A 144,179-nucleotide genomic window follows, 5' to 3' on the forward strand; every position below is an offset into this window, starting at 1 on the left:
TGGTGGCTAATAAGCAACACCATTATCTCTGGAACAGGTCCTTGTTCAGAATGCATTTTACAGTCAGTGGAATGATGAAGACCAGCAGGTTACAAATGTTGGAAACTTTTAAAGAAATTACACAATTACTGTCATGTTACATAATATTGTCATATTACTATGTCATATAACCTTGGTCATTTGGGGAAAGATGAACTGAACACACAGTGACATTTTAAGACATAAACCCTAGAGCCAGGTTCCAATGTCCCCAAGTTTAAAAAGGTCCTCAAATCCAGCAGTGAGTGCCTTGGCCACATGAGGCTTACCATATGCCTGCAAGATTATCCACAGAGGAACTGTCTTCTGGGTCTGCAGAACCCCTTTTCTTACCTTCATTAGACTGCGTCCCATCCACAGGTGCTGTACCTGTTTCTGTGGTCATTGGTCAACACTCAGGTGGTGCTCAGGACACCTTGCATAGGCTGCTATCATGAATACATTTCAGAGGGGAGTGAAAACAAATTACAGCTATCCTTAATGAAGAAATCAATTAACATCAAACAGCTTTCATGATCATATTACGTGACATGTCTGTATCAATTAAATGTCACTACATTCACTCCTCTATAGCACCTGTGACAATATATGTGCTATCTTAACCTCCTGTCTTCATCTAAGGATAAAGTCTTTCATCTAAGCTTTACCTGTACTTCACTCTGTACTGTTCATTGCCAAAGTCTTGTACATCTGCAACCTCTTCTTCAAGCATAACACACCACTGTGAAAGTAGATATAGCAACACTGCTATATCACAAGAAGATGAGAACTAGATGCAAAATTTTACAACACAGTTTAGAGGGCATGAACAGTGTTTACTTTACAAAGGCTTATGCAAAGGAATACATGGTATGGAAAATACCATGCATGATCTTGAGAAAGATCAAACTTTTAGATAGAGCAGAGTTCCCTGGAAGTAGTCTGTTGTGGTTTAAGGCATGACTGCCATCTCACTTTCCATTCAGAGTGGCCAGAAAGACTGCTCAAGTGAACAACTGCACTGCTTTTTTCGCTGGATTCCTCTACATCTTCTTAGGCCAGAGTCTCACTATTTCCCCACATGGCTTATCAAGGTGTTCAGTATCAGCACCACCTGAAATACTGTGAATGCTGCCACCATCCTGGCTTCAAAGGTGTCTCTGGCCCTCCATCAACACGGAGCTAATGTGAAACCTGCAAGTTTATCTATCTCTGACCTTTTGATCAACCTGAGTAAACACAGACACAGCGGGCCAGACCAGCTCTGCAACACCGTTTACAGTAACACTGAACCTAGAAATGTCTCCTAGGGGTGTGAAAATGATGCTGGCTTTCCTCAGGAGACAGCTCAAGGGCAGAACAGAGAGTGTTAAGAGTTTAACTCCCAGGTATACAATTCAGTGGCTACTGGTTGAGTTTCTTCAAGATGTCTCACTACTCACGATGGGACCAAATCTACGGAGCCCAGATCCCAGCAGCTGTGCAAAGGAGTGCTAATCCATGTTGTACAACATATTCTTCAGGGGAAAGCTTATACCTGTTTCTCAAGGGAATGATATTTTATAATGCAGTAAAAGACAGTGTTAATGGAGATATGGCTACTGAGGGCTAGTTTAAAAGATACAGGTACATCAAAGAATCCCACTTTAGAATACATTCCCTCATAAAGCAAGCCTTTTGGCTGTATAATGTTTACAATCCCAGAGTCTCCTATGAAAATGTCAGGAGCTTTTTCAGAAATACCACATATATTTGCTAATTAATCATATTGTGTTTACTTTGCTTATCTGTAGTATTTTTATTGGTCAGTCAATCCCAGACGAAATGCTAACTATTCTAATGAACTTAGGGTATTTGAAATCACTAACCAATATTCAGAAGGCCATTCCTTTCTGGTATTGTCTATACATATTCTCAAAGTATGAAAGTATGCAAATATACTTGGTTTATTAAAATCTTACATCAGTGCTAAGGCATTTATGACTGTGAATTCATAAGGCCTGACTGACAGAATTGCTTCAATTGCTTCACTTGACTGACATAACTTAAAAGTCACATTTATTTGCCAGAAAAATTACCATATGAGATATTTATTGTACTTTTGTCCAGGTATCTCTGGACAGATACCTGTTTCAGAAACCTGTACGGCTTAAACAAAAGTCTGTCTAATGTCAGTGAACTGCCGCACACATTAATGTTCTTTTAATTTAAAATCATGCATGAAAAGCAAACCAGTTTTTTCAAACCCAGGAATTTTTAGAATAGCAATAAAAACTATGACACAGACTCTCAGAAAACAGTCCCTGACACTGGTATGAATCTCTCCACCAACTTGTTCTCTCCGACAGTCACCGGAACAAGATCACAAAATACATCAGTGATCAGCAATACACCAAGCAAAAAAATGTGGCAGAAGTTGCAGATGGCTATCAACTAGCCCCTCACACCACAGTGTGCAATGCTAAAATGATCCAAACAATGAAACTTTTTTGTGACCTATCTCCAAACTGGCAGAGAGACACAGCAGATGAACCAACACGCAGCTGAACTAGCCATATGCACAAGAGCAGTAAGCAGTGCTACTGTGTTCAGAAAGATGTTATAGCAGTTTCCCTGACCACTATGCTTATATTGCAGATACATGCAGGTAATGCGAATAAAGACTGAGGAAGCTCAGGTTCACTCATCCGTGTCAGAGAATGCCAACAGTGGGGAACTGGAAGAAAATAATGCAAAACAGACAGATCAAAAGGATGTTAGGGAAGCTGGCAAGGCTTCAAAAAGAGTACAGACTCAAAACAGTGCATGGTCGGATCCCAGGGCATCATTTGGAGTTCTGATACAACATTTAAAATAAAAGAATGCCTGTCTTAACAAGCAAAGCAGATGGAAACAGCTTTGCAGAGTACTCTACTGCAAGTACCTGCATACAGTGAGTCACAAACATCTGATACATCACCATGAGGTATCAACCATTCCCCAGAAGGGCATGAGAGAAAGCAATGGCCACTGCATACAGAAAGAAGGCAATTGGTCAAATGCACGTGATGGCTCAGGACCAAGATTTTAATACCAACAGAGAAAATTCAGAAGGCTCACTTTGATTTTTTTCTTCCATCTGCTGTGAAATGATAATTGCCAGAAGATGAAGGATCACTGCAGTTCTTCTCTCATGCATGCAGAGAGTAGGATCAGGTATTTGAACATGACAAGCTTCTGTTATCACACTGCAACCTAGGTGGCAGAAGATATTCTATGTTCTAGATGATATTCTGATTCAAGAGTCTAGTTTATGAAGATAGAATCAGGACCAGGTGAGGACTTTAGGTAAAATAATTAAAGTTGCTCTCAGCCCTGACAATTCCATCCAATGCAGTCACCAGCAACAAGAAGCTAGATCTCCCTGATCTGAGGAATGGGACAGGGACAAGGTCCCCTGGTGCTGTCTGGCTAGTTGCTCACCTCTGTGATTTTAAGATATCCTGTCTAGTACTGTCCTCCTCTAAAATCTACCTTTTATGAAATACAGTGTACCGTAGCACTAACCACATGCTGTCTATTTCATAAAAATGAAATACCGATCATGAGAAAGATGAGAGGAGATCAAATATTTTTATCTGAAAAATATTGTTCAGTGTTTGTATGTGACAGTAGTTTAAATTGTACCTAAACTCAGAATATTTTCATGTCATTGAAACTAGATGGTTGGCTTCTGTAGGAGATCTGTAAACATAAAGTGAATGCATCAGGCTCATTTTGCAGAAAACAAAGAGACTTGTGACTGACCTTAGCTGCATTGTAGAGAAGTGCTAAGATAAGCAAAAAACTTTTGCAGATTAGACATTAAAATAACCAAGTGTTTCAGAAGAAGCAGACTATAAAATGGAAGACAGTATGCAGAGACAGACCTATATACTTAATAACATGAGGACAACATGAAAAGCCCTGCTTATTGTTAGAACCAGATTCTACAGATTTTAAACTATTGTACATCTAGGAAGTGTAGACATATGTATTTTTTAATTCTCTGGAGGAGATTTGTCTTTTATGAAAATTACTTGAAGCACAGAAGGAAAAGTTGATGAGGACCTGGACTTGGGAATTTAGGGTAATTAAAGATTTTGGAGAAAATTTAGGCCTGAAAAGAATGAAAACTGTATACAATAGAAAGAAGAGATAACATCAGTATGGAAAATCTACCCCAAGCTTCAAAGAACAGGATCAAGTTCTGACCCCAGAGGATTTAGCACAGAAATACTTGGATTAAACTCAGAACTTTGCAGTGCCGAGATTCTGAGTGTTTAGAAAATGTTGAATGTTTAGAAAGGGGTAATTATAAGATAAAAAATTTATTATGGTCCAGCATACAGCTAATGCTGTTTGTGTCTGTGGGTGCTTAAAATCTGTGTTATGATGTTAACAATTAGCAAGGCCCCAGTCTTCCTATGTAAAGGGGTTCTCCATGCCCATTCAGGAAGCTGTGTCAGCTTTGCTTTGGGGCACTGTGAGGCACTACTGAAAGGCACAGAAGATGAGCAGGACAACACAGGCCTTTCCAGAGGTAGTCCTAGTCTTCATAGAAGAGCAAGAAGCCACTTCATCTTGAAGTCACAACCTCCTGCTGATTCTTAGGAGCAAAGACAAGATCCTATGGTCTGAACAAAACAACCCAAGTGGTAAGTAAATTTCCAGGGAAGTGTTGTATTGATTTCTTCTTTTCTCCTAGGTTAGAAGTATTAGTTACCCTTTTGTCACCTTCATTGAAGAACTCGATGAGTAGCTCTTTGCTCCTTAAATAGATACTTGGAGTGGGACTTAGTTCACTAGTTCTAATCATCTGAAAGTTTATGTAGTCTCAGTCAACTAATTAAGAGTCCTTGGAGAGAGTCTGGCATCTCAGGAGGAAACTTGTCCCACATCGCTTGATTAACTATCCCACTGTAGTATAAGTCAGTTTCTAGACCTACCTATCTCCTCCACTGCCCAGAGAAAAGAGCTTGTTGGCCAGTGCAGTTGCTCAACATAAGATGAAATGAATCCCACCTATAAAAACTGTAATCTCTTAACCGTCTCCTCTCTAAATGTAGATTTCTCACTAGCAAGCATATTTCCCTATCTGTTAATTGTTTTCAGGGCTCTTCACTGAATCCATTTCAATTTATACAGGGCCATCTTGGACTATGGATGTGTGCACAGTGGTATAAAAAACATCCCCCCAGTAGTCACAGCAGCATTAACATATACATGCATAGTAATACATAATACATGCATAATAGCCTCCTCGGTGATAATAACCTCAATTTCAATACATGATAGCCTGTTGTTCATTATTTCAGTTCTTTCCTAAGTTTGCACTGTAGGAGGTTCCAGAGTATCTTCCTGTATGTTTCTTCCTGCAGAAGAACATGAGTTTTGTTATTGATGTTGGGCTATTTCACCACAGATAAAAATTACGGAATGAGGCATTAGAAGAAACATGGGGGAAAATATATAATTAGAGAATGAGGAACCAGAGGCATGCAAACTTAGGAACTCCTTTTGACTCCAGCTCAGGTGAAATAGGTTAGCAGTGAATTAATGAAGGCTAGCAATGGCCAGGATGAAAGGGAGCTATCTTTCAAGTGACAGATCGAAATGGTGTATTGTGACTTCGATAGATGTGAAGCATGATTAAGAAAAAAATAAAAGGTCACCTGCCATTATTCACTAAGAAAACATTTGTCATGAGGGAGAGGCATAATCTGTCTCTTCAGAAACTCTTCAGATTAGGTTATCAGCGAAGGACATGGCCATCATTTTTGTTAAAAGGATGAAAGTGTTTTATTTCCTTATGTGTCCTGAGGTATGCCAATGCATATTACACAGGACACTGTCTGTTTAGAGGTATGAGAAGGAATTTCACTGCTATGATCTGCTTTGCATCTTTAGCCTTTGCTCAACTAGTTCAATAAAATAAATTTGAGCAAACAGATTCTAAACAAGCGTCAGAAAAAAAAAAAAAAAGCATTATGTAGCAAAGAGTATCGATCTTCAGTTCAGAACATATGTCTTCTCATCATTACTCACAAAACACTGATTATTTTGGAACAATACCCTTCAATTGCAAACTTAAGTCTGTCTCTGTCTGAAGCAAAAAGATACTCATTTGGACTGCTCTCTGCCGTTCCAGGTCATGCCCTGCCTGGTGGTCTCTTTTGTGGCAGCTAGGCTATAGATGAACTGGAAGACTTGGGAGCACCTAATTCAGACTCCAATGTGGACAACGGGGCATCCAGTGCATGATCGTGGCCACTGACCCCGAGCAGCTGCCAGCCTGGCTGCGCTACGGCACTTGGACGCTTGTTCTGTAGCACTCAGGAGTAATGTGTTTACATTCCCTCATTGCTTTTAGTAATGGGCTTAATCTTGTGTGTTTTATGATCAGCCCTTCTTTCAATGGTATCTGACTGATAAAATATTCAGTTTTTGTTTAATAGCTCTAGATTAATGGCAGACTGTTGCATGTTGGATTAAAAATCTTGACCTCTTCAATTTAGCCTCTCCAGTTAACATTCACTCCTAATCAAGATAAATTTCAGTCATGGCTGATGCCACCGTAGGGCAAAGGGACAGACTAGACAACCTCTTGATACTCCTTGCAGCAGTTTTGGTTTAATGGAAAGCCTGGCATGGAGCTTATGCTCATTTGATTGTACAGTATTTCAAAAGCACCGACACGTGCCTTCACAATTTCTGCACCGATTGCTTTAGAGAAATTTGAAAATATATAAAATATATGTTTAAATATGTATTTAAACATCCCACGAAATGTAAGTGGTGCACATACTTTCTGGGTTTCACCACTGCAATTATTAATCTAATAGTCACAAAGTAATAAAGATATCAGGTAAATCAAATGAAAATTTTGTACTTCAGATATTGAGAACTGTGATAAAATAGTTTCAGCTAGATATTCTTTAGGTTTTTTGATTTTTAAAAACTTAAGCTTTCCTTTAACCCAAATTTCCCCTTATGTTGAAACCATGGGGTTTAGTTCACTAGTTCTTCAGGTTTTGGGAGGGTTTTGCCCTAAAGGCTGAACTTCATCTTACAATTGGCACACAGCTCGGAGAAAGAGTGGGTAAGATACAAGGAGAGGAGGTATCCAGGTGAAGGGGGTTGGAAGAGGGATTAAAAACAAGTACGGAGAGCACATCTTTAGGGAATGAATGAGGAAGTGGAGATGGGGAGGAAAGGGAGGTGGGAGCATATGGAAATTTTTTTTATGGAAGAAATTTTTTATTATGAAGACACTGGCACAGGTTGCCCAGAGAAGCTGTGGCTGCCCCCTCCCTGGCAGGGTTCAAGGCCAGGTTGGACGGGGCTTTGAGCAACCTGGTCTAGTGGAAGGTGTCCTTGCCCATGGCAGGGGGGTTGGAACTAGGTGATCTTCAAATATCCCTTTAGGTTGCTAAACTGTTCTGTAATTTTGTGAAAAATATAAGGGAACAGAGAATTCTTGTTAGACAGTATATTTGCAAGATGAAGTGTATTTCATCCTGGGGTCTCATGAAGGTGCTAGAGCCTTAGCACTGGACATTAGACTTAGTGCCCACAAACAAAGTGTCAGCCACTGTGCATGAGATACAGGTTACACGTCTCCTAGCAAATTAAGCAAGCTCAGGACATGTGCTCGGGCAGTGCCCTGTGATCATCATAACTGCTAGCACACCTCCTGGCACTGTGTGGCCCACACCAAGTGCCACACAATGTCTGGGCAGGACACAGGGAACGGCACAGAGCAGGAACTGTTCCCCGTAGTGAAAGTGTCCATGAAGGATTATTAGCTTTGCAGACAGTTGACCTAGACCTATTTTTATTCTGCTTCCTGAGCCCAGCCCTACATTTCCTTCCCTCCCTTTCTCCCTACAAAGGCAGGACTGCACCTGCTGCAGCCATTATTTGGGACTCCTATCACAGGTGCCCCTGTCTCTGCACACCATCAACTATCACTTGAGGTATTACAAAAGAGGGACAGGGAATCCCATCCAGACCTCTGTGGCCTGTTTCTTCCAATGTACAGCTCCAGGAAATGGAGAATGACACAGACTGAACATGAGTCTTTGGCTCAGAGGAGTCTTGGGAGCTGGGTACCTTCTGCCTTGAGCCGCTGAGTGTGGAAAGTCAGGTATGATTGACATGGATGTGATCCGTGCAGATACACCTGACGAAACATGTTTGTATGCTTCAACCATCCCCAAAGCCAGTTCTCCTGGAGCCACCCTCATGGTAAAGCAGAAACATGAGCGATAGAAGACCCTGCTGGGTTGTGCAGGGGACCAGCCTAAAGGCTCCACGTGAATTTGATGCCACCGTTGCTTCTGGATGAGCCAGTCCTTCTCCCTGCGGGTGAGTCTCTGGGGGGGTCTCAGCAGAGCACTTCCAGTGTGGAGGCTGATCTGGAGAACACTGATGCGTGCCACCGTCACACAGCACAAACCGGTTGGCAGAAGGTGCTGCTCATTTTGAGCTGCTTTCAAGGAAACCACTAACTGGTCTTCCAGAGCCCACGCCGCCAGCCTGGGCAGCCACAGGTCCCCTTCGGCAGCCCCCGGGGTGGCCGCAGAGGGTGCAGAAGTAGACTCCAACATTTCCACGGCCTTTGGAGAGCGGAGGGCAGCAAGCCCGCGGCTGCTGCTCCTCGGGGGCTGAGCTCCACAGCGAGGAGCACGCTCCCTCCCCAAACCTCCTGGCAGGTGGGAGAGAAGAGACAGCAGCTCGCATGGCTCCCGCTGTGATGCGAGGGCTCGGCCACCATCTGGAGGGTCAGCGGCCCCTCAGCCGCTGCCGCCTTCGTCCCCACCCCCGGCGTTCCTGCCGCCCCGCTGGCCGGGCCCCCGCAGCCGCCCAGGGCCGCGACCGGGCGCGTCGCCGCCAGCCCTCGGCCCCACACGGGGCGGCGGGAGGCGGCGCCCATCGGCGGAGCGAGGCGGGGCGAGGCGCGGTGCGCCCGGGGGACGCCAGAGCCGGGCCAGAGCCGCCGCGGGAGGGAGGGAACGAGCGAACGGGCGGTGCGCGGGCAGCGCCATGGCCGAGAGATACGACGTGGTCGTGGTCGGGGGCGGCATCTCAGGTGGGTCCGGCGGTCCCGGGGCGGGGGGTCCTGGCAGCCCCTGAGGCGCCGAGCCTGGGCGGCGGGGCGAGGTGGCGGCACCCGGGGCGCAGCCTGCTTGGGCGCCCGGCGCCCCGCACAGCCGCTGGGCCGCCCGGCCGCGGGGAGGCGGCGGCAGCGGCACCGGCAGCGGCGGGAGCTTCGCGGCGGCGGGGCGGGGCGGGGTGGGGCAGAAGCTGCGCTGGTGCTCGCCGCCTCCTCGGCCCGAGCGGGTCCCCTCCGGGGAGCCCCAGGTGCGAGCGCGTCCCGGCCGCGTCGAGTCCTCGTAGTTTAGGCTGAATGCCACATGGTGCAGGCAGTATTATTTTTTAAATTATTTTTTTTAAATTTTAGTATTATTTTAAAATGTTTTATTTTAAAATTTTGTTATTATGTTTTTTCCACTGTCCAGCCCCAGCATCCCCTGAGCCCGTGTAATTCTTACTGGAGCCCCTGGAACTTCTGGGCAGGCGAGGCTACACGCACTTTGCATCCCCTGCACCGAGAGCAGGGGTGTTATGCAGAGGCCCTCGGTCACACATGACTGATTTAAATCTTGGGGTGCCTTCTGTTTAGAGCAGGTAGAAGCATAAAGAAAAAATGTCTGAAATCAGCTGGATCCTTTAGTAAGTTTCTAGTTCCTCGTTCAGCACCGACAGGGATTTGAGAGCAGGAGCAGTCTGGCAGAACACGGACAGCAGGCCTGGCAGCCTCCTTGCACTGAGTGGCAATCTGCTGGTTTTAACCTAATCCTGGCTGGAAGACCTGTGTGCCTGCCCAGAGCGAATTGCGCTCTCTCGTGTGGGTTTTTTTTGAGATACACATGCCAAATAAATGTGTATGTGCGACAGATTCCCCCCCCCCCCCCCGTGCCTTTGACGTATCAAACAGTTGCTTTTTGGCCTGTTAGTGCTAAGAGGTATGCAGTGTGATCGCCCCTGTGCTGTATGTTAATCTCCTTGGTGCATAGTGAGTATGCACACGTTCACAGATCCAAGTGGGATCTCTTGCCAAACTGCAAACAAATTACTCGTGTTACATGATTTTATTAATCCTTTTTTTACATGGCTTTTAATTTTCACTATATAATTCAGATGCTTGTTTAACCATGATATTAAGGTGTGCAGCGTGATATACAAAATACAGTGAACAGAATCATTGGCATCATTTCCTAAGGATGATTCTCTGATCACAAACTGGTGAAGAATTATTGAATATTTCATGTATGTTTATGTGATTAGCAAAAAATTAACCATTGCTTTCCTAAAAAGTACAGTTGATTCTGAACACAGTATTATAGCTACTTTTTAACTTACACTGTTTCACAGTTGTCAATTACAGAAAATTAACCGGTAGTAACTACCGATTCATGCCTTCTAAACGAAAGAAGTGGCATGTTTTTGTCAGCAGTAGTGCTACAGGTTCCCTCTGTTGAATGAGTTGGAGTGAGTTAGTGTAACAGCTTTTAATATACCCTTGTTTTTCATGGTTGCCATGGGAATATTTTCGTGGCAGGTCTGCACAGCCCACATATGTTTTTCTGACAGAGCAGTCGGCACAGAGAAGCAGCGCTATGCTGTATTAAATTGTGTGCTTCACTCTTTGATACCTGCAGACAGCAGTGAGTGGCGGGGGTTGTAAGGAATGTAAGAAACCAGTTTTGAATTTACTTCATTTTACACCACATCTTCACCAAAGCACTGTGGTTTCAACCTGTAACAACTTTTCTCACACAGAAGCTGGAAAATATACACACAAAAATTACTAATGGCTAAGCACCTCTCTTAAGTTCCTTTAGCTATTGTTTACCACTCCTGTTTCACCTCTGTCTTCTGCCCACATATATCTCTCTAAATCCTTGCAGCCAGGTGATGAAACTATGGTTTTATATTGCCTTGCTCTGATTGAAAACTCCTGCTGAATTGCCAGACTGCTGCAGAGATCTCTTCTCCTGTCCACTGGAAAATGAAGTATATGATTTTTAAAATGGGTCACTCCTTGGAGACCAGGTTTGTTATTACTCCGGATTGGATGTGCTGTCCTTCAGAAAGTCACTGTTTTTGAGCCACCTGAGACTCTACTGTTACTGCCTTTAGGTGAGGAAGGCATTAGTCGGTGCACAGCTGTAAAACAGTGGAAAGCTCTCATAACCTTCACATGTGCTAGAGTTAGCAGCTGCAGCTGTAAGCGAAGGAGGTAATCGCAGAAGCAGCAAAGAGTCACTGTGCTGATGTGAGGATGTGAACAAACATGTTGCAGAGATGCCACTTAGCTATCTCTTTTCTATTTCTTTATTTAGGTTAATGCAAACTGTTCGTTTGCAGTGCTTTGACCCTCTTTGGCAGCTGTTTTACTCATTCATTTTATCCAGATTTAATTAGTAGAGTCCAAATCATAAAAAGTAAAAAACCTGATAATGGAATCGTGGTGCAGAGGCCTTCACAACCCTGACTGTTGCTGTTCTCTGAAGGGGCTGATGTTTTATCTGAAGATACCGCTTCCTTTGCTGAATCATTTTCAGTGTCCTTTATTGCAGGTTTGTTGAAAAGCTAATAAAAAAAAAAATAATGAACTGGCTAATTTAAGTGTTAATAGTGAGTATCTACTCAAATTAGTCTTCATTGATTTCTTTCAAGTCTAAAAAAATGGTCTGTGGCTTCTCTGAAGATTCCATATCATCTCAATACAGTTGATGACAGTGAAGACTTTTGAGGAACAGGAGGATTTACTTATGGAGTAAATTCAATTTTATGGGTAAAACTTCTGCTGAAGTCCTTCAAATTTTTGTGAATGGTGTAGATTAAAAATAAATATTTTAAAAGAAAATTTCCCAGCTTAAAAGTGCTTAGCCACACACTGTATGCAGTGTGCCTGGTACTAAAGAATGTATAGATCAGAAACATAAAAGGTCTTCATAGAGCTGGAACTTGCATTGTGACAGGTTCTTCTGTTAGCTCGGAGTGGTTTCTTTTTCTTTGAAGGTCTCTTCAAGCACAAGGATGGAAATGACTATGAGAAAACTATGCGGTTTTGTCATCAAACTTGCTTATCTTCTTAACTGAGACACTGATGATAGAAATTTTCTTAAAATCAAATCTTGGAATCTGTTCAGAGGTTTTGTTTAAAAACTTCTTCCACATATGCAGTTGACAAGCTGGAGGGAAGGGATGCCATCCAGATGGACTTTGACAGGCTGGAGAGGTGGGCACATGCAAATTTGGTGAAATTCAACAAATCTAAGTGCAAGGTTCTGTACATGGGTTGGGGCAATCCCAAGCACAAATACAGGCTGGGCGATGAGTGGATTGAGAGCAGCCCTGCAGAGAAGGACTTGGGGGTATTAGTGGATGGAAAACAGACTGTGAGCCCACAATGTGCACTCACAGCCCACAGAGTCAGCTGTAGCCTGGGCTGCATCAAGAGCAGTGTGGCCAGCAGGTCGAGGGAGGAGATTCTTCCACTCTACTGTGCTCTTTTGAGACCCCACCTGGAGTCCTGTGTCCATCTCTGGGGCCCCCAGCATAAGAAAGGCATGGACCTGCTTGAGTGGGTCCAGAGGAGGCCACAAAGATGATCAGGGGGCTGGAGCACATCCCCTGTGAGGGCAGGCTGAGAGAGTTGGGGTTGTTCAGCCTGGAGAAGAGAAGGCTCCGGGGAGATCCTATTGTGGCTTTTCAGTACGTAAAGGGGGCCTACAGGAAAGATGGGGAGGGACTCGTTATCAGGGAGAGTAGTGATAGGATGAGGGGTAATGGTTTTAAACTGAAAGAGGGTAGATTTAGATTAGATGTAAGGAAGAAATTCTTTACAGTGAGGGTGGTGAGACACTGGCACAGGTTGCCCAGAGAAGCTGTGGCTGCCCCCTCCCTGGCAGTGTTCAAGGCCAGGTTGGACGGGGCTTTGAGCAACCTGGTATAGTGGGAGGTGTCCCTGCCCATGGCAGGGAGGGTAGGAACTAGATGATTTAACTTTAAGGTTCCATCCAACCCAAATCATTCTGTGATTTCATTCTATGGTCCTGTGTTTTCAAAAGTGTCTTCCTCTTCCTGGTTTTGTGATGGATGCCTCTTTCCTTTTTTTGTTTACAAAGAAGTTATCAGAGTTTATCCTAATGTTATACCAGTCCTACTTAAGAAAATGCTTATCTTAAATTTCTGGTGCATGGATTTTACAATCAAAATGAGATTAATTGATTTTTTTTTTTTTTCCTGAAAGGTGAAGCCTTTTCTTAATTATGGTGGAAGTTATTTGAAGTATGCTTAGTGTTATTCCTGTTTGTAAGCAATCTGTCATGTTCCTGTAAGTTTAGAACCAAAACCTACTGTAAGGTAAACTATTCTATTGAAATGTTGGGTTTAAAAAATATTTAGATACCTATTCTTTAGATACACTGTGCTGCTCTGTACTCTTATTTTTAAGCCTTGCTTTGTATTTGTATGACAATCTAATATGCTGTATAATTACAGTTGCCCTCACTGGATCTGTGAGCCAGTTTCAAATTACTTTAAAAAAAACCCAAACCAGACAAAAAAATAAAATCCAAATTGGGTATTTTGGGGGCTGTTATCTGAAGATGTTCAGTCTGTTTTAAAATAGAGCAAAGCAGAGGGCAAAGTTGGTTTTCAAAACAGAATCGGGACATGTAAGAAAAGTATACACAACCTTCACTAGTTAACTTTTTTCTTTTTGCTCTCTGGCAGTGTCTTAATACTTATTTCTCTGAAAAGACAGTTTGCCGAACAAGACATTTGGAGAATATTACTAGTCTTGCAGTCCTATACTAGATGCCCATTTGGAGAGGAAAAAACCCCAGACCGAAACAAAATGCAGGCATGGATGAAATAGCTGTGCATGATAAAATGTAATGGATCCATCTGTGGGAGGACTGTGACCCTCTCTGAGGGATACTGCCCTCTCCAGGATGCGGTTGGGCAAAGGGAATCCAGGACATTTCCCTGTCAGTTAACATGATGAAGCTCTTCATTCACATTTTCAGTGTCCGTCTCTGGGTCTGCTGTCAGGGGGTTCTTTCTTTTGTATTCAGCTACTCTCATGGCTACTGTAAAGGAGCAGGAGGAAATTAGGTGGAGCCTGCCATTTGCCTTTTAGATTTTTCGTAAAAAATCTTGGTAATACACAGTTAACAGGACAGAAAGCAGCTGCATAATGTTGTGAAATAGTTTGGCAGCCTAGGCAGCAGGGACAGCACTTGTAATTCACTCACTGATATACCTCATAATTGGTCTGAAAGTTGATTTGATAAGGACCTTTCCAGGCTACCTGCAGGAGCCGTCTCATCTCCCAAGGCTCAGAGTGATGCATCATTAAGGAAAGCTTTTCCATTAGCTTATTTAACCGTTATGAAAGGATGACATTAGGGGAGGTTCATTCAGTCTGTTAGGAAAATGTGAAGACCACCCTAGAAGGAGTAAAATAAGGTAAGTTAGCATGGCAAAATTTTGGGCAAGGGGTTCCTGGGTAGCTACTATGGAAATAACTGGTGGAGAACCCAAGTTCGTATGTAGCAGTTGATGTTAGGGTTATAAACTGCAAAGTCCACAGGATTTTATCTGTACTGCTGAATTGTTTGGGGGTTTTTTTTGTGGGTTTTTTTTTTTTTTTTGACAAACAAGGTTTGACACAGGAGAGACTGTGAAAGTTCTTTGTAAGAAAGTTTAGTGCATTATTTACTTGGATAACCACCTGCAGTGGTGCTTTTAGTTCATTAGCTTGGTCAGAGTCTAGTCTAGCACTTGACTAGACCCTAATCACACTGCAGGTGGTGGTAGGTATTAATCTGCAGGTTTGGATCAATTGTGATGTAGGTATAGGTTTGGATCAATTGTGAACCTTGAGCAAATCTGACTCCACTTAGTGCTCTGTGGTGCACGCCACAGAGCAAGCTTAGAGAATATGCTATATTATTATGCAATATTAGAGAATATGCATTGGATTTCTTTTTGCATGAGACCAAATGGGAAGACATGCCCTAGAATCTCACCTGAGCTCCAGACCCTAATGCGATGTTCAGCTTGTAGGACCATACAAGAGATAGTCTGAAATAAAGCCCCTTTCAAGCATTTAGTATGGATACTGGATATTCAGGATACATCTGTTTTACCCTACAGATCTTCTGCTGTTCTGCACTATTTGCTAACGTAGATACTGCAAACTTGCTGTTTTAGGATACTTTTAGTTTTGCAGATCAAAGGTAGTAATGCAGAAAGAGTAAGCATTTCACTTTTGTGCTCTTCTTCCATGAAGACACAGTTACAAATTTACTTGGTCATCCTGACCACACATGTGCACTTGTATCCTCTGTCTCCATTCTGTATGTCTGCTCCTTGCCTACTTTTTTTCTTTCTTTAATTTTCTTGTAGTGTCAAGAGATTGCCAAAACATGAGAGTCTGTGTACTTGTGATTTTTGATTTGTTCATTTTACTCCTTGACACCATCAAGGACAGGATTAATTTTAAAGACAAATAATTCAGCATGCTTTCCCTCCATGTAGCAAATGACCATAGTGTCAGTCTCCGGCAAATAGCAGTATGTCAGTCACCACAGTGATACGAGTCTGGGTCACATGCTGGTGCTTGCAGTCCCAGAGGCTGTGGGGAGCAGCCCCTTGCTCTGGCTCTGTCCTGAGAGTGTTTAGGCTGTCTAATGTGATCTCAGGAGTATGTGAGGACTTGAGGACAACTGGTGAGTGGAGGTAGTCTTGTCAAAAGGTGGAGAACTGTGGCAAAAAGCTAAGTAGGCATGTTTGTACGGCCTAAGTAGGCAGCCTGAACAATGCAGGCCAACACAGCCTTGATAGTCCCAGAGGGAAACTTGAGCGCTGCTTATAGTATCATGAACCAGCAGAGAGTTTGCTCTATATTTGCATATCTTACACAGCAGCTAATGACAATGAATTAGGTCTTATGCATAATTTAGTCAGTTGAGAAGGCTTTTCTTCTTCAGAAGTTACTATTCTGTATGTAAACAATCTGGGTGATTTTTGGCACATTTCCCACTGGCGCAGTTTCCTTCTCTATAGCACAACTGTCAAATGTAGTTAAGTAGTTCTGTTATTTAAAGATAAAAAGCCATATTGTCTCACTGCCCCGTCCGAAAACAGGAGTTGCTTGCCTTTGTATTTTGTCTCTGTTGTGTAGCAGCCGCTTCACAGAGTGCACTGAAACAACGGTGAAGTTTACAATGGTTATAAGAGTTTCCTGAGCAGTGCCATAGTGGATTGAAGACCTTCCTTTGGTTTTCCTTTACAGAGAATGTGACTTGATGCACTTAGAAAGCTCTCAATTATGTTTCTGAAATTAGTCATCATTCATAGAATCAGAGTCACAGATCATTATCAGATTAAAGATCATTTAGTCCAACTCCCCCCTGCAATGAGCAGGGACATTTTCAACTAGGTCAGGTTGCTCAGAGCCCCGTCCAACCTGGCCTTGAATGTTTCCAGTGATGGGGCATCTACCACCTCTCTGGGCAGCCTGTACCAGTGCTTCACTACCCTCATTGTAAAAAATTTCTTCCTTATCTAGTCTAAGTCTGCCCTCTTTTAGTTTAAAACCATTACCCCTTGCACTATGCTACAGGCCCTACTAACAGTCTGTCCCCATCTTTCCTATAGGCCCCTTTTAAATACTGAAAAGCCACAATAAGATCTCCCCGGAACCTTCTCTTCTCCAGGCTGAACAACCCCAACTCTCTCAGCCTGTCCTCATAGGGAAGGCGCTCCAGCCCTCTGATCATTTTTGTGGCCTCCTCTGGACCTGCTCTAACAGATCCATATCTTTCTTGTGCTGAGGACTCCAGAGCTTCAGCTGCGCTTCAATTTCTTGAGGAGATTCCATTCATCTCATTACAGTTTCAATCATTTAATTTTTATATAGCCATATTTGAACTTAACATGATTTTCTTTCTGGGCTGATAACCTATTCATCTTTGTAAACTTAGGTCAGATATTAAGGTTCTTGATGCCTTGTGAGATGGTTTGTCTAAATGTGATTGTTCATCTAATTACCTACCTTTATTTTCTTATGGACTGCTTTGTGTCTAAGGTTTATAATTTTGAAATGTTGTATGATCCTTGTTTAAAGTTATTTTTGCTGATTTCACTGGTCAATGAGAGTGCACTACAGCATGCTGGTATTTAAACCACAAATGCCTAGTATACCTTTAAGTAACCCACCCATGCATGTGTATTTTGCACAACTTTTTCTGTCCTGTCACTTTTCCGTTCAAACAGTATGCTTAAAATTCATGTCAGTGTGAAGTCCCTTAGAATCTGTATTTGCTCCACAAACTGTTATTATGACCAGTGTTTGGGACTGGAGTGCTGTAAGGGACCAGAAAGAGGAATGGGCATCAATATAAGGGGATGATGAAAAGTGCCTGTCAAGCTACAGAGGAGTTGCGTTGACTTAGTAAAGGAACAGTGATAATATTATTTATGGGAAGATGAGGCTTCCAAGGAGAACAAGAATGAAACATTTTCAGGGACAAAGCTGCCCAAGGGAATTCAACCCATCTTTTTCTTCTTCTCCCCCTCTCTTCTTCCCTTTCCTGCCCTTCTTCATGCTGCCCCCATTGCCAGACAGATGTTGCCACCTCCCTAGCAAGTATGTGGGGCTGCTCTCCCCACACACCCACAGCCCCATGGGACTCAGCTGCATGGATTTTGTGTAAGGAGGGATGGACTCTTGATGACATCAGGAACAGCAGCAACTAAGGATGGAGAGTAGGGAACTGCTCAAGGAAATGATGGGCAATGGGATTTTTGTGGGGAGGTGGGTGTGTTTGTGTAGAAGGGAGGACGGGGGACAGGATGGGGGAAAACAAGGTGCAGACCATCCCCAGAAGAAAGGGTAGTCCAATCTAGAAAGTTTGATGCCTTGTGAGCTACTTCTGGTAACTGGTGCATATGGCAAAATACATCATAGATGTGCTAGTTTTTAACACTGGCTTAACACTGAAGAGTCAGGCTGTGGTTCATTAGGGCCTCTGGCATCAAATCCATACAAGGATTAGGTTATGGTGGTCACAGCTGTTTAGCACTTAATGTTTCAGGTGGTTAAAAGAGTTCCATGAAGTTTTAATTCACTTGAAACCTGTTCATCTTACAAATATTACTTTATATGGTGGAAACTGAAAAACTTGGAAGTTTTTCATTTTCCGCCATATAACTCAGCTGGGAGTCAGGGGGCTGTGGAGGAAGGGTGCCTTTGGAGCCTCCCAGCCAGCTGGCCTTTATCGTGATGGTATCATTCATATATAAAACATTGAATGCAGTCTGTTCAGTTGAATGCACACAGCAACAGCTGATCAAACAGCCGGTTCATACTATGCGTTATGATTACCCGGATAGTTTGCATATAAACTTGCGTCCTTTTCCGCTTGAGTGATAGATTTGTGTTTGAATGAATTAACTATTGGAGCAAGATACTGCTTTTGTTCCAATATGAGGTTGTTTGTTTTTTTTTTTAATGAGGCTAGCTTGGCCAGAGGCTGAATCAGTGAGTTATGCTAAATAGTGAGCACAAATGAGGAAAGGAAAGAGTGCAAATTCTATTTTACACCTTTGTGGTGGTTTGACCTTGACTAAATGCCAGGTACCCACCAAGTCACTCTATCACTTCCCCCCCTTCCCCCTTTTTTTCTCAGCAGGGCAAAGAGGGGAAAGAAAATAAGATAGGAAAAAACCCACAACCCTTGTGGGTAAAACAAAAGCAGTTTTAATATAAGCACAGCAAAGCAAAGGTCCGCTCGCAGAAGCAAAAAAAATAAAACAGATTTATTCTCTACTTCCCATTATCAGGCGCTGTCGGGCCTTCTCAGGAGCAGGGCTCCCGTACGCGTAGTGGTTGCCTGGGAGGACCAAGGGTGACCCCACCGCCTCCCTCCTTTCTCCCAGCTTTATACTGAGCAGACGTCATATGGTCTGGAATATCCCTTTGGTCAGTTGGAGTCAGCTGTCCTGGCTGTGTCCCCTCACAAGATCTTGCCCACCCTGTCCCACTGGGGGGAAATGTCGGAGAGAGCCTTGGTGCTGTGTAAGCCCTGCTCAGCAGTAGCCACAACACCAGGGTGCTTCATCCTTCCAGCTCCCAACGTAAAACAAAGCACCATGAGGGCTGCTATAGGGGAAGACCAATTCTGGCTCAGCCAGACCCAGTACAACCTTAGATATTTCTTTTTTTCATCTATGCTTCCTTCACCTTTTTTTTTTTTTTTTCCATGCACTATATCAGAATGCTTCAAACCTAATGGTAGAATTTTGTCTTTCGTAACACTGATGTTTTTATGAGCTGTTTGGCTCAAACTTTCCTGAGTGTACTAGGAGATGGAAGGAGGACAGTCACTTGAAAATCTTCTCAGTTGTTCCCTTTTGAGCTTCTCTGGATGACACCTGTGTTCTCAGCCTTTGGTGTCTCAGACAGGGAGTGGTTCATCCTGAGCTGGCTATCAAGAAATGAAGTGGTCTTTTTAAGCTGGCTGTCATGTAAATTGATTATACATGATGCTGAGATATGGTGGGGTTCATCTTTATTTTTCACGTATTCAGATAGGTAAAATGTTCACAAATCTTTGTAAGCTTTACAAGCTAGTAGTATCTAGCCTCTGTGTGTGTGTACGTGTACACTTACCTACTTGTATACGTGTGCTATGATAATGATGGGAATTTCCAGAGATTCACTGGGACATGGCTTGGTGGATATTTGAAAGTGACAGTGAGATATGCTTAATATAAATCCACAATTAGTAGGTGCAACTGAGTGAAAATAGTTAGCTGAAGATCAAGGAAAACGTGAAACAAACCGGATAGCCGTGGAATGAGAGCATGGTGGCTCAGCTAGGGGCTTTGCTAGCTGTCATGAGAAGTGACCTTCTCTAGATGAATGCCTGTGAGTCACCAGATATGGAGAAATCTTGGAAATTACATGTTCCTCTTTAATGTCAAGATATGAGAATGATAGTCTGTTTATTTCTTCAGTTCACATCTTCTATTTGATCATGTATCTTGAGCATTTACTTTTCTCAGGGGACTAAAAAAAATAAATTCTTTTCTTGAGAACATGCTAGACTTCTCAAAACAGATAGGCATTTATCTTCTGAGGCAACTGCTGCATAATTTTGCAGAATTTTCCAGTTTAGGGGTTTTTTTCCCCACATTGTGGTGTATGGAAGGCAGAACTCTTCTTCAGTGTAAATCTGGCTGACATTTTACTTATATATCTCTTCGTAATAGTAATGCTTAAACAGATGCTTTTAGTAAACTACCCATATAGTGCCTCAGCCAGAGTTCACTGTGCTAAGCACTGTTTGTTCTAATGCTATGGTATGTTTGCTGTAGTGCTACCTTTTCCTTCAGTTCTCTTTATCTCCTTTGTTTCTTCCCTCTGTCTGTTGTGTTTTGAGGCAGCCTAGGTTGTAAACTAGCAGAAAGGGATGACCTAAAACAAAGGAGGCCCTGGGATTGGAAGTGTGAGATAATACTGCAGTACAGATGATAATAGTGATGAAATTAACTCTTCTGTATATCCTGGGGCCATAACAAAGGACATGAAAAATCTGGGGTTTGTGTTGTTGTAGTTTGGTTTGTTTTTTTTTTAAAATCTGACTGGAGCCTAGAAAAATACTTACGAGTCTTCCTTTCAAAGTGTGAAGTGGTCATTAAATGTGTGTACTGCTCCATATGTAAGATGTGACATTGAAATAAACAGTATACTGAGTAAATGATTGATAGTAGAAATACCCATCCTTTGAAATGCTGGAGTGCCCAGTTACATCAATCTAAAGTTTCACTGGAAACTTCAAATGTAAAAATGCGAGGGAAACTAAAGGGAAGCCCTGGGCAAGGGCAGAACAGCTGTGGCTTCTGTGCTTGAGCCTGGGCACCACCACATAGAAGGAATTGAGTTTTCACCCAAACGCCACAAGCTGTCTTCATGCTTGGCAGGGCTTGAGCTTAAGGCACCAGCACTTTGCTTGTCTCACTGATAACTGGCCAGGCGCTCTCTATCATTTAACCAGGTGCGATGCCTGAGGCAAATGTAGACTGAATGTTTTTAATGTTGGTTTTAAGAACTCTGCTTAATAAATACTGCTCCCTGAACCACGGATGAATCATCTAGGAGCACTGCCTGGGAGAAGAGATCACAGAAAGTTGGGACTAGAGTGTATGCTCATGTAAAGTCGCATTAACTCATTGGGATGCTCATACTGACCCCAGTGACAGAGTTACAGAACCAGTGCTCAGACAGAAAAACTCATTGCCTTGGCTAGACAATGAAATGCTAACAGAAATAAATTGTATTTGCTCAGAGTGCCATATCTTAGGCAGAAATGTTATGTCCTTTGTACAAATACTTTAAGTAAATGTACATTTTAAGCAGATAGGCAGATTGATAATGTAAACTTTTTCTGGTCCTTGGGGTTTCTGAAACTGTTATTTAATTATTTTATTATTCTTTAAGATTTCGAATGTTATAGGTGAGTGTTCATTTTAATGGCATTCATTGCTGCACAGTGATACAGTTTAGGAAGAGCGACTACTTCTCCTCCCCCTGAAAATACTTATATCAAAAAAGAGTTGCTTTGATACCTTTCACTACTGTTCAGCATGTGAAGGTAAGACGTTGAGAATAACTAAGAGTGACAAGGTTCTGAACTGTAATCTTTGTATCTTTCTTCCATGAGCTTCAGTCAGATATCTAAAGTACCTTTGTAAAGGTGTCCTAAATTAGAGAAGTTAAAAGGTTACCTTTACCCTGAAAGCATATGGATGTAGGTGAGGGGCTAAGTTAATAAAAGCTATTGTTGGGTTGCGGTATCTTGTCCTTGTAGCCCTTTGCTTTTCAGAAGTATTGTCACCTAGACAACTCTTGAAGCATTCTGGATACTGTGTACTTTTTCTTGCAGAGGACTAAGAAAGCACTGTAGCAGGAAAACTGACTATTGTTCATGCTCACCATTTTTGATAGCAGTGTGCCAGCCTGATGTGAACTGGGTTTCAGACAGTGTGTTCTTAGCTACCTCTGTTGTAGTGCTCCTGTTATAATTCTGAGCATATCTTTTGAATTTATAAAGGGAGAGTATTCTTCACAAGAGCAAAATCCCATGACCTTTCCATAGGTTCCAAGTTACAAAAAATGCCTGTATCACCTTAACTCACCCAGACCCTGAGACAATGCTGGTTTTGCTTTTTTTTGTTGTTGTTTTTTGATTTTGCTTACAATCCTTATCTGTAATGCCTTATGGGCATTATTGTCTCAAGCCATTATTTCAATTAAAACATTTTAGTTGGCTAATGATGAGTGACAGAGGTAAAGGTGACCAGTGCCAGGTTCAATCTCTCAGTGGCAGAGCAGTAATGAGATTGTGTTCATTAGAGCAGTCAACACAAACGAAAACAGTGCTACTAAATTGCAGTTTCTAACACAGTAATGCAATAAAGAACCTGTGGAAGATTTGAAGGAGAAAACCCACTGGTGCAAAATGGCTGCTTAGCTGTGCATAAGAACATGCCTTTTCTGTGGTCCTGCCCTCCATCCTTTCAGTACTGCAGCGGTATGCAAACCATATTACGCTAATGGCACTGAACTAACAGGATGTTTTGGGGACATCTCTTAAAATGAGGTCAAAGAACCTGACCTTGAGTATAAACAAGGAGGGGGTTTGTTTGAATTGTAGAGTAATTAGGTCTAAACAACAGCGAACAGGATTCTTCCATCAGTTGATCTATTTTTTAGATGCTAGGAACTTACCCAGTGGGTATTCCTGGTTGAAGGAGTACTTTTCTGCTTCCCCCCACAATTTACCTCAACTGCCTGGAGCATATTCCTCTTTATTTCTTCCTGTTGCCCTAGGTCAAACACTGCAACTGTGTTGACCACTAACAAAAGAGTTCTCAAAAGTTGTTCTGCAGCATTATGACAGGTAGATTTTGTTTCTCTGGGTACAGTGCAGCAGTTTTGGCCAAAACTTTTTATTTGCTGTATGCATTTTATATGTGTTTCTGACCATCAGAAATGGTAAATAAGGTTTACTGTATGAAGACATCTAATAGTGAGGGAAGTTGTGTTTCCTATGTGATCCCACAGCAATACCAGCTTCTTTAACTTTTAGTAGGTTCTGACAGATTTGCTGTTTTTTCTTAACATTTCAGCTACTTTGGGTTTCATGATTTTTGTGAGACTCATTGCTTTCATTAATGAATTCCTGGCCTCTCTAGTCAAAATGAGACTCAGACTCAAGATCAAGAAGAATATACATCTTGAGATTTCTAGAATAACAGCTTCAAGATGTTAAATGTTCATGGACAAAGGTGGTCTGACTAATATTTTTGAATATTTGTGTTAAGAAATATTTAAGTTCATTTACCGTAGTGACTCTGAACTCAACTTTTGTTTATATATAATCAGTTATGGTATGTTTCCTTTTCTTGCTGTCTTGTGGAACATTTCTACATCCCACAATTTATCTATTAACTCCAGGGCAGAGGAACATGCTTGTTCTGTAGGCTAAGTATTACTCCATTTCCAAGGTGCATTTTATGACAGATCCTCATGATAAGCCTCGCACAGTATTTGTTTACTGCCCTGGACCCCATGAAGGTACTCAGGCTCAGACTCCGGTGCTGCGGACTGCTCTGCCTGATGGCTCTAGGTAAAGGAATATCTGTTACCTGACATCTCTGCAGTCAGTGTGGCCAAACAGGTTGAGACCAAGGAAAAAATCCTCAAGAAATTAATCAGTTTGGACTTTATTTACAAAGTATGTTATGTCAGCTACTTCTCACGCAGGCACGCTTGAGCTTTCAGCAGGCTGCCTGGAGGACAACTTGCAATGCAGCTGCTGCCCCTGCAAATACACAGGGGAAACCAGGTGTTAGCCCCTGCTCAAACATGATGTCAAGGGGGACACTGTCAGCAGTTAGCCGAGCCACTGTAGAGCTTATTCACACATGTATATCCAAGTTGTGGAGGCACAACGAAGGTGAAACTCAGGTCCTTGCCTTTTTTAAGTTGTTGGATGTTTCTACTCTACATGTACAGCCAGTGTTTGTATGCAGAGCCCAAGTGTCTGACATCTGTTACAAATGGTAAAACTCCCCTGAGCAGTACATTGTAAACATATCTTTGCTTTCAAAATAAATGAGGAGGAGAAGAGATAAATATCAGCAAATTTCATGAATCTGAGGAAATTCAGGTGAGCGACATGTACGTTTTGCAGTAAGTTAGTACAAGTTAGTACAGTATGATGGCAGCCTTTCTTCCTGCTCAACTTATAATTTTAGTTGTGAAACAAAGAGCTTCACTCAACAGTCAGAATTGAGTGTAATTGTTAAACAGGTATTCTTTATTTGCAGCGCTGGACAGCACTGGGGATCGCTCCACGGGTGCCACACCTGCTAACAAAACATTCTAATACACACAAAAAGTATACCTATTCATCAGATTTATTAGGAAAGGCAGTCTTATGCTAGTGGATTCTCAGAATTCATTTACACAGTCTAAGCATGCGTAGTAAAAATAGAGCGAGGGTCTTCTCACCTCCTTAGTGGTTCACATAGTCTGCCTCACATCATGATAGTTCCATCACATCACTATCCGTTAGTTGAACTTTAGGTTTCTGGTGTCCATATGTGGTCATAGAGTTACCTCTACTTGTTTTTTAGGTTCCTGCTATTAGTGATGTACTCGGGGAGTTTTCCAGACTGTCCAAAGTCTGTCTTATCTTCACTAGGCAAAGGAGTTAAAGCTTTCAAAGCATCTTACAAGTAGGTAGTGACTATAGAGGGTAGTTAGGGAAAAAGTATAAATGAAATTACATACATTGCAGTAAAATACGGGAAAAATAAAAGCTAGTAAAACACAACTGATGGTTAATGTTAAGACTAAATATCCTATTTTACAGCTCCCTGTATATTAGCAATTTCAAGTATACTTGTAGCAACTTCAGTTGGAGGGTGAAATTTTTAAGTAAACAATTTTTTGACAGCCATCTTAGAAGCAATTAAATGCCAGTGGCTTAGAGGCTCTTTCTTTGCTCCCTATGTGAATTAAATTTTAGAATTTGTAGATGACTTTCATAATTACGTACACAAGCGAAGACTTTTTTTTTGTTCTTAGAAGGGAGATAATAATATGGGGGAACATGATAAAGTAGTGAATGATACAGAGAAAGTACATCAGGAAATAACAGGAATGCAGTAAACTTTATTTACAGCTTTATAATATATTCCCTTCCAAGTTACCCACCCTGTCCCTCATACCCTTGCAATGGAATTGGGTGTAGCTTAAGGGAGAACTAAAATCTTGCTGATGGGCTTGCTGTTGTGTATTGGTTGTCTAGCTGTCCAGAGAATATCAGAAGTATCCTGCAAAAAAAACCCAGCAACTAAATGGAAGAAGACACAAGTATCATTTAAAGGTGTATCAGAATTGCAACTTCCAGTCATGTCCTTTCTAGTGAAATTTTTCTGAAAATGCTAAGGTTAAAAGAATATTTCAGTATATTTGCTGACTCCAGGCAGAATCAGACTGGTATTACAAAATTTCAATAACTTTAAAAATAAATTATTTTAAAATGATTTTTAGATAATCAGATGTCTTTGGTTGTAGGGCTTTTGTGATTTTTGTAACATTTGTCAATCCAAATACAAGTTTGGATTCTGCCCTAGCACAGAAATTTAAGATACTCTCTTAAAAAAAAAAAATAAAATCTGAATTAGTTGTTCTCTTACTGTAAGAAAGCTGTTAATGTTAGGAAGTGAGGTTATAATGAGGCTGTTTAATCAAATGGTGCAATTTAAGATGTTTAGCAGGTACAGAGATGTCAGACAGGAAAGAAATAAGTTGGAACTGAAGATGAAATAATTATTGTGATTATTACATTCAGGTAAGATCTATGTGAATGAATGATTTTCGTGGCTTGAACTTGCATTATAAGATTCTGGGGGAGGCAATCTCTCACCAGTATCTCTAAATGGCTGCATTTGGGTACCGGGTTGCTATGGTAACAGATGAAGGCTTGCCCGGTTAAACATCCTCTAAGCACAATGGTATTTTCAATCTGGGGCTTCAAATAAGACCTATCATCTTTGCTTCTTTGTTGTTTGCATTAATTATCTCCCTATCAATTCTCTGAGCAGAACTGCAGGTGAGGCTGCTTAACTGTATGTTTTTTGATATATATATATATATGTATGTATGTATATATATGGCGCTCTGTTGCCCCTTGAAGAAAGCTGACCTGCAATGGAAACTGGACCCAATTATTGTCCTCTGTGAAGTGATAACAAAAGTGGTTGAGCCCTTATATTGCAATTCAGACCTGATTCTGTTGAAATACTCCTGGGGAGGAGGGGAAGGTGCCATTGGGTGGCAAAACGTTGTGTGCACAAAATGGGAGTAACAGCAGCATCAGTCACGTTTTTGGATGAACTTACATTTGAATGCAGCTGTCTGCCTCACTTGTGAGGAATGGGGGCAGTATTAAAGACCTGCCTTTTCTTAGTGATGTGCAAGAGAGTGAGAGGTAAGCCAGAGGCAGTAATGAAATGCGAAACTTGTGAAGGGTTAAACTTCTCAAGAGGAGATCTTACATCACATATGACAGATTTTTCCAGGCTTTGCTTTGCAGGCTTCGTGCCTGCTCTGTTTACAGCAATTAGAGTACTAAGCACAGAGAGGCCACTTTTGACTCTTGCCCAGAAAAGAGGTTGTGGTTTGTAGGAGTTTCCTGCAGCAAGTTTTAATTTCTAAAAAGCAAACCTCGACCTTCTGACCCAATATTCATGTGCTAGTATTCATTTCCATCTTAATATGTTTTTGCTGCTGTACCTGGAGCCCTGTCTGTCCTTGTGTCACTTTTGCTCGGGGGTCTCTCCCCGCAGCATCTAGTCTTCGTGCTATTAATATAGTAACAGTCCAAGAGCCCATTTGGGGTCATAGGTCCAGCTCCAGGGAACAGGTATGGGATGATATGGCAGTACTGTGATTCCAAATGTGTGAGATACCAAAAATAGCAACATTCCCACCTGTCAGTGTTGCACTGTAATGTGGTATCTGTGACAGCAGTCTTGCCTTATCCTGTACTGTGCATACTGTGAGACCTAGTCTACTCCTTTGCTGTGCTGTCTGACTCTCCTGAGCTTTTGCCTTCTCCCACCTTTTTCCCCAGTTATGTGTTTGTGATGAGGGAGAGGATGAGCTAGAGGTTGGCTGTGTTCCTTGCCTTTGACAACAGTTATCTGCATAATTTCTCCAGCGAACTTTGGACCAGAACAGAGCCATCATGTAGGTGAGAGAAGGGGCTGGACCACCAGCCCTTGCAAAGAAGTGGTAAGGTGGTGCTTAGTTTTGGGAATCCTGTAGACTGCAACTTCCACTAGAGTCAAGCCCCAGGGACACATCACTCCGCCTACAGAGATCTGATGTGCTGGAGGATGGGCATGAAGGAGTGTTATGGATGGAAGTATCTTACACAGTTTTGATTTAGTAACAATTTAAGATTTATTCATGTTGTGCGGTAGATAAAAAGTTAAATTTTAGTAGCACTTAATGGTTGTTTAATTTAAAGATTAACAAAGTGATCCAGTAAAATATATTATGAATAAAATAGTGACTTGATTACAGATTCGAGAATGACAAGATTCACACTAGCTTACTACTGGATATTCTAAATCAAAAAAAAATATATGTGTATATATAAATACTGAAAACATACGCACACACAGAGATGTGTGGAAGTATTTGGATATCCAGTGAAATGTATAGACATCCACACTCATAAAGGCAATTGTGCATATTTAAGCATATAGATAAGTAAAGAATTGGGTGGAAGATGCTAACCTATAGTTAAAATTTCCCTTTTCTTGAGTTTGGAGCAAATACTCACAGTGCATTGGTATTCTCAATTGGCAATAAGTGAGTGTCAAGAAGAAGATGACTTCACCCTGACCTTCCATTGGCTTATGGGCAGATGATCTTCAAAGATGTCTGAGCCTGAGAGGCATCCCAGCTAGGGGGAGATGCTGGTCACAGCCCACTGAGATCCAGGAAAGCTCAAAGGGTCTCGCTTAGAATCACTCTTTATAGGGTCTGAGATAATTGAATTTTGTCAGGTACTTTTCCATTTCAGCCCAACTTGGATGATGGAATGTTCTGGTACTTCCTACCAATTGCACAGGCCCAGAACTTGGTAGATTTTGGAGTTCTGGTATCAAACCCTTTGGGCCACAACACAAGTACAGATGTATTAGGCTGTCAGAAGGTATTGATAGTCTGTTCCTATTGTTCTTTTAGTGGTTAGAGAGGTGAGCAGAAGCCAGGTGGGCTAAGGGAGTGCTTTAACACTCTCATTCCCTGCCTTTGTCATGGTTCTCAAATGGTAGGAGAGGAGGGGACTGGAACCAGGTGGACGAAGGGGGCGCCTTAGTACTCTAGTCTTTCCCAAGCCATTTGAGTTGACACATGGTCTGTTCCCAAGCAACAGGGGAGGTAGGAATCAGGAGCACTAAGGGAGTGCCTTTATGCTCTGGTTCCCTACCTTTCCCTATTCTTCTTGGGTTGGCATGTGACCCAAGGGGGGGAGGAAATTTCGCTAAGCACCAAGCAGCCTAAGGGGGTGAGGTTTGCACCACCACAGGCAGTGAGATAGTAATGATCCCAATCCTCCCCTCAACACTGGTTTGGTTTTTTTTGTTTGCATCGTTGAAGAGTAAACTGTTACTCATCTAACAGTTACATCTGTGAATGTGTGGAGAAAAAAAAGGTGGCACCTGCCTCAAAATAAACAATAGGGTGTAAATAATCGGTAGGTGGAATAGAGCTGATGAAAGGTGTGTAAGAAAACAGGGAGATGGTATCTGGGCTGACTACCGTGCATTGGCTGCGTTTCTTTTGAGTCTGGAGAGCTATCCTTTCACAAGCTTCTCTGTCTATTCAGCTCTTGGGAATAAACTGCCTTTGTTCCCAGCTGTACTGAAATGTTTATTCATTAGATTTTAATAAAGAAAGTCAAATCTCATATTCCTTAATCAGTGTTTGTAACTGAATATTATTAATTGTTTAGTCAATACCTGTTAGTATAAGCTGACAGAAACCTACAGTGACAACAGCCTTCAGATTATGTATTCATTCTGTAAATTATTAATAACTACTATTGATCCTCTCCCAGCTGATGAAATATTTGTCTTTTTTGAAGAGCAACTTACTTTTTTTTTCTGTAACTGGTAAGCTATATTTATTTAGGGGTTTTGTTGCCTGTTTTTCCTTTGGAGGCCAATCTCTTTTTGCAAGCTGTTTGAAGGGGTGGTCCATGTTTGCATACCATGACTGTTTTCAGTATTTTGTTCTTCCTCAGTATCTTCAAATATTTGTGAGTGTAGTCAAGGCCACTGATCCAGCCAGATGTTTTTGCAATATAAATTCCTCAATGAGGAAGTATGGCAAGACCTTTATCAGTGTCATTACTGGTTTTCTCACTAACATGTGAAAACCCAATATAAATAAGCCCATGGAGCTAGAAATAAAAGCAGGACAGTGTGATCTTTTAATGGAAATATCTGCTGCCTTTCTTCAGAAAATGTCACATCTTTTAGATGGATGAGTCTACACCATTGTCTCTTTTTTTTACAGATGGGGAAACAAAGACCTTAAGTGATTTAATCAATACAGTGCAGTAGGTTCATTGCAGTGCTGGGAATAGGACCTGGTTCTCCCACTCCCAAGCCACTAGTTGACGATCAGGATGTTCTGTAGCACCTTTAGTAATGCTTATTAATATCCTTTCTCTATCCAGGACTGCTATATTTTCTTCATTGTCATTTCATTGAGCCATGCTAGCTTTGGCCATCTGTTTCTCCTGCCAGCACTTTTGCCATTTATTCCATGGCTGTTGGAGAACGGCTTGCAGAGAGCAAGGCCATGGGTCTCTGCTGGAGCTGATTGCAGCCATCTGAGGTAAACAAAGGAAAAAATCCAGGGTACAGTTATGCTAACAAAGGACTGTTATGTTAACAAAGAGAGAAACTGAGGTACACAGTGGCCTTGATGGTAAAAACAACCTTGGGAAAAAAGGCAGGCCAGAAGAGGGAAGATGTTGTGACATACCTGAAATGCCACAAGGGGCTGGGATATTATAATATAGCTTTTTACATGTATCCAATAGATTTGTGAGTAGTATGCATGATTATTGTAGAGTGCTTATATAAGGTGTGATTTCTTTCAATAAAGTTGAAGCTTGCTCTATCATTCACATTGAATCGGCTGCTTGCTTCCTCTGCCTGCCGCACATGGCTGCCTTATGCTTGGAACAAACTGCTTGGACAACTCCTCCTCAAAAACTACGTGTACTGGGACACAGAGAGGAAACTAATTGCCTTCTGATGGTGACAAAGCAAAAAGCCAGAAAAGATGGCTAAATTATGATGTATGAGTGTGGCTTCTAGCCTGGCCTGTGCTGAACTTTATTCAACGCATCCTGTTGGTTCAAGAGGATGACACAACCCTTTAAAATATAACACTTGCCATCACTCATGTGTCCAAAGTCAGAATCTCAGTTTATACAAATCTGAGTTTGTGTGCTGAAGTAAAAGGTAGACATGATATTAAGAAGTTGAGAAGTTGTATTCCCTCCATGTTGTGCACTCTTTCTAATTCCCTTCATTTCCATAGTGCTTGACACGCTTCCTGCCATGCCTGACACTGATATTTTCCTCTGCATTTATGAGGTTTTATGGCATCAGAACAAAATGAGATGGTCCCTCCTATATTCCCATTTTTCCTTCCCTTGGTGTCTCAGCTTCAAGAATTGCAATATGAAAATAAAAGTGTATGAAGAAAATGGATGAAGAATTAAATGTGTTTTTTGTGACTTACCCATTTTTTTAATTCTTCTTGCCACACACAAGTGCACATTGTCTCTCTTCTGAGTCAGGCCATGTGACCTGACTGTGTGGGAACTTTGCTAATGCGCTTCAAAATATTCAGAGCTGCAAGGCAGACATATACAACAAGCTTCAGGAAAACTTGCAGTTTGCAGCGGTTCTAATAAAGCTTCACTACTTCTTTTTTTGTTGAGGTTATAAAAGATGATGTGCGGATGTTAGAAAACAGAAAGATGTCCTCCCCAGGTTCTCTGCCTGGCTGGATGACTATCATAACAAGTGCTAGCTTATGCATCAGAAGAGCTGACCATGTGGTGCAAAAAGTGCTCAGCATATGTAAAATTTGACCGCAAACCGTTTTAATATGTGGCTTCAGTTCCATTTCATGACTACTGGTTTGTTTTAATTCCACCTCACCCCCCTGGCAAAGTGTTTGAACGAGAAGTTCAGGATTTGGATGGAGTGCTATGTGAGTGTTTACATGTCAAGTCACAAAAGCCATGGGGTGCATATATAGAAGTATTCTTTAATTGTTTTTCTTTTAATCTTTTAGGTCTCTCAGCAGCCAAACTGCTGACTGAGTCAGGCTTGAATGTGGTGTTGCTGGAAGCCAATGACAGAGTTGGTGGAAGAACTTTCACCGTAAGGGTAATTCTCTCCAAACCCATTTATACTATATATACTATACATATGTATAATTATACACATATATGTGTAAGTATATATTTATGTTTAGTATACATACATATATATGAATAGTGTACATAAATGTATTTATTTATCTTTCCTGCTAGAGAACCTACTTGAGGGAAAATTTCTAGAGCGCTAGCAGGTGGGAAATTTCATGATATTGTACCAGTAAGAGTAAGGAAAAGAATGGCATGATGGTGGAGACAAAATATTTCCATGTGATCTGCATGCTCTGGAGTCATCAGTTGTTTCCTCTGGGAAGGAGAGCATGAGTAGCTAAGTTTCAAAATCATTTCCCCAGGGAGAGATACTGGAGAAATCTCTGTGAAAAAAAACCTGTAAGGCTGATGCTGTGAAAAGCCTTGAGCTGAACCGAAACAGGCCCTGTGAGGAGTGACATAGGCTAGAGGAATGGCAGGGTTGGCTGGAAACTAGAACCAGGATGTCTCTCCTCACACCTTTACCTTCTGCCCTACCTTGACATGGAAGACCATCTCCCCCTTGCTCATTAGAAAATCTTAGCTGTGCTACTTTTTAGTACAGTCTGTTTTGAACTAGTCATTGGCAAGATGCCTGACTGAGCAAAAACCTCACAAGATGTGTCTGTCCTTCTCTCTCTGCATCAGGCTCTTTCCACTCGTGTTTGTAAAGGCTGTAATGTAACAACAGGCCAGCTAAGCTGGTTATGAAACCCTTATCTGAGATTCTCGGTAATCGCTGCACCAGAACTCTACCAAAGAATTGAAGTTTTCCATGGGGAGACGAATCTTGGCCAAAATGCTCTGGGAGTGTTTAATTTAAAGAATTTCTCTGGATTGCTCTTTTAACCTGTGTGCTATGTACAAAGGATTTACAAAGAGCTTATCTTTTTTTTAATCCTTTTTTTTTTTTTTTTTTCCCTTTTGTGTGTTGTGTGTGTGATAAACTAGAATAAGCAAGTTAAATATGTGGACCTTGGAGGAGCTTATGTGGGGCCAACACAAAATCGTCTCCTGCGGTTATCTAAAGAGTTAGGAATAGAGACATACAAAGTGAATGAAGTTGAGCACCTGATACACCATGTCAAGGTAAGATGCCCTCAAGGATCCTGCTATAGACAGGCAAGTTGTAGTGATCTCCTTTCTCATTGTTTTTCATCCATGCTACAGTGGAGTATACCTGTTTAAGTATGCACCATTTGAGTTGCTTGGAGAAAAATGAGTATGTTGTTAATGAAGAACTCATACAAATTACTATATGTATGCACATCTACCTGTGTACCCTGTAGATGCATCCTGTTAGCTGATGCCTTGATTCAGGTCTGAACTTTTAGTTAAAAGCTCTCAAAAAGCTTCATTGTTAATGGACAATACAACTGTGACTTTGTAGAGGTAGTGCTCATATACACTGCCCAAGGTGTCGGAAAGTCCCTTTCAGAAATCATAGAAGTATCTTCTATCAGGCTGAAAGTTTCTCAGGATGGGCTTCCTAAACCAGTGACCATTATTATCCTGACTGGAAGAAATGTGAGAGGTTAAGTCTGGGGAAAATAACATGAAGAGGAGCAAAAGGCATTGTAATAGTAATAGCAAAAGACTCTGGGAGTCAAACGTTTTTTGTGGGGGCAGATCTAAACGATCTGTTCATAATCTGAAACAGGACAGCTATGGCAAAGCTGTTAAAAAGCCCACGTATTCTCAGTATTTGTACTGTGCTTTCTCCAAAAGAGCATCCTTCCTCCTTTCCTGATATAGAGCAGTGTTGCACTCCCACAGAAGGGAAACTTTCTATGTTAGTCCTGAGGAAATTAACATTGAGTTTCATTATATACTTATGAAAAGCCATTGTGCAATAACTGTCAAAATATTTGTCAGATAGTAGTTGGTGTTTGATCAAAGGTTAAAGAAAACATAGGCAGATTTAAAAACAGCAATGGAGAAAAGGTGTTCTGTCATGTTTTCCAGTACTTTTTCCACTCAATTGTTCTCAAGTTCTCAAAGAAGTATGTCCTCAAAGTGACTTGCTGTGGTGACTGTCAACGATTACTTCTGCAGTAGAACTGATGTGTCCATACCCACATTCTGTTCTGTTTTGTGTGCCATTGGCATCATTCTCAAAGCCAAATTTTCTGCTTGTTTATACTATTTAGCCTTCAGAGTCTCCTCAATAGCAATAGGAGGTCATGCCATGAAGGAAAACTTAATGGTAGAAGACAATTGACATGGCCAGTCAGGATGACCAGTTCTCAGGACAACCTTGCTGTCCTAGCATGGGGACATTGCAGAATGCTGCCAGAAGTCACTGAAGCCAAAGCTGAAGCTGACATGTGGGCCTGATTTATTGTCAGCAGTCAGTCAAGCATGGCCGCTTGTTTGGTAAGCCAGACCCCATTTCCTTTGAGGATCTTTAGGAACCAGCTTGTGGGGGTATATTGCTATTACTCTGCTGATTGAAATAGCCTTTTGTTTTCCACCAGGCTTTAAGAGTGAGGAAAACAGAGAATGGCACAAGAGTAGAAGCTTGGGCTCTTGAGAAGGATAATCTGTTTTTCCCTTGGCCACAAGTGTCTGATTGCACGAGTTGTCAGAGGTTGTGCATAGCTTTTCACCATCATCTGTGGATACCTTTTAGCCCAGGGTGGTGAGTGCTGGTGTGAGCCAAGTCTCTCAGCTTTCTTCCCTACCCAGCACTGATAAGATTTGCTGGTATTCAAGGACATATCCCAGGCTGGCAGAGAGGGGCATGCCTTGGCTTTGTCTGTATGTTGGACATAGAAGGGGCCTTGAATTGGGACACTAAGGCATTATGGCCCAAGTCCCAGGGAATCTGTATGCTAGTATGACTTATATCCAGAAATCCAGAGATGAGGGAAGCCATTCCGTGCCTGGGGCATTTGAGCCATCCAAGACTTGGAGATACGGGGTACATGCTACTTTGGTTAATGCCTGCATCTGGGCAGACAGGTCCTGGGGGAGCTGTGAGGAAGGCTGAGGCCCTAGGCTTGCTTCATATGCCTGTGCTCAGACCTACTGAGTGATACTCATAGATGACAGGTTATCCCTCTTACATATGCCAGGGGGATGGACCATCCATGGCAATTTGATGCAGGCAGGTAGCTCGGTCTGAGTGCTGGCAGGCATGTGTGAGATTGGTACTATGCCTTACACAAAGCCATGGAGAAAGCTGCCCTGGAAGGGACCCTTGGAGGTTCCTACTCCACCCTGGGCTTGAAGCAGTGTCTACCTCATAGTTAGGTCAGGTTACTTGGGGCCGTTCCCAGTCAAATGTTGGAAGTCTTCAAGGAGAGAGATCCCACGTGCTGGCTGAGGTGCTCCCAGGACATGCTAAGAGCCTGCAGGTTGGATTCAGACAGTTTGTAAGCTCAGGCTCACAATGTTGCTGCCTGTAGGAGAGCTCCTGAAGAGAAGAGGGAGAAAGGTGTGTGCCAGGACTCCCTGGTAGCCAAGCATGAGGTAGAGAGGAGATATTCCACAGGCAGTAGCACCTCCTTTGAATTTTCTATTTTCATTCATTGTAAATCTTTTCTTTCCTTCTTGCTTCTGTGTTTGTACAACTGTGGAAAAAGTATGAGTTGAGAATTACTCACAGTTAAATAATTGGAACGTGACCACTATATAGCAGACATATGCATTGTTGTGTGGCCAAATCAGTTTAATAATCTTCAGCCTTTTGCATTTCATCTCTAATACATTCCTTACAGGTCTCTCATTTTCAGCCACATGGTTTGCCCATGCTTTCCTTGCAAATGAACAATGCTCTCATGTGCACCCTGAAATCTAAGCGGTACTCTCAACTCATAGCTTGCAAACCAGATTCCAAAATATATGAAGGTCTGTTGCCCCTATGTGAATTTGAATTCACGTGCTGACCCAAGCTTTGTGACTGTGCCCAAATATAATTAAATTCTGGATCACAAAATTCTCTGAATCCAGAGAGACAGTGAAACCTAAAGGTTTTAATTCTTCTCTTGCTACACAATCAGGCATCACAGTGCATCTTGTAAAATCAGCTGCTGTTTTTACGTATACCCAAAGGCAAAATCAACTCCTTCATAGTTAATTAAATTCCTTTTAGAGGCTTTTTAATACAAGTAATATATGCAGCCTCTTTGTACTACAAAATGCAAAGAACGCATTTTGTTGATCTCTGGGTGGGTCTCTACTAATTAGGCTTTACCAATTTGATTGGGTTGTGTGGGTTTTTTTCCCCTTTAATCTTTTTTAATGTCAGGTTCTATTGTGAGATTATTTTTAGTTGTGCTTATATCGTGTGTGATATCTTCACAGAAACTCAAAATTATATTTCTTGCCCTACATATTTTTTCTTTCCCTCCACTTATTAAGCAGCCTTTTTCATGGTCTTTGAAAGGAGATTAGTATGTTCTTTTCATTTGTGTAAATACTGGTTCATCAGCTTTAGTGAGAAAATTAGTATAGCTCTGCAAGTAGTATTTGGTAGGCAAATTGCTGCCTGAACACCATTGCTTTTCAATAGTATAACTGAAGTTAGGTTCATAAATCCAGATTTAAGAAGCAAACACAGAACTATCTGGTAAGTCATCATCTTCTAACAGTCCTTCTATTGGACTGGTAGGCAGATGTAGAACACTTAAGGTAACTTTTTCTTAGCTGCCCAAGAGAGGATTGAGGACCTTACCTTAGATAGGTAGATTTGCAACTTTTGTCTGGTGGTGTTTATTTTCCTCACCAAAAAGACAGCTTTTGTCTTAGAAAAACAAGCCAAAGTACATATAGTCCAGGTAAATTTTATCCTGGAAAGAAGTGTTGAAATGTAAAAACATGTCAATTATTGTGAGGGTTCAATTATCAACACGTTTTTGTTGATTTGATGACTCAAATTACACTTCACTTCTGTGCAGTCCCAATAGTCATGCACACTTCCTGCATTTTAAAACACAAATTTATCAATGCTATCAAATCATTACTAAGAAAGATAACTGTGGAACTGGTTTACTCTGCTACACTAAATCTGTGTAAAAAACCATTTCTTTGTATGACTGGTTTGCCACATTAATCTTTTTAAAACTTGATTCCTTCATATACAGTAAGGATGATTTACTCTTTGTTCTGCTGTGGTGCCAGCTGAGCATCCCCTGATCCCATTTTTGCTGATGGAAAACTTGCATGAAAACCTGTCAACATAGACTGGAAGCAAGACTCCTTACTGGCTATGTTAGACAAACAAAGCTGGTTTCTCAAAATATACTCATTACTCTGTGGTAGATCCCCCCTCATCCCTGCAATATTGATGCTCCTTGTCATTTTTTTCCAGATGTTTTTTCCACTAAAAAACTTTCTTTGCGATAACACCATGCTCTTTCCTGGAATTTTCCCAGATTATAGCATTTTTGCTAGAAAGTGGTAGTAACGCTTATTCCTTTTAATCTCTGTGTTGTCTCCGTGCAGACTGCGGATAGTGCTAACAGCTGGCTTAGGTGTGTTGCAGCTGAAACACTTCTCATGTGGTTATAATTGAAATAAGTCCTTCTAGGTGTTTCCTTAGCACAAAAAGGCACGCTTGGCATTGTGCACAGCCGGGAGGGTCTTTCAGGTTAAAATGCTGGGTGAAACATGAAGCATCCCCTCCCTAGTCATTGGATAGGTTCTTGACAGTGACTTTGCCAATACCTCGTTACCTCAATTAAGTTCCCCATAAGAGGAGGGAGTTTCCTTGTACCCATTCATCTGCCAGCAGCGCTGGCTAGAGGTCTCTGAATGTATGTCATGTGCTCTTTAGTTTAGCACCGCTTTCATACAAGTGTATGCAATTGTCATTTCTGGGCAGGATGCTAATGTGAACCCTGTCTGCAGCACATCACTGAAGGCGAACATTTAATCTTAGACACGCAGTACTTTTAACTAGGACCACAAATCTGCAGTAATGTTATCAGGTTACATACTGATCTACAACAGATCTGCAGAAAAAAATTTTACATCCCTCTTGGGTGTCATTCATTTTCAGCACTATTGTGCTTATTAAAATGCAGTTTGCTGTGGTCTTGTTCATGAATAAAAAATGTGATGGTCGTGCTGTATTGGGATCTAATTAGCAACTGGCTAAGTGACTGCTGTATCTAAAGTTACAGAATTTAGTGTTTTTTCTCTGTGATACCAGTGATACATGTGCTGAAGCTAAGCAATATGATTTATTTAAGCTTCTGACTGCTTCTCTGCAAATCTAAGAGCAGTATCTCCTGGTGTAGCCTGTAGTATAGAGCATAACAACTTAAATGGGTTTTTGAATGACTAGATAAAAGTGCTTTCATTTTTCTTTGTATATCTTAATTACAGTGCAGTCAGAGAACAAAAAGTTTGTGAGACTTTTGGTTGCCATCAATTTAAGCAAGGCGAAATGGTATCACATCTTTTGTTTTTTCCCCTCTTTGATAGCAATTTGTAAGGAAGAATATGGGGAACTGAGAAGAATACATCTGAATCTTTAAGAAGCTGGGCATTTGGTGTCTTGGAAAGGAAGAAATATAAAGATGCTTAAATTTCCACAGAGCCTCGGTAGTTTCACATGTCGTTACTGGAATGCAGATCTGTTATTTTAAATCTTTACTAGACATGAGGATGCAGGCATTCCTGTGACAAGATGCTGTGTCATTAATCACACTCAAAAATGAGTCTGAGGATTGAATAGGCTGAGGTTGGTGAAAGCATCTTCCAGATTCCCACAAGGGTTATTCTCCGTGCTGCAAATGCAGAGGAAAGACTGGTCTTGTTTTCATTGGACTTGCCCTGTAAATAAAGGGGCATCTTCCCTTTTTTATGCCAGTCACCTGGCAGTAATTGCAAGAAGGAAGGACTTTTTAATTAAAGGTAGATAATATTTGTATTACAGCAGCCTAAAAGAAGGAAGATTACATACAGCAAATCAGCAAAGTGATCTCTGCCAAAGAGGACTGTAAAGCAAGGTCTTGTGAGGGGTGTTTATTGATCAAGAGGATTGACTGGCAGCTGTGACCTAATGGTAGCATGAGGATGAAAGTAGTAAGAAAAATTAACGGGAAATAAAGTATGCATTTCTTAATTAAATCTGAATGGAAAAAAACTTCCTCAGTCTTAGCCCTTCCAGACCCCCAGGGTCTGTTCCCTAGGAGATAAGGTAAAGGAGCTGTGCTCCCACCTAGCTTATTTAATTCTGGCTGCTTTGAGAAAAGCTTCAATTGCATCTGATTTTAAGAACTGATTATTGTTTCCCTTGAGAAGCTGACTGAGTTCTACAGAAAAACAGAATCAGAGAAATGTGTATTTCATAGAGGAACAGCTGGCTGACCATACTGGGTTTCATATGTCTGTAAAATTTTATGTAAGGTTTCTTTTTTTTTTTTTTATGTGAGAAATTTAATAATCTGGAGTATCTCAGAAACAAAATCGGTGACCCCAATGCTGTCTTCTACTTTAAAGACAGTGTTTTAGTTGTGAGAGAGTGTGTGTGCCCTGTGTGCTAGGTTATGTTATCGATGAGCAGAGCACATTTGATGGTTTTCTCCCAAATGAAACTCCTCTTTTCTCTTGCTTTCATTTGATTTTGCCCTTCTATCTGTTTTGGGGAGGGGAAGGACGCTCTTTTTTAAGACTAATTCTAGAAATACTGAAAAGTTTTCTTACTGATTTTATCGACTTTGTTGGCAGGTTTAATTCAGGTGTTGAAAGCCACACACAGGCCTGGTTTCAGAGAGTATTTAGAACCACAGTCGTTATAAATCTGTGTTTCATAAGACACCTGAATGCTTTTTGTAAAGGTATTTTTAAATGCCTGAAAACAAATAATCTTGTTCTGATAGGAAGAAGACTTAGTTAATTCTTTTCTCAGTTGATTGGAACAAATAGTTATATTTGCTTTTAAATTCAGAGCAGAACCCCAGTTTTCCTTTCTAAATCACTTCAGTGTTGTTGTTTTTCTCATTCTGCCTTTTTGCAGATAAGTGTTCCAGCAATTGTATCATTGCTGTTGTGGAAGAGTGAAGATGGACTTTATTTCTATAACGTGGCAAAACCAAATTGTTTCCAATTAGCTCCTTTCCTTTTCAGGATGTGTGTTTCAAGCCAAGGTGTCTGGCTGTGCTGCAATTTAAATGGACTTACTTTTGCTGATCAAATTTCGCAAAACATTCTGGCATCCACAATTGATAATCTTGAACTAGATGTTGAAAGATATTTGAGTTATATTTTGGTGTGTCTTAATATTGTAGCTTTGCACCCTTAGTTATCCAAATTTTCTTCGGCTGCACTTGTATTTTCTAACCTATATAACTTTTTACCTTTAGGATACTTGTCAGTATAGTAACCAGTTGAGTGTATGAGTTCCTGAACAGTTTCCCAAACAAGGGAACTTCAGTGAAGCTCAACAGTTACAGTAGGCCTGTATACCTCTCTCAGCTTGGTCCATCTAGTTGCCATGTTTTATTGAGAATTATGATTACACGAGAGGTATGGTCCCAAAGACACATATTGTTAGATGCCATGGATTAAAAAAAAAACGCCAAAAGACATCCCCACCCCTCCCCAACCTCCCCCCAAACCAAACCAAAAGGATAGTTTTCCACAGGGCAGCAGATTAGAACCTGAGTATCTGGTACAGGTACAGAGTGATGCTTTTCTGTTTCTCATTTTCCTTCTCACAACTTTTCATCTTACTGTGTCTGTGGTGTATATGAATGACATTACTAAGATTTTAAGTTGAGAGAACAAAGTGTGTGTGATGTACCAGTGCTATGAATCAGCAGAGGGCACCACGTGTCTATAAACCTATGTAACTGTGAATTAACGTGCAGGGTGATACCTCGGTGAAGCTTGTATCAGGTACTCCAAGGTTTAGACAATTTAGCTGAGAGAATATCTGTGCTCATTCACTGATGCAGGGAATGCACCACACCATCTCATTTCTTCCAGTGAAAGGTGACTATATTTATAAGGTGTTTATACCGTGCTATAAAAAATGCATGGATCATTGGCACCAGGGACTTCAGTTCACAATACTGCATCTCACTTGGGCGCTACCTGGGTACATAATGTTTAGGGGAGCATGAAGTTGTCATATGCCTGCAAAAGCAGACTTGCCTCCTGAGATCCCACTCTGCATTAGGATACTGATGGTGTTTCCTGGCAGAGTGTGTCTATTCTCAGCTAGTCATTCATTCTCTCTCACCCTCACAGAAGAAAGTGTGTGGGATCCGGTCCCTATGCCCAAGTGCTGGCACTGATGCTCAAGGGGCTACTACTCATTTGCCATGCTGTGTTTTTTCCCGCTGTAATAACCCATTTTTTATGTCAGCTGTTTGACCTGAAACAGAGCTGGTGTGTACAGAAAGTTTATTTCTGTACTACTTATATTACATGGGTCCAGTGTAACTAAGCCAAACATTGGTTGACGTGAAACAAATGGATGAGAAAATCTATTGGGAACTGTAATATTTGTGACAAACACTGGATTTCTCATTTCCCTGTTTGTTTATTCCTGAGACAGCTGGGTTGTGTGAGTTTCCTCCCTATAGTTTCAGCTTCTTCAGTATGCTTTAGCCCATACTGCAGCAACAGCCTTTGTGAGCAGCAAGTGACCCACACAGTAACAGGTGGACCTCCAGCTGCTGATGTTTTTCTTTTGACAGTGTGACAAGTGTCATTGTGAAACAGTTTCTAAAAAATATATATGCCTGTATTAAATACCACTAATCCCTAACAAAAGAAAGGTAAGAAATATATCTGAGCATTATAGTACTGTGTTGAAATATGTCAAATGATCGGAAGGGATGGTTATTATTGCTGTTTTTATACTGCTCTGATTTAGGTATAAAAATATTTGAAAAGGAAATGTTTTGTGCATCTTGGGGCATGGTTTTCATCCGTATCTTGTTTTTCTTTAGAGATTATACAGCATCAGGAGGTATGGAGAATGGTATTCCCATCAATATGAAAGAAATAGGCAAATTGTGCCTAAATATCAAAAAGGTGGTTGTATTTGCAAAAATGTAAATTCATCAGAAGTAGAGCTGAAATGTTTCAGTGTGTTGGAAACTACTCTGAACTGGGTGTAGTCTTTCTTTGGCGTTGCTATTTTTGTTTCTGTGTAGAGCCCAGTCTTGCAGTCTCTTCTCAAACAAAAATCTGATGACAGCTCCTGGAATTTTGTCTGTGTAGGAAATAAGGATCAGGCCTTAGGTAGTGTCATAGGAGCTCTTGAAGGTAACTTTCACAGGAGACTCCCTAACTTTGATGACTGTTTCTGTTTTTCCAGGTCGAAGTTTGTCCTTGTGCTTTATGAGACTTGTCACCCCAGATTTCTTCACAAGAGACATACCTGAGATTTCCCTTTCAGCAGTTCATATGCAGTGAAATAGAAGAATACTAAAACAAAGATAGGTTTTGTATGTCTCTTAGCCGTGCACTCATGAGGAAGCACCACAGGGAATTTTTAAGATTTGAGTTAACTCAGAGGGGATAACTCAGTTAGGATTGCCTCTGGCAGAGCAAGAAGCTCAGAACAAAATCAATAAATGGAATAACCCATTCTAATGCTGTTCTGGTTTTCTTGAGCACAGCAGTATACATGTTTCATAAATCTAAGTCTGGGGAATGCTCAAAACCAGACTGACATTCTCTGTGGAATACCTACACACTATTTACACTAGAGAAGGGTAGCTCTGGTGTTCAGAAGACACAGTAAAACTGACTTCTTTCTGCCATAGGAGTTACGGAATTTTAATGTTTCCAAAAAGGCTAAAAGGTAATTACCAACGTGGTTCAGAAGTTACTAGCTGGGACAGAAAAATACTCAGTCTGAGTGCTTTTGCTCTTCTTTCGTAGCCCTTTGGCAGTAGAGTATGAAGGTGTGCCCCAGTTCAAATTAATTTCATTTTAAGGGATTACATAATAGCACCCAGATGTCCATGTCAGGGCCAAACGCTTCTGATGAAACAAACTCATTTAGTTCACCTCCATCTACAAGGATGTATTTTCCGGATTCCATTGTAGTGTATTTTCCTGAGGCTAAGCATGAGAGCTGCAGAAATGTGCTTTTGTTCCATGCTGAATGAAAAAAAGCCTGCATTTTCTGGAGTATTTGTGAACATGTGCTGTGCTGTAATGTCCATTCTCAAATTGGAAATGCTAGGTTTTTAACCTTGGTGCCTCTGGCTCCTGAAGTGACTGGAGATCTGCTCTAACTGTGGCAAAACTTCAGATTGAAAACTTAAAAAAATTAGATGTTTTGGCATTTTGCAAACCATAATCTTTCCTCAAAAGTTCTGCAAAATGAAATAGCTGTTTTGCAGCCACTTTGTCATATGTCCATGTACCAAAGAATTAAATCCTTTCTTCTTACACTTCACTTTCTTCCTAACTTTCATTACCTTGGTGTTTCTGACAAGGATTCCATTAGAGTCCTGTGTCCGTGCAAAGGCTAGGTGAAAAAACAGTTTCTTCTTCACTTTCTCTAGCCTGTTAGGGTTTTTTGTAAACTGATTTTCTCTTATTCTTACCTTTAGCTTTGATTATGTGCTTTACTGCTTTCTAAATATCTCTCTCTTTGAATTAGAAGTCCTCAAGGTTTTTAGCCAGTATTTTACAAGGTTATATCTCATTTTGTTATTTCTTGACCAATCTGTGAGTCCTTTAGGATCCCTTTGTGCCCTTTTATTGTCTCTTCGGGTGCTTACAAACACCTGCAGATTTGAATAATGTGCTCTCTGCCCCTTTCACATTATTAATAAAGAGGCTAAATCAAGTCAAGCATGACACGTCTTTATGTAAGTGGTAATTTGATGATACTTCTTCTCAAGAGGACACAGTGTTGTTGTCGTTACCTGGTTCTAAATATTAAATCTTGATGCAGTATTTCTTTTGAAACCAGTGTAAATATTTTTTAATGATGGATTGTTGTGGCACTGTATTGGATATCTATTAAAAGTTAGTGCTTCTACTGGTTGACGTTCATGCTGATGAAATGCCTGCTTAAATACATCATTTAATGTAAGTTTTGAAAAATCAGCTGTGGCATACAATACGGCCTTTATTGTTTATCTGTTTTATGGAGTCCAGAATGCATTGTGAAAAAATGAGTAACTACATAATGCTAATGAGCGTTTCTTTGTGAATTTTTAAAGCTATTATGCTGCCATACATATAGTCAGCCAGGGAAATCCCATGTAAATAAAATAGCCCTACAAATTACCTGTTGTCTTCCACTCTTAATTAAGTTAGACTGTCTGAATATCTAGTAGTCAAGATGCAGATATATAAAATCCAACTATTAAATATATAATAATGTAATTAGGACGTTAGTATTGGCAACACTATCACACTCTGGAATTTATGGCCATAGGTGTTTGTCATTATTAGTAAATGCTACATTTTGTGTAGGTCTGGGGATTTTAGGTTAGCTGAAACCGTTTTTTTTTCCGGGAAGTCTCAGAGCTATGATTTTAGTGTATAATAAAGCTCATCACAGATGCTTTTGTCTGATTCTGAAAGAAAAAAAACAACAAGCCACTAAATGCAATTAACAGTTCAGTCTTCTTATGAACATTTAGGACAAAAAAATGAAACATATGTTTCTTTCTTTTCAAAAGTAAATAGCTAATTTTTCATCTCAGTTGAGCAATGCTGTTCCATCTCATTTTTTTGATCTGATCTTAGTGTCTCTGCTGCAGGGTTTTAGTTTTGTTGCCCAGAAGTGCCCAATATAAAGTTTGAAGATACAAGGCAGTATCAGTTCTGTACACACCTGACTTCATTCAGTTGTGTATTACACTTAAACTACATATGCAGAATAACAGTATCACAGAATGGTTGAGGCTGGACAGGACCTCTGGAGGTCATCTGGTCCAACTCCCTGATCAAGCAGGGCCACCTAGAGCCAGTTGTCCAAGACCATGTCCAAGCGGCTTTTGAATACCTTCAAGCATGAAGACTCCACAACCTCTCTGGGCAACCTGTGCCAGTGCTCAGTCACCCTCACAGTGAAGTATTTCCTAACATTCAGAAGGAGCCTCCTGTATTTCACTTCATGCCCATTGCCTCTTGTTCTGTGTGCACACATAGACGTGATCAGTTGGAAGCTGTTACATGCATGGATTAAATTTGTGCTTTTTTTGAGTGAACACAACCATTTGGTGCAGCTTCCATAGAAGCCATGATTATGGTTGTATTTAGTTTTAATGATGTTTTTGTTTTGGTTTTGCCTTGTAGGGTAAGTCTTACCCCTTTAAAGGTCCATTTCCTCCTATGTGGAATCCTTTGGCCTACCTGGACTACAACAACCTATGGAGGACCATGGATGAAATGGGAAAGGAGGTATGGCATGAGGAGTTGCAGCTGACCATCTCAGCTTAGCTTTGTCCCCTTGAGAGGTAGAGTGAAGATGGAACTAGGATGCAGATAGGCAAAGCTGCTCTAGCTTGAACAAACCTGGTGCTGGCAAGAGCAGCATCATGCCATGTGTTTTGGTATGCGCTGATGATAAGAGCACGTGTATAAGCGACATCCTGGCAAGCTCTTCTGAAGGCCGTGCTGTTGAGACTGTCTGCAGTCATACCTTCATTTTTCTGGATATAGGAACATTAAGGTTTATGCATGCAATTTTTAGCTTTTGCCTGACAGTTGGGTAAATAATATTTTAAGACGCTGGTAGACCTCAAAGGTATGCCTTTCTCCACCCTCCAATTCAAATTGTCCATTTTAGTTTGTTACCAGTAGTGTATGTTTTCCACTGACTAAGCTACAAGACTTTGTAAGGAGGTTGCTGTTACTTGCATAGAAGAATGGGAGAGATATGGAATAGCTCAGAGACATTCCCCAGCACTGTACTTTGCCTTTCTAGGCAAAGTTCTTAACTCTAAAATTATTTTCTGTTCTTCAATCTAAAAAGAAATAAAACAAGCAAACAAACAACAAAAAACCTAAAAGCATCCACTGTTAAGTTCACTGTATTATCTGCTGGGAATTTGCAGGCTGAATTACCACGTAAAGATGAGATTGTCTGTGTGTGTTGTCTCTTTCTTATGCCACTCATTCATTTGCTGATGACTGCTTTTTTATGTCTCCTTAGATTCCTAGTGAAGCCCCGTGGAAGGCTCCACATGCAGAAGAGTGGGACAAAATGACTATGCAAGATTTCATAGATAAAATTTGTTGGACAAAGTAAGAAACTCTTTGATACAAAATATAATGGCTTATGTTTATAAATGTTAGAGCTCAAAATAAGTGTTACTGCTTTGCAAACAGATATAACTACCACTAGAATACAGCTTTTTTTAAAGAAATGGGGTGAGAAAATCTTGTAATAATGGACCACAACACCTGTCAGTACACATAGTAGATTCTATTCCCATAACTTCTTAGACTAAAATAAAGATAAAAAGAAAGTGCATTTGGGGAGGGTTACTTCTGAAGAGATGGGTAGTACCTTCATCTGTTATGTGCACTTTCCCTGTCTTTACTGTGTGTTTAATATTTAAGAGAAAAATGCACTGGCTACAGCAATTTTTTGACTCAAACTTTTGATGGGAAAATGCACATTTATTCTGTCTGGACCAGCTGATTTTACCAAAGTGCTATAAAAATAACACTTTTTTGAAATGGCACTCAATCACTTTAGCAGCCATCATTCTATTGTTTAACTGCTGCACTATATGCCACCCTGGGAAACTGAAAATGCTTCCTGTTTTTATGTATACATCGAAGCAGTTTTTCTTTACTTGCCATTCAACAATGTTTTGATTGGTTTTCTTTGCACTGAAGAAAAATCAAAAAACGTAATTCTGCCTTGCTGTAAGACAGATTGATTTCTAGAGTAGCATCTTGAGAATTCCTAAGCACCAACACGCAGCTGCTGTGAGCCTGCACAAGCTTGGTGCAGGAGCCTGCTAGTCCCACTTGAGCTGACATCATCGTCAACAGGGGCATTTTTACAGCTTCAGCCAGCCTCTAGAGAGCAACATGATCATTGTTGACGGATAGTAGGATCTTGTCCAAAAACTTCTAATCTGGTTGTTTTGCTTTAACAAGAGTGACAAATGCACAGAAGCATATGGAAAGCCTTTCTCAATTGTGTCACTGTCCATACTCAGTAAAACGAAATAGCAATGTATGCTGGGAGTTCTGCTGGCCATCTGAACCTCTGATTCAGTAAGGAACTGTACAAGGTAGCGAAACTCTATGCATCGGTAGTCATTCAATATCCAATAGCTCACATGACTACAGTCATATTTTTTTCAAACTCTGATGGAATAAGACTTGACATTTTACCTGAATATTGGCATAACTGTCAGCCTCCCTTAATTCCAAGATGCTTTTCAGATTTTATATGTGCATCTCAGCTTGATTTGCCCATTTTGTTCAAGATTTAGGTAACATGCCAAAGAAACTTCCCACCCTGGAAGGTAATGATCCAGAAGGATAATCTTCTACTGTTTCCTCTCATCTAACAGACTCTACAGATTTGCTTTTGGCTAGAGTTGCATGCTGGAAATACCCTGAATGCTTTTGGTTGAAATCATACTGCCATTTCTAGGTAAAACACTAGGAGAAACCAGGGAACCGAAATGCTGAAAAGAAATGGGAGAAGGCAGCAGAAACTAGGAGAATTTAACCACTGTCTAATAGCTTCTGCTTATGAAATATTAATAAATGTGTATACTAATTGTCCCATTAGAAAAAATATCTTTCAGAGTTGATACTTTACAGTATGTGTTTATACAGACAAAAATTGATAAATATTTTCTGTATGATTTTTGGCTGTCAAGAATAAAGCCAGAATACACCCATATTTCAGAAAATGGATCAACATTTTACTTCAGCAGGACTTTGCATTTTTTAGAAAGGACAGAAGATGCCTTTTTTTCTGTGTAGATCTACAGCTGTTTGAAATAATATTTTTGAGTTATGCTTTGCTTTTTTTTTTTTTTTTTCAATTTGAAGACTGAAAAAAGCAACTGAAAATGGATTCTGTACTGACTTTGGAAGTTATTGGTTGCCTAATGCCTGGCATATGTAATACCTATAGAATCTCAGTCCCCGTCAATCACAATGCAGTTAAGCTGAACACCTCCTGTCCATGTCCCTTTAAACTCCTCAGAGTGAGGGCAGAGGAAGTATTTACTTCTCACAGGAGGAATGTTTCCCTGAGCCTTAGTTAGCTTTGTCTTAGTGCACCCCAAAATTTTATACAGGTTTATACAGTAATTTTCAGTAGAGCTGTTATGAAAGCACCAAGTGGAGGACATAAAGCAGTGATCCTTTTTCAGCACAGGCCACTTTTCTACTTCTGTGTTCATAACCCCTGGTTACCTGATCACTGTTTGAAATACTGAGTTGAGCAACCAAAAATACCCTTTCCCTTTTCTTGCCAGACCTTTGCATGATGTGTATTTGCTGTCTCTTCACTTACAGCTCACAACTTACATTTCTTTCTTTATTGTGTTCTAGCTGCAGCACCCTCCCTGAGCACAGCAGGGGAGTGGGCAGTGAGGGGATGCTGGGATGCTCATTAATCCACCAAGTTTAGATAATTATCTTCGAGAAGATCCCTAGCTTTTCTGACAAGTGTTGAATAATCTCTGTGCCTGTGTGCTTGAGGGACACATTCAGCAGGTGCAAACAGCTGCAGAGCTTGTATGTAACCCAGGAAGGGTATGGTGGTTTTAGAGTCCAGTGAAGCAAGAGGGCTTGCTTCCCTAATCCTGAGTTTAGGAATACAAGCTAACTGTGCATTAGTAGCATAAAGTGACATAAGCTTTCATGGGTCCTTGTGTCTCCTGGAGCCCTAATTTGGCTGGAATACAGCTGTGCTTGATTAACATTTTTTGGTGAGGTTACTTGGAAAATGTTGCATAAAAGGAATTGGTATTTTTCTACTTCAACTGAAATTAAGGAAACCCTTGCCCACAGTGGAAGATGAGGTTGCCAAAGTCAGTCCCTCCCCTGCTAAAGAAAAATCTTCATCCTTCTTCAGTTTTTAAATTAACTCAATTTCTTGTCTTTGTTGCAGTGCTGCCAAGAGTTTTGCAACTCTGTTTGTGAATGTGGATGTCACTTCTGAACCCCATGAGGTTTCTGCCCTTTGGTTTTTGTGGTATGTGAAGCAGTGTGGAGGGACAACGAGGATATTCTCAACGACCAACGGAGGACAGGTACTGTCAGCCATCACCTTCTGCAGCTTGTGACAGGCTCTGTTTTAACTTCATCCTTTTGCTTGTTTATTTTAGTTCAGAGGACCAACTGAGACATCCATGACTTTGAGCCAGTAGCACATCAATAATCAGTTCTATTCATTTACACTTTAATCTGGATCTTGCAAAACTACTGTTGAAAGCAATTCCTGTGCTGAAGGCATTGGCCCAGGGATCAGTAGATTTGTATCTGTTCTGACTCTGACTTCCTTTTGGGGTCTGGTTAGAACATGTACTATGCTTATCCATGTCGAAAAAAGAAAGTTCTACTTGTGCTTATTTCTTTTGTGAGGGTGAAACAAGCCTTACGACTTCAGAAGCACTTAATGTAGAAGGCAGTGCTAGCTGCACAAGTGTGTAGAGTGGTCTAACACTGAAACTAACACTAAAATGTAGCCCAAAGCTGGGTTCCTAAAGATGCAAGCTTCCAAGGATTAAAACTGTTAAGATTTTAAAAGTGGTTTGAAGAAAATTATATATTTAACCCCTGCTTAAATATGATATTGCTCTGTAATGTTTGAAATCTGGTATGTTAGTGCTGCTTCTGCATTTCAAGAAAGTTAAGGCTCTGTTAATGGTCTTCTACTTCAGAAATGCAAATTTTACTAATCATATTAGAAATAATTATATTTTTAGAAATGCAAATTATTTAATCGTAAATAAATACCTAAAAATACAAATACATTAAAACATGTTAAAATGCATAAGTATGCATAGATAAGCAATAATTATGGATAATTTAACTGCAATACGTTGAATATTATTTGAATTTTGTATTATGCTAGAGGTGATTTGAGTTTAAGTTAGGTTAGATTATCTACTTCAGGAGACATTTTTGGTGTAGGCTATGTGACTTCTTACACTTTGTTATTTATTATGAGGATCTTCTGATACACAGACCTCTGCAGGGGTAAGAGTGAACTCAGAGAAAGGGTTAAAAGTTTAAGTGCTTTTCAGAAGTCTTGCTGATTCGCATAGGTCTGGAGAATCCATTTGGAGACCACATGAGAAGGGATTTTCTGATGAGGTTACTGATATTTCTAGTTTTGGCTGATGACCAAATGTGGGAAGTATTTGAGGAGCTCACTGGAAGAGAAAGTAGCGTGGATACGTTTGCCAACTTCCCAAAAATGTTTTGATAACACCAGAAGAATGTAGTTTGTTTTGAATGCCAAGCAAAATGTTTGTCACGGTACACACTTCACGAGCACCACTCTGCTGAGTCCGCTTTGGTGAGTTATTGTTTTCTGTGTTTCAGGAGAGGAAGTTTGTTGGGGGCTCTGGCCAGATCAGTGAGAAAATAATGGAGCGCCTGGGAGGCCGTGTGAAGCTGAGGAAGCCAGTCATCCGCATTGACCAGTCGGGTGAAAGTGTTGTAGTGGAAACCTTAGATCATGAATTATATGAGGTAATGAAACCTCTAAAATTTAAGTAACCATTTGTGCTGGGGTGGCTAGAAGGATAGCTTTTCCTTTTTGATTTTTCCAAAATTCTGTACAAAAATGTAGTAGAGATTTAAGTAACTATGACAGAAGGTCAGACTTTTTCATTGTCTTGAAGTAATAGCAATGATAGAGCTTTAAAGGGATGCCTGAAAAGCAAAGTGTATATTCAGACTCTTTCTTTACTAGCATCTCTTCTTTGTGTTTAGTTACTTTCTGAATTAAAGGATAATTGTAAGGTGAACACAAAAATATAGTTTAGTAATAAACTTTCTGGGAAAAACATTGCAGGCTTTGCTTCCAATTTGTAACAGGAGTCCAGATGGAAGGGAGACCAATGGACTCTTATAACACAGTGGGGTTTTTTAAGCACTGGGGAAAGAGCAGCTGCCCATCATTTGAGCAGATGGTTGTTTATATAATGCTTGTTTGTTTAACAAGCAGGATTTTGTGAGGGTTCAGTTTTGCAATTGTTGTGCTAAATGCCAAAATTGGTTCAGAAGACACACCCTGGAGCCTCCCTAGATGCCTGCCAAGATCATTAGAGCAATATACTTAGGATGAAATAGTGGAGAATGTATTTGGCTTATGTATAATTTCTTTTTCAGGGCAAATATGTGATCAGTGCCATTCCCCCAGCTCTTGGTTTGAAGATTCATTTCAACCCACCTTTGCCCCCAATGAGAAACCAGCTCATCAACCGTATCCCCATGGGCTCAGTCATCAAGTGCATTGTGTACTATACGGAAACTTTCTGGAGGAAGAAGGGTATTACATTTTAATTGAAAGGAAAAGTAGTGACAGAGAGAGGGAAGAGGGACTCAAGGCAACATAACACTACACTGCCTTGCAGATCGGGAAGGGATCTGTGTGCTACTCTTTGTCACGTGATGGAGGTCACTTTACTTAGTTTTTTTTGTTCTCTTTCCCTTTGTTTTCATGTCTTCCTGTATAGAATCAGAGAATTACAGAGATTGGGAGGGACCTCTGGATGTCATCTAGTCCCATGCCTTGTTCAAAGCAGGGTGAATATAGATCAGGTTGTTTAGGCCTTTTTCCAAGTCAAGTTCTGAGTGTTTCACAACTTCTTGGAAGCTCGTTCCTGCATTTGGATACAAGGATCCTAAATTATTTTCTACCTTGTGCTTAACAGGGTATTGTGGTACCATGATCATTGAAGATGAGGATGCTGCAATTGGTTTAACACTTGACGATACCAAGCCTGATGGCAGCTTTCCTGCCATAATAGGGTAAGGGACAAAGAAAACGTACAGTTAATGCCTTTTTATTTTGTTGTAGAGGCAACAATTGGAATGGAAAACCTGCTACTTTTGAAGGGAAATACTTTAAAAAAATTGAAGGATTGAGTTTCTCTATGTGTGGTGAACATATTCTATGATTTTTTCCTTTCAAAAAAAGTTCTCTCTATAACTGCCGATTTAAAGAAAAAGAAATTCTGGTTTTTCTTCCTTTTTCTCACTGTTGCCTTTTTGTGTGGCAAAGTACAAAATTGGTGAAAAGGAAAGGAAGGAGAAGAAAAAAAGGGGTGATAGCAGAAATGTAATTTTCTCCAAATATTTTACCTCATCCAAATCTTCCAGTTCTTTAAATTAAAATTTGTTTTCTACAAGTATATTTTGGTTTGTTCTGTTTTTTTAAACAGCCAGAGAGTATAATCAGTCTTAGAAAGTTTATTAAACAATAATTTCTGGTTCAATCCCAGGCTTCATCTCTTGTTGCTATATGCCTACACCTACTGCTGTATAAAATGAAGGTCACTGGGAAACAGTTCATACAAATAAATATTCTAACCTGAATCTTAGAGTGGTTCCTTCCACAGTGAGTCCTGCAACAGCAGGCAGAGAATCTAACATTATGTAGAGAGATGAAATGGATTATTTTATATAGAGATCCAAAAGCTAATGCTATGAATCACAGCATCCCATCATAAGGTACTGGCATTTTAAATACACAGGAAATGTAGTAACATAATGGAAGTAAATTGCTTGTGGTCTTCCTACAGCTTCATTCTTGCTCGGAAGTGTAGAAGACTGACAGGTCTCACAAAAGAAGAAAGGTAAGTATAAACAATGGAGATTTGCATGGAATCTGAGTCAAAACTTTGTTATAATGACCAGAGCAGGAAAAATATGCCCTAGTTTGAAGGAAGTTGTCTGTAACCTTGTGACAGTAGGAAGATATGTCATTTTAAGGAAGAAGATACCTTACTGGTTTTTGGATGAAAGCCCCATTCCCACAAGCTAGCAGCAAATGTGGTAGCTAGCCCTTGCCCTTTGGAAACTCTCTGGTCCTGGTTTGCATTTTCCAGCAGGGCTGCTCTGCTTATGTGACTCTAGCAAAATAACTGCTCTAAGCTGCTGAATATGAAAGTAGTAGGCATGTTTTGCTTCCCTCACTGGAAAGGGTCCAGGGCCAGCCTCATATTCCGCCACCCCTGCCCCCGCTACCTCTCTGGCTTTCCTGCAAGTGCACTGAGCTCTTCGAAAGCTTGTCATAAGGGACAGGTTTGGCCACTGTGCTTGGGTTTTTTTCTAATGATCCTGGCGTGTCCTTTCAGTGTCTGTAACTCAGTGCAACCTTGAGGTTGCTGTAGCTGCCATGAACGAGACCTCAGCATTATGAAGGGGTCAAAAAGCTCTTCACTCTCAGTTCTGGGGAAAAAAATGCCCTTCATGGACAGATGAAGGCTTCTTTTACTGTCTTCTTGAAACAAATCTCTGCATACTTTGGTTTATTACTAAAACGGAATTTACGAAGTAATGAGTTTTTCCATCACACTGATTCACAGTATCTGATCAAATTAAAGCTACAAATAGAAACTGTGGATACGAGAAGCTTATTTTGACACGAGAAAATACATTTGTTTTTATGGCATAACACAAGGAATACGGTGTCCCAAGTAAACATTTTTACAGTAATAGCTAGTCTAACTAGAGAAGATGTAGTGATCTCAAATTAGCTTTGCAGGTAGTCTAGCAGTCTGTGGATAATGGGTCTAAAAGAGTCTGTTAATGTCCCAGTCTTTTCAAATGACAGTCTGGTACCACAGAGCACTTTTAATTTTGGCAGGAATGGACAAGGCAGCCTTTTTCTCAGCACTTGGGCTTTGAGATACACTCCCAGCAGGTGGCTGACGATAAAAGTAGTGTAGCTATTCCAAAAATCCAGTGTGCCCAGCATTTTAAGCCTTCATGAACACGAAATGGTGTCTTAAACCGTGTGTCAATACACTAGATACAACTGAGCATTTGCTGTATTTGAGAACTTCTCTTATTGTGAAACGAAGGGCTTCCTAGTTGTTTGTGAGATACCATGAAGGACAGGTTGCTTTCCTCTGGGTGTTAAAAGCATAAGCACAATTATCTGACTCTGTTCCTGCCTACAGCCAAGTTTTAAACAAAAGGGTTTTGAACTCTTATCTTCTGAGGAATAAACCTTAGACTAGGAAGGACTTCGCTTTGGTAAAGAATGGTTATGAAATATGCTTGGGTTGGTACCTGATAGATGTACCCTGGTGCAGGGGTACCTCCCTGGGTCTTGCAGTCCTGGCCACAGCCAGTCAAGGCAGGAACCTGGTGAACTCTTCTGCACATGAGCACAAGTCTCCTTCCAGTGGAAACTGGGGTCCAGGAGAAGACAGACCATAAACCCAGACCTTCTCCCAGTGTACATTCAGGGTGCAACCAGTTTGTGGTGTTTAGATGGGGGCTATGGTGTTTGCAGGGAGGGATTTCTCCTGAGAACAGGCTTCTTGTGACACCCTACAGAGGATGCATCTTGCTGAGATGCTGTGCTCACCTATCAACACAAGATGGGCTCTCCCTTTATCTTGTTGATGACAGGGAAAGTAATTCTTGGACATGAGGAATAGGATGTAGAGTCTGTGGCAGCTATGCTAAAATGTGGCTGGGAACAGCGGTTGTGGGGGGGGATGGAAACTGTTTTACAGCCTGAGCCAGGCTAAAGGGAGTAAAACTTACTGCTGCCTTCCAGCTGGTCTTCCCAGGCCAGGTGCCAATGAGTAATTAAGGTGGTTAGGTTGTGCCCTACCTTTCATAGCTGTGCAGTGAAGATGATGGCATCACACATTGCCATGGAATAAAGGGTAAAGGGCTCGGTGTCTGCATGTGCACTTCTTCCACACTGGGCACAGTATAATTCTTAACAGGACACTATCTAGGTAGCTCCAGGCATAATGTCCCTCTTATTTAGTGCTGGTGGCAATTTCGCAGATGAGTCCAAAGCCAAGAAATAAGGATTTTACTCACTGCATATTCCATATGTTCCATGCAAGCATTAACCATAAATCTCTAAATAACTATTTATTTAAACTGTTCTAGGACAAAAAGAGCAGATGTTTCAGAGAGACCAGTGCGTCTGCAAGGATTGCTCTTATTAGGGGGAATGTCCTTGGTAATAGATTACTGTTGGTACAATTCAGTCCTTTAGAAACTGCTTTTCTGTGTGGTTTTTTTCTGTCAAATAATACCTTACTATTGATGAATAATTACTCCTTCCAATGTTGACATTTCTTAAAAGTCTGAAGATGCTCTTGACCTGAAGCTTAGTATTTTCTTTTGCACAGCTGTCTTAAACTAACTTTATCTGTATTTGCAATGTAGTTAGCGAACAACAGTGAACTTGCATCTTCTTGGAGCCCTGCAGTTGGCCATATGTGAGAATCTCTACCAGCCTCTGGGATGCCATTTCCAGGCTCCCTGAAGAGACTGCATCACTTGTGGAAAAATGGGCAGAGCACAGGCAGATCTAGAGGGGTCCTTCTCATCCCTGTCATAGTGCTGGGAGGAGCCAGAAACAGATGGGTCCTAAGGTGGTAACTTGCTTTCCGGTGAAGCCCCATGGTGTTGCCAACCTGCCCTGAAAGCAGGAGCCAGCAGGCTTTTGTGAGAGATGGTGGGCAGACCTCAGCAGAGGCTTTGCTGAATCATGACTTTATTCTGTTCAGATACTGGGTAGGTGCTGATGGTCTGCAGGGCATGGTGGTCACCTCACTTAGGGATAGACAGAGAGATGGAGGAAATGATTCCTTTTGTTGTGGCTTTTACCGGATTCGTGTCACCCCCTGACTGCAGAGGGATGTTCATGTACAGATCCTGAAGCTCTCTAAGCCCTCCTGGCCAGTCACGTGCATTTTTACTTATGGAGCAGGCTGACCCTTGTCCTCTGCCCCGGGCCACAAGGAAGGAGCTGCTTCCTTCCCTTCTGCTGCTGCTGGTCTTGACATCTGCCAGCAGCAGAATCACCCCAGGGCCACGGCTCTTCCTGAACTGTAGCAGCCTTCACTTTGCTGCTCAAGCCCCAACCTGCACAGGAAGACACCTTCTACAAGGCCCTTCAGATCTTCCTGGTTTATTTTTTTGCTCGTCATCCACTTTTTATAGCATTCTTTTTGTTCAGCTGCTCATGGGTATAGCTGGACTCCTCTATACTGTGTTGGTTCCTACAGCAGTATAGATATAGTTTCCTCATATAGCTGCAAGTGTAGCCCAAACATTCACAGAGCTGGAACTACTGTATTTCTGTGCCCATCATGGCTTTCTGTGAAGCACAGCATTTGCTTCCAGAAGTAAACGTCTTTCCAGTGCTGTGTTTGCATGTTTGTTTTTCATAATTGTTAACTATTATTTAATCTTGATCTTCTTGGTTTTAGGAATTGGTGCAGTGCAGCTAACAGTAAATAGTAAGACCCAAAAGCTTGTAGGAACAAATTTAGTTGCACTTGGTGTTTACTACAGTTTGAAGTATATTCATGGATTTATAGACTCATAAAGTAAAACATGAGGAAATTTTATAGATACAGAAATAAAGTACTGATTTCCCTGAGAGCCTTAGGCTATCAATACCTGCATCTTTGTAGGAACAAACCATAAGTTAGGCTATATGCCAAGGCAAAAAAGTGCAATACCTTAGTACTTTCTTTTCCTGACAGCCTAGAGAACCTTTGGGTAATGTATGAGTTTAGGCTGCTAGAGGTATCTTAAGGGAATATCTTGCAAAACTGCTCATAAAACCAGCACTTATGCATCACAGGAATTTGACTTGAGTTATTTCTAGCGATCCAGAGGCTGACCAATTAGGATAGATTCCAGAAAGCTAGAACCTCAAATTCTGGCAGATATTAACACTTGTTCTCTTGAAACTAGGACATAATAGAGGTGGTTTATTTTCTCTTTCCTCACACTGAAGTCTTCTGTTGCTTTTCTCTTCCAGGAAGACGAGACTGTGTGAACTCTATGCAAAGGTTCTGGGATTAGAGGAAGCTTTACATGTAAGTGCAAAATCTAAACTACAGCACCTCTTGTCAGACTTGTTGAGCTGGGGAAGGGCAAAATGCAACCAGAATGCAGCAGCGCTCTGGCAGAGAGCTGCGTAGTGTTTTGGAAAAGGTACTTGCTACAGGAGCACTTGCTGGCCCCTGTAGAGGAGTGGGGAGAAGGTTATGGCAAGTCTTGGGTTGTGTTTGGCAGTGAGGATGAGAAGGAGTTTATGAAATAGTTAAGACAGATATATTCTTGTCCAGCTTCATGACTGGAATTCACAGTGCTTACCACCATACATCTCAACTGTTTTCGGATGTGACAGGCTTTGCCTTTCCCTCTCAGTCTGTCGAGTGTAATGTTTCTTCTCTCTTACTAGTTGCTAAGACTCACTGCAGCATGTATTGGGTTTTTTTGCTTTTCTCTAGCCTTTTCTTTCCTGTAATGATATATAACTGATAGAATTTGTATGATCTCACGCTTTGTTTATATGATCAATGCCATTTATCCCTTAAGGGCAATTTTACACGAGTTAAATACTGTAGACCCCAGTCTTGAGATTACATCATTTTAAATATGGTGATATTGTATGCAGAACCATGCAAGTGCCATACTTTGCATTTTTAACAGTATATATTTGCATCCAATGTACATCTATTACAAGTAGTATACCTGCGTACACCAGAGGTTAATTTTTTCTTTACACGGCTCAAAGCATAAATTCACATTGACACATTAAGTGGATTATGTTTGACAGTGGCCAGATTAGCTATTTTTTTAAAAAATAGCTAGCAGTGTCTAAAATTAAGGCTTATTGTGTCGGATCCACGTGGCATTAAGTGACTTGTTAAATGTGCTCATCTTGTCAGACCTTGACATGCAACAAATCATAATCTATTCTTCTCTACTGTCTCCTCAGTTCTTTTATTAGCTTCCTCAGGACTTTGTTCTTTCCTTGAGTGAATTAATCTCTATTTTACAGCCAGTACATTATGAAGAGAAGAACTGGTGTGAAGAACAGTATTCTGGGGGCTGCTACACTGCCTACTTCCCACCAGGCATAATGACTCAGTATGGAAGGTACAGTGTCTATAGTGGGCTTCAGAGTAGTAAGATAAGACCAAGTTAATAAATATCCTCAGAAAGGGTCATAAATCCTCTGTCACTGTTCACTTTATACCTTTAAGATCACTGGGGAATATTTTAAACAGATATAACCTTCCACTTGTCTCAGTTGGGCTTTATGATGGATGAGTACAGTATCATTAGAGGTTTTTATTCACTTTTGCTATTTGGTGAATACAGCCAAGAAGGTTCTTGGAAGGGAGTTAGGAAGCTTTCACAATCTGTTTACAAAACTGGCTTTGGCTATTTGAGATCAGTGTTAACCATTTCTAGCACATTGTTAGCTGGTATTTCATAAATACTGTCAGAGAGTTAATTCTTGCCAACCAATGGCAGCAATTAGTGATTTATTTGGACTGTCCCTTTCCTTTTAGCAGTCAAGGCTTAATGTAGTAATCAGTGTGCAATTGTATACAGTCCTCTTCAAAATAAGTTTTTGCATGAAAATAAGATTTACCAAAAAGAGGGCTTACTGGTGAGACTGGCGATTGGATTCAGATATATAGTTTTTAAAGTGGTGGCATAGCCCTACTTTTGAAGTGTAAGTTTTCACAGTTTAAAAATAACTTAGAGCAATAAAGCAGTTATAATGAAAAGCATATGGAGGCCTTAGTATTTAAAGGAATTTTAATGATAATTACTGCAAAATCTTGCAAATAGAGTAAAAACTTTTTTTTTATTTGCTTGTTACTTTATATATCACGGGAATGTACTTCAAAATGCTACACCGTGCCAGTAATGCCTAGCATTGGTATTTACGACACTAGCTAAAATTGTGAGATAGAATAAATTTCATCTCAAACTAACTGTCCTTTACACCTACAAGCAGTGTAAGTGTTTAGAAAATATGAACACTGGTGTGTTTACTGTAAGAAGTGAGATACAATGCAGACTCCCCCTCCAGCTCAACTCACTCAAAGTTACTGTCTTTAAGTGCTTACTGTTATTTAAAACACTTCTAATTTTAACCCAAGGATTTTGGTTATCTTACCCAATATAGCTTGCTTATATGACTTACTGCTTGTCCCCCTCCAGGATTATTCGGCAGCCTATTGGCAGGATCTATTTTGCTGGCACAGAGACAGCCACAGAGTGGAGCGGATACATGGAGGGAGCTGTACAGGCTGGAGAGAGAGCAGCCAGAGAGGTACAGACACAAGCCCAAAACAGGGGGAGCTGTCAAATATCCTGTGGAAAATGAAGGATCTTCTAGTTGGAGGTGAAATGGGAACCGAGTGCTGACTGCTTCAGGCATTCAGAAGTCTTGATGCAAATCCCTGCAAAGGGGGTAGACTTCAGAAAGGATGAAGGTTTTGCACTTAGATTTGGAATGCTTAAGAGAGCTCTGGCTATTTCATCAAACTCTTCTCTGTTTCCAGGAATGAAATCCTTTCTTCTTTAACAGAAATCCCAAATTCTCACCTAGTTGTTTTTATCCCCACATTGTTAGTCATTGTACTGAGAGGTCATGGCTGTTAGCCTCACTAGGAACAGCTTAGGTCTGCAGCTCTGCACACCAAGCCAGTCCCTTCCACAACTGTTTCCAACAGTACCATTGACACAGTGATATACCATTGAGACAGCCTTACATAAAGTTATTAAACAAGGACTTAAATATTTTGCTTTGAGAAAATACCAATTCCTCGAGTATTTTCAGCAATATTACAGTTTATGGAGCAGCAAAAGAAATTTTGTCTTTGTTTTAAGAGGTGAAGGGAGCCTTGTGGCTAAAATCTACAGTTGTGGAACAGAAATTGGCCTGGAAGGGATCTGGAAAGGTCATCTAGACCATACCCCTGCCCTTAAGACAAGGATTAACTGTCTCTAAGCTGTCCCATTTGTGAAGATTATACCTAACGTGTTCCTGAAAACCTCCAGTTAGTGCTTGATGACCTCTCAAATGTAAGGACGTTACAACAGAACCTCCATAGGCCACAGCAGAGAAGTTGACAAGTGAGCTTGACGGGTAAAAATTTTGATGTTTTCCTTTTCTCATTTACTTGTGAAAGGAAAATATGTTTAAAATCTAGTGCAAGGGTGTTTCTCACTCTCCTGTATTGAAAAGTTGACAGGATCCATGAATCTTGTCTAGAATAAAAACCCATTGTAAAAGACGGCAAATCTTAAATCTACAAGTGCCTGGAATAGGAAAAACATTAATGTCACCACTTCCATTTTATTTTACTGTAGAAGAAGTTAATCTTTCTGTCTTTCATGACTGTCATTTCAGATAATCTTTGCTATCCTCTTTGTCTCTGGTATCTTTGATACTTTGAATGGTTACTTTTCCATTGTGAAGGTTTTCTTTTGAGACTTGCTTTTCTCTGGCTGGGAAGTGGTGGTCTGTCGTCACTCACAGGATTCTGTTACTCTTCCTACATCATAGTAAAATTTGCAAAACAAGCTCCTCCTGGCTATATAGCTTGTCCATGCAGTAGCTGGTTTATGCACGCCTTTCTTTGCCATGAGTATATACTTAACTCTTAGTCATATTCATATTACCCTGTTCTCATGGGACTAGTCAAGTTCCAGTATCTGTCATGGACTAACTAAGCATAGAGAGGTTTTTCTGTTACTGTTTCTATTTTGCACTAGGAGGAGTGTCTAATTAAATATCAGGCCTCCCTGGAAATGAGTTGTACCAAGGTCTAGTTTTCTTTTCAAACTTGAATACACAGCAATTTATGTTCTCAGTTGCTATCTTCATCATACCATTTTAAACAAAAATTGAAGCCAGGTCTTACTCCCTTTCAAAGAATGAATGGTACTTACTAGAGAATCTTACTTATTTCCAGATACTGTTTGCTATGAGGAAAATCCCAGACAGTGAAATCTGGAAGCCAGAACCTGAATCAATTGTAAGTCTTTCTGTAGATTAAATGGATTCATTTTTTTCTGCAGTTTTACGGATGAGATAAAATTTTGTTGGCTGTTTTTATTAACATTCACTAAATCAGAGCCACAACAAACTTTCCCTTATTCACCAAAGCTGCCGTTCCCTAAACAGGAACATGATAGAAACTCAGAGAAGGCACCCATATGACAATGCTTTAATGCAAGATCATAAAGAACTGCACTTTTTAACTGAGCTATGAATCCTTTCCATGTGTCTCTTCTTGCCTTTAACTAGCAAAAAATTTTGATAAACTAAACTTCTTGATAACATGAACTGCTTCATCTGTGACTGCCACAATAATCTCTCGATTTACATACTGACTTTCACAGTGAAGATGTTATGCTGATAATGGATGCTCTTCCTGCAGGATGTTCCAGCTTTGCCCATCACTACAACCTTCTGGGAGAGGAACTTGCCGTCTGTGCCAGGACTGCTAAAGCTGATTGGATTTTCCACTTTCTTTACCTCTGTGGCTGCAGCTGGGTTATTTGCCTACAAAAAGGGAGTTCTAGTTCGAAACTGAAAAAGGTGCCAATGCAAAGCCTCACACTTGAGCGGTTTGGGGTTTTTTGGAGGTTTTTTTTTGTACTTCCCTGTCTCCAAAACCAGATCAGGACTGGGGAAGAGGAGAAAACAGTAGGAAGAAGAGACTGGAGGGGGAGGGTTGAAGGAAGGGGATCAATACTGAAAAAGAATCCCTTGAATCCAGGCCTACTTCTAGCAGTAAGTTTTTGGTTGTTGAATGTCTAGGATACCTGACAGGCATTATCACCTTGAGGTTTTTATCCAGATCTCAGAACAGAAATGACAAATACCTCTATAAAGCCTGTTCTGATGAGATTTCCAGTTGTTTTTACACTTGTATCTGAACCAGACTCTGAACTCCCCAGTCTGTACAGGCACTTCCATCTCTAGTTGTAAACAAAGGATTTCTGCCTTTGTGTGTGGTAGACTTAGAAAAGAAATCCATAGCTTACAGAATAATTAACTACTTCATGAAAATTTCTGGGTAAGGATCTTTTTACTACTTTGATTTTTCACCCAGGTTTCCAGAGCCCAGGCATCACTTAAGGAACAAGTTGGGCTAGATTTATCCATCTGAACTATGCAAGTGTGGCTATAGGTTGTTGGCATTTGTCCTACAGTGAGTTAAAGGACAATGTTTTTACTGCCTTTGGCAATGTGGCTGAATTTCAGGCTCCTAAGCTGTGTTCATACTGCCTGGAATGGTAGAGCTAGTGTGTCCCAGTCAAGTCTGTCCCTGTATGGGATCAGATCTCCTCTGCCTAGAAGACTGGCAGGCTCCAGTCTATAGCTGATGTGTACAGCAGTATCAGGCTGTTGGACCTGATTGTGAACAGGGAACCTTGTGTTAATGTAGAGACATAGCCTTTTGAACCATTTTAACCCTGTGACATCTCTGTGCTTCCAAGGTCCTCTTTTAGCTCCCTAAGATGCTGCAAGATAGCAGGAGAACAAATTAACCTCTGCCTGTTCCAGGAAGTTGTAAAGTTGTCCATAAAAAAACTCCTTTACATACTTTTTCTTATCTCCTTCCTTTCTTTCATCTACTTAAATTCATACTTTGAACACCCTGAAGCTGTGTCTTGCCAGGTAGGGCACAGTGGGCTTGAAAATGTAGTGTTAGTATTAAAAAGAAACAAAAAAACTAGCTTAACTGCTCCGCAACACCTGCTTCATGCTGAACACAGCTTAACTGATTCAGAGCTTCAGTCTTTCTGAACAACCATATTGATGAGATTAGCACTTCCACTTCTGCCTGCTGTGCTGTGTTGTACTGACTGTGCACTTCTGGCAACTAATCAAGAATCTAAATGAGAGATCAAAGAGAATCATGGATAGGATAGTCACATGCAAGTGCTTCTGTCCTCCCTAGCTTGGTACCTTTCAAACAATGTAAAAAAAGAAAAGAAAAAAACAAAAAAACCAAAACCAAAACAGCAACAAACCCCCCCAACCACTGAAACCTTAGGTGCCTACCTGTCAACATGATGGTACCTTGTTTTCGGTGTTTCTGATGTTTTACATCTGTACAACACAAACCAGGAAGACACAGGTATAATTGAGAACAGGATTTGGCACACACATGAGTGTTTGTGCCAACACACATGAAGTTTCAGATGTCTGGAATTTTTCTGAGCCTGTTTGCTGCACTTCTCCCTTCAACCAGTGACAATACGTAAAAAAATTACACTGCAGTAAAAAGCCATGGAGGGAAGTATAATAATATATTCAGCAGATGGTAGAGGAACTGTATCGCCAGTTTCAGGCAGACTTTTTGGGCTAGCATCTGATCCTGATTGTGCAGAGTAGTACTTCATTCTCCAAATAGTCCCATGGAAATCCACTGAACTACTTATAAAGCTATAGTATTTCTGAGTAGCACATCAGTTTCTGGCCCTTAGGTTTCATTCTTTTTAACTTGATGTGCCAGTTAAAAATCTTCTTGTCGCGGCAGTCTGGATTTTATCACAAATGAATATCCTCCTTAACAGCCTTTTAAAATGCATAGGGGAACTTTTCAGACATAAAGATCTTTAAGTCAGAAGAACAGTGCAGCTGTGTACATATGGCCTTTCTCATTGTATCACATAGAGCACTAATTGGCTGAGACATTTGCCTACAACAGAGCGATTCTATGTGGCTTTCTCTCTGTGATTTTACTAAATTAATTAGGAACTGAAAGGTGAATGGGAACTGTGTAAATTCAGAGCTTTTGCAACTCAGACACTTCTCAGGCCATAAATAAACATAGGAACCTATATTTGGGAAGACATTTTTAAAGTTTTGGTCCAATATTTGTAGGTGCTACACGGTGAATACATACTTAACATATAAAGAACTGCTGCATTTGCAGATTATTTCTCTGCCAAAACTGTTTGGAATTCAGGACCTGCTTCTGCTCTAGAAATACTCTGCAGGTCTCTAAAGGGGAGCAGATCCATGAGACTAATGAGGATAAATTGATTTTATTCGTGTCCAAAATGTGCATCTCTCTTCCTTGCTCCTGAATCTGGTACAGGTTATTCCCCAATTAACAAGAAAATGTTGTGTGCCACAGGGGCAGAAAATCCAAGGAAAACCGGAAGTTAGGTATGGTTAGAACTGAACTGAATTATAACCAAAGCTTTTCATGAGATTGGTCAATTTAAAAAAGACCAAACCCCAAAAAACCACAGTGTATATAGTTATAAACCTTTCTTAGTCTTCGTTTCAAAGTGAAACAGAAATGGAAGAAAAACCCCAACAAAGCATTTCTCATGTTATTCTGCCACAACTAAAAGTAGGTATGGCTGGAAAACTCAAATTAAATTTGGATCCTCTGAGATTTCTTGCCAAATTTGATGGAGCTGGGAGGTCTGAATTGCAGCATCTGTACCAGCACTAGAAAGTCTCTGTCTTCTTTCTTCCAGATTGCCAATGCATTAGGAATGCTCTCTTTGTCTTTACAGCCATGTCTTGCTACGATTATGCTGTGGAGTTTATCACCACTATGGGATTAAAGAAGGATTTGCTGCTGTTTTCTTGACATCTTCCACGTAAAAGGAGTATGTGGTACTTTGTGTATGTGGATGCCAGTGTGATGAGAAAATTGACAAATGTAGGTGGAGAGTCAAGTTGCTTCCCCATGGGTAGAAGGAACTGTTAGCACTGGCTTACATTTTTAAAATTCCTTCGTGCCAGCCCTTCAAAGAGAGGGATGAAGTCTGGTTTAACAGGTAACCAGTCATGCTATATTCTTAATTTATTAACATGTTTCATGAGAAATCTGCTATCATGAAAGTTCCAGCAATTTACCATCTTCGTAAAATATGTTATAGGAACAACCATGGAAATAACTGTGTCTCTTATGAACTGATTTGTGTTACCATGCATATTTTGTATGCTCTTAAGAGTTTGCAAAAAAAAAAAAAAAAAGGAGGTTTACTTGCTTGTACAAGCTTACTTGCTTGTGTACACTGTTCTGATAGCAACTGTATATTGCAAAGGATGTTGGGTCATGGCATGAAAATCTGTGTTAACCAAAGTACTTGAAAGCTAATTGTATAAACTACTTGACAGTAACAAGGAAGTGGGCCATCTGAGGCAGCCCCTTGTCTTTCCTTTAAATAGTGCATTTTTTTTCTCAGTGCAGATCTTGATTCCAAATAGCGCATCTGCTGTCAATACAACACAGACATTAATCAAAATTAAGTATATCTTGAGCATTGTCTATCACTGGAACCCAAGGCCTGCAGGAGAAGTTAGGGACTTCTATTCAAATAATATTCCCGTGTCCTCAGTGGGACTGTTGCTTCACTGAGGTAGACTACAGAATTGCAGAAATTTCAAGATTTTTTTTTAAGACATGAAAGAATAATATTTTTGAGGAAGAAGGAATTGTATGTCCTCCAAAAGGACTTGGATGCAAAAGGGAGCCAGATTAAATGACAGCAGGTCTGCCACTGCTCTCAAGCAAGAAGCAAACTCACTTAAATTACATATTACAAATGCTCACAAATAAACCTGACCTGTGTTTAAATGGATTAACACTTCCTCTCCCATCTCCACCACCTTAAGATCACCTTGATCTTACAGTCTGTTCTAGATAGAAATAAAACAAGATGGCCAAAGCAGTCCTGCTTTCAAAGTATCCCTACAGTCAAATCATTTAGGCATTGTCATAGACTGCTGCTTATAGCGTGTCTCCTGTGGTCATGTGCAGGTCAGTGTTCAGTGATGCCTGCCTCTGTGTTTTGGAAAAAAAGAGTGACTTCACTTTGCAGGAATATATATGCTGTGTGTGTGATGAATTTGTGCCTTTTATAACTGTAGCATTTTCTCAAGTGCCTCTGTGGTGACTGTCTCCCTTGGTTTCCTTCTTAAGTTCCCTTTCCAATAGGCTCTGCAGATATTTTTATCTGACAGCTGTGAACTTTTTTTAACCTTAATTAGAATCAATAAATATTGTCATGTCACATTTACTGTTTGAGGCTTTTCTTTTGTGGAAGCTCCTTTTGACTTGTTTGTGATGATGAGTATTACTTAGTAAGACAACATTTTGCATTTCATACTGAAGCCAGCAAGGTGTTTTCAGCTTTTTTCAGTAAAGAAAGCTCTGTACAGAAGAAAGAAAGAAAGAAGGATTAAAAAAGCAAACAACCCCCCCCAAAAGCAAAAAACCACCCACCCCACCCCCCCCAAACCTAAACACTGAAACAATCAAACCACGGTTGGTAGTAATTCTTCCTAACATATAGATGGCAAACTGTCTTACAATTAAGAATTAGTATTTGTTGCTGTAGGTGAACTCTCTCACAGCACCTTGTTTACCAGAACACGTATGGGCAGGGTACATGTTTTATAGCTGCTTGAGATTCAAGAACAGGTGGTATGTGGCTGTCGCTGAACATGGGAAGAAACAGATCTCATACCAAATACTGTGTGGTGTAAACATAAAAAACCTGGAAGAAAAGAAAAAATCACTGACTTCATTTCACCCAGTAGCTCAGTGTCAGTGCTAGAGAGATAACATAGCTGAAGAACAAATTTGACCTTGGGGAGGGACCTGTGTTTCACAATGAAGTAGTCCATGAATACTGGAAAAAGCGTAGCCATCCATGTGAAAAATGTGTCAAAAGCATGCACTGCTCTTATAGGCTTAACTTTCAGTATTACTTACAAGTATTAAGGGAGCACAAATACTATGAAAACAAATATTCTCAACTAATCCTTTGCATGCTCTATAACACATCTGTCCCCTAAGAAGCTATCAGCACCATCAATGCATTTCACAGGTCCTCATAGCAACTCACAAATACTTATGACTCTTTGCTGCCTTGGGTCAGATTTGAACTACCTCTTTAACCCTTTGTTCAGACATATCCTGTGGCATCCCAGAGGAGGTACTGAAATGCTGTTTTACTTTATTTCTTTATTTACAGAGCTTTCAGTGTGCATGTCAAAGAAACTGTGTCAGCATTATCTCTAGCAGTGCAGTGTACAGAAAATTAAATTGGACAGATTAATACAGGAGAAATGCATTTTGTGTAACATCTATAGAAGATGAATATGATTTCCTGAGAAACCAATTAGAAATCCCGCTCATTGTTTAGGAGAGGATAGGACGCATTTGCAAATTATTTGACTAAATCATACAAAACTCACTTCTAGTATGAGAACTGAGGATTCCCCTTGGGCCTGTAGAATTGTCTCAGAAAAAAAGCATCCAAGAATGAAAGGCAAAACTAGCCTCAAATTGTACAGAACAAAGATACAGTTTGGTATTTACTGGAAACAAGGGGAAGCTTTCTGTTTAATTTATACCAATACATTAAGGCCCAGGTTTTTGCCACCTCGTCTGAGGTGCTTCTGTCAACAGGGTTGTTGAGACACAGTTCTTGTCTGTCTGGTACTCCCTCCTCTGTGTGGTGAATGGGGAGAGAGGGGCTCCTCGCCTGGCAGTTCAGCCCATGAAGGACTGGAGGAGTCTTACAGACACATCCCTCTCTCCTCTCCATGTAGGTAGATACCTAAATCGATGGGGTTTCTAACTTCAGTATCTCAGTTGTGTGTTTCAGATTCATGAGATTAACTTGTATCTAATGCATGTGTTTCACTTGTTCTGCAAAGACATTAATGGCAAGGTTAGATATTTTCAAAGAGCACATGATATTGATATTTACCCCCCGGGAGCCAAAACACAGTTGCCTTGTGCATTCCAGACATCTGAGGGCACCTTGTCCAGCCTCCAGCTGCTGTGCCGGAAGGCAGCAGCTCTTCCAGAGGCCATGTGTCCTAAGCCAACCTGCACAGGTGGCACAGATACTCTTTGGATACCGAACCAGGCAGCTTCTACCTCCCACCAACTGTTGATGGCAATTAGGTACTTAAATTCTTCCTTGGGGTATTTAGCTTTGGGAAATGCGAACAGGGATAATACGGGCCTTGTGAATCTAACATTATGCAAGTTAATAAATTGCGATGTTAATGGGTAGCTGCACATCTAACATGTCAATACATAGCTGTCCTTTATTCAGGCAGCCTATACAATGATTTTGTTGGTCACCGGAAAAAGACAAGGCATGATATTCTAGTCAGAATATTAGCACTGTTTGCTAGAGAAGCCTTCAGTTAGCAACTGAGTGCTAAGTTAAGCTGCAAAAAAAATGCACCTGAGTAAGAGGGTTTGTAAGTTGATTTCAGTTTGCATGACTTGTACAGTCAGTGCAAGCTGTTCTGAAGCTAGGCTAGAAAAAGCTGAAAAGTGAATTTTAAATAGCTGTGATAAGCTATGAAACACACACTAAGGGTCTTGTCCACGGAGTCTTTACCCAGTTCCATGCTGGCTTATCCCAATTTTCCATTCTTCCTGGCCTGGCTGAAAGAGGCAAATTAAGTTGTTCTGAGTTTTTACATCCATTGTAGGTCAAAGACAGTCTCACTCTGTGTTTTGACAGAATGTGAGAGATACCTTTTCTAATTTAGAAGTAAAGGGTTATTAGCTTTCAGTCAGGGTTGGTTTTTGCCATGCACACAGGGAATTTTCTGTTAGCAATTCTTAAAATCCCTCCTTAGCTGAACAGCCATAACAAAATAAATAAACATCCATCCAGCTCCATTTACTTTGTCATCTGCAGGCTCTGTAGACTCCCTCCCCACCATCCCCGCAACTTTGAGGGGGTAAAAAGCCTTTTCCAAATCTAAGCAATGCATTCATCTGACCTACAGCAGACAGAGTCTGGGCAAATACAGACCAGCCTCACCTGCAGAAGGGCATAATGTCATTGGACTCCAGTAGTAACTGAGGGGGTCTCATCGAATACCATTTCCCTGCAGCAGCAGAGACTTGTTGGAGAAGTGCTTGAGGAAGTAGTACACAGAAGAAACACCAGCCTTTGGCTGATTGGTTTTGTCAAATGGCTTGGTTTGCTCCTGCACCGCTGTCTAATGGGATTCAACACTGCACTCAAATATGCTCTGATGCTTGGATGGGAAGGAGGGGAGGAAAGGAAGCATATTAATAATGCACTGAGGCATCCTTGTCAGCTCTCGGGCTGTTCACTCCAAATTTGCATATGCTCCAAGTTGTAAGAAAACACTTTGCACAGCAGTGTTGCATTTAGCAGAAATTACATTATAATTTCAGATGTGGAAACTTCTATTCCAGGTCTGAGGCAGCGAGATGTCCCATTGGGCTGTGTAGTCATTATCTTAAACAATTGAAATGCATTCTTGCGCTTAATCAAAATCAAGGGGAGATGTTACTACAGCCTCTGCTTGCCAATTCAGCCCAAAATAGAATAAGAATATTAAACTTTATTAAAAACTATGTTATTTCCCAATAATTTCTTTATGAGCTGGAGTTTGGCTAGAGTGCTTTTTCAGAGGTTGCATATTTGAGCCAACACCTCTACCTCTGTGGAGGTGAGCACAACTGCCCCAAAGAAACCCTCTTCTCAGTGGAGGGGAGTGTTCAGGTGCATTTAGGATCTATGCTTACACTTTTCTTCCAGCTCCTTCAGATGCCAAGCATCAGCAAAGACTTCAGCTGCCCTTAGAGGACGTCTTGCAGTTCTGGCAGAGTGGTGCAGCAGCCATTTCATTGCCCTGATTTCTGCCAGGGACTGGCTCGTGCCGGGAAGCAGAGGCTGCGGGGATGGACCCCACCTTTCTCTGCTTCCTTCAGTGTGCCATAGTGGAGCTTGGAGATGGGCGAGAGCTGGGGCTTGAAGCTGGGGGCTTGCAACCCTCTCCTTTGGTGTGTTTCCATTCCAGAGTTCGGTATTTTGGGTACTCAACAGGAATAGTAAGCACCAGTGCAGAAATACCCACTGAGACCTTTCTGCAAATCAAAATGTTAAGCTTCTGCCACATTTTTGTTTGTGAGGTGATAAAATACTGCTATTATATAGCCAGAAGATGGCAGCCTTTATTTCAGCCTTGAGCCCCACTGTGCCGTGCTGCTGTGCAGCAGGCAGGCAGCTGGCCGTGCTTCAAGCACCGCTGTCTGCAGCTGGTGTCTACTAACAGTAGTGCCCCCTCCACGACAAATGCTAGGCTCTGCCTTTTGTAATTCGGCCAGACATCCTGGATTTAACCAACGTTTTGATAAAAATGATGGTGCTCAGGCTATAATCCAAGGAGTTTTCAAGAGAATGGTCTGGCCGTGAAAGTCCAAAGGCAAACACAAGCAGTAATTATGTCCTTTGCTTCATTTTCAACCCCATCTTGAGTGGAAGCTATCTTCTTGTACTGTGAGTGTCAGCAGAGCTCACAGTTACATTTCACAGAGAAAGAGTAACAGTGGGAAGATAGAGGTGGCGAAGGATTCAAGGTTAAAGGCCGGAGCACATTACATCTCCTGGGACCTCTGAAAGATGAGACGGGCAGCCTGGAGCCACTGCTGACCTCCGCTGGCACCCAGCAAGCTGCCAGCACCGCTCTGCTAAAGCTTCCCTTTCCTCTCATAAGTAACGTGCTCTCGCCTGGGAAACTTTTTTCTCTGCTCCTTCTGTGTGTCCAAAGTTATTCTGTATCTGCTTCATAAGATGAGGAAAAAAAAAAACAACAAACCAAAACGAAGAGAGCAAGAAACGGGGAATAGAAACTGGGAAGTCAAGTGCTGCAAATAAAGAGCAAAACAGGAATTGCAACTGCAGCCTGAAACATTGATTGCCAAGTGCAGGAGCTGAGTGGGAGAAGAAAAAGTTACAGTTCGTTAACAAAGAGCACATTTAATTTCCCCTTCTGGATTTTCACCAAGATGAAATTTGCTTTCTTTCTGTGTGTGGAAACCAACTGTTGCAGGGAACATTTGCAAAGCAAAATTATTTCCAACCACTCCATGGAAGATAAACAACCCAAAAGGAAGAGAAGTGACTAAAATCATGATTCCATAGAAGAGGACTCCATGGATTTGTCCATTTTTCTATTTCTTCATGCTGCTGTCAGGAACTGGGAGGTGAGCTCTGTGCAGAGAATGTAAGACCAGTCCCCAGCTTGTTCCCGGCGTGGTTTCTGGCTGGGGAAAGCCCTTGCTGTCAGGCAGCTGGTCAAGGGGACATGGGAACTGACTGGTAGGAAACCTGCACCTTACGGCCCATCTGACTGCACAATGTTGTCACATCTCCATGGGTGGTATTTTTATTCAGATACAGAATGCTAATTTGTACTGGTGGTTGGAAGTAAGTTTGATCCTGGGAAAAGACATCGTGTGAAAACAGGGGATGGACCAAATGTGGACAGAAAAGTATTGCTGGTGAAAGGCAATTGAAGAGACCAAGCACAGGCTGCAACTTCTTGCTTGCCCAGAGTGGATTTTTAAGGCTGAATGTACCTTTAGCACCATCAGACTTCCCCCTTGCCCCATGCAAGGAGCATGGCTGGAGTGATGTTGCCTGACCTGGGGGAGGCTCACATCCACTGTGCCAAAAGCATGCAGCCCCTGCAACCCAGTGCTTTGTTCTCATGATGGTGGCCCCTTCCCAGACCTCTCACATGGTGAGTTTCCAACCAGAGGGGTTTGGGTTGTCAGTTCCTGCACTGGGCATTTTGGAGGTTTTGTGATGGGCAGGTGATGAGGGAAGGAAAGCCTTGCGGAGCTGATGGTGCAAAAAAGCCAGTCAGTGGCTCTCCTCCCACACATCCAGGTCCTGTTTCAAGGTCCCTGTCCCCATGAGGCTAGTTAGTGGCAGCCAGGGAAGAGGCAGCCATGTCACCCTGCACAGGCAGGAGCTGCAGCTGAGAGGAGCGGGGCACAAAGGAGATGGGAAGCATGAGAATTTCACAAGAGTGTTTTTCCATCCCCGGTGCTGATTTCTGTGTCTTTCAAAGGTGTTGAAAGGCTAATTATGAGACATGCTGTTAGGGGCTTGGGCACAGCTGCTGTGGTATCTGTAAGCGAAACCAGCAATTTAATTAAAAAACAGGCAGGTTCTCTCACACACATCATCTTCACTTGCTTATTTCAGACCGCCTGATCTACCTGCTCTGTGATGCTTCTTATTTCACTGCTAGTATGGAGGATTAGTCTTTTTTTTTTTCTTCTCTCTTCCCCCTCTGTTGCTCCTTCTGCCAGTGCTTGCTCTAGTCTCTGCTTTATTTCCAAGCATCAAACAGCAGCCTTTTCATCTGAGGCTTTTCCATTTCCCAGGCGTGTCAATGCCATTCCGTTCGCACCCTGGTGCTGATGGACTTGGCATGGGCCTTGGTGTCTCCTGTCACCTCTTACTTTGAGAGGACAGAGCATCTCCCACCTCAGCCAAGGGAATGCAGGTTCTTCCTCCAAAAACTGGGGCACCAAGCACCCCTGGTGAGGGAAGGTCATCAAAGGCTTTCCCACTCCATGGCCCCGGGTGAGGTCTCCGCTCAGTCCCCAGCAGAAAGAGGCGTTTCCTCAGTGCTTCAGCCTCACAGTTTTAATAACAGCAGCAGCTCACTTGAAGAGTTGTCAGTGGTGATAAACTCAGTCCTTTTCTGTTTCAAAATTGGTTTAAGAGAGATGCCTGGCTGTTTAATATTTAAGCTAAATGTTTAATGTTTAAACAGGGAAATTGTTCTGATTGTCAGAAAGGGCATTAAAGCAGGATAGAAAACCGGTCTCTGACAAACGTTGCCCTTCCCCTGCAGCAGCGTGGTGCCTGGGAGCTGCAAGGAGTTTCAGAAATGCCAATTTTAATCAACCTCTTTCATTTAATTCCATTTGCCACTTACCACTCCCACAGCAGTGAGACGTGCTTTTTCCCTGTGAAGTGGGGAACATTGTATCTCACCCTTTTTAACAGTTTGAGACTAGTTCAGCTGAATTGAACTTGCACTTCAAATCCCAAACAAATTGCAATAGAAATGTGCGTGGATAAGGTGAAAAGCGAAGGTGGATGGTGTCAGCTCATGGATGTATTCCAGAGGATTTGGGGTTCCTTTTGCACATGTACACAAATGCTGTGAAATTCAGATGCCAAGTTTAAAGTCAGCACAAGAATGAATGTCTCTGCCACAAATACTTGTATGGATGAATATTTTTGAACAGATATGGACAGTGTTTTTCAGGCTGTGGAAATATCTCCCTGGAGAAGTGTGTAACTGTGCAGAACTGTTTCATGCCACAAAAGGCTTGTCAGGAGGAAGCCAGTGCTCCCTCCCCGGGCCCTCAGGTGGGCACTGTGGCTGTGCCAGACTGCCTGCACCGGTTAGTCCTAGCGCACAGGAATCCCTGCTCAGTAATGGCTGGAGCTGGGGAAAAAAATATATTCAGCAGAGGAAAACATATTCAGCAAGGAGCCCTCAAGACAAACATCAGTTCATGTTAGTGACTTTTCCCACCTTAACATGTTCCTAAGGTGGATGCTAAACAGACCTGTCAAAAATCCTTTGAACAAGCATTTAATACTACAGTTTAGGGTGTTCAAAATCCAGTGTTGCTTCTTCCTACTGAGACTATTCTCTCCTTTCTATTGTGGGTAATTTGAAGTGCACGTGTAAGTTCAAAGTAGATGGGAAAGCTAAAGCTGGAAATGTAGATAGTCTCATAAATAATCTGTTCAGGCTTTTTTTCCCCCAGAGAAACTGCTAGTGGCTGGCTGATCCTCACACAGAATGGCTGTGAACAATGAACAAAGTAGCTCAGGAGACATGTAGTGTCTGTACAACTTTTTCTGTGTGGTGCTTAATATTGGCACCGTGACCATCTGCTCACCTCTGATGACAAGGGGCCACCTGAAGTAGCCCTTCTCTCTAGAAATGGCTTCTGGTTTGGAGCCCACCAGCACCTAGGCTGAGACTGGTCTGCACTTACTGTGTCTACAAGGCTTTTGGACAAAAAACTGAGAGGACATATGAATGTGGTTGAAGCAGAAGCCAGGAGCAAAGTCATCTTGGGTAGGTAGGTATTTCTGTTGATGTATACATATGGATCGTGTTGAGCAGAGCAAGGGTTCAGTGGCTGCTGCATATGATGTGCCTAGTGATTTAACACAGGTGCAGAGACACACCACCTTCCACAAACTCACAAAAAACAACGCAAGAAAGAATCTGAAGAAAAGTTTATAGGAGACCTCCTCTTATCAATGTTTCAGGACTGTTGAAAGGCACATTTCACCCATGTTGAATGACAATTGAGTTCATGGACACATACAATGTTCACATTTAATGGCAAAGAGACTGCATAATGATGGTACGTTGTGAAACATATATTCCAGACTTCAGTTAAACGCTAAAGTGATTATTTTAAGTGTGTCATGTACATAGTAAGAGCGGAACAGGCAGATGCATCCAATTACTGTAATTTACAAGGCAGTAATTCAAGCCCCAAATATATTTCTCCTTATTGGAGGAAGGCGGTACAGATTACGAACACAACGAGGGGCAGCAAATTGATAGGGAGCCAGGAACTGCTGCCATTCAGAAAATAACAGCTAGCACCTGCTGCAAGTCGAAGGGGCTTTAACTTTGCTAATTCAATTCACGCCCCTTTAACAGCAAATGGCTGGGCTGGATCGGATGATCTTGGGCCACAGTATAACCGTGAGCCACACCATGGCTGGGCCACACCGACACAGGCACCCTGCACGACAGATAAGCGCAGATGTTTGTTCATTAGCGGGCAGAATAAAGTCCACTCGTGCTTCCTCTCTTGCCGTTTAGCGAGCTGCTTTGTGCTAATTACCTCTTTTCATCCAGATCGTGGTTAAATTTCACGTTGTGATGATTAATAATTAATCAAATGCATTTGAAAATTAATTTGGCAATTCTATGTCTGATTGGCATGCTAATCTCTTCTGTGCAGCAGAGATGTTATGGGAATAACCTCAGATATTCTGAGCTGCTAACTGAGGTGAATACATAAGGGCACTTATTATCTCATGTGGTAAAAAATAAAGCGGCAAGTGGGAATGAATGCATTCTCCAAGGGTTCTTTGCCTTTGGGAAAGGTGTGATCTACATTTTCCCCTGTATTAGGAATATACCATCGGTATTATCATGTCCAATCAAAACAAATGGATAAGAAAAAGGCAAATTTGAAAAACACCCCCACAGCTGATTTATTTCTGTTTAGCTGGTAGCAACTGCAGTAGATTTGATCCACTGATCATGTACTAAAAAGAAAAATCACAAGGAGAACAACTTTTGCCCTTTCCAGCTGTCCGTGCCACGTCTCTCTAAAAGTAACACTCATCTGGTAAAAAGGAAGAAGAGGGAGTATGCAGCTTCCACTGGACGTGTGGTCCCCACTAGTTTTGAGTGAGTAGTCCCTTTTTATAGGCAAACAGCCCTGCAGCAGCCACAGAGGTGAAACACACGGTAGAGCTAAGTAGGCACAGCAGTCCCGGCACGGACGGCAGGTTCCTCTCCCAGAAGGTGGTGGTGAACGGTCGGGCTGGAACATCCTGTGGGAGAGACAAGATGGTACCACTGCAGGGTCTCCCTCTCCACGTGAGCTGGGAGGCAACAAACATCCCCTACTATGCTGGGGAGATCACAGGCTTTTCCCAAGGACCAGATCGGGGCAGGGAAAGGAGGGTCAGGGCTGTGAAACATACATTTTCTGTTGTCCACAGGAGAGTGAAGGTGGAGTTACTTGTGACTGGAAGGAGATTACATTTGGCTTAAAACCATGGCCTGGGACTGGGCAGAACTAGGCTGATTTCCTGCATTTTGCAGTCCCCCAGGCTCTGGGATCCTTGCCCCTGGGTGCTGGCCATCCACCCTTCAGACAAGGGTAACGTCATTCCTCGAATGAGTCAAAAAAATGAATACCATCACCACATGAGGTAACCAAAACTTCGCTGAAGCAAGGATCGCAGCGTGACTGAGAGGTGCACACCTGACTGGGTGATGATGAGAAAGTCTGGCTCACCTTTGACTCTGGCTCTGGCATCCAAATTTCATTCACTGAGATCTTCCCCATACTGTGCAATACCTAGAAGAAAAGATAATTTGTATCACATCAGAAAAAATTAAACCCCACACTACTCTCAGTTTTAGAAAAGCAGAGCATGTCTGAGCAAGGTGACATTGATAAAAGGCTGTGACTAGCTGAAAGTGTTTGAACCAGAAAATGTATAGTGATTTCTCTGTTTATATCAGCAAAGAGAGAAGGAAGAGGCAGTTTTGGTAGTTTCTGTAAATATATGACAGCTGGTCATCAAACAGTTGTGTGCCTAACCAGTGTTTTAAGGACCCTGTTTCACAGAGTCATTTGTAAAAAGTAGGACTTCACTCAGAAATCCACACAAACTACAGCTTCTCCAGCTGTTGATTTAAAATTTTTTTGAGTATAGGTAAAAAGGCTTTTTTCACATGACAGTCTGAGAAATAGCAAGGTGAGGTTACCACCACACACTCAGGACGCAGACCCTGTTAGGAGTGATGCTGCTTGGATCACAAACTAGAAAGAGGAAAGATACAACCCTGGGGCTTTCAAAGCATACAATTACAAAGTTATCTCTTGGACATTCAGGCAGTGCAGAGCTCATCAAGGATTCTTCTTGAGAGTAAATTGTTTGTAACAACCATGGAGGTTGTGGGAGTCAAATGAATGCCTCCAGAAGAGACTGCTAGCTGTCTTTGTCACTAGTGCTCACAGGCGTGGAGAAAAGAGAAATTAGGTGACTTGAAACAGAGCACGTAACGAGGATTATAAGGCAAATATGACATTCAGTCAAATGGAAGCAAAGGGCTGATTTTCCCTTAAATAAGAGCTCCGTGGTTCTGCCATACAGTAGTTATACTGTAGCGTACACCCTTTCATGGTTTTTTTTCCCTCCCTCCAGACTGTTGTAAAGGGATTTCACTGTGACTGGGAAACCAGCCCAATGCGTGTCATTCTAAGGAGGTTTAGACATTATCAGAACCACCCATTACGAATTCATAGAGCTGAGCTAATGGTACTCTTTGCTAAAAGGAGAAGTAGAAGGGATAGATCAAAAATGAGAACAGTGGTCAGATTTCCAGATCACTGCACAGGAAATAGCTGCAAGCATTTGTAATGACTTAAATTACTTTTAAAATATACAGTGATTAATTTTTTAGAAATTGTGGTAGTATATCTAAGGGCAGCATCAGATTGGAGGGCTTTTTCCTCTAGACATGAGGTATACGGCATGAGCTTCATTTTAAGTCTCCAGTGCAGCAACACACTGTGTAATGTTCTAATGCGGGTAAGATCCTCGGCTTCACTTTATTCAATAACTAAGTAAAGTTTAAAGATAAAAAAAAGGCTTCGGTTCACATCCTTTTCTGGGATTCTTCCCCATCAATTTTAGGAGCCACTGTACAATTACAGGCTGTGATGCACAAAATCAGACCCTCCAAGCTGTACTTAATCCTTTTTAACCTTTTAATAGAGAAGTTGAAAGCAAACCAATGGTATGTACCTCTCTGGCTGCTCTCTCTCCTGCCTGTACAGCCCCCTCCATGTATCCACTCCATTGGGTAGCCGTTTCTGTGCCAGCAAAGTAGATTCTGTCAATGGGCTGGCGAATGATCCTTCAAAGCAAATGGAGATGTCAGATGACAAGTAACAGGTAAGTGATGATCCTTCTAAGAGCAATTTATGGACTTTGATGGAGCACGCAGCTTCAGTTTTCCAGAATTCCTGCAGACCTGGGCTGGGGAGCATGGTGCAATAAGCTGTCCCCGCAGGACCACCTGCTTGTTTCCATACACAAAACTCAATATCTGAGAGAGAGAAAATCTAAGGCATAAATCAGTATGCCCAATTTCCGTGCAAAATAATATAAGCCTTATTTTAGTGCTGGGATACGGGACAATCCTAACTTAACAGCCTCCAGAAATGCAGTGCAGCTGATAGATTTATGTCTTCTGCATGGCCGCTTTGTTGTTATCCTGCCATTACAGTGGGATGCGAATGATGTTTTCGCAGTGACAGGTCACTAATAACAGCTTCTATTTGGAGGCTGGACTTGGCTGGCTGCAAGTCCTGCCAAAAGGGGATGGCAGCTGACGGCCTCAGCATTCAGGGAGTTACATTTGCCCTGCAGGGTCATATAAGCCAGCCCTTCAGCCATGCAAAGCTGCACTAGCATCCTGGTCAACCCAGCCATAGGTAATGAGCTCCCTTTCCCATAGAGAGATGTACTTGCTCTAAGGGCTCCCATCTAACCCCCGCAATTAGGTTTTCCCTGCCTGCGTGACACCAGCTTCCCAGGTCAGAGGCCTCACCTATCACTACCCAAGTGTAATAAATTACAACAGCAGAGGCTGTGCATAGGATGACTTCTTTGCACTCGCATCCTGGCAGAGGCAGGGCATAACTCCATGATAGACATGCTAAGGAGCTCACGCTGCGATGTGCTACATGGTTTGTCTGGTCTTTGGCTATGGATACAAGATTTGTCTGGTTGTTCCGATTATGTGCTGAACAGTGCGTTCCACGGGTTTTTCAGTGATATACCTAGTATTACCCAGTATTATCTACCACGTTCCTTTAGGAATACAGCCATTCTGCATGGGGAGGGCATGGGAGGCTTTGCTGGGTGGAAGGAGAGAAAGAGTTTTCATGTAAGGTGTCTTCCCCTTGTGAAGTGACTCAACAGGCTTCACCAGAACCTGGTGCTCCCCCTACAGAGTCAGTGGAGACTCTTCATCTGTCCAAGATGTGTGTCCTCAAGGTCTCAGAAAGCATTAAAGATATCTACTGCACATACTGCATAGAGGCAAATACTCTAAGTAACCTAGTGGAGAAAGGTTTCCTGGCTCTAGCAGGTCCCTTTGTGACTGTGCTTTGTTTTCTTCAAAGTCACAAGAGAAACTCTGCACTTACTAAAGTCAATAACAAGAAGCTTGTTAGCTGGAGAGTAGGGGAGCAGAAATAAGGCTGAAAGTCCCCCAATATGCTACATATGCCATAAGTTTGTTGTATAAGGTATATCATTGTACATGAGCTAAGAAATGTAAATTAGAAAGCAAAGCATTCTCTGGTTTACCTTCCATAAGAATACATTATGCCTGGTGGGAAGTAGGCTGTGTAACAACCTCCTGAATATTGCTCCATGGTCCAATTCTTTTCTTCATAATGCACAGGCTGTAAGTATTAGCAAACATTAGAGAGTGAAACAGTGGCAGAAAAACTGGAAATAAACCCCAAATTTCTTTGAAGAGGGAAAAAACAGGCTAAGGATACCTGTCAAAGGAGTGCCGTGTCATCTGGCTAATGCTATCCATCTGCACAAAACAAATCTTTGCACTTTTACAGAAGCACTAGTCTCCCATAGGGAAATGACAGAACAAATAAAACAATGCACTGCCTTGTCTTTTCTTGTAAAGAGTGAGACTGACAGGTCTTTTCTTCCTGTACTAGATGCTGCTGTCCTCCCCTTGGGACTACAGATTGTATGGCACAACATGCAATTTTATGTACACATTTTAGGGATCAGGAATCATCCTCCAGAACAAAGGAGCACCTTTACTGTACAACAGAGGTGAAAACAGGTATTCATTTCTTACATGCAAAGCCTCTTCCATCCCCATTGCTTTGGCATATGCCTCACAGATCTTCTTCTTCCTATATGAAAATAAAATTATAGTCAGGAAAAAAAAAAAAAAGGTAGAAAAAAACCCTCTCAGCTATTGCTCTTCTTATTAAAAAATTGCATTTATTGCTACACATTGGAAAGAAAGTCAGGTTTGGCTTTGAGTCCGATTTCAAGTTTTTATCTTAATATACATATTTCAAATGCTGATGCCTAAATATGACATCCAAAATGGACTCAGGGAATGGGAAATTAAGGTTGATTTTGGCAATGAGCTCTGAAAAAATAAATCTTTGTACAGTTATTTTAGGATGCAGAGCCAATTCATTCTCATGTTCACTGGTGTAAAACCAGAAGAGAAGCAATATAAATCAGTGAAATCCCTACAGATTTACTATAGCTGAGAACAAAATATGAGCTGGAGAATACTACTCACATTCCTAAGCAGAACTCTTCTTTCACTTGCATGTGTACCAAAAATCACATTTAGAAAGCACTGTTTGTTCATTTCACAGACTAATGGAGAAACCATACTGTTGTAAACACAGAGGTTTAAAAATTTTATCACCCAGTCTGAATGTGAAGGACACCCAAAGCTACGCATATTATCACTCCCTATATGGCTGGGGTGAAGCATCATTCAGTGGGGTTGCATTCTGGAAATGTCTTCAGAAAAATCTTCTCAGTTCACATGGAGACACAGAGCTGATAAGTCATAACATGGAAGAGTGGGCAGGACTTGGAAACAGAAATATCCATAACTGGATGAATATTAGCATTAGTGTCTTGGTCTGTTTATACTAAAAGCTCATGTTTGGCCCCAATTTCCAGCACTGGTAGTTGCACTGAGCATGTGTATACGTGCACATGCACACACATATCTACATACATACTCCTGTGGGGAAGCACCCCAGAGAAGACTTTAATTTCTGAAACATTTATAGTTTCTGAACTCTTACCTCTCTTCCTTACTGAGATGGGCCAGTTTAACAGCCTTTCTGGTAAGGATGAAACTGAAAAGAAAAATATGGAATATAAATACCATGCAGTGTCAGCACCCCAGCTGATTCACAATCTCTTGCTTGCAATGACTAAAAAAAGATGAGCAAAGCACTTTACCAGTACGTAATGGGCTTGACATTTTTTCATCATACCTCATCGCTTACTTCATAATTACAGGTCACACAGGTGAGAAGGCCTATGCAGGGTATCCTGGGGAGTTAGCTGAGAGTGTGCATTCCCAGGAGGCAGGCGCAGAAGACTGCCTCACAGCTACCAGATGAGAAAGTTGCAGATTGCAAGTCTGTTTTCAAAGCTGCCAGCACTGGCCTCATTTTGCTCAGTAGGAATGAGCTCTCCATCCCCACTGACTCAGGAGAGCAAAGTTATACCCAAAGTGAGCAGAATGATGACAGTATCCAGCAAACTAGCCTGCACTTCCTACTCTCTTATACCCTAGGTCTTATCCAAAACGACTGAGACCCTGAGTTTTCTTGAGATTTTGAAGTCTCGCAGACAGCAGGCCATACCACTGCCCTTGGTGTTAATAAGTGATGGGAGCCTGCTGCTTTGACTGCACTGCACAGTGTCATGGACCAGTCCTGTAAGAACAGGGATTAATATTTATTCAGCTTGAAGGAAACAGATTTGGTGATTAGTTCATCTGATCTTAGTGGAGATACCTAGGGGAAGATCTCAGCACTCTTTTAGAAAGTTGTATAAATCCACATGAAGAAAGCAGGAAACTGCTTGCCATATGGGGTTTGGAGGAGGCTTATTGCTCTCAGGTCATGTAATTTTTTAAGCCTTGAACATGACCATAAAAATGTACAGTTCAGTAGAAGTGGCAAGTTTTCCTTGCCAGATACTTAAGGAGTAGTTGCCTGACATTTCTCTTGGCCTTTTTTTGGCAGTCTTGCCTCAGATTACAGTGGAAACAGTCATAAAGACTGTTTGTTCATATTGGCTTAAACTATTTTAAAAGGCAGTCAGTGCTGTTACATATTTTTCCATCTGTTTGTCCAAACTACAACTTTTTTCCTTGGCAGGTTCTTCAGAATCCTGATTTCTTCACTGCACAGCTGCTGCCTTGCTCAGCCACCAGCTGATGTTCATTGTCCTGCCTCAGCTCAAAGGGGAGAAGAGTCAAATGAGGATTTCTTGGACAACTGTATTTTCATTTTGGCCCAGGCACTAAATACAATGCCCAACATAACCCAAATACAATTCACAATGCTAGGTAAGAAAGGGATTTATTTCTAAATCTACTCCACAGAAAAAAAATAATTAACTGAATGATGAAAATTCAGCAACTCCTTCTCAGCCATGTCCTTTCTATTAGGCTATTTGTAGCAGAAGCTTCATCTAAAAGCTTATATGGACTAGAGAAGCACAAGGGGCTTGTCAGAAGTACTCTCCTTCATCTATGAAGACTGTGGGAGTGGGCAGCATTGATGTAACCTAACCATTTCCCCTCTTCCTCCTCCTCCCACTCCTTCATCCAAAAAGAAATACACATCTCTTAAGTATGACTAGAAGCTCTTAACCCCATAATGGCAGGGAAAGATCCATCAGGTTTTGTGTCATCTATGGTTATTCCAATTGGAGACTCTTCATCCTCAATGATGAAGGAACCGCAGTAACCTAAGGAGGGAACAGAAAACAAAATGATTGCCAGGGAAACTTGTTGATGATCATTGTTTCTGATATCAATGAGCAAGGAAAATTATCCCTAAAAGGAAATGCACAGTAATTCCTTCATCACCAATAATACCCATGCCTGAAGACTTTTCTTTGTAACACTCCTCTCTTCCCTCTGACTCTGGGAAATTTTATACACAGACTTATAAAAGTTATATTTAAATTCCATTATTACTTAGCAAGGAATTTCTGTGGATTGTTGCACGACCCTTTGGCTTTCTATAATGGAGACAATAAACAAAAATAAATGGATCTAGCAAGAACTATGATGGTTCATTTCATGAGTAACTTTGGCCAAAACAGCAAAGCAGCAACAAAACCTAGTGTAATTACATCTGGTCATTGCGGGCTCAAATTTACACCCTGTATTGATTTTGCTGATGATAAGACTGTGAAGAATGGTGTCCCATAATAGAAATGTAGCAGAAACATGGGCTATCTAATCTAGTATCACATCAGTACATGTTTCAGATGCAAAAAATACCATATTAGATATCAATGCATAAACCTGCCTACATTTCTTTCTAATCCCAATGGCGGATTTATGCCCTGAAACATAATTTTCATTAAGAAATATTCTCACCCAGTGCAACTCTCAGTATCATTACATAGGAAGTGGAAACTAATCTGTTCATAAAAATAGTCCTGGAAATGGTATCAGTTAAAGCTGAGAAACACATGATGTTGCAGCACATGGAAAAAATATCTTGAGTTAAACAAAAAGCTAACCTACTTTTTCCAGTCCTCTGAGATATGAAGCCTGTAGAACAGAGGATTAAAACCAGGGAAAGGTCTTTCTTACACCTTAAGCTCTCCTTGTCATCTGATGTAAATTGTCTTTGGCTGCCCTAACCCTGTCCCTGGCAGGGAGAGGCAGAAACCTGCTGCTGCAGGGTCACTGCTTCTGTGCAATGCAGCTTTCAGCAATGCTTCCCAGGGAAACCTTGCTTGTTCTCTCAGTTGTCTCTCCTCAGCTAGCAACAATGAGATTCAGAATCCTATTTGGGTCTGGACTCATCTTTGGGACAAGGCGTGCACTCAAGCTTGGAGGAAGAGCTCTCCTTTCTAAGCAGCTTTACTTTTCACTTTTCCATGTGTTTGGTTTTGGGGTTTTGCACATTAACAACCCCTTGGATTTTTTCTCTGATAGGCAGCAGAGCTTCAAAATTCACATAGCATGGGAGTCCCAAGTCCTTCCCTTTCCCCACGTACCCTTCCTTTCCCAGAAGGCTTCCCTGTAGTACACCATGCACTTTATGACACACCCCATAGGCAAACGCTGAATTAACTGGTTTCTCTTTGACGGCAGTTCTGGTTTGTAGTGAATCTTCAGTGTCAGGATTGGAGGGATAGCACTGATCACATACTTGCCCTGAAATGTGAAACACAGTCAGTACAGACAAGGCTCTGCCTCTCACTGAGCTCACCCTGCAGGACATGTTGGAAAGATGCTCTTACTAGTTGTAAACATCTTTCCCACACCTGACTGCTGCTTGGCTTTCACATACAGATATTGCCAGGTGATCAAAATAATTTTGCCACTGAATAAAAAGGAGCTGGGAAAAAAATGTTGTTTTGTGGTTAGGTGATAACTCACAGCTTTCTGGACACTACAGACCAGAGTTGAAACTTGGCTGAAGACAGGCGGGAAAATGGGACATAGGTAAAACTGTTGTTTATCTTCCCCAGGAAAATATGAACCACATTTTTCCAAATTACAAGCTGTTTTTTTTTAAAAAAAAAAAAAAAAAAATCACTTTTGTGATATTTTGCGATATTCACAGGATACTAATTCAGAACAAGCAACACTGATGGTGATTTCAGCTTTCCTGAACACGCTTCATCCTTCTCACAGGTCTTGTGCATGACTGAAGCGATGAAGGACGCTATGCTCTGGGGCTCAGGGTGACACTGTATCACAACAGACACTTCTGCTCTCAGGCACTCTCACGCTGATGGGGCTGCTGAGTGCAGGAAGCCCTCTCCTCCAACTCGGCTGTCATTCAGCCAGCATGGAGCGAGGAGCCAGTGGTTTAACTTCAGGGCTTAAAAATCCCTGGTGGGAGGAGACAGTCCCTCCTCCAGGACATCGTTAGACCAGCTTCTCTGCCAAACAGCCTCTTCCCTTTCTGCCAGCTTTCTCTAAATAACCTCCAAACACCGCCACTGGTGAGACTTGCAGAGCGTGACGGTCCTGCACAAACCCCCGTGGCAGGCTGGGCTCTGCGTGCAGAAGGAAGCTGCCACCTCGTGGGTGACACTGCGGGTAATCATGTACTGATGAAGCATTTCACAGCACCACTGCACAGATGCAAAATCTTACTAAAGGCATTTGAAATGGTTTTTTGTTTTTTTTTTTTTATTTTGTTCTGCAAACCACAAGCTTAGATACAAACAGGAACATTATTTTTCCTTTCTTTGAAATGGTCTCAATGCAGAATTAAAATGTAAAAATATATAATCACAGAAAAAGTTAAGGCAAAAAAGGCACGGTAATGACAGAAACTAACTAGCAGAACACCAATAAGAGGCACAGTCATAAATAAATCTGTAAAGCAGGTTTCACAGTGTCAGCATAGTCCAAGAAATAGACACACAAAAATGGGCACTTCCTGATTATATCTGGCTAAGAGCTACAGCAGATGTATTCCCCCACTAAATGCATACTCTACTTTTATTCTGATCGAATTACCTCATATATCTCATGGTTTAGAGTCTCCACAATGACATTATCACCTGTCTGATCAATACGGACCACAGGTCTCTCCAGTTTAACTCTGCCTTTGAGGCGTTCCATTATTTTCTCCGATATCTGACCAGAACCCCCTTTAAACTTCCTCTCCTAAAAAAACAAACAGAAAAGAAACACAAACAAAAGATCACCAGCATTAATCACATTGTCATTGAATATGAGTTCTGCTCATAATCAAGAAACTCCAGGCCAAATCTGCAAGTCCTAAGGGTGCATAAAGAGGCCCAGACTTTCAGAAGAGTGAAGGCATAAACCTGAGCCTCAGCAGGGTTTGCTGCCTAGACCACTTTTGCAATGGCTTCCTCAATTAGCTGGCTTAAAGACTCTTGAAGTCTAGAGAACAAACACATATAATGCCGGTATTCCAGCTAGTATAAACATATCACTTAATTAAAAAGAGGTTTTAAGTATTTTACCCCTCGTTGTGCTACCAAAACACCCATGTGTGACAAAGACACCTACTTGCATCTGTACAGTGAAAGCCTGCACCAGCCCAAAAGCACTAGGTCTGGCCTCGAGTACAGCAGGCGATGAGCTTTATCTGCCCCTAGGAAGACACAAAGAATTGCTGTCTGGAAAAAAAAAAAACGGTCTGTGACACATATTTCCTAACAATGTCTGTGCAGAGGCTCAGGGGAAGTACTAACCCTATTCAATCTACCATTCACACGTGTTATATCAAGCAGTTCAGTTTTACATATAAGATGCTGGTACTGGTAGGTAGAAAAGTCTTGTGCTAAAAGACTAAAATGGCTGCCTGAAGACTCGTCATCGATGCTAAGTTAGAAACCCTTAGCGGTTTTGCTAAAATGATTTTGATTGGGGTGAGGGGACAGGGAAAGATGGTAGAAACCAAGACTGCTTGCCCCACCCAGGCACAAAGAAAAGGAAGTGCTCTTCCCAGGCTAGCTTTCCCCTCTCCACATGTCTTGTTTAGCTACAAGTATCTTGGGATTAATTTTATTTTTAATTCTTGCTGCAATGTCTAGCAGTTGCTGACGTGGGACAGCAGATGTGGTTGAGGGACTCCTGAGGAGGAAGACTCATGGCAGCATTAGCTCTACTTACATCCTTCCTTACACATGTTTTTCTATTCTTACCACAATGGACAGATGTTGCTGGAGACTTCACATCTCTCCAGGCAACTTCTCTTAATGTGTCCCTATCCCAGCACACTTGGAAGGGTATGCTACTGTCTCCACTTTTGCTGTTGGCAGCTTAGGTCTGACATGCTGCACGTGCTTTCTGAAGCTGAATTAACTGAGGTAGGAGGCTGGTAAAGGGTGCCGGCATACCATAACCAAACTACTTTCACAGCCCCCTCTCCCATTTTCTGAAACTTCATCCAGAGCAATCAAATGAAAACCATGATGTTCTGCTGGCAACCAGGCACCTGCCATGACCAAGGTGAGAAATGTGCTGTCATGTGAGCTGTCCCAAGAAAGAAAGGCCTATTGCTATCCACTTCCAACTCTTGTTGTTAGAGGCTTCAACGCCAAAAAACCTCTTTTCACTCTGAAGTACACTTGCTTTGAACTCCTGCAAACATTTAAATCTCCTAAGTAACCCACAGAAAACAAACAGACAAAAAGCAACAAAACAGCAACAAAAGCACTGTGCTGAAATGAATGCAGGAAAAAACAATTGACTAAATAGTCCCAATTTATCCCAAAGCCTAGCTAATAAAATTCCTCATTGTACAGAGTTAGCAGAGAGGGCTGTTCCACCCCATGAGAACACGATTGTCTCCAGTGCCACATGTGCTCGGTGTTTTGTCCTCTTTTCATTAATTGCAGGGCTTTGACGGGGACAACACTACTTGCTCTTTATAGTTTCAAGAGAGGAGGAAAAATATGAGACATTTTGTACCTGGCCCCCATTGGTGATAGAGAAAATCCTGGCTGTGCCCCCACACTGCCTCACATACCACAGGAACCAGAGAGCGGAGACTTCGTGAGGCTCAGAGGTGACATTGACATTCACGAAGAAGGTAGCAAATTCTTTAGCAGACCTGCATGAGACACAGGAGCAGAAACAGGCAGTGAGTAAATGTGACTTCCTGCCTGCTTTCAGGATTTTTTTTGTTATTCTTACTAAGGGCTGCTTTCCCAAAGTCAGAAAAGCCAAGATGATTTATATCTGTCTCATTTTTTAGTCTGTAGCAAGACTGTTTCAAGAGGTTTATATCAGCACCTCCCTCCCTCCCAAAACATCTACCCATTTAGTTTAAAATGCCACTGATTTCACCTTAGTTATTTCTTTAAACAGTTTCCCAGCTGCAATTTTTTTCATTAGAACAAATACTTTTCTCAGCTCCATGGGGAGCATATTGAGCACATCATTTCCAAGGTCTGACAGGTCCCGAGGGACTCAGCTAGCCACGCAGTCAAGACATCCCCTATCTCCCACATAACACAGACCTCTTGTGAAACCAAGAATCAGACACGGTAAATAATCCAGAGAAACCAAATTGGCAACCATTGCCATCAATATAAGGAGAGAGTCAGCTGTCTACCACAGTAAGTCCTCTGAATGTAAACAGTTACAGCAGCAGGACATGAAGACCTGCTTTTCTTCCATTTCTTTCATTTGTGGCTACAGATTGGTAAGGGAATTGAGATGATTTTGCAAAGAAGGTGAAAGAGTTTTCATCTGGATGAAGTTTCATAAAACAACATGAACTTATAATCATCTGCTAAAGGAAGGAACTTTGCAAGTTATCTGGGCTAAATGATGTAATTTGTAAACTTTTATAACCGCATTTCCCTGTGTTGAACTCCAGTCACCTCTATTTCATTATCCAGGATATGAAAACATCCTGCATGCAAGAACTCTTTGCCACAATCCTAAAAGACACTACAAAGACACTAAACAGTTGTAGCAGGTTCAGGCCTGAGAAATGTGAAGAGAGTCTCCAGGATCAGTAGATGCTGATCTGTGACACTTGACAAACAAATCTTCTTTTATAATCTTGACCCAAGTTACGTAGAAAATGCTGCAGAAGAGCTTTTCTGTTTAGAGCACTACAGTTTTTAACTATCTGTAGAAAAATCTGGCTTGGCTTAAAGATCTAAAATGGCTTTTTACTGAGTTTCTGAATGTGTTTCAGCTGAGCACATCCATTAAAACTGGAGAGCCACAAAACCATTGGCAGTAGAAGCAATCTTGCAGAGAAGCATGTTACAGGAAAGATCAATATAAACCCATTTCTGCTTATACTCCACTAGCTCCCTGACTAAGAGGAACAGTAAAAACTAAAAGAGGAAGAGTCAGTGCGCTTGCACAGAAAGGGTAGTTCAAAGTAACCAAGTTTGCAGGCAAATGGCTCATAAAACTAATTGTAAAAAAACCTACAATGCCACAGAGAGCAAGATAAAGTCCAAATGGCTGTACCTTGTATCACACTGAGCCAGAGCAAGATTTAAGCCCGCAAATTAAATTTCAAAAGAAAAGTTTTGGTCAGGAAGCTGCAGACACAGTGCTAAACCAGTCAGAATGAAAGGGCAAACAGAGCACAGCCACACAAATAAAAGAGGCTGACTACAAGGGAGCAGGATGTTACAGAATAGCACAAGGGCTAGCCCAGAAAGCAGGGACACAAGCGCTCATATGAGCACACTTCTCCTTGCCTTATAAAAATAAGTAATTGAGAAAGGAAAGGAAGAAAAGAATCTTTTCAGTTGTCGTCACCTCATATTGAACATTGTTTCTTTTTTTATTTATACAGTGTGGTCCCTCATAAACGTATAAAACACACTGGCCATTTACTAGGTGATACAACAGCTTGGGCCCTCTTCCTACCAACAAGGGTTGATGCTCTGTTGGACCTGCTACTTACAAACAAGGAGGACCTGTCAAATGATGCAGAGGTGAAGGGCAGCCTTGGCTGCAGTAGCCATGAGACCATGCAGTTTAAGATCCTGAGAGGAGTAAAAGAAACAGCAGAATTGCAACCCTGGATTTTGGAAGAGCAGATTTTATTCTCCTCAAGCATATGCTTGTCAGCTTTTCATAGGAAACTACCCTGTAGGGCAAAGAGGCCCAGGAGAGTTTGCTGGCATTCAAGCACAGTTTCCCCGGAGCAGAGGGAGGGTGCACTGTGATGGGCATAGCTAAGGAAGCACAGCAACAGGTTTGCTGGGATGAACATGGAGCTCCTGACTGGGCTTGGGCACAAACCAGCCAGAGAGGTGAAAGTCAACAAGAAAGGTTGCCTCAGCTGCCTTGTTTCCCCTCCAGGGGTTTCAAAGGCCCAGCAGGCACTACTGCTGAAACAAGGAGCAGCATTTGAACTTCTCCAGTTTCCAAAGCCAAGAGCTGCTCACTGCCCCTTCCTCCGGTCTCATGCCAGCCTGTCCATGGAGCCACCACTGGAAAGCAGCTGCCCCCCAGCACAGCATGTTGCTCTCTGATGTGCCAGTGGCACCTGCCTGCTCCATGGTACAGGCGATGCAGCTCATGCAGTAAAAGCAGACCCATATGACAACTGCCCAGGAGAGGACACAGCCAAGAGTTAGAGGACATCGTTCCTCAGCTCCCAGCCTGCTGTGGGGCTGGGGAAGCCCCCTCACCTCCTTCTGCCTCCATTTCTGTGCCTGCATGTGACCTTTATTCATACCTACAAAATGGAGTTTTATTTACATGTCACTCTTCCTAAAGACACTCTCCAACCAAGTGAAGTGAAAGCACGGTAGGAAGCACCCACACTGTCACTCCTGTGTGCATGGGTCTGCTGAGGCAAACCCCAGGTTTCCCCAGCACCTTTAATCCCACCTACCTGCCAACCCAAGATCTGCATACCACCTTATCATCCGCGGGCTCTCACCCACTGCCTGACAACAGTCCGTCACAAAGACCAACCTCATATCAAACACCTCCTGCTCTCTTACCAACTGTACCCCAGCCGTACTCAGCTGTACCCCAGAATTTGCAAGGGACCTACTATCATTGTGCAGCTGGATTTCAAAGTGAATAAAGAGTTACGTACTTGGTCCAGCAAATCTTATTTATCAGCTCTTTCATGGTCATTTTGTCCCATTCTTCAGCATGCGGAGCATCCCATGGTGCTTCAAGAGGAATCTGGAGACAGAGGCAAAATATTCAAGAAATTATTCAGTACTATATCACTGCCTGATCATAGCTAGTTAGTAGTCCAGAGCTGACTGATATGTTGGTCAGGAGTTGCTTTTGTCCCCTGCACGTGGCTGTAAATTTGGAATAAACTCACTAAATGTAATAGTTTCCATTCACACCTTTGGGCATGAATTGTACCATGACCACCAGATCTGGCTTTGAGCAATGAACTATATCCGTATCCCGGGACTCATCTGGCCTGTAGTCATACAGAAGTGACATGTCTCTTCTAATTTAGTTGTATTGGTGTCCTCTAACAGCTGAGGGAAAAATTCTTTCTCCAGTGAGAGATTCAGTCAGTTACAAGACAGGTATCCAAAGGCCCCTATGTCTCTCTGTTATCTACAGATGGAGTAAAAATGTCTAAATACTATTAATTATTTTTAGACAGTTCAATACTTAATAATAATATATTGCATCTAAGTATCGTGACATGAAGACACTATTTATATTTGAATCTTTAAAAAATACATATTATTTGACAAAAACAGTGTAGCATCATGCACAAATTTGATTCTGCAGAACCACATAAACTCAATGAACTTTGCAGGAATGCCATTAGTTATATTTGAATGTTATTGTAAGGCAGGGCCCCTCGTTTGTAGCCAGATTATAAGGCAACTGATAAATATTTGAAAGACGCATGGTGCTCCAGGGGCTACTTTTTGCACACAGGAAGATCTGCAGTTGTACTGCTTGAATTTTGAAGGCATTTACTGTTTAAGAATTTTAGGAATAAAATTACTATGAAGCCAAACTGGATCCCAGCTTAGGCGGCTACAAAAAAGAATCACCCCTATTCAAAAAGGCTGTAACAGGGCAGGGGGAAAAACCCTTCTCATCTCCCAGCTCGTGGAATAGTTTTCCCTGACATGAGAAAGTACATACACCGAGGTTCAACCTCATTTTGTTCAGATATCTTAGACACCTCCAGATCTTTTTGTATCCTCTCATAGAATCATAGAATTGTTTGAGATGGAAAGGACCTTTAAAGGTCATTTAGTCCAACTCCCTCTCAGTGAGGAAGCCCTATTATTCCTGATAGTTCCTGGGCAACAGAGATATCTTTCGTGATGGATGTTTCTTTTTTTTCTTATATTAAAGAAGCAATAAAAAAGCCTGCCAGAAACAAAACCAAACTAAGCCAGATTTACTCATAGTGACACAAGCATTGTAGGAAACAGATGCAATTTACACAGCCTACCTCTTTTCCCAGTTTGTCCATTGTCCTCCAGAAGTTATTGTAATCCAGATAAACTAAGGGATTCCATGTCGAAGGGGAAATATTAGTGAAATGGCGTGACTTTCCCTGAAATACACATAAGAATATAAGCAACTGAAATACAACAGAGCATATCTTCGTTACTCAAGAACACAAAATTCTCAAAATTACCACGTAATTGACCCTTTGCCCTGAAAGACCCATTCTTTTTTTCTTTTTCCTTTTTTTTTTTCCTTCTACTGAATATGCATGTAAGCAATGGAATGGATGAAGCTAAGTATGAGGGGAAAAAACATTTGGGCTGACATTAAAAAGGACAGTAACACTTTTTTTTTATTTGGAGGGGATAGGAAGGGGTACATTCGTTCTGAGACGGTTGTCAAATTCTTGGCTAAGGAGACTCAAGCAATGGCCATGGAGATAATATTCCTTGTTTCTAAGTATTCTCCATTATTACGTATGAATTAATCTAAAGTTTGACTGCCTGTTGAAATATGCATCCTAAAATTTGCATGGGTCTAAAACTGCATGCATCTTAAACTTTTAAACTATCTAAGCACCTTTATGGTACACCTCACCTATAAAAAGTAAATGTACCTCTTTATTATACCAAGTGACTTGGGAGAAACCTAGCCTAAAATAAAAACAAAAAAATTGCCAAAAAAAGTTTTTGGCTGCAGGAAGAAAAATTTCATACACTTGCAAAAATGGCAACAGTAATTACAATGGGTATGACACCTAGCTGCAACAGGAATACAGACTGTTTGAGATAATCCTGTGATATAATGATAAGCAAAACAATCTAACAGCAGCTGGTTCTCTGTGATAACCTCAATCTGAAAGATGACTGGATAAGCAGGCAACATTTTCTCTTACTAAACTGCTTTGAACCTTCCCCCATGTAAATCAACGGCAAATTTCTTATCAGACCTCTTTAATGTTTGCTCTTCCAGGTGTGTCAAAAGTTTGCAATGAGGTCACGTGGCAGGACGCAGCAAACACACTGGACCGTGACAGGTAGAAGCTGTGGTGCTAAGCGGTGTGCAATGTGCTTTTCAGTGTAATGCATATCATGCCAGCCCACTGCGTCTGGCAGGTGGGAGTCACAGACCAAGGGAGAGGCTGCAGTGCTGGAAGTGCATGCGATGGTGACCCAGGGACAGGGGGACAGGAAGCAGGAGCCAAATAGGCCTTCCCCACACTTGGCAAGAGAGAATTTATTGGTCTTCCCAATGATAACGGGGTGTGTGTAAATACATATGGATTTCTGATATTCTTCAGAACATTTTTCTGCAAAGATCAGAAAAAGATAAAAGGTGCAAGATGAAACTCAGGGACCATAGTGAACTTTCAGACTTGGCAAAAGCAGTAAAAAATCCAAACTCCCACATTTTGGTCAACTTTTGCCAGCCCCAGTGCAGGTACAATGGAGGAGACAAGGGTACACAGGTAAGGGACATAAGTCTTGCTATGGTCAACTCTGCTTGGTCCCTCTCTCCCCAGAGGATGGCTGCAGTGGTGTCCCAGCTCTGGCACCCATCTGGGCCCGTGGCCCACTCTGTGCTGTACCTCCTCACTATCTTCAGTGAGGGCAGCAGCAAACATGCTCTCCTGTTTAGCCTAGGCACAGTAACCTCTGCTCTGGGCCAAGAAAAAGCACAAGGTTGTGATCTCAGCTCTTAGTTCCGCTTGAGATCCAAGTGCTTAAAGGTTGGTTTTTTTTCAATTTCCCATAAACACTGAGTTTCCAAGTCACCAGGATGACTCTGGAAGTGGTTGGTTACCTCTAGATTTCTGAGTATGCAATCATAATCTTATGTACCACATACTTTTTTCTTTCTTTTATCCCCATTTCATTCTGTTTTAGAGAGTTACATTGGAGGATGATGAGCAGAGGCTGCTGCACCACTCTTCACCAGGTGCACATGTGTATGTATGCAAAACAAACTTCTGTCACGGCAAGAGCAGAGAAAAATGCTTCTATGAACTACCAGCAAGGGAATCCTCCATATGACACTGCCTCCTCCTTTTCCTCGAGCATAGTTTCTCACTGCCAGTTTGGAGCACGGTGTGTTCATCCAAAGAAAAGAGAACCAAAAAGCTCATGCAAAGGGATATACTGCATGCTACAGCTTTTACTGTCATAAACCTATGCTGTATCAAACAAGGACATCCTGATACAAAGCAGTAATATATTGCTAATTATTTTCTTCTTATTGCACAACATTTTGTTTTTCAAGAAGATCATCAAATACTGCTCCTTCAAAATTCATTTATTGCTAGACTTTATTCTGGTCGGGAACTCAGGTGCCATCAATGTGTCTTCCTTGACATGCTTTAAGACCATTAACCTTGCCCTTAAGCAGAGATGAGGAGTAATGCTGTCAGGCCACCTAGCAACAGGTGAAGATAAGTTATTACTGAAGTTCTGTCATGTTGATACTGCAAGGGGACAAAGGGAAAAGATAAGCCCGCCATTCAGGAATAGCAGCGAAAACTTCCCAGTTTTTCACTGTTCAATGATATTTCTTCTCAGTAGGCTTTTTGATAAGTGACTGTGCTTGTACTGAGTGGTGTAACTTGCAAACACCTCTCCTATCCTCAGCTTACTTAACTCAAAAAAAGCAGCACTTCCTTAAAAAGAGAGTCAAGAAAGTAACTTCTTCTAAGGCTCCTCTCTTCCTCTTGATTTCAGCCAAACCTATTCATTGTATTGCTGGAAACAACAGACCAAGAAAAGTCTCTCTCAGAAACTCTATCATGAGGTTTGTGCCAAAACAGCTTTTCCAGCCCCCAGCATTAACTATACTGTGTTCAACAGCTACAGGCTGAGAAACTCCCAAACTATACTGACTGCTGCAGATGGGGCAACTGGTGAGAGAACTTGCCCACTTACTGGCTACCTAGTATTTTCCTCCCAGTTTTCTACCTCTATACTAGCTGTAGACCACCATGACTGCAAAATGCTGAGGACTGATCAAGAAGTCTTACAGTCTTGTGCACTGGTATGACACATATCACATTGGGTACTCACTTATCTGCTATTTGAAAAAAGAACTATCCTTTCATTACTGATCTGCAAATATTATTATCCCCACATCTTTGGTCGATGGCATAGCCCAGAAAGATCAATTAAAAAATGTATTTTAACTCCTGAGAACTGTGAAATGCCAACTGATAATTAACAGTCTAAAGACATATTACTTGTTGCTCTCTTCTGCCTGCAAAAAGATGTAATTTCAGTAAGACTGGAGACCAAGGGCAGGAAAAGCTGGAAAAATACAACAGTGTTAAGAGACCTGGAAGAGGCTGAGACTGAATTTAGAGAGCCTGAAGTAGTTCACAGACACACTAACTCCTTGTGCAGTGGGGCTGGACCTATAAGATGTGGGAGCTGATCGGAGGAAAGCCTAATTCTAACAAATTCCAGGAGAGAAATTCCCACTGTCCATCAGAGAGTGTGAGCCAAACAGCCACATCAGTTTTTCAACTTATTCTCTTGCATAAGTATCTCCACAGCAGGGGATAAATCTAGCCCAAATGACCTGGATCTGGTAAGTTAATAATTTGTTTTTAATATTGTGTTCCTACTACGCAGAGAAGCTCTGGTTGCATGTTTCACAGAGGAGCTCACTGTAAGCAGGCAAGGTCTTGCAAAATTCCATTTTTAAACAAGTTTATAGTGTTTTGGGTGTATTATTTTGAGAACTATTGTTTTCTTAACTGAAAGGCAAATAACCTACTGGCTTTGTTCCCATGCTAACACAAGGCTGCTTGACTGACCCATAGAGTTTATCTAACTTTTTTTTTCATTTCCTGGTGTGTCGAACGCTTTCTTGCAGATCTCAGATTTGAGTCCTGCTGCCTGCCTGGATTAGTTACCCCACACCAATCCAAAGGAAACAATATCCCCAAGTGCCATACTTCAGTGGTTAGAAAGAAGGCAGCGGAGAGAGATGTGTCCTGCAAGATCTGTTTTTCCCTGCCCAGGGCTACCCTGTGGCTTGTAGCCATAACTACAGGAACTGAGCCCAAGCTGTTCCAGCTGTGACACCACACCAAGTTTCAATTTGTGCAAGAGAAGCAGACAATTTTGCCAGTCTTGAGAAAGGCAAGTCTGGCTCCTGCCCACTGTGCTGAGGACGAGCTACATGTCAGGAAGCCCAGGAGAAGCTCCCCATGCACCTCAGGGCAGGTGTTGCCATTGCCCTCGGGCAGCCCACAGCACACCCAGCCAGAGCAGCAGCTCCCTAGGTGTGAGCCCTCAGGTGGGCATCCTTCGCTCCGCAGTATCTGCAGCAGGTCTGGCCTTGCAAGCATTGCACTGCCTTGGACTGTCTGTGATTCCCCATGTCCAAACTGCAGATTTATGGTGATCTGCACAGACTGAGTCACAGATTTACCTGCTGCACCCTAATCTCTTAATCTTAAAGGTAGCTGAAGGAAAGAATATGTGGCCAGTGTGAAGCATTGCGTAGAAATGCTCATCTTTTGTCAAGTGTTACACCTGCTCTGAAAATCATAAGCAAACAAATAAGCAAAATCAGTCCTTATTTACTAACGTTACATATACTGGAGCTGGGTGCTGCTGCCAGATACTCGAGGACTGCAGTTATATGAGAAGGTTAATACCACACCAAGGCTCTAATGCCTTTACTTTCGAGGGTTTTCTACTGAAGAAGGTGAAAACAGAGCACAGTGTACCCTTCAAAGACCTCTAAAAATAAAGAGCTATCTGCCTCTTCTGGGAAGGAAAAATTCCAGCACATCTGCCTTTTCTCAGTCCTAAAGCATTCTTGATGAATTATGAGACAGTAGCCACAGAGCAATTTGGCTGGAAGTTGGGCTCATAACAAAGTCTACAGTTTGAAGTTACAGCTTTACAATGACAAGATACAAATTCCTGACTGACATCAAAACAGTCCATGTTACCATGCTAACTGATGGGAAAGAATTAACAAACAGAAAAAAAAAAAAAAAGATAAACAGTAGTTACAAATTTGGAGTTTTCAAATAAACTGTAGCTACAAAGGAAACCTGCCCACATGAAGCAACATGGTTTTTAAAACTTGCAGTTCATGGAATTTTCCACACGCGTATGGGAAAAATTCCTTTCAGAGCAAAGAATCTCATTAAATCCCTCCAGGGATGTCCACTTTCCCTTGGCTGCTTCCACTGCTAGGATAAACCATTTCCCCATTTTCCCCTAACTCAATAGAAGCAGTACCCTGGAAAACTTCAGAAAGAGCCAAATTGAACCAATTCGTATGGTAAACAAAAGATCAAAAATCTCTTAATCTGAGGATACTAGAGATTATCTACAGTTGAATGACTGTCACAACAAAATTTAAAGCCATTTTTAGTCAATCCTCAAAACATTCTCCCTCACACCTCTGACAAAACTGTGCAGAATTGCAGACATTGGAGAAATGCCCTTGGGAAGAGACCTTCCTCTCTGGCCCTGACTACATGCTCCCTGACAGTCATCAGCTAACAGAAACAGCAGATGATGTGCAAGGATAAAAGTTTTAGTCATACTTTTCAAACCTGAAAGGCAGCAACTGGCCCATGGCTGACAGTGTTATTAGCCCAAGAAGCTGAACACATCCATCTTTCAGATTAATATTTAATTTCTGGGGCAATGATCATTTAGTATTGAATAATCTCTTGCTAACACATTTTCTATCATCTAGGAAATACCACAGGTGCTCGGGTTCCTGGAGCATCTTTAATGAATATGAATGGCACATCTATAGCCAGTAAAGCACAAATCCCTACCTGGCCAACTCACCATCACAGTATGGTAACAGTGCGCAGCAGGTAGGTAAACATGTACAAGCCCTAAGGGTCCTGTGCACTCGCCAACCCAGTTGATAGCCAGGACTGCACAGATGGTTTTCAATAGGCTTCTTGTAGAAGTGGGATGTAAACAAGGGTTCAACAGATCTCAAATAAAGGGCACCGTGACTACACGATGTCTCAAGGAAAGAGTAAGGAGATGAATCAGTGGAAAAACCTTAGGGAAAGGAAAGAAAACAAAAAGCCCGCAATTCATGGAAAGAGGATATGGGAGGAATGAGACCTGCTGGAGGAAAAGCATCATTAATATTTATCCAGTGTTTAAGGCTGTCCACGCTGGGAGACCTTAAAGACCCTTTGCTGTCACTCTGGTCCAACCAGGGGACCCTGGTTAGCTCAGCAGGACCACAATGGATGCCAAATCTAGAACTGATCCACAGCCTCTGATCCAGCTGAAAAGCTCATAATGCTGCCTCTTGCTTAGAAACATGCTTTCACTTCAAAGAAAACTTACGAAATTACATGGTCATTAACAAGGACATGCATAATGTGATGTGAGACAAAAAAATCTGCAGCTTCAGTGTCAAAATGGATTAAAGGCTCAAAATCATGTAACCCATTAGAGCTTTTTATTTAACATACGGAAGATAAGTGCCTTTTAGGATGCTAAGAGATCCATGTCTGAGCTTAAATTAAATAGAGTGGACCAAACATTCAGCTGGTACAAATCAGCCCCTGCCTCTTGCTGTAGAATTACACCAACTTTACACCAGGTGGTGTAAAATAACTTTTTCAGTATTATGGAGTAGTTATGCAACTATTTAAGATGTGACTATTTCATGAGCATGGCATGAATCTGACCAATAAGGAGAGGTTACAGAACCAGATGATAAAACTTTGCTGCTTGAATGCATTGGTCTGATTTTTTGAAGAAAAAGTGGGAAGATAATAGAAATGAAACCAGTTAAGGATCCATCACATAGCCTTGCCTAGTTCTGCCAGCAACTGGAAAATACCAAAACTAAAGCATATTAAAAAAATTAAAAAGCGATGGTCTTTGGAAAGTAAAGTAGTTTGTGAATTATGAAGATAGACATTGAACCTCATATCCATGAATCTTAGGCTTCTCTTTGTCCCTCTCCTTCTGCACTGGTTTTAGCAGTAGGTCCTGACTAGGACATGAGTAAAAATTTGGTGAGCTAAAGATCTAAGACAAGGGCTGGAAATCTCCTCTGAGGACGTTTCATTATAGTTCACTTCAGCCACACCAATACCTACTCAAGAGTGGCCATCTGGATTCCTGCTGCCCCACATCTCAGACATGAAGCTTACAGTGAGCCTTGAGAGGGGCTTGTTTCTCACCATTAGCTAGAGAAGGAACATCAGTTGAGTCTCAAATTAGATGCCCAGCTTCCACACATCCACTTGTAAGTAGGATGAAGCCCACGCTATGAGACTGGGAGGGATCTCATGTGAATCTAGTTATATAAGTGGGGCAAATATGTTATACTACTCCCAGACTAGTCCCATAATAATGTTGTCTAGGATCATCATCCAACAGTATCCAACAGTATTATGTGTTCTTTCCTTGTTTAAATTGGCTTTTATTTCAGAACAAGTACTTTCTGAATTTCAGGCAAAAATTCGTTAGAGAATATGTTCAAAGATAATCAGGTGCTGAATGTATCCCAAAATTTTTAAGTGCTGTCAGTCCCATTTTCTGAACACTTTTCAAAAGCAAACAAGAACCACTGATCCCACTCCCAATATATTAAAATAGAATAACAATAAGTCAAACAGATGCTTCCTGGATTACAAAAAGCAAGTCTTAAATGAAACCTTAATGACTATCAGTAATTTCCAAAGCTCGACAATACTTTCAGTATCTCAACATGAAAGATGCAATACTTACCCCCTTATAATGGATCATATGACCCTCGACATTCACTTTGTAAGTCTCAATACCCAGCTCTTTTGCTAGTCGGAGAATCCGGTTTTGAGTAGGGCCCACATACGATCCACCAACATCTACGTAATTAACTTGATTGTTCTGTCAAAAGTAAGAATACAGGAGTCAGCAGCTGTGCTGGAAACTCCTCAATACAAATATCTAGAAGTAGAAAGAATTATTCCACGCTGACTAGCACTGCAACTATATGCACAGGAGAAAATGTGTACTGACTGACTTAAAAGTAGGCAGTATTGAGCTCTGTAGTGAGAGACACATGTAGATCACAGTGTCTTCACTGTCACACACATGTGTGCAACTGGGTTTAATTCTTGTTTAAATTTCACTATAGTTTTCAGTATGGACTTTTTAGTTTCACAAAAGACACACGAATATGAAGAAATATCCAACCAAGTCAACACTTTGGTTAAGTCTAAGCACAGTTTTTCAGAATTCATGTTACTTTTCTTGTCATTGCACAACATTTCTCAGGTTGAAACCATCTCCAGAGCCAAGGCTTGTTTTCTCTCTGTAGATGCCTGCTTAGACTTAATGCTGTAGATGCTGAGCACCACACTGCAGCATTCAAGGAGAGTACTCTCCTTTACAGCATGGCACACCTTGCCTCTTGCCTGATGTGCTCTGGCTAGCAGCCCCCAGCCATGCCTGCCACTGAAGGTGCCCCACACACCCATCAGACATGCATTGTGCTCACTTGGGAAGCAAGGAGAAAGCAAAAACTTTCAGGGACGCACACTATTACAGGCAGGCTGATTTCCCAAGATAATAACTCTTTTTAACACTGTTTATAGTGAGCATTTTAAGCTAGGCATTCTCAGTGTCACAGAAGGATGGTGTTTACTCTTCATATTTAACATACAACGATTTCTGCTGAAACACCACTGTTTATCTCTGGTTCCCCAGCAATGGCATCTGACATAATTCATAATGCCAGGGTGGGAAGCAGAGGTAATGTCTGTAGTACATTACCCTGTGCCACAAGTGACTCATAACTCCTTTCATTTTCTTTTTAATGGTAATCAAGACACGGTCCATTTTTAGAAGCAAGAGTGTTATTTCAGGTAACGTTAAGCCATGTCAAAGTGTATATCTGAGCTGTAATGATGTCTGGCCCTACTAAGGCTGCTTCTTATAGGGCTTTTAGTTATCATGCCTGTTTCAGTATGCAAAGTGAGATGGGAATGAGAGGAGAAATGCTTTGACATTCATGGTCTTAGGTGATAAGTTTCCCTCTGTAATGTTAGAGGCAGAGCAGATCCTGCAGTGGACAAAGGGTATGGACTATGTGGGTGGAATTCAATTACCTTAATACAGATGTTTAACACCATTTTAAACAGCCCAAGGTATCCAAGACTTCTGTGCAAGGCTAACAAATTTGACTCATGACCCACAGAGACCTGCAGCTGGAGGACAGGCAAGGTATCCTAGGGCAGCTAAAATAGCACTGCACAATTCTGGTTAGGCATCCAAATCTCACTAGATGGCTCTCAGAGTTGTGTCCAGACCAATTTTTAAGTGCTTCCCGTCAAGAGAAGCCCACTGGCATATATCTCAATGCCACCTGTCCAAAGAGAGCTCTATCACTTAACAAAAGGGTGACAACTTGAGACACCTGTCTTCTTTGGGAACTCTACTTTCCCTCTTTGCCCTGACTAATGATGTCAAATCCAACAGAATCACAGAATGGTTGAGATCAGAAGGCACCTCTGGAGGTCATCTGGTCCAACCTCTCCTGCTCTAGTAAGGTCACCTAGAGCGGGCTGCCCAAGACCACATTCAGAAAGCTTTTGAGTATCTTCAAGAAGGGAGACACTGCAAACTTCCTGGGCAACCTGTGCCAGTGCTCGGTCACCCTCACAGTAAATAAGTGTTTCCTAATGTTCAGATGGTTTGAATCTCCTGTGTTTCAGGTTCTGACCATTGGCTTTTGTCCTGCCACCAACCTCTTTGCACCTTTCCTTCCCTCCCTTTCATACATGGATGAGACCCCACCTGAGCCTTCCCTTCTCTGGGCTTAACAGTCCCAGCTTTCTCAGCCTTTCCTCACAGCAGAGATTTTCCAGTCCCTTCATCATCCAGATCATTAATGGATTTTGAACAGGATCAGACCCAGTAATGACCGGCCTCCTACTAGACTTCGTACTGCTGATCACCATCCTCTGGACCAGTCTGTTCAGCCAGTTTTCAGCCTATCTCACCATCTGCTCAACTAGCCCATACTTCATCAGCTTGTCTATGAGGATGTTATGGGAGACAGTGTTGAATTACTGAAGTCTAGGTAAACAATATCCACTGTTCTTCCCTCATCTACCAAGCCAGTCATTTCATCATAGAAGGTTATCAGGTTGGTCAACCATGACTTCTTCTTGGTGAATTCATGCTGAATGATGACTTTCTTGTGTTTCATGTGCCTGGAAATCATGTCCAAGTTGCTCTATCACCTTCCCAGGGATTGAGTTGAGGCTGACCAGCCTGTAGTTTCCTGGGTCCTCCTTCTTAACCTTCTTGAAGATAGGAGTGACATTTGCCAATTGTAGACCAGCATTTCATGAAGCACTTACCCTGATAGTGAATGTCCTTCCTCCAACTCTGTTCCGGGCCTCAAGAACCACCACGCTGACCCCAGACTCAGACAGCAATTTGGCGGCCGACAAACCTACCATAAAAAGAGAAAATGCTTTAAAACAAGTAGCAGCAGCCAGACACATTAATGGTTAAAAACTGAACAAAGCTTCATGGTCAGAGATTTCAACACTGTTTTCAAAAACTCCTGAAAGAAGTCAGAAACTTTTCATGGTGTCTTACCAGAGAAATCACGTGCCTGCTGCTTAGTTGCATGATATAACCGCCTCCATAAGTAGCATTCACAGACCGAAGTTTCTTCCCTCAGGTTAACATTTTAAACCAGTAAAAACTCAGTTATTAAGGGACATGCATCTTACTCTTCGTTTGTGCAGTGCACAGAAAGGCAGAACCCAGCTTGTGGGGCTTGCAGTGCTCAAGCGATAGAAATAATAATATACTAAATAGGCATGTTCCAGCAACATAGGCTTCCAGCTTCTTCTCTCACTCATCGACTCTCTGCTCCGTTGCTATCTGTTGTCCTCATTCACATGCAGAAAGAAAGTCTGCTTCACTGTCAAGATTCATTTTAAGCAATGGAGTTTGACCATGGCAATCAAACAGGCTGTATGTAGATACTTTATAAAAGGAATTATGGTCTCAGCAAAAATCATCTAATTATGGGACTCTGTGATGGAGGCACTAGAGACTGCTGAAAATTCAATAGGACAGAAGTCCTCTTTGCTTTTGATAAATGCGAGCTGAAATTGTAAAAAGCAATCACGAGTTTGTGAAATCAGATTATCCCATTGCCCTGCAGGCCAATTTGGCACTGAAGCATTGTTCCTTTGGAGTTTTTTCCCCTCCTTAAGTATACGAAAGCCAGCCTTATTGATTAGAACTTCCAAGATACCCTGCAGTAAGGAATAATAATATTATATTCATGTTTATTATGCTACCTTGAAATGTGATTAAAAGCAACTGTTCATGAGCCTACAAAGAATGCACGCCTGAAAAGAGCAGAGGAGAGGAATTGTTCTGGGCAGTGTTAATTGTACTCATTTATTCTGAGGACAATACAGAAGAGCCCATAAACTTCTGTGCACACTGTCTTTTTTTAATGGGGAAGTTGAACACCATTCACTGGAAACCAGAACTGAGGAAGTTCAAATATCTTACATTGACAAAAGTTATATATACGATTTCCATACTTGTTTAAAAATAACTTTATATCCTTGCATCATATTTTTTAGATTGCTGCTGGAGCAGAAGTATACTTAATTCTTCCATCTATTTAATATTGTGATTTTTAAAAATGCAAGCCACTGCATTGACTCAGTGGAGTCAACATCTTATACATTGATCTCTGTCAGTAGTTTTTGATCAATTTTTTCCTGCATGAAAGTGTATAGAGAACATATTACATTTTTTTAATAGTTAATTCTTTAATCCTTTCAGTGATGCTGTTCTCCTCTTCTTCAACATAAACATAGAAGACAGAAGTCTATAATGTTGGAAACACGAACTGCAGTATCTTTTTACAAATATTTAGACTTCTTATATGAGGAAAAATTATTTTCCAAAATATACAGTGGTTTTTGTCACAAAAAAGTGGATTTCCTACTTATATAAAATAAAACATTGAATTTCTCTGTTCTGCAAAAATACCACTGGACACTCAGGCATGAGTGGGTAATTCTTTTGTAAGAAATTTTACCGTAGATATACAAGTCTTGAAAAAGTGCACAGCACATTCACGCATTACTCTAAAGAACATGAAGCAGCAAAAAATCAGGCCTAGGTATGAAAAAAAGTTGTATGTGAATCTTTAGTGCCTAAGACCATCATTTCATGGTGTATACGCTAGCTGTATTCATGCCACAGCTGTTTAGGAAGAATAACAGTTGCAGTGGACTGGGTTGGAAGCTAAGCTTACTACTAGTTTATAGCTTAATTACATGATATATCGAAATAAAGAAGGACTGCTAAAGGATGAAGAACATGTGATAATGTGGCTGAGGTCCTCTAACCTGTTTGCTTGCTAAACTGTATTTCTTGCACTCCAGCCTTACAGGTTTTTAGTTTCATCATTGTTAACCCAAGTGTCAACTTAGACACCAAAAAAAAAAAAAAAAAAAAAGGCTTCAGAACTACACAGACTGGAAAAAGGAAAGAGATACACTGGGACAGTGATGTCTTACTGGCAACTGGGAGAGGGCCTGACTCAGAAGAACAATGCAAAATATGTTGATTAAAGATTGTTACTACACATTTATTTGTTTAAAGCATGGAAACAACTTTCTTTCAAAATGAAGGACTAGCAACAACACCCACACGAAGGGTATCTCTATGTTGCTGACTACTGAACCCAACTCTTTAGTTCCATTCCGGTGTGAACAAAGTGTACAAGATACAGGTGCTTCCACAGGTCATGAAGCCTGTGTGCTTTTGATACATGATTAACTGCTAAGTAGATTGCATATTTTCCCTTTATCTTCTCCATAAATTGAATTTTTAAGACTTTTGTCGCTATTCCAATACCTTCTACAGGACTGGACACCATAGAGTGACCATTTACTTCTGTTTGATCGATGGGGTGAGAATGAGAGAGTGGAAAGAACAAGACCTCCTTTCCAGCTCCTTGCTCCATCTCTGCCTGCTCAGCTCCCTTTAGGCCACCTGGAGCTCACCTCTCACCTCCTCTCCAACATCTCCACTACTTCCCCAGAGGACATCAGACACCTTCCAGGAGCTGCCAAGGGGGAGGCAGGACCCTCATACCACCAGGGTCTCCCGCAACATGAGCACTGCTCTAGAGCCCTGGCTCTCCACCACACATGGGTTCTGACACCAGCCACAATGTCCTGGGATACTGTGGATATCCACAGCATCCTGCAAGCATGCCATACCAGGCCAAACCAAGCACTGGCCTGTGACCACTCAGGCCGCCGCCACAATTCAGGAGAGGTACTTTAAAACTCACCTGCATATGCCCATACAACTGTAGCACAGACATGCCTGTTGCAGCCAAGGACGCTGCTGTGCCCCATTGCTGCCTCCATCTCCTCCAAGTGTAGCCTAGGGATAAAGCTGCAAACCACTCCAAATCACCGGCTGCACTCCTTCCAGATACCGCTCTAATTCTATGAATTAGAAATATACTACTTGCCTCAGAAAGATGAAAGGAGCCTGCCAAAACCATGCCCCATTTGAAGTATCTGGCTATAGAAATTCACTTGTTATTAGATAAGAATAAACAAGGCAAGATGACTTATACATCCTCCACAAGGGTTTCTATGGCAATCTCACAACAAGCTCCCCCCATCTGAAGAAGCCATGCAGGAAGGCTCTATTCCTACTGATTTTGCAGTGCTATTAAGGACTCGGAATTGCTGCTGCCACAGACCATGCTGCCATTGCTTTCATTTCAGAAAACTGTCATAATCCTATCAAGCAAAGCAGTTTCAAGTGCATCAAAACACTGGATATACAGTTTAAAAAACAAAATAAAAAAAGAAACTAAAATGAGTTTATGCCAATTTGCAGACTATAAGACATACACCATGGATGAAACATAGAGCTGCTGAACAATACTGAATTTTATATGCAGCCTGATGGAAAATACAACAAAGCATGTCTCTACCTTGTAGGAGAGTTCAACTCCACAGGTAGTGCACAAGACTGGGACTTAAGAGACCTGAGCTTGACTCCCAACTGAGCACCTTAATGTGGGAAATATTTCCCCATTTTGTAGGGAAGCGTTTATAAGGGTAGCGTTTATAAGAATAATTGCCTCTATAGTGGGGTTGATGAAGGGCATATGAGCAGATACGAGTTCTGTAGCACAAATGGTGGGAGTTTTAAAAAATATCTTTACTGGAAATGGGATAGTAACTCTATAGCAATAGTAAAGGCATGCTACTTTTCAAAGTCTAGGATTTGTGAATTCACATCAAACAGATTCACTGATATGCCATGATCATAAGCAAAAATTATCAGCATCCTTCCCAGAGACAGCACTTCTTATGTGATGTATGCTGAACATCTCCAAAACATGCAAGGGCAGTGAACGGGAGTGATGACAATCTGATACCATTAACCTTTTAACCTCTCAAACTGAGGCCACTATATATGTGCCATGTTGAGCACACCAAAACAAAGGCAGAGGTTACCTGTCACTATTGAAAAGGTAATTGTCTGCTGGTTTTCTAAAGGTATTGTTTGCCTACTTGCTACTTTCTTTGACAAAGTGCATTTGCCTTTTATGGATCCACTGCTGGGCTGAAAGTTTACCAAAACCAACCTAATACAACATTCCTTCATAAAATCCTTGTTAATCCACCCTACCATACATGGAGTGGGATAATTACGTCCTGTGAAGGATGACTAACCCATTACTGTAGCATTCTAGCAGGCTTTAATTGAAAAAATTGAAAATCTAATGGAAAAAATATTTCTGGAAAAACTCTTAGTTTTTCTTAAGCAGGGGAATAATTACAAAACTTTTTTCACTCATTATTCTAATATACCTTAGTAAAGCAAGACAATTGTCAATATATCCTCATTAAAATTCCACTGTAACAACATGCTAATGCTGTGATTATTTTTACTGTTTCACTGACGGAAAACCTAACACAATTGAGTAATTAAATGTGGCAATGGCCACCTTAGAATCATCTCTCATTATTCAGCTAGAAGTCTTTTTGACAAGTAAGCATGAACCTGTCAGTAAGAGATACAAAACATTTCTGCCACGACCACAGGGTGACATCTCCCTTCCTCACCTCTTTCTTCTCCTTCTTCCCCCTCCCTGATTTTCTTTTCATTGGGTTTTTTGTGCACATCATGGTATTTAAATGTTTTAAAATATAGTTAAAATGTGCTCAGTTACATCAGACTGAGAAGACAAATTACTAATGAGCAACAACATATAGAAGGCTGAGAATGAAAGAACTTTTCTTTCACAAAGGATTTGAAGACTTAAAATTGCCACTGAAAATGAAAACATAAAACACTTATTAGTTAAATTACAGCCCTTTAAATTTATTAATAAATTATTTTTTCCCCTCTAGCAAAAATAATCCAGTTGATTCAGCAAAGATTTCAATCAAAAGGGAATAAATATTTTCTATTACAGAGTACATTGTCCAACTGAGACCAAGCCACTCTGACTGGTTTCAACAGTGCTACTGTCTAAAGGCTTTCAACAGATGCAAGCTTTGTTCTGAAGGGTACAAAGACAGTTTCTCATGAACAGAAACAGTGGGCTGGAAGACTATCCCGAGGATGAATCCACTCCTCTGTACACACCCACTGGTATTTTCAAAGCCCAGAGCCCACTGCAGTAAACATCTCTTCCCCAGAATGACACCCATGCCCCCAAAATAAAGGCAGGAAAAAGTTAACTAGTATAAACATGGGGTTAGAATTGCAGCATCCTCTTTCCCCTTACATATTAAAATGAGTAGCACCAGTTAAAATAAGGCTGGTCTGATACCATTTAGTTAATGGAAACATCTAAGGTAATTAAATAAAATTTGTTCAGTGAAAGGGCTGTCAAGCATTGGAACAGGCTGCCCAGGAAAGTGGTTGAGTCACCATCCCTGGAGGTATTTAAAACACATGTAGATGTGGCACTTAGGAACATGGTTAGTGGTGGGTCTGGCAGTGCTAGGTTAAGGGTTGGACTTGATCTTGAAGGTCTCTTCCAATTCTATGATTCTAACGATTGAAAATTTCTTTGGTCAATATGCAGAATAAATTTCTGTTAGCCAGATGGTGATCTTCAACTAAATATTTACGGGAAAAAATATTGCTAAACTATGATCCACGTCACTGTCACAAGTATCAAGAACATCAGCAATGGTATTCACAGGAAAGACATAATGCCTGTCCCATGCCTGTTCTTGTTATGTTAGGATATTTAGAGATCTGTCCTAACTACTCGGCTATTTCTTTTGCTCTCTGGAGTAAATAACACTTCTGACTTCAGACCTACCATAGCCCTTCCCTACCTTTCAATACCTTTCACCTAAGCCTGAGGCATGATGCAAAATCTGCTCCTCAAGGACAAACCACAGGTTTACAGCACTCTCTTAAGAGCTCTGAATTTGCTAACCTATGATTCACACTGCTGTACATTTTGGTTTTACCAGAAAGCTGACACATTCTCCATTCATGCGTATTACGGTTAACCCCTGGGTTAGACAAGGTTTATAAATTATACATTTACCCTAGAAAACCACATGAAGAATATGATGAAAGATGAAGAAAATAGTAATATTTCTACATCTGGTTATATAATAAATAAATCACAACCATATTTTGTCCAAACCTAAATATCTAGCACTGAGCATAACACAAAGGAGTGTCTTAACCAAAACCCATGCTCCACATCATAAGGTTTTGCAACTTTAGTAGCAAAAAATCGGAACACATTATGAAGGAGGCAAATGAAAGCTGGTATTTCTGCTTAGTTGCAATTACTGTATAAAACATCCATTACATTTTATATGGGGGTCTGAGAGTTTTGTTCCTGCTGTAAATTTTTCTCATAATGACAGTCAGCTTGCTAGCAGTCCATGAAGAATTGAGAATTCTATGAAACATCGCTTTTATTTCTGCATCCCAAAAAATGGCCTTTAGGAATTTCTGGTACCAAGTGAAAATATTATCACTGATTATCAGCTTTCCTGTTGGATCCAGAGAGAAAGTGGGAAGGAACCGGACAGCCAGAGCATGGGGCAGATGTAAAGCAATAAACACAGGACACATTTTAGGAACTAGCTATTGCATTCCTACAGGTCAAATTCTGGGTAAATTTAGAAGTAACACTAGAAAAAAAAATCTACTGAAAACTACTCCAAATTTACACAGGTGGGACTGATTATATCTTCTACCAGTAACTGTGTATTTGACAGTTTATCTGACACTACCACCCACCAGCAGCTTGGCATGCTGTCAAAACCAACAGAGCAGTATACAACATACGTTGTACTGCCATTATACCAAGCAAGAAAAATCTGCATTTCCTCATTATTCAGTCTTCCACAGCCAATGCGTAGGTAGTTCAAGTGGTAAGGTTGTCGATCACACACTGTGGAGCAGAAGATGCCAACATAGTGCTCTTCCATGGAAAGAGAAAAAAAAAAAAGCCTTAATAGTGTATCATATGTTTTACTTCAATATAAAGACTAATTATTACTATTTTTACATCCCAGTTTTTCCTACAGTTTGGTGCCTTTGGACTCCTCCATAAGTGCAATAGAAAACAGTGCTGTTTCCTGCAAGCGGCTGGCAAATTTAAGCATCTGTTTTGTTGAGCCATGAGATCTCCTTGTTTCTGGCTAAGAACAAACATGGTTTTATGCAGAAATAAGAATTAGCAACATCAAACAATTGTAATCTTCACTGTAAGCTTCAATTATGACTGTGTTCCCCTTGTGTTTTGTGCTTGTAACATGATGTGCTGAAACTTCTTCAAAAAGATATTTGCATACAAGTTTTCTTGGACTTGCCTGTTTCTGGACATACTTCTCCATATCTGATGTGTCTCTGGTTTGCATTATGTAGACAAATATTCTTAATTCTCCATGCTTTCTTTTGATAAACTTGGCTTCCAGTGTCCAGAATTCATGTGTGAGGCTGACACATGAATATATCCTAAACCTCATGTTAAAAAAAGTTAGGGTATTTTGCTTACACTCTTTTTTTTGCCAAATTTTGAACTATTTAAGCTTGAATTTTCAGGGTGTGGTTTTCAGGATTTTATTTTTTTTTCTGGAAAATCTTGGTCAACATTAGCAGGCTATTTCTGAACCTCTAGGGAACAAACATTATTTGATTTTGAAAACTCGTGGCTTTATTTTATTCCTATTTTGGAAGTTCTAGCAGCAACTTGAAATTTGGCAAGGAGGTAGCCTTTGAGTTAACATAGCTCATTTTGTAATCCATGTAAAAATATGCCCTGATAAGGTCAGTTAGAAAGTTTTGAGGAATTACAGATCACACAGAGGCAGCAGCCATTTTCTAGATCTGAAAAGCTGAAATATCTGAGGTTTCTGTCAAAACTCTCTGAGCACTTAATACTGTCCAGTTGTTACCGAGCAGTTCCCAAGGAGTGACTGTGCATCCCAGACCTCCTTACAACCCATCTCTTATCTCAGAGTACCTGTGCACGCTGCATCCTAGGGCAGTGGAGTCAAAATATGATTTTTCCAGTAAATGTGGCCTTAGCTTGCAGAGCAGATAATGGAGATGGGATGTGGACCATGTGTCAGAAGAGGTATTGCAGTGACTTGCTGCATAAAAAGGACAACTTCTGGAAGCCATCAATATAGCAGTTAGTCCACACAGAGGATGACAATTTCCTAGTCCTCAACTAGTGTAGTCCCTTAACCCAAGCAGCAGATAACCATCTGATGGGATGTCAGGGTTACAGTCCTGCCAATGAATCGGACATGCATCCATGGCATATCATGTGCTGTCAGCTTGCTGTGTTTAACTAGTGAGGGAATTACATAGCCTAAACCAAAATGCACAAGCAAAAGGTCAAAATCAATCCAAAATCAGAACACCCTCTTCAGTTTAGTAGAAAACCCTATAAATAGAAAATGGGAGCAGCATTCAAGGCATATAAATAAATAAACTCCCTGTGGGTATGGGGAAACTCTTTAACTTCACTCATGAGTTTATTTAGTATGTTTGAGTATAAAATGTTATAATTAATATTAACTGTATTATGGGGGACAGTATCCATTAAGAATGATACAAACATGTGCCTGGGGCCTTTCCTGGCCATGATTCACATTTTTAGCATGCACGCCCATGTGAAAACAGAAATCTAGCCCAAGCTCTGCAGCTCCCTCTCTGTAGGGGTCCAAATGTACTCGCTGATGCATTCTGGACAATTTGAACACAATTCCATGGGGTACAGCAGAAAAATATCAGCAGTAGAGGCCAGCAGAGCTGAGTTCTTCTTCCAAGAGCCTCTCCACTGTGAAGTGCTCTTTGCAGAAGCTCCTTCTATCCCTAGATTGCAGCTTTCTACAGGCAAAGGTGATTCTGTGTCCCTGTGAATGACCATGTACAGACGTGTACATACAGAGGGCAGCAGCATGGTTGAGATGTGTGTGTTAGGTTATACAGAAATTGTGTAACTCTCAAGACCATACTTAACTTCAAGGAATAGATAACTCCAGAGGTGCCAGTCAGAATTTGAGCTTCATTTTGCAAATACTGTACAAACACTTTTAAAAGCCACAAATCTCACTCCTGGGAAGCTCACACTTAATACAGCAAGAAGGTTGCTTATACCTGATATACATTTCATGTACGTCTAGTAAAGAACTAGTTTATCCCAATGTTTCCCATCTTTTCTTGCAAGCATCAGGTAATGAGTATTTAAAATATAGAAGTAGAGAAGAGAGTAATCTTACCAGACGAGGCAACTGCAAATATATCTTGAGAGAAATGAGCAGCAGCAAGGTAAGACTGCAGTCAGAGAGACACTGAGGGGAAATTCTCTCCATATTGGAGCATGTTTTACTATTTATCTTGACAGAACCAAAATTCTAGATACAGATTACTTTTTTTAAGACCAGAAAGCAGCACTCTAACCTCTTACAGAACAGAGGCATAGGTATTTTGGTACAGGAAGGGTGATAGAGAAGCTGTGTGGAAAGCAAAACAAACCAGGAGCTGATAGGAATTATAGTGCCCACCTATGAATGGTATTGTATATTAAAGATGGATTAATTAAGAAATAAGGCATTTATTGTCCATTTTTCTAAGGCTGTTATCTTAAAACAATGCCTGTTCTAATTCATAACAGGCAAACACCAATTTCTATGCCACTGGCATGACATAAGGGTTTCTATTGGCCAGAAAAATATTCCTGCACCTCAAGAGTGCTGTGACATGTTTATTTGTCTTCCTAATGCCACTGACAAATTTTCAGGGACTGTAATGCCTTGAAATTTCCTGCTTGGCTCCATTTCAGACTCCACACCAGGCTTCAGTCCAAGGTGTAAGTGTTCTGAAGTAACTTACTGATTTCTGTACTACTGAGGCAAGATACCACTTAGAAATGCTCGATGCATTTTCCAAAACACTGCTACAGGTTGGAAAGCTGGAGGAGCAAGGTACCCTCAGGGGAAGAAGAGCTTCTCAGAGCCCTAAAAACCATATGAAGATCACTTCACCATCAGCTGCACGCAGGATGGGCGGTAATTCCTTAAGGGCACCCTGTGCATTACAGGAGCCTTAAGGACGAAGACCAAATGACTTGTGCTAGCAGGAAAATACCCAGGCACCTGGTAAAACTAAAACTAGATCCAAACTCTTTGTTTCTATTCAGCGATACTGCAGATTTACATAATTACATTGTCACAAAAAAAATACTTCTGTTGTTTTAGCAAATGAAATAATGTAATTAAGTAAATAATTTGCTGGTTTGTGCATCAGTTTACTGCAGACTAAAGAAAGACTCTTACACCTCCTCAATTCTAACAAAACCTTATTTTATCTATAGCAATAATGGTTGTAATATCACTGAAGTCACTCAGTCACATAACTCACCTTTTCTGAATCATAAGTGACATAAAGACTCCCTGAAAACTGAAGCCTGGCCAAAGCTGCTAACATAGTATTTATCTGACGAACAAACTAAATACAGAGTTTCTTCAACACAGCAACATTCTCATCTTAGGTACCATCAGGTCCTATAAGAATAATTACATCTCTTTTTCTAAGTATGAGGATCACAGGGGCCACAATGCACTTGCTAGTAGTTAAAGCAGATCTGAAGCGTATTTTGGGAAGTATTTCCTAGTAAAGTGTGAAGAATCCATCGTGCTGGGGGAATCTGTCTGTCTGTAGTACAGCTCTTCTCATAGTAACAAAACCTAACCTGTTTTTACAGATATTCCCAGATGTCTTTCTGCAGCATTGATCAAATTACAGTAGTCAGCATTGCAAGCGCAGCCTGAAAAACCAGAACTTCAAAATATTGTCTTTCTCATCTCAGCCTGTGTTCTCCTGCACCTGTGGACATTACGAAGTCAGTTTTCCTGCGCACTCTCTTCTGATGAGCACGAAGTACAAGCCAACGCAAGAAGAAGCAAATACGTCCTAAAGGGGAATAAATAACTTTCCTCCTTTTTTCGCTCAAGCGTACCTGAAGCCCCTGGAGACCCGACACTCTCGTTAACCACCGCCCGATCCTTAAGGCCAGCCGCGGGTGGGGACGAGCGGCCCCGGGACCCGCCGCTCCCGGGCTCGGCGCTGCCCAGCCGGGAGCGCTCCGGCCCCCACCACCGTCCCCGCCGCGCAGGACGGGCTCTGGGACCTCTCGCGGGCCGATGTCCTGGGGGAGGCCGGCGGACGCGCAGTGGCCGCACCACCCCCCGGACCCACCTGAGATGCCGCCCCCGACCACGACCACGTCGTATTTCTGGGCCATGGCGCTGCCCCCCGGCCCGGGCGCTGCCTCCATGCCGCCCTTCCGCGGCGGCGGCGGCGGCGGCGGCGACGACCCGGCTCCGGCGGACGGACAGCGCCGCACCGTCCCGCCCGCCCCGGCCCCCCCGCCCCTGGGCGGGCCCCTTCCCACGCCCCTTCCCGCCTCCACCAATGGGCGCGGTTGGGGGCGTGGTCTCGCCTAGCCACGCCTCTCGGTGCCCGCCCCCCGCCTGGGCCAGGCCCGGCCCGGCCCGAGGGGGCAGTGGGAGGCCCCGGCGGAGCGGGAGGGCGGGCGGACAGCGGGGGCCGCTCGGGGCGAACCGGCGCTAAACGCCGGCAAACGCTGCCTGCGAGAGCACGTTTTGCCTGGGCGCGGCTCGGTACCGGCGCCGCTTCGCACCAGCCCGTCCCGCGTGCACCGGGAGGGCTGGAGGCAGATAGGCGACAGCGTGCCGGCTGCGGGATGCGGGCAGCTCTAGCAGTCGGCGGTCACTAACCCCTTTTTATTTACTAAAATTTAGGACGTATGCTAGCAGTGAGTGTGGGAGAGGAGAACCACGGAGCGGTATGCAAGCCCCACCTTGTACTACGAGAATCAAATTGCAGTCAGCCCGGGAGCCGGGGAATGAAGGGTTAACCTTTGCTCGAAGGTGGCTTACCAAATACGATTCCTGAAATAATAACTAGTTGCCAAAATACCAGTTTTGTTTGTACTTAACTACTGTTACTGCTCTGAAATACATGATGGTTGTGATTTTTTTGTGCATTTTACAGCTCGTACAATTTTTATTGCCAAAGTGTAAATGTCATCTCTGTGAAGCTAAGTAGAAAAAATAGAGAGCCAGTCCACCCCCTTCCAAGTAAGCACAGAAGACCTTTACAATTCACACAATTACAGAAAATCCTAATGCCACTTCATGTTTAATATTGATATAAGTTCTGAGAGTTGCCCAATTTTGCAATCATATTCCATATCTGGGTATTATCAAAGAATGGAATGAGAGTGCAATACTACAGTCAGTCTCCTCGGAAATGCCTTAGCTTTCTTAGAGTGGGAAAAATTAGGACTTTTGGTTTGTGCTAATTGTGCCAAATAAACAAGACATGGACCTGTTGGAGCAGGTCGAGAGGAGGCCACAAAGATGATCAGGGGACTGGATCACCTTCCCTAGGAGGACAGGCTGAGAGAGTTGGGGTTGTTCAGCCTGGAGAAGAGAAGGCTTTGGGGAGATCTTATTACAGCTTTTCAGTACTTAAAAGGGGCCTACAGGAAAGATGGGGACAGACTGTTAGTAGGGCCTCTAGCATAGTGCAAGGGGTAATGGTTTTAAACTAAAAGAGGGTAGATTTAGACTAGTATAAGGAAGACGTTTTTTATGATGAGGATGGTGAAACACTGGAACAGGTTTCCCAGAGATCATCCAGGTAGATGCCCCATCCCTGGGAACATTCAAGGTCAGGTTGGACGAGGCTCTAAGCAATCTGATCTGGTTGAAGATGTCCCTGCTCATTGTAGGGGGTGGTTGGACTTGATGACCCATAAAAGTCTCTTCCAATCTGTTCTGTGATTCTATGGCAGCAGTGACTGACTACAGAAATATCTGTGAAATCACTAATCAACAATACAAGAGAGAGTAATGGATCTTCAAAAATAAAACCAGGTACTTTAAAAAGTAAAGTATATGTGCAGTGCTAATTAACTGTGTTGTACTAGCTGCAGACACACAAGTGTCAGGTGCTATAAGAAATAAGAACAAGATGTCTACAGCTCTGACAGATGATCTACTGACACAGAAGCTCATCATCACTGAGATTGCTGTTGCTTGCATGGCAGAGTAAAGTACACAAAAAGGGGACATTTCAAGACAGAGAGAATTACATGTGTTCTGAAGCAGAAAATGCAATGTACCAACAGCCGTTTGTGCTTATTAGGGAAAAAAGTATTTACTTCTTGAGGGTGATAAGGTTTTCTGCTGGCCCCAGTGAGCAGGTCACAGGGAATCTGATGAATTAAAAGCTTTTCCAAGTGACACCTCCCTCATAATCCAGAAGCCAAGTTCAGAGAAGAACAACAAAAACATCCCCTGTGATAATAACAGGAAGCTTGTGCATATCTAGATGACTTGGCCAGAACTTCTCTAGTGCTAAAAGGAGCTGCAACAGGCTTGTTAAAGAACAATGGAGACTGAAGTGGTTTTACCTAGAGCAGTTCTAATGATGAGTGGTGACATCAAAGTATGAATTGTATACACTGTGGTTGCCTCAACCCTTGGAGAAAACACCAAAAATTGTCTAAGGGGCTAGCAAGGATTATCTTGGGCATTAGCAGCCCCCAGGGGTAGCAATGTCTGTCAAAACTGTCTAACTGCCAAGCCCTTAGCATCTGTATGATACAAATAAGAGACATCAGAATAATTCTACCTTCACTCATACAGAACTGCAGACATCCACAATTTGGAAAAAAAACCCAAGCAGATGCTGAAGCCTTTCTCGAGAAGAACGGGATAAACCCAATGGGAGATGATCAGGAGAACTTGCCAACCTCTCAGCTGGATCCATCACAGTTTGCTGAGGATCTGATGAAAACTCAAGAAGCAGAGAAGGAAGAAAGTGATGTGTCATGATGAGAGTGATCCTCCTTGCCTAAATGTTACGAACACATTTTCAAAGAGAAATTTGAAATGTGTTCAGAAATCAACAGAAAATAAAGGGATGGCAAATTTAGCAGTAAAGGAAATTTTATTCCAAGCAGACAGAATTTTATTTGGAGAGAAGTTAATTGTTGCTCAGAACAAAGTGTTAAATAACAAAAAAATGCTTGTCAATGGGCCCTCTTCCTTATGCACTATGAAAAAGCAGGGGGCAAGGCTGAAGGGTGAACATAGGAAACTACTGTTGCTGAAACCATTTCCTAGCAATACGTCTAGTTGATTTATGTCTGCTTCTGTGAATGAATTGTAGTAATAAATTGCTGAGGTTGCAGAATGCATGTGGTCATTAATGTGAAGGTATAGAAAGTCACAGGACTGACACAGACTTTCGCATTTATCAGGAAAAGAACACTGAAAGTTTCTGAGAAATACAGTGGAACATCCAGAGCAAGGCTTTTGCTTGAGATCACAGCTGTGTCAGCAACAACAAAAATTGTCAGGTAGCCCTGAGAATGGGCAAAAATACATCAAATTTCTTGATCAAAGAACATGAAGAAAATTATCCAAAGATAAGTGTTATCACCAATTTATTTATTGCACTGTAAGTGTTTTAATTTCAGTTTTGCCAACTGCTGATGTGAGGAAGTCAAACTTCTCAGGTCATGTCATCAGTAGTCACAGCCATGTGTTATTTTACGTCTGCTCAGTACCCCAAATGATAAGTAAAACCAGACATAGTCATTGTGGAAGACACAGATGTTTTGCATTCCTTCCTGATTTCACTGTTGCTTATTTTGCCAATGCATCTGAAAACTGGAACACAAACATAGGGAATATCCTTGGCATTAAAATAAAATGTTTTTGTCAAAATAGAAAATATTATCTATTGTTCATTCATGTATATAATGTAATTTTTTAGTTCTTTATGATTATCTTTTGACAATTAGATAGAACCAAAGTGCTGTAAGGCAAGAATGCTCTATAAGACTGATTGTCATTATTAAGGTGATAATTACCACCACTTAGCCACTTCTAAAGTCAGGTAATTTTTGTATCTTAACGATATCAACAGATCTTATTCTAGAACATACCATTTTAAGTGTTACCACCAGCTGAAATTTTTGCCATTAACTCATCATCTGTGTTGATTAGCACTTTACTCTGCAGGCAAAAGATGAGCTTTCCCCAGAGTATCAGAGCCTTTCGCAAAGCTTGATACACATAAATTTACATGCATACACATTTTAATTCTGGTAATTACATGGTTGGTACTCATGTTACACCAAGCTGAAAAATGGAAAACTGAGAAAAATAACCCAAACTCTTCCAAACATCAAACTCAGTAGTTCTGTTGGGAGTCCCTTTGTTCAGCAACAGTGTGTGTGATACGGAGTAACTGCAGACCTCAGCTGCAGGTGATACTGTATTCTCTAAGAACAGTTTTCTATTTTGGAAGAGTATTTTAGTCTATCTTATGCTAAATTTGGGGTCATCAGTTAAATTACAGTGCTAATGATTACAGAATTGTTTGTTATTTCTTTTTTCCAAGGACTTTATCAGTAATGGAAATTATAAAAGATCATGTAACACATGGAAATAGACAATGTTGTACACCGTGAGTAGAAGAAAATGTTCTAGAAAATGTTTCAGACTTCAGAGCCCTTTCCTCTGAAACAAACAGTTCCAAACAAACAAACCAAAGTGTCTCCAAGGGTTTTCTGAAAGAAGAAAGAGAGAAAACATGTATTCCCAAATAGCAAGGAAGAAGTAGTCCATCCTCCCACGCAAAGCAGATCCAGAGCTTGACCAGTTTGAACACATTCAAGGATGGAGATTCCATAACCTCTCTGATTCAAGGTCTGACCACCCTCGCAGTGGACCTTTTTTCCTTCATATCAAGTTGGAATTTCCCATGTCTCCAGGTTGTGCTGGTTGCCCCTGTCCCATCTCAGGGCACCCTGGGTTCTTTCCTGTTTTGGAACAGATTTTTCTCACCCTCTTCTGTTGGAGATATTTCAAGAAGCAATAAAAACATGACACTATACCGTATGTGTCTTGAACGTAAAACATCATGGTCCCATGTCCTCAGTGAGTCCCCTAGGGGATGTTCATACAATCTCTCTGCCTCGCTCTGGTCCATCAAATAGGTAGTTATCTAGACTAACCGGAATGGTCCCAGGAGGGGACTCGTAAATAGTTTGTGCAACATGTTTGTAAAAATCGGTGAGAATCAAACTGGTAAGCTGTGAATGGTATTGTAGAGTATTAATGGACATTTTTATTGACTAGGATGTATATTCTTGGCTTTTCAAGTCCACTTTCTTACTTAGGTGTGTATTTAAAACCATCAGAAAACAATCACCAGTCTGATGTTGTAAAACAATCTTCACTGGTATAAAAAATACTTTTGTACACAAAGATTGCTGTGACATGTTTATTCATCACTGTTTATTTTTACTGGTGTGTTTTCAACAACTGCAGTGACTTCATGCTTCCTGGCTAGCTCTATTTTAGGCACCGCACAAAACTAATCAACGAATAAGCACCTTGAAGCAAATTATCATCGCTCACAGCTATTAAAATTTGATTAGTTCATTTTACCTTAGAACAACAACCAGGAATCTTCTGATATGTAAACAGTCAATAAAAATTCAGTGTTCACCTTCTCTTTGACCCATGTTTCCCACTCCCTCAATTACAGAGCATCCAACAGGCCTTCTGGTGCAGTGCCTGTCCTGAGTGCAAGATGGTGGCAGTGGGACAGAGAGGGGCACGTGGGGAGTGGAATGTTCTGAGACAGCCCCATCACTGGCAGAGTTTATGCTCTTCAGCGACTGATCGGTGCTAGACGTACTTATTTGCTTTCCATCCCCTGCACCACTCCAGAGACTTTGGTCCCCTCCACAGCACTGGATGCAGAAAGCATCATTCATGTGACTGGGCTGCATTTGGGGTCCTGGAAACTTTCAGTGGGGATGGGGAAAATGCATGTAAGGAGTTTTCTTAAAGCCATGAAGAAAACATCAACTACTATAACTTTAATGTCCCTAGGTAAATCTACTAGAATATATTTGAAATATTAATTCAAATTTCAAAGTGCTTCTCTACACCTGGGAACAGAAAATCAAAATACAAGCTGAGACTTATTCCCTGAAGAGGAATCCCCTCAGCTACACACAGTGAAGTTTTCTGGTCCCCCAGAGAAACCTGTTACATACTCCTTGGATAAAGTCTCACTGCCTCAGGCCACCAAAAGATATTTTGTCTCTACAGAAATGTGGAATAAAATTTTAAGCGTTTTTAGCCACCAAAGAGTTAGGTAAATGTTTTCTTTCTGTGCTAGGATACCATCAATAATTTCATTTTGTGAAATATTTCCAACTCTTTTATTTCATGTTACAGTACAACATACTTAGGCATGCAGGACAAAAATTCAGAAGATAGTTTGGGAAGGAAACTGAATTGCCTCATTAAAATTTTTGAAGTAACTTCCCTGCATGTTTTTTCAGTCTGACTAAAATTGTTATTGAACTTTTAACAGCATCAAGCTCTTCTCTTTGTATAAGTCTCAAAACTGTGAAATATTTTTAAATGAAGTAGATCTTAAAAATTTGATCATCATATTACTGAGCATTGTGCAGGCTTCATCACTGAGTGAAATAAAGTCCAAATCTCCATGTACCAGAAGTCAGATATGCCCATGCAGCTGTTGCATAAAGAAGTGGTTGTTCAGTACAGCCTTTAGGCAGAGTGGGGAGAGTTTGCTTCCTGGTATTAAAAGACATGTATACAGTGCTTCAGGAAGAAGTAGGTGAAGTGCGATAAGCCCATTTTTTTTCTCAGAACTCAGCCTTGTGTTATACACAGCTTTTCTGAAAGCAGGCAACGATTTTTTAGATATCTTTATGATTTCATAGCTAGTTAGGTTCACTACAGTGACACTATCAGATTGCAGACAACCTCTTGATAACCATCTTCTGGGTGCTGTACTAGGCCATCACAAAATATTATTATCTTTAAAAATTTACAGTCTCCCTGTGTGGGGTCTTTTATTTACATAAGATGTGAAAGAAACACAGCTTCAGATATATGCCTTATGCTAACAAAGCAAAAAGAGGCAATTCCAGTTAAAGTTAGCATGCATGACTAGAAGGATTATGCCAGTGACTAATTTTTAATCTCTTTTGCTCACTAGCCTTTGTCTTTAATGATGTGTGTTAGTTCAACCAGCAGTGTTGAGAGAAATGAAGTCTTTCCCTTTCTCTCTAGTTTATCTTCGTGACACATTTGCCTATAATTATTATAATTACTATGAGATAAAATATATTCACTGACTGTAGTAATAAGGATTTCAAAAATATGTATATGTCTTTGTTTGCTTTCAAAAGAAGACATGAAATTATTTCAACAAGCTTAAATTAAATAAATCCTTCAGGATGCTTAGTTCTACTAACAGTTTCAGCTCCAACATAAGCTCCAATATGAAGTCACTGGGTGAGAGACTGCAAGGAAGGTCTAGAAGGCGGCCTCCAGGTATTGCTCAAATCTCTGGAGCTCCTTCCTCCCATTGTCACAGGGGAAGACCTTGCTAGGCAGCACACGTGGTGCTTTCATTGCACAACACAAGGAGCAAGCTGGAGGCAAAGTGGCCATGCAATCAGTTCAGAACATGGGGTTGCGTTCAAATGGAGCTGCCCAAGTCACTGCTCACGAGAGATGTCTGCAAGAGTTTTGACAAAAAGGCACACAAAGACCCCGAGCAGTCATGTAGGTGACAGCAAGGAGCAGGCATGGCAGAGCAGCCTTTGCCTCTGGAAATGGGGAGAAATTTCTGAGTCTTCTCTCCTGGACTCAGCCCCTCAGCAGGCATGAGTTTAACATTCAACCTGTACATTTCAGGTGACTCTGTCACTGTATACCAGACTTACACTACTGTATTTCTGAGGGCATATTAAATTGACTTAATTCCATTCTTAGTTTAGCAGCTCCTGATGATTTACCCAGGCTCACTTTTCAGGCTTTAAATACCACATGAGTGCAGGTGTCTTCTGACCTTTAGAGGGAACAGTGTCGGTATTGCACAACATATGCCCCAGCTAGTGGAGAGGACTTTATGTGAAGACCTGAACTTTGCTCATGTTCTTTAAAGCACATGAGACAGATTTGTATTGTGCACTGTCATTGCTGCTATCAAGTCTTTTGTGTGCCCTTCACACTATCAGATAATTTTTATGCATCGGACTGTACAATGAACTTTCAGTGATATTAACAAAATGTTCCTTTAATTACCAGCTCTGTAAAAAAAGCAGTTTGTATAATAGCTCATGGATTGCTGGTATCATTTGAGATTAGATCAAAGCTTGTGTTAAGAGGTAACAACAATCTGAACATGATAGTGCATTCAGAGAACAAGTATTGGTTATAGATCACAAACTCTGGCTGCAGTTCGAACAGGATTTTAGAAGTAGGTCAGCCATTATAGGAATATGGAGAGATCAGTGGGGATCATTAGTGGAAACAGTTAAATACCAAAGAAGTAACAATGAGATTTGATCTGAGAATAAGAAAAAGCTTGATGGAAATGCCAGCTGGAATAAAGATTCCTTTAGTTAGAGCCGTTGAACTTCAGCCTTTGATACAACAACAAAAAAATCAAAAAGCTTTGCTAAAAGTAGGTCAGAGAAAGTTGTCATACGCTTTCGCTGTCTATCAGGTAAAACAGCATTGGAAACCTATAGAAAGCATCCCAAAGGAAATAAGGCTGTTCTCCTCTGCAAATCCTGTATATGATGCAGTCAGCTGAAGCCATGTGGACAGCTTCATCTCTCTTCTAGATGAATGACTACTTCACTGAATACTTAAAACCCTCAGCACCCCTCCCGAGAAGCAGATTTACTGCAGGGGGTTGGGAGATGAACAACCCTTTCTGCCAGTCCTCCTCTACCTGTACAGAAACACTGGCACTTTGCAATTGGACCCAGCCCTAAGTACCACCAGGAACAAGTCAGTCACAGACATATTTCCCCATCTCTATCAGGTAGCTGAACTGAGAAGGACAGAAAAGCTCATTTCCAAGGTATCATTTCTTCTTTTCTTGCAAGTCCTTGACTGGAAGTTACCCTGTAGATTCAGCATGCTTTCTAGTGTGACCCAAGGAATCACATTCTCGTATTGAGTAAATAACGTTATTTGCCTGTTTTCCTTTTTGCAAACCCAAATAGAGAATATGAGGTCCTAACATCATGCTCGTTCCTAAGAATGACTTAGAAGTGCATCCTTTTTCCTTGCACAATTGCCCAAATTTAGATAATAAATTATTAGAAATTGGCCAGAGCAACAAATTAGCAGATTTTGTAGTTAAGAACTGTGAATAAATTGGTTAAAGTTAAAATCATGAGAATTGTTAGTACACCAGACCTCTAGCGTAACTATATTATCCCAGCAGTATTTATGATAGTCATTATCTCTTATCTGATGATACCAAAACATGATCTAGAATACTATTGCTTACTGCTGCTTCAGGCAACTTAGTAACATTTTAAACTTTTTGACTACTTTAGAGAAAAAATATCTTAATCTGGCTCTAAATTTTTTAAAAAAACAACAACAAAAAAACAACAAAAACAAACTGAAGTGAATCTGTGATCAGGGTAAGTCTGTCAATGTGCTTCCAGTAAAAGAAACAAAACCTGACCGTACCCTGTGATGATATCCATCAACACCACTTTACACAGTTTCTCAGAGCTCTGTTTAGCAGTAGTCACTGTCAACTTCAAAAATGACAGATCCAGGAAGTAAATGGAAGTGCCTGGTTATGCGTACTTTCTTGATTAACAAATAGGTTTGCAGCCCTGTTGTGTTCAGCTATACACAACAAGTAGTGTGAGTCTGCAGGGCCACACATGGTTATATATGATACAGGCAGAACAAAGCAATCAAAGGTCAATTTGTAGTGTCAGGGCAACAGAGGAAGGACAGGAAAACTGTTTCTCAAATGTGAGCTGCTTGCCTCCGTGGTGCTGATTTACCTAGAACCAAAATGCCAAGCACAGATGTTAAGTATAAATTACAGCAGTGGGGGGAAGTTGTATTTCTATTCTGCTTATGCCTTTGGCACACACTATAAGTACAGTGCAGTACTTCTAGTGCCAGCGCAGGTGCCTGGTTGGGATGGCAAAGTCCTTGCTGTCACCGTATGATCAGACCATGAGGCTGCACATCTGTCCATAGAGTTGGAAATGAAAGGTGCAGCAGCAGGCAGCTTTGCAGGTACCTTGTGCTTCCCCTGAGTCTTCTGAAAAATGCATTGTCTGTTGTCTCTTTTCTTAATGAGTTGTTTAAGAGATAGGGCTATTGGTGCAATTTTCTAAGTATTTTTGTTACTTCTTAAGGAACCGTAAAAGTGGTTTTCATTCTTGTGAGCAGTGTTATGGGATACAGGCATCATTATGAGATCGATCCTCATCTTATACCTGTGAAAAGAGGACTGAGGAAAAACCACACAGGGGAGTGTACATTTACTTTTTGTTCACAGAAGGAGAGAAGAAATCAGCTGATGCTAGTCTGGACAGTCATGGGCATGGCTCCATCAGCAGTGTCCAGCAGGGCTACTTCTCACAGTGAAACCCTCTGACCACCAGTCTGGGTAGCCAGTGCCAGAGGAGACAGCAGGGACAGGGGAGTGCACCATCAGTCCAGGGTGACATGATGCCTACACCAGGTTTGGAAGTAGAGGCATCTGGCTGGAAGGAGTGATTCACAGCATCTTCCCTGGTGCATTTGCAATGAATTAAAAGCACTGAAGGAAACATGGTGCCTCCAAAGAATGATTTCTGCCCCTTCTGAGGAAGCTTGTCACTTCTCCACAAGTTGCAGAATCTGAGGACCACAGAACCAACTGAAGTGCCCAGCCAAGCCAGAAGGTGCAAGCACCATTAGCAAGCACTTTATGGATCTCACTTCATATTTTTCTGTACCCCAGTTTCCTTTTCTGGACTTCTTTTCTTGTCTACATGACAGAGACACCTGAGACCAGTTCCTGCAGCTTTGTCAGCCTCTAGTAATTTGGGATGCACACACTGGAGCTGCTTGCCTTACCTAATGCAATGCCTCAGTGTAAAGACTATTCCTGTGTATCAACTGTACAATGCCTATGTAAGCGTATATCTTATTTAGTGCTCTTTGGATTTTGACTTCTGGCAGGTTTTAGTTTTACTATCTTGATTGTCATAGAGTTATTAAAAGGAACCTACAGCAATAAACAATTCCATGTGTTTGCTCTTTAGTGTGAAAGTACACTTTCTGAACCGCCTGGATGTGAGGTTTTATATCTGCCTGAACTTTTTACCTGTGTTTGCAGGTGTTGAAGGTTACACAGTGGTCAATCCCTGAGTCTTTTCAAAGGAGAATTTTACCTCCTCTGCAATTTGACTGGCTTTCAAATACATTTCTAAGGAGATAATACCCAGTTAATAATTTTTTTCCTGAGAAAACATTTATGTGATGAGGGAATGACTATCAACAGGAGATGCCTGGAAAAAGAGGGAATAAACAAAATTACAATAAAGTATTAGGTCTAGAATTCCTGTGTATTTGTGGGCTAGGACATGGATATTAGGGTAGGTCACTCCCAGAACACTTTGTTCAATGTTTTTCTGTGCTCATTTGAATGACAGCCTTGTGAAAGAGCTATGCTTCTTTTCATTTCAATAGCTATTCTTTTCTAGTGTATGCTTGCCATCTCCTCAGAATCCTCATTTGGCTGAGGTGTACCAATCACGTTCAGAACTCTTGGTGACTAAACTGATTGGAAGTAATTCCATTTATTAAATATTCTTCTATCATCAGGACTATGCTAGATCTTTCTATCTTATTTTCCACAGAACAAAAGTATTTCTTCTTGTCTTTCATGAATTCATTCAGATACTCATGGAGTGAAATATGTTGATTATCTGCAGGTGTTTTGTTTTGGTTTTTTTTTAAATATATTGTTCAGTGCTGTGCAATGAAGTAGAAAATTCTTCTTCATGTAAAAGTTTTGGTTATCCTGCCTGCTGCAGTCAGTGGTCAGTGGAGCTCAGCAAAAGAGGTTGCAGGCAGGTGTGACAGAGCTGTCGCTGACTAACAGACCTGTTGTCGGCCTGCAGGGTGTGCTGGCTGCCAGGATCACAGAATCATAGAATCATCAAGGTTGGAAAAGACCTTGAAGATCATCCAGTCTAACCATTAACCTCACACTGACTGTTCTCAACTACACCAGATCCCTTACCGCTGTGTCAACCCGACTCTTAAACACCTCCAGGGATGGGGACTCCACCACCTCCCTGCGCAGCCCATTCCAACGTCTAACAACCCTTTCTGCAAAGAAATGCTTCCTGATATCTAGTCTAAACCTTCCCTGGTGCAACTTGAGGCCATTACCTCTTGTCCTATTGCTTATTACTTGGTTAAAGAGGCTCATCCCCAGCTCTCTGCAACCTCCTTACAGGTAGCTGTAGAGGGTGATGAGGTCTCCCCTCAGCCTCCTCTTCTCCAGACTAAACACCCCCAGTTCCCTCAGCCGCTCCCCGTACGACCTGTGCTCCAGACCCTGCACCAGCTCCGTTGCCCTTCTCTGGACACGCTCGAGTCATTCAATGTCCTTTTTGTAGTGAGGGGCCCAAAACTGAACACAGGAATCGAGGTGCGGCCTCACCAGTGTCGAGTACAGGGGTCAGATCCCTTCCCTGTCCCTGCTGGCCACGCTATTGCTGACACAAGCCAGGATGCCATTGGCCTTCTTGGCCACCTGGGCACACTGCTGGCTCCTGTTCAGCCGGCTGTCAGTCAACCCCCCCAGGTCCCTCTCTGACTGGCAGCTCTCCAGCCACTTCTCCCCAAGCCTGTAAGAAATGCTGCACTGAACAAGATAGAATAAAACACAGGCTAAGATATTAAAAAGTCTTAATGTACAAGGATCCCATTTCATGCCATTTTATGCTGGTGTTACATATTATGCTGGATGGTGTTGTATGTTATTCTGGATGCTCCCCAAGCCTGGAGATGTTGAATCTCCTGCTTGCATCGCTTCTGCTTAATCACCCAGGTGGACTAAACAGTTTCAAGCCTCCTGTATGTGAAAAGACGTTTCTAATTTATTTCTAGGACAACCATAACCAAAAGCATCCCTTATTGTCAGGGATCCCAAATAAGGAGAGTGACTCAGTACATTCAACTCTGTTGATATCATCTAACAAGAAGACATCTAGGTTGTCTTTACAGATCACAGTGAGAGGGGTGTATGTCACAGGCACAATTTATGCTGCCTGAATTGTATTTACAAGTAAATGTGTGACATTGGTAGGCAACATAAATACATTCTTGCAAAGAAAAGGAAGACCCTTCAGAAAAATAAAACTTTCCCTCCAGCATCAACTAGAAGTGGAAAGGAAATGACATGGACCAGATGAGACCCTACACAGCACATAGGGATGCCTCCTTCAGGTTCACTGTCACTTTGGGCATGTAGAGTGATGAGATACACAAGCTCAAGAGACAGGATCAGGACTCCTACTTACATTTTTGCACACTTCAGTGCTTCTTTGGCATGGCTGAGACTGAAGAAGGAAGTGCTGAGATCCCAAGGGAAAAATTTCCCATTCTATCATCCCCAAGGCATATGTGCTGACTTTATTCTGCTCCCTCTGGGAAATGTCTTATTGAACCCATCACGAAGTTTGTCTAAATAAATAGACAGACTGCTTTTTAGTCTGAGATATATGGACAGCTCAGGTAACTATCCAGATTTCATGCTTCTAGTTTTACCTGCATTTTGATAGTTGCCAGCCATCAGCCTGCTAATATTGCAGCACAAAATCTGTCAGATGAATATGTCTAGCAAACACTTGGCAGTGATGACTGTAGCCAAAATCTTATTCTTGTTCCCAGATCTTTGTTACAGAGGAACTGTGTGTGTGTGTATAAAATTTTTTATTCATACATGTGTGTGTACACACATAAGTTCACAAAATTCTTACGTTTCAGGCACACATTAGCCTTTGCTTGGCACTAGTCTGAAGGACTTCAAAATAAACAAAGTCCATGTGCTAATATTAATTCCACAATCCATTACACTAGAAACTGGCAAAGCCTTTAAAAATGAACATGCTAGTTGAGAAATGGAAAAGCCTATTATAAATAAACCAATACATTAGTGAACAGAATATTTAGGTAGTTAACAAATGTGTTTTCTTGCTATCTAGCAGAAATCCATTCCAGCAGGCAGCAGGTATTTTTAGGCACTTAGAAAAGAAAAAAAAAGGAGTGAGGATGCTTTTCTTTCATCTAGAATTGCAGCTGTGTTGGCATAAATGTAGAAAACATCAAAATCCTGGAGTACTTGTTAAACATTTTATTAGCTGATAATTCAATTTCCTAAAAGTAATTAATCTTGGAATTTTTTTTAGCAGCTGCTGGACTTTTCTTATTACAGATAATGTAGTAGTGTCATCCTGCCCAAACACTCCAAGTTCTTCTTCGACCACTGTGATCCATACATAGTGAATAAGTACAGAGGAAAAAGAAGACAGAAGGCGAGACATACATCTAATTGCTGCAAGGCCTATCATTAAAAGCAAGAATCCACATAATATCATAAGACCAATATTTACAAGCCATCTTCCCCACCCTGTGAGTCCTAAGAATTTTAGTAGTGATGCAATCCATGACCCAGGACTCCATCCATCAAACCAATCCATTGGTTGTATTGTTTGAAAGGGTTCTCTGGTCTTGTTGGCGACCTTCTTCATCTTGGCACAGGCCTTCTCTAAAGAGATGGTGGCATTGTAAAAGGTGATGAAGCGTTCTTCAGCTGTATGTTTCTGCCTTTGTCCATTAACACTCTGCTAATACATACATTCCATCAGAGTGATGGGAGGCACATCTCCTTGGTCTTAAATTGAATTAGTGGTCACAGTTACCTTTTCCCTAGTTACCACAGATTTTTGCTGACTTCATGCTTCTCAGACAATTATCCAGCCTTTGACACCTTCTGGGGCAGAATTTTCCCCTATTATTAATCTTTTAGCTCCTCTTCAAAGGTATAGTCATTAACAAGGCATGCATTGTTTATGCAAAGTTTCAGGCTTATACAATACAGCCAGTGATTAGTGGTCTTTGTACTTGATGAGAAACATTTGTACAGGCTACAGTTCTCCCCCAGGAACCCTGAGGAGTCAATGCAGCATCACCAGTCAGAAATAAAAAAGCAACAAGGATTATTTCAACACACATATGCAAACAGCCAAGCAGCTGCAGTCTTGGCACTATAGTAGAGGGTTGGGACTATATTTTGCATCCTAACTGATATGATTGTTAAAATCCAGCTAGTGAGATACAGAAGAAAAGAAAATGGGATGCAGTATGCTGTGTGAACAGCCACTTGACACTGAAACATTTTTAATTCAGGACATGAAGGCCCACCTAGAAGGATGGTACAATCCATCTGGTGTTGATGCGGTATTCTTTCTCAAGGGCATCTGTAGCCACTCACAAGTAAATACTGATGGGAGTTTTTAGGGTTAGGCCTACTTGCCCCATGGTGGGCAAATCCACCAGGAGAGGTTGTCTGGGATAATGGAGGGGTTTGCAGGGTCTTTAGTCTCCCTTTTTGCTGGGGAGCATGGATGGAAAGTTAGGACAGAATGCAGTAAGTCATGGGCATCCATTAATTCCCCACTGTCTGTTTACTCTCATCATTGTGTCTGGCATCCGTTGTGGCTATCCCGGTTCATGGAGTTTTAAGGCCCACTTTGGAAGCCTATTGGTACGTTCCACAATCCCATTTGCTTGTGGGTAGTGTGGGGTATGGAAAACCCACTGTATTCCTTCATCCCAAGCCCACTCCTGAACCACACTGGAAATAAAGTGACTACCATTGTCTGATTGAATTAATTAGGGCTTAGGCAAGCAACTAAGTCAACATTTTAACCTCTTGTTATGGAGGGTCTCAAATAAACAACCAACTACCAAAAAAAAAAATTATTATTAACACATTTAACTAACTCTCCATAAATTACAGGTTCAAATGTCTGTGAGAGGAGAACAGAACAACCTTATAGGGTTTAACGGCAACTCAAAATGCAGAAAAAAGCACAACTCCTTAGGGTTTAATGGCAACCCAAAACGCTTTACAAAGCCCTGCTACCTAGGGTTTAACATCAACCCAAAATGCTTTATCACTCACCTGACAAGTGAGGACTCTCAACATTGAAGACCTGCTCAGGGCAGTGTCCTGACCCAAGGCCCCTTCAGGAGTTTCCTTGGGCAGCGTCCTGACCCAAGGGGAGAGTCCTCAACCCCAGTGTGCTTGCTGCTCAAGGGGCCAAGCTCCAAATGGCTCCCAGGGGACTCCATTGATACCTAGGCTGACTCTGACCTGTAGTCAATAGCGGTTCCCACTGGCCAAAGGCCTCAACTACCACGAGGCCCTGAGAACAAAGGCAGCCAGGAGCTGCTACACTGCAGCAGCCAAGAAGCTCTGCTTTCACTGGGTGGATGCACCTGCCACACCCCTTCACTATATTTTCCCAGGTAGCTCGATACACAGCTTCTGCTTGGGTTAGGCCCAACACTATTTCACCCCCCAGCAATACATGTATTTTCCCAATATAATCCTTCTGCCAGGCATGCCATAGTCCCTTATTGTCCCTTAGGTGTAGGGTTTTGTCCTTAAAAGGATTATGTTTTCCTAGATGAGTATGGCATAAACTACAAGCTGAAAAAATGGTATTGCACAATTCCCTGGTTATAGACCATCCTCTACTTACTGACTCTTTAAACAAATCTTTGCTCTGTGAGTGGCCTCATTTTACACGCAACCATTCCAATAAGTGTTCCCATTTTCCCTCCTCACCTTCTGTAGCCATTTTCACCAAACGGGTCATTGAATCCACCTCGTTATTTAGTAGGTAGACTGGGTGATTTCCCATCTGGTGTGCAGCAAAACATCCTACTAAAAAGGATTTCTGTTTGATGATATTCAAGATTTCCTCTCATTTTTCACACTGCCACACTGGTACCGAATTTACTTCCCACTGGTTTTGTTCCCAGAATGGGAGCCATTTGGTACACCCCTTGAATATGGCATGGGAGTCTGTATTAATAAACACTAGTTCTGTAGTTTCAGCTTCTTTAACAATCACGGACTATGCCATTATCAGCTCTCTCATTGGAGCACTTCCCTCACCCTCTGTTATGATTTTGTCCCAAGTCAACATGCAGTGCTACTGCTCAGTATTCTCATGCCTTTCCCTCTCTTCCAGAGATTGCATCAGTGAGCCGTACATTCTTTAGATGGCGTTCAAATGGAGGAGCAGATTTTATGCATGAGGGAGGGTGTTCTGTGTCTGGGTGATTGGAGGATGGATCTTGTATTTGGAGTACTTTGGATGTTCCATCCTCTGTCGTATGATATGTATGGTAGTAATGATCTGATTGTTCATACCACTTTCTTACTGTCTCTTGCTGCACAGCCCCCACAGGAGGGGGGGTTCCGGCCAGCAACAGTTTCAAGACCTTGAAAGGTCCTTATAGAATGATTGGTTGTTGCCATATGATTCTTTCAGCTTCCTGCAAGGAAAGGCTAACCACAAAAAGACCCTTCTCCCAAACTGAGTAACGTTTTCCTGCATGTTCGAAACTGCTCAAATGAAACCCTATACGGTGGGTCAAACCCTCTGGCCCACATTGCCACATATGTATGGATAGTCCATGAATTGCAAAACCTCACTCAATGTGGAGTGGATCTGTCAGGTGCCTTGGCCCTAAGGCCTGATATACTCCAGCCTCAAAGATTAATAACTTACAGGCTTCTTCATGAATGGATCCAGTACTTGGGTCCAGTGCCCAAGTAGCCCTCTTATGTGCCAAATCATAGAGGGAGCAGGCTATGATGAAAAAATCTGGGATACGTTTCCTCCAAAATACCAGCAAGCCTAGGGTATGTTGCATCTTCTTATTTTCAGGCATTTTTACCTGTTTGATGATAGTTAAAGTTTCAGAGGGAATACACACTGTTCCTCCCTGCCACAAAATACCCAGAAACTTTACCTCGGACAATGGGAGTTGTACCTTTTTGGCTGGAATTTGGATCCCTAAATTTTCTAGGTCAGTGATTATCTGTCTAGGTCTGTCCCACTGAGATGGCATCAGGGCCACTGACCAGTACCTCACTGATATACTGATAAACCCTGACCCCTTCCTCCCGTGGGAGCAATTTGAGCAAGCTCCTGTGCTAGTGCATAATGAGCAATTGTTGGCAAATGGCAATATCCCTGGGGCAGACATGTAAAAGTGAATTGCACACCTTCCCATGTAAAGGGAAAGCAATCTCTGTCTGCTTCCTGTAAGGACACCGTAAAGAACATATCTTTCACATCAGAAGCTGCTAAAACCTGGTGGGCTTGTTCCTGTGTGGTTGCAATCAGTTCAGCTATGTTATATACTGCAGCTGTTGGAGGACCTGTATAGGCATTTAGGAGTCAGTAGTCAATTGTCAGTCACCACTTTCTATTAGGTTTACAGACTGGCCACATCATGGAGTTACAGAGTGAGTGAGTTGGGATAATAATGCCTTGTTCTTGCAGTTCTGCTATTACCAGAGTGATCCCCTCTCTGGTCCCTAACGGTAAGTCATACAGTTTCACATTAACACTTTTAGAAAGAGGAAGTGCAGACACTTGCTGTAAAAGTCTTATAGAGACAGTTGGGAACCCAAATTTCCATTCCCTTCCTTTTGAATCCACCCAAGCTCATCCCTTCAATAGGTTGAGTCCCAGGATATATGTGGGGAGATTTCCCAAGATCACGATAGCCTTTGTTGCAGTTTCATTCCCAGGTAACCAGCATTTCACCCAAGCAGCTGGCTGTGGCTTAGAGCCTCCAAAAACATTTGTAACCCAGATCTGGTTTTTATTGGCGACTATGCCATTGCAATCAGCAACATCCACTTAGAGTGCTGAGTCTTGAGTACCAGTGTCTACTAAAAATGTGACCGGGGTTTTAAGGGAGCCAAGGGGAAAGGTAATCAGCAGATCTCCTTTCCTATTTTCCATGAACCTCCTTAAGTGGACCCACTGGCCATCTACCGACTCACTTATTGGGGATGGTGCATCCAGTTTCCCCACCAGATATCAATCGAGTCCTTTTCAGGGGCAGTAGGTGTTTGAGGGGCAATTACCGCCATCTCGTTAGATTTTGGTTCTGCCCTCCTACTGTCTGGAGACATCTGCTCAATTCAGGGGGGCACCTTCCTTTTGTCTTTCTACACTCAGATGAGCTCTTCTAAAGCTTTAGTAGACATACTGTCCATTAAATCTCGGAGAATCCCCTGTTTCATTCTTTCAGCCCACAATTTCTCTTTGCCCCTAAGGCTCGGGGTGGGGGGCGGGAAGGACAGGGGCAACGTGTCAGTTTTGCCGCTGTTCCACTCTTCACACATCAGTTTTTGATTCTGTAGCTCCCCCCATGATCCTCATCCTTCTACCACAATTTGTTAACTCTTGGGCTACCTGTCCCCAAGTCATGGGTCCTCCTCCTTGGGCCCATCTTCCCCATCACAGGGCTAATGCACCCCACAAATGGTCTTGGAGTTGTATCGCGTATAATTTCAAAGAATCAGGCAGGCCCCAAATCAGGGGAGTCATTCTACTGGGGTTAGCAATTAATGTCATTGGGGAAAGCTTTTGAGGAACTAAACACCTGTAATGCATTAACTACAGACAAGCAGCCTTTTCCAGACTTCCAGTCAAATGATTTATGGTTGAAGTTTCAATACATACTGGATCCTCCCTTTCCAAGAGGTCCAAACTCTCTGCCCAATAAGCAGCTTGTTGAGTTAATCATAGAATCACAGAATCATCTAGGTTGGAAAAGACCTTGAAGATCATCTAGTCCAATCGTTAACCTGGCACTGACCATTCTCAACTACACCAGATCCCTTACCGCTGTGTCAACCCGACTCTTAAACACCTCCAGGGATGGGGACTCCACCACCTCCCTGCGCAGCCCATTCCAACATCTAACAACCCCTTCTGGAAAGAAATGCTTCCTGATATCTAGTCTAAACCTTCCCTGGCACAATTTGAGGCCATTCCCTCTTGTCCTATTGCTTATTACTTGGTTAAAGAGGCTCATCCCCAGCTCTCTGCAACCCCTTTCAGGGAGCTGTAGAGGGCGATGAGGTCTCCCCTCAGCCTCTTCTTCTCCAGACTAAACACCCCCAGTTCCCTCAGCCGCGCCCCGTATGACCTGTGCTCCAGAGCCTGCACCAGCTTCGTTGCCCTTCTCTGGACACGCTCGAGTCATTCAATGTCCTTTTTGTAGTGAGGGGCCCAAAACTGAACACAGGAATCGAGGTGCGGCCTCACCAGTGTCGAGTACAGGGGTCAGATCCCTTCCCTGTCCCTGCTGGCCACGCTATTGCTGACACAAGCCAGGATGCCATTGGCCTTCTTGGCCACCTGGGCATGACCATGTCCTTCTCAGGTCATCAATAATCAAAAATACCCTGGGCCTCCAATACCTCTGTGCTTTGTCTTCTGATAACAAGATTGTTCGCCATCGGTTAAGGATACCTTTCATACAGATTCAGTCTCAATTTCCTGAGCTTGTCTGATATATTTCTCCTGATTTTTTGAAAGCTCAGTTACCGAATATGGTATCCTTTGAATGGTGACCTGTGGAGCTCCTCCACCCTGGTCATCAGTTGTCTCCATTTTAATTAATGGACTCAAGGTTGCCCCCTCATTTTTAGGGTAAAATATTTCTTGGCTGATTTCTAAGCCCTTTGTTGGACACAAAGATCTATCTGCCAATTTTCCCAGACTTATAAATCCCGGTTCACTATCTGGGATAGAGTTAAAATCCATCTGGTCATGGAATTCTAGTTCATTCTGTTCTAGTTTGAACCATACGATTTTTTCCTTGGTCCAGACCATCTGACAGAGCCACATGGAGTCACTGAGTGGTGTTACGCTTAGCAGTTAATTGGCTTTGCAAAATTTCCATTTGAGCCTGGAGAGCTTTTACCAACCTTGCAATGGCTTGATTGTCTCCCCTCCTGCTTGCCTGGTCAAGTGTCTATCCTTTTGGGCTGCAGTCAGTGCTGCCCCTAATACAGCACACAGTATAGCTTTTCCTTTGCCTGGCTGCAACTTTTGCTCCTTCACAAGGATAGTGATATAGCTTGCCACTGCTTCTGGATTATGTCAATTATCGTGGACCCAGACCATTCCCGATGGAGCAGGATATGCCTTTTACTCCGTTTCTCAAAAGTCAAGGAGCAGTCAAGCACTGACATTTCTCAGGCAGTCATGTCTTGCTACTGCTTGAACCTCTCCTGGCTTATAACTGAGAGGTCACTTTCCAGTTCTCCCTTCTGTGCTCATCAGATGGAGTATCGGTATCTCGTAGGACTTTCCAACACTGAGGGGATCCCGTCCGTGATGCCAATTCTACTGTCATGTCCTGCTCAGAAGAGGGAGAGAAGTAACTTAGATTCATAAATCCCCAACATAGTGCACAAGGGTGGGTGAGCAAATTATGACAAGTGATATGATATGCTTTGTGTTACTTAATGATAACAAGGAAAAGGGGAAAAGAGAAGAGGAGGGATAGAGACAGAGATGGGCATAGAAATAGAGATCAGTGGTCCAGGTTCTTGAGTTGGTCCTGCCAACGAAGGCTCAAGAATGCATCTGTCTTCTTTACTCCTTCACTTCTTCATTCCACTGTTGTTATCCTTGCCCCTTGTCCATTTATATACATTTTCCTTGGGTGCCTCCCCCAGGTTGACCTACATATCATATGTATGGGGAGGAGTAAGACACTTCATGGGATGATCTAACTAGCATGATCTTGTTAATCTTCATTAGCATATATAGGGGTGTCAAATTTAATATGCATTTCATGGATAATGAAGCAAAGGTCATTCACTGGACAGATGGCCCTTGAAACTTTACAATATACACCAGAGCAGAACCATCCTGTCTCCACAGGGCTCCCTCCTCCAGCTGCATCCCGTGCAATCCAGGCAACCTTATCAGCTCCTTTAGTGCAAAGCCTGCATTATCCACCCTGTGACTATAGTTTCCTCTTAGGGTACTTGCGAGTGTTTGAGACATTCCTCAGAAAGGCTTGGAGGGCCTCTATCCTCCCTATCCCTTATCTTTACCAAGTGTCATCTCTCACCATTGTTTATGCTTCCCTCAGGCTGCTTCTCTCAGTCTTTGTTTTGGGGAGTTACAAGTTGTCTCTTACAAGCAGTTAGCTGAACTTTTCTCTCATTTCCATGAATAGCACGTAAATGCCTGCAACACCTACTGTGAAAGCAGGCAAGCAAGAAAAAAAATTTTCTTAAACCTTCCTGTTTCTGAAGATTGCATAGGCATAGGCAGTGCTAAAATCTAATCATCAAATTAGTGATGCAAAGCTGTAATTGAAATGGTGCAGTGCCATAAGGCAGCACTGTTTTCTTGGGCAATTTGGCATACACAGTTCATGGCATAGGCTTTTATCTACTGTCAGAAGAACAGGCCTGACTCAGAGGCGGCCTGTGGCAGCTGCACACAGCCACATTCTCAGTGCTTGTTGCAGAAGAACATCTGTGCAGCTCTGATGCACATGTAGGTGAAACACTGCTGCTGAATCTGTTCAAACTTACACAAAGCCAGACTTTATGATAATTGCAACCTTTGAGGCTGATAAAAGCCATAGTTTGCCCCAATTATTTTGCATTTTGATGCATCTCTGGCCACACTCCATCTGATTAAGATGGGATATAAAAGCTAAGACACTACAAAGATGGCTTTTCTCACAGGAATCAGAATCCACATTTCCTTCCCAAGGCTTAGCACCTCCAAGCAATGGGTTTGGTCCTACTATGTGCTGGGGAGGAGGGAGATGACCTCTGAGAGACCTCATGCCTCAGAGAGAGTCTGCATCCTCTCATACCTCTTTCTTGTCGTGCTCTGGAAGTTGTTCTGAACATTTTTGAAGCCCAACAGCCTGTGGATGTGACGTTCTCTTTGTCCAACTACTCCAGTCCATCTGAAAATTTGTAAGCTGTGAGAAATGACCTCTCCATGGCTAAGCACTCCCTCTCCAACTATCTATGAAGGCAAGGCTGAAGCCATCTGTTGATGTATAAAGCCTGATGGCCAGAGATGTAGGCAGGTGACAGAAGAGAACCACATAAGCACTAGTTTCCCCCAAACCATAGAGTAGACATGGTCTTATTCTCACAGAGTTTCCAGGATTGTGGGTGTTGTATGTCTAAGCACCATTAGGCAGGCCCTGCTAAATCAAAAAATGGGCTTAAAACTGTTGAGATTTAGAAACAAACAAAAAAAAAAACTGGAAAAAAAGAGAGGTATTTCTACTATTTCTTTTGTATCATTAGCTTATACCAAAGTTATAGCTGCAGCTTCTTTGCATCTATGGACAGCAGAAGCTCACTTCTGTAAAAACACAAGAGTCCAAGATTTTCACATAATCATAAGAACCTGTAATTCGAAGGTTATTAAAGACAAAGCCTCATAACCACAAGATTTTTAGTGCAGTCGGAGTTGGCAATACTTGCTTTACATCTCAGTTGTATGGCAATCCAACAGTTGTAGTAAATTTGAGGAAACACCCCAAATTTTTGGCATGGCTCTTGGAATAGAAATCCTGAGCTTTCAAGGGTTGTTTTCTTTTATTCCTGTTTCTCTACAGTGAGGCCTGAGACAGCTGGTACAAAAATATAGCATTTCCAGTAGTGTAATTATGATTTCTGTTCAAGCATAATGATTTATATAAAAATGTATGGCACCCTCATGAGCAAGCTTCTGGAGACGAGATGTTTTATCATAATTAGAAATAAGGATTTCCTTCAGCACTTATCCACAGTGCTTGTACTAATACTCAGCTGTAATAAATGCTTGCTTGCTTTCTAGACCAAAACACAGGCTGGACAACATATGAAGTATTTATACAACATTATGCAAAATCCACTTAATGCACAGCGTTGGCACTATAAGACAGGTAGTTGTCCTGGTTCAGCTAGGATAGGGTTAAGTTTCCCCAGCAGAGAGGGGGAAGGGATCTCCAGCCGGGTTATTCATACTATGCTGAAGTCAGGTCCAGCATGGCAGCGTGGGAAGATTTTCCTTTGTGTCTTTGGTCATGGGAAAGCAGGCGCGGGCTGGCTGTGTCCACTGTGGTATTTCTCTGTATATCTTTTGTCTTGTTCACTGTTATTACTGTTTATTGTTGTTATCATTGCTACTGTTGTTGTTCAGATTGCTTATTACACTGTTGTATTAAATTTCTTCTTATTTTAACCCGGGGTTTGTGCTCTGCTTGTCTCCGAGGATGGGGGAGGGACAACGGCAACGCGGTCTCCAGTCCCGACAGGGTCTAAACAAACACAGTAGTATAAACGAGGCGTTGCTTTCCAGGCAGGGGCAGGCACAGCCGGCACAACAAACAGCAGGTTATCTCCCAGGGACAGCAGCAAGAGCAGGCTCCCAGGCCACCTGGACACTGAATACATCACTGTGTTCACTTATCTCCTTGTCCCTTATCTGCTCCTTGCACAGTGCTGGTGGACAAGAGGTTGCCCATGCTACCCCTGCCAGGTTCCACACTCCTCTCCCAGGGCATCATGATGGAGGCCAAGACATGACTCATTTAAGTTCAGAGGCCATGGGGCCAGGATAGAGGACACGCTCACTTACACTGATAATACCTCCTAAAGTGCTGTTGCCATGGGTTGGACACCACTCTGCCATGGGACTCCCCTTCACAAGCCTCATGAGCTCTGCATAGACCGGACGAGGGAAGTCCCACAGCTACCAGAGTCTATTCTTTGGGGTGCTCCAGCATTCAGGACTGGGGTGGTGGCCCAGGTGTAGAAGTGCTGCTGGGGAAAGTGAGCCAGGGGTGGAGTTTCACATCTGTATCTGTTTAAATTCACCGAATGCTAAGAGCCACAGAAGTGGAACAAGCTTTCTGAGGCTGCTGATCTCACCAGAGGCAGAGCACATTGCTGGTCTTTCACGTAACTTGTTAATTGAAATAATGATGCTCACCTCCTTCACTTCAGTGGCATTTAACTGAGACATTTTGAAAACAAGGCAATGAGCAGGAATGTGACAGATTTGATATTCTTAAACATAACAGAAAGGGTTGTCTTTACAAAGATTTAGCCCATATCATAATGTTTCCCAAGGGAGATTACAACCTCAGTTGTACCTAGAGAGAGAAAGACAACAGGGTATGTGCTTGTGTCACAGCCACCTTCGCAGCTGAGACACCAGTGGCTTATATGTAGACATTCAGGGATAAAAACATAAGCTGTCTAAGCTTAACCTGAAGAATTAACATCAGAGGCTATAAGTGCTCCTTGTAACAGACCCTGAATAGTGGATTACAAATATCTCACAGGCTAAGAAAAATAACATTCCTGTGGGCTAACATAACTGGCTTGAATCTGTTCTCTTGCTTCCATAAATAAAAATCTCAGTGGTAAACCCTGGCCACTAATTAACAGTAAGGAAGATATCTAAGCCAAACCAGTGACAATAGTGACCAGTCACACAGTCATAGGCTGTCACTCCATGGCCTCTTTCTTACCAGCTCCTGGCACTTGACCACCACATCTGGGACAGACTTTTTAGCGGGGCCTGTTGCAATATGACAAGGGGTAATGGTTTTAAACTAAAAGAGGGTAGGTTCAGACTAGATACAAGGAAGAAATTTTTTATGATGAGGGTGGTGAAACACTGGAACAAGTTGCCCAGAGAGGTGGTAGATGCCTCATCCCTGGAAACATTCAAGGCCAGGTTGGACAGGGCTCTGGGCAACCTGATCTAGTTGAAGATGTCCCTGCTCTTTGCAGGGTGGTTGGTCTAGACCACCTTTAAACGTCCTTTCTAACCCAAACTATTCTATGATTCTATGATCAGCCTGAACTGTGTGGCTTGCCAGCTTGTCCTGGGCTTTCCCTGTTTGCCTGGTGGTAGACATGCAAAGTAGATGCCAGCTCTGTCAACACTGGATACTTCTGGAGAAGTAAAAGATAACCCCTATTTGTGAGAATCAGGTGAGTTATTTTTAAAAGCAGTAAATACCAAATACATACTCTTGGAAAGAAAAGGATCAAATATTTTGATTGCAACTTAATTTTGGTTGAGTATTTCACTCTCTGAGAGAGGTCTCTGAGGTACAAAAGGGAAAGGCAACATTTTAGATTATTTTCCCAGCCTTGAGCTTCTCTGACCCTGCCTTCCTATTTACCAGAGCTTCCCTCTAGCTTACAATAGCCTGTCTGCCAAATGTAATGGACTTACACCCCTGCAGCAGAAGTCAGCATTGTACTTGCACCTCAGCAGCCTCCCTTTCCCTCCCTGCCACTTGCTCTTCCCAGAGACACCTGCAACATGCTCACAGTGTCCACAGGTACCAGCAACTTCGGATATCTCCCCTTCCCTCTTCACCTCCCCTCCTCACACACCTTTTGTTAGACTGTTTTGGAGGCTTCTTCTGGCTGGTGGTTTTTGGTAGTGTATGTCTTCACAGACTGGATCAGGGATGGATTAGACCATTCTCCCTCTTGCTAAGTAGACTCCTTGAACGGCCTTAGAGATGCAATTTGTCGAGGGGTGAGAAAGCTGTTTAGCAAGAAGGGCACTGTCCCAAATGGAACACCAGCCCATGGGATGCCCTGGAAACTCTGCCTCCAAACCATGTGGGAAAGCAGCCAAGTTGAGTTTGGGGGAGCCAACCTCCTGTGGCACCCAGCTGCTGAGCAGGCTGCTGCCAGACCCTGTGCCACCTCTGGTGGGCTGGCTGGAAAAGTATTTGTTTTCCTGATGGGTCCCTTTTCATCTGTGAAAGATATGCTCCGGCATAGGAGCACACAACCCCTTGTCTGATGGATAAGGAACGGGGCTTTATAATGAGGCTTTTAAAAAGCCTGCCACACTCTGCTGCTGCAATAACCTTTGCCACCCAATGTCTTGTATCTCAGGTTTTCAGGGGATAAAGTGTGATTCTCTGAAAGCTTCAGAAATAGTTCAGTGAAGGCATCAGCATCTTTCTTCACACTTGGCTGCCTGCCAGAATAGCAAAACTCCAGAGCTGTACTGGATCTTTAAAAACACTCCTGGTCTTTAAGCTCAAATTGAGATTTCAGACATTAACAGGCATGATGTTTTTTCTCTGTTTCTCTTTTATTTCCCAGTTATACTGTTAACATACTCAAACTCCCTTCCCAGCTGAGCTCTTTCACAGAACTAAATCAAATAAACAATAATGAAACACAAAATATCATTATCTCTTTCAAAAGATGCCATAACTTCTGACGCCACAAGAACTTTGAAAGTGTTTTTTGAAAGATCTGATGATCTTTTTCCTCTTGGACAGTCTCTGGGAACCTGTGTTTTCAAGGCTCCTACTGGACAATCCCCTACAGAGGCAGCAAAAGCCACTCTGGCGACATTTCTTAGTCCTACATCCCACCTAGACATGGGGCCTGCAGCACCCTGAAACAGAGTATTCTCTCAAAGGTTGGGCCTGACTAGCCTCCAATATCGTTGACTCAGCCCCGCTCTATCTTAATTGAATAGTTAATTCCTGTAGATCAAAAAATGTTGTTTCTGCATCAGACATTACCACTTTGATACGCTCCAAGAAAAATCCCATGCAATGTGTTTAATATTGATAGAGATTGTCCGGGGATATTACAGCCTGATGCTGTGAGATCTGTACACTCCTGCTAGTTGATACTCCAGGACAGTGCATGCTGCAGACAAGAAGCAATTAGCTGGGTTTGACTGGAGCTGGGCTCTGACCCTGAATGGCAGCACACCGGACAGGGGGACCAGGCAGGGCCAAGCTCCGGCTGCTGCAGCATTGCAGGGACCAGGGCAGGGTGTGAGAAGCGAGTGGAAGGAGACAAGGGGAAGGAGAGGGGTCTGGAAAAAGAGTTATGGGCAGGCACTTAAAACTGCCTGGTCAATGCTGCCTGTTTAGGTTTCACTACTGAAAGAATTTATAGTGGCTCTCCTGGGGAGGGAACAAAGAGCTACTTTTCACCCCCTGGTTTCTGTATTTCATGCCTGGTCTAATCTCATGTTTTAAGGTTCTTGGCAATGCTTGCTTTGTGTGAAGAGCTCTATTTATCAGGTATAAACATTAAAAATGGGTATTTTTCTAAGATATACTTTATTGGCTGACCTGCATACTGCTGCAGAGTGGCCAGCTAAGTGTACTAGGCTATGCTAGATCAAGCTAGTTAACTGAGAATAAGCGTGCTGTAAAACAAAATTCAGTTCTACATTTCCAACAGAGCAAGTTGTTCATGCAAGAGAACAGATCATGGTTAAAGAAAAGGAGCCTGTGGGAAGAGTTTAGAAAAAGCACTGATACGTTAGCTGTTGTGCACATCTCAAATGCTTCAGCACTGTTGAAAAAAGTTTGGCAAACAGTTGCTCTCATCTCTGTAGGACTGAAGAAAAGCTGAGCCCTCCCACCTTCTTAGCTTTGGCACTGGGCATGAAAATTGGGCTGTGCTGGCCTGTGAGCCTGAGGGGGACACCTCTGTTGAAGATCAAAGCACAACCAGGGATCTGCACTGAGTCCCTACAGAGTAAACCTCAGGATGTCTGTGGGGTTACTTACTAGCTCATGAGAGCCCCAGGTAAAGAAGAACAGGACAAGGAAAGACATGCCCAGAATGATCTGGATTAGATGTAGTCCTCATCAATGAGTAAAGTGACAGTTGTGTAGCAATGCTGTTATTGATGCAGGATCAGCTCCTTACTCATGCCCTCTCTTCCTCAGCTCCTCTGCTTTGTGCTCACATATGGGCCAGTCCCCACGTGTGCTGTCAGAGCTACACCCTGAGATGACTTGTTTGGCAGGCTGCACAGAAAGTTAACTGATTGCTGTAGGGAAGAACACCTGATATCCCACATGCTGTATGCTAATCGTTGTTAATGAATTGCTGAACTGAAAAGGCTTAAACTTCACGATTTGGATCAATGTCCACTATTAATTCATCAGTGGACACCACCAATAATTTCAAGCTTTATTAGGCACGAAATTACACTGCTAACCCCTATTTCTCATGCGTGACTTTGATTACCAAGAAAAGGGAGTAATGTAGAAAAAATCAAAACCTGTGACTGACTTTGCCCAAAGCTGAAATGTCTATGTGGTAAATGAATGCAGGGATCAATAAAATATTCCACTTCTGATAATAGCTTTCACTTTGGTGCATCTTATTTAAGTTTACCTGACAGGGCTGTCTGGAAGGAATATCTAATGGATACCAAAAAGAGTCTGAAGAACATCTGAGATGAGGAACCCACACTGTCCCTTCTCAAATACTGATAAGAAGAAAGCTGTATGGGATTTTAGAGCGATATGGAGTTAGTGGGAAAAAATTAAGTACCTGTCTGAGAAGAGCCACTGGACTAGATCATTGCTTGGGCCTGGCTGAAGAAAAGTGATGCTTACTGGTACCAGCTGAGAATATGGCCCTGAACCTGCAAGGTCCCGACAGAGTAAGAATGTGGGTAATTTCCACTGCAGTCTGCTCCCAGAGTTGGAAACTATGCCTCTGAAGAAGTAGTTTTAGGACTACTTCCTTACAAAGAGACTCAGGCTTAGGTGTCTTTCAGGCTGATAAATATGCTATGCATTTTCTGTTGGGTTAGGGGTTTGTTCTCATTTACAGCAAATGATCTGTTTCAGTGGGGTATGTCTCATGTGGATGGTTACACTCAGAGACCATAGCCAATCTTGGGCTCAAGACATCAGCAAAAGTACTAACAATCGAGATTCCTTGTTTAATCAATTGAGTGCAGTGTAGTGACCAGAAACCCCAACAACAATTACATCATCATCAATAAGTGTAGAGGTGCTTTGTGTTGGTCAGATGAACACCAGTTTATAGCAGATCGTCTGCTACTGTAAGGACACAGACTGAAGGCTAGTTGGTTTTGTTTGATGATTGGCCCCTAGTGGAATGAGTTGTGACGAGAGACACAAAGACAGGTCAGAGTTAAAGGGTGGCAGGAGCTCTAGAGACATGGCTTATGTAAAATTTGTTTCGCATTACTTTCCGATTTTTTACATTGGAATTAATAAGCTGGACTCTGACAGAAAGGCTTGATCTTCCTTAAACCAGCAGCAGACTATATCTATTGGGTACATGGGTGGAAATAGTGGAAAAATAAACCGGGTCACAAGAAGTCGTGGTCTGACAGGGTTGCTAGAGGAGTCCTTTTCTTTTCTAAAATATGAAGGAAAAGGGTGAGATATTTTATCTGTGTTAGTAGAAGACACACTAAGCAGTTAAAACAAGATCAGAGCTGTAGCTCTCCAGAGCCATATGGTCTGCTGGCAGAGGCCTAAATCAATCTGTAAAGCAAATGGCTGGCCTTGGAGAGGTTTACCAGGATGGTGTGATGTGATGAAGCTAAGAAGCTGACCTCAGGCCTTCTTGTGGCTTTTGCCAATGATTGGCCAAGTTATTGCTTTGGTATTTTAACTACTACAACATCTGCAAGGGCTGGGTGAGTGCTGTTAGTGCTCCCAGTGTTTGGGAGGATAAGAGGGCAAGAGCTCACACCTCTGCTATGGGAGGCAGACAGTCGCTGCTGTCTTCTGGGATTTTGCTATGGATGTCACACAGGTCCAAGGCAACACCTGCCCAGAGCTGTCCAGAAAAACTTGTTTAAGGTAAATTATTTAGGGAATCCTAGAAATAACAACTTGTTGGTAAATATCTCTTACTGAGCTCTTCAGTTGGTTGAAAGAATGAAATTTCCTTCAATACATCTGAGGTTTAGCACACAAATAAGTCTTTAACATGGATCAGGCAATACCATGGTCCCCCTCACTCACTCACCTTAACCTTGGATTTGAAGTTCTGAAGGGCTTTTGTGACTGGTGGCTCCTAGGGCTCCCAGGTACTGGAGAAGCTGTAGCAACAGGCACAAGTCAGAGGACTGGACAGTCTCAAAAGCCCATATCTAAACTAGGGAGGAAAACTGAGCCTTTTGCTGGGCCATGTTATATCTACAGAAACAGAACAAGTTATATTAGAAGTCTTTTAAATGCCAAATTTCATTATTTCAGAAGGATGTTTAGTAATTTATGTTTAATGTTGTTAACAATATGAAATAGTAAATCACCTGTGCAGTATGCACACAAATACCTCAACAGAACCATGAGAATCAAACTTAAAATAATTAGAAAAAGAAAGAAAAAAGGATTCAGATCTGGCAAGTCTTTCATTTCTTTGTCATATTATCTTTCTCATGGTGACCTCCCAAGCCCTCTTTCTCTCCTGCTTTGTGTTTTCACTTAAAGTGCAGATCCTGGCACTGGGTGTATGAAAAAAGATGGGGAAAACAGCCATGTGCTTCACACTGTAGATAGAAATTGTGGCAAAGGGCCATTTTTAAGGCGAGGAGACTGTTACAGGCCTACATTAAATGTGAGTAAATGAACTCTTACAAGGATTTGGAGTAAAACTGGAAGGACTGAGGTAGCAGTCACTAGTGCAGATGCCCTTAGCTTTGCTTTTCCTTCCCTGAAATCAACGGAAGCATGCATGAACTGGAAGCACTTTGCTGCACTGAGCCTATTAAAGAAACTGCAAAGTGTCCAATTCTACTTCACCGTATCACGCAGCAGAAAGGGGAAACAATAACGA

At 41.8% G+C, this 144,179-nt stretch overlaps 2 protein-coding genes across 2 annotated transcripts; one reads left to right on the forward strand and one right to left on the reverse strand.

Moving 5' to 3' along the window:
• The first annotated feature begins 9,026 nt into the window (after positions 1-9,026).
• Positions 9,027-64,579, forward strand: MAOB (monoamine oxidase B). The gene is made up of 16 exons (XM_074929501.1): positions 9,027-9,130; positions 31,601-31,695; positions 32,667-32,804; positions 44,949-45,053; positions 45,808-45,899; positions 48,748-48,889; positions 50,187-50,336; positions 50,979-51,138; positions 51,524-51,620; positions 52,394-52,447; positions 56,623-56,680; positions 57,652-57,749; positions 58,830-58,941; positions 60,590-60,652; positions 61,058-61,218; positions 64,164-64,579. Exons 1-15 carry the CDS (start codon positions 9,085-9,087, stop codon positions 61,211-61,213), a joined length of 1,566 nt encoding a protein of 521 aa, XP_074785602.1. The 5' UTR covers positions 9,027-9,084; the 3' UTR covers positions 61,214-61,218; positions 64,164-64,579.
• A 9,149-nt stretch (positions 64,580-73,728) lies between these two features.
• On the reverse strand, positions 73,729-112,883 carry LOC141960113 (amine oxidase [flavin-containing] A-like). Its single transcript, XM_074904880.1, has 15 exons — positions 112,737-112,883; positions 101,321-101,415; positions 98,703-98,840; positions 90,974-91,078; positions 89,624-89,715; positions 86,506-86,647; positions 84,577-84,726; positions 83,097-83,256; positions 81,731-81,827; positions 80,144-80,197; positions 79,159-79,216; positions 78,639-78,736; positions 77,067-77,178; positions 75,548-75,610; positions 73,729-75,077 (listed from the first exon to the last, which is right to left on the reverse strand). The coding sequence occupies exons 1-15, from the start codon at positions 112,813-112,815 to the stop codon at positions 74,922-74,924; spliced, it is 1,599 nt and encodes a 532-aa protein (XP_074760981.1). The 5' UTR covers positions 112,816-112,883; the 3' UTR covers positions 73,729-74,921.
• Between the last annotated feature and the right edge of the window lie 31,296 nt (positions 112,884-144,179).

This window comes from Athene noctua, chromosome 1 (genome assembly GCF_965140245.1).
Source record: "Athene noctua chromosome 1, bAthNoc1.hap1.1, whole genome shotgun sequence".
Classification (NCBI taxonomy): domain Eukaryota; kingdom Metazoa; phylum Chordata; class Aves; order Strigiformes; family Strigidae; genus Athene; species Athene noctua.

Excerpts from the sequence above, each read along its gene's own strand:
- MAOB (XM_074929501.1), top strand. The coding sequence starts at position 9,085 with ATGGCCGAGAGATACGACGTGGTCGTGGTCGGGGGCGGCATCTCAG. Across the intron at positions 32,805-44,948 it reads ACCTGATACACCATGTCAAG|GGTAAGTCTTACCCCTTTAA; the intron begins GTAAGATGCCCT and ends TTTGCCTTGTAG. Across the intron at positions 58,942-60,589 it reads GAGAGAGAGCAGCCAGAGAG|ATACTGTTTGCTATGAGGAA; the intron begins GTACAGACACAA and ends ACTTATTTCCAG.
- LOC141960113 (XM_074904880.1), bottom strand. The coding sequence starts at position 112,815 with ATGGAGGCAGCGCCCGGGCCGGGGGGCAGCGCCATGGCCCAGAAATAC. Across the intron at positions 101,416-112,736 it reads GGTCGGGGGCGGCATCTCAG|GTTTGTCGGCCGCCAAATTG; the intron begins GTGGGTCCGGGG and ends TTTTTATGGTAG. Across the intron at positions 75,611-77,066 it reads GAGAGAGAGCAGCCAGAGAG|GTATTGCACAGTATGGGGAA; the intron begins GTACATACCATT and ends CTTTTCTTCTAG.